The sequence below is a fragment of the Fistularia commersonii genome, chromosome 26 (genome assembly GCF_037954325.1).
Source record: "Fistularia commersonii isolate RoL2024-O1a breed Wild chromosome 26, RoL_Fcom_v1.0, whole genome shotgun sequence".
Taxonomy (NCBI): domain Eukaryota; kingdom Metazoa; phylum Chordata; class Actinopteri; order Syngnathiformes; family Fistulariidae; genus Fistularia; species Fistularia commersonii.
The window spans coordinates 14,179,221-14,307,149 of NC_141309.1; the positions used below are offsets into that span (position 1 = coordinate 14,179,221).

The 127,929-nt window shown below is 41.8% G+C and overlaps 3 protein-coding genes and 1 pseudogene across 3 annotated transcripts; 2 read left to right on the forward strand and 2 right to left on the reverse strand.

Moving 5' to 3' along the window:
• Nucleotides 1-1,394: 1,394 nt before the first annotated feature.
• On the reverse strand, nt 1,395-55,308 carry LOC147218705 (uncharacterized; annotated as a pseudogene).
• A 3,379-nt stretch (nt 55,309-58,687) lies between these two features.
• On the forward strand, nt 58,688-73,070 carry anapc5 (anaphase promoting complex subunit 5). The gene is made up of 17 exons (XM_086173715.1): nt 58,688-59,216; nt 59,299-59,378; nt 59,460-59,569; nt 59,787-60,030; nt 60,220-60,286; nt 60,778-60,879; nt 60,999-61,189; nt 61,265-61,346; nt 61,451-61,543; nt 63,010-63,191; nt 63,348-63,483; nt 68,471-68,545; nt 68,656-68,777; nt 68,869-68,976; nt 69,138-69,285; nt 69,609-69,771; nt 69,873-73,070. Exons 1-17 carry the CDS (start codon nt 59,019-59,021, stop codon nt 70,091-70,093), a joined length of 2,322 nt encoding a protein of 773 aa, XP_086029841.1. The 5' UTR covers nt 58,688-59,018; the 3' UTR covers nt 70,094-73,070.
• A 1,073-nt stretch (nt 73,071-74,143) lies between these two features.
• On the reverse strand, nt 74,144-102,460 carry ggt1a (gamma-glutamyltransferase 1a). Its single transcript, XM_086173716.1, has 13 exons — nt 102,374-102,460; nt 82,136-82,312; nt 81,906-82,036; nt 81,728-81,817; nt 81,264-81,456; nt 78,494-78,654; nt 78,187-78,336; nt 77,784-77,920; nt 77,322-77,509; nt 77,055-77,182; nt 76,663-76,775; nt 76,455-76,568; nt 74,144-75,115 (listed from the first exon to the last, which is right to left on the reverse strand). The coding sequence occupies exons 2-13, from the start codon at nt 82,306-82,308 to the stop codon at nt 74,969-74,971; spliced, it is 1,725 nt and encodes a 574-aa protein (XP_086029842.1). The 5' UTR covers nt 82,309-82,312; nt 102,374-102,460; the 3' UTR covers nt 74,144-74,968.
• lrrc75ba (leucine rich repeat containing 75Ba) lies at nt 96,545-109,358 on the forward strand. Its single transcript, XM_086173717.1, has 4 exons — nt 96,545-97,202; nt 99,858-99,986; nt 101,636-101,757; nt 106,962-109,358. The coding sequence occupies exons 1-4, from the start codon at nt 96,921-96,923 to the stop codon at nt 107,566-107,568; spliced, it is 1,140 nt and encodes a 379-aa protein (XP_086029843.1). The 5' UTR covers nt 96,545-96,920; the 3' UTR covers nt 107,569-109,358.
• The last annotated feature ends 18,571 nt before the right edge of the window (nt 109,359-127,929 follow it).

The following is a 127,929-nucleotide window of genomic DNA, read 5'->3' on the forward strand; positions in this document are numbered from 1 at the left end:
ATGTCAACACATTTTGTACCACGAGGAACAGATATACACTCACTGGGGACTGAATGAAAACGTCTATGGATGTTTAAACCAGGAATTGGACTCGCAATATTTTCCAATATCATTTTATCTGCATCCATTTCAGTGCCCATTGAAGAGCATCAGTTAAGATTAGGATGATTGATACTTAGTTGGTGATCCTATGTGCGGCTTACTCAAGTATGTCATACTCACAGTACTTCACACTTGACACTGACAAGCATCAAAATGGAAAAATCAGAATACAAATTATCCTTCCTGTAATGTGTAACTAGTGCTAAGCTTTAGGCAGCATGCAAAGACGGCCTGTACAATCTTATTTCTAATCAGTCAGTTCAGCAAATGATTTATGTGAGTGAGTGAGTGAGTGAGTGAGTGAGTGAGTGAGTGAGTGAGTGAGTGAGTGAGTGAGTGAGTGAGTGAGTGAGTGAGTGAGTGAGTGAGTGAGTGAGTGAGTGAGTGAGCATCTTAATTCATTTATCACAAGACCATTAAATGAATTATCCAATTCCTCAATTCAAGTTTCAGAGACATAATACAAATACAAAATAAATAAAAACAAAAAAGACTCAAAGAAAACAGGCTTGTTTTTATATGTTGCTGATTTTTTGTTAAATACTTCCATACTTGGGCATTCTTTCCAAGTTGTTGTCATGCAGATAATAATTTTACCCTGTCAGAGGTAGAAAAGAAGACAATGAATAATGTCTCCAAGGATTGTGTTTTAGCTGGTTTGTACTAAAACCACAATCGCCTTATCTCTTCAGATGGGGTGGTTCCAATGAGTATGTTTTCTATAAATCATTTCGACTGAAGAACACAAGGAAATAGGAGATCCAGGTTGAAAACTTGAATAATGTTTTTATGATGAGTGAAAAAACTGTGTCAGGCCAAGACAAAATAAATTATGAAACAAGAATACAGCTGAAACCAGTAGTAAGCCAGCTAGGCGCCTGTGTTTATTCAAAAAGTGGGAGAAAAAACAGAAAGTGTTATAAAAAAAGAAGTCTCAGAAGAGTCAAAGGTATCAAAATTGCAAAGTACTCCAAAACTACTGACTGAAGAGCCACCTCCATCTCTAAGAGCCACCTTTCAAGCCACCTCCATTTAGGCTGATCTACATTGTGTCCCTTTGAAAAGAGATGTAATATTATATCACTAACATGCAATCAGTCTCCCCTGACACTGCCTGGGGTCCCCTGGGGAGGCTTGTGTCATTCTTTAAAAACCTCTGTTCTAATTGAAAGAGATACCCAACTTGATGTGACGGAGAGAGTAATGGGATGTGAATCAAGTGTAGTGTGACTCAAAGCTGTAATGAGCATCTGCCAGAGCTTGTGTTGGCATACAATAGCCAGGTCCATTCATCAACAGGTTACTCGCCTTTCTACTTGCTTTTTCAAAGGGATGCACGGGTTCCCCTGGATGTGCTGGGAGGAGGAGACCTAGGGGCACAAGAAAGTAGTGCATAGAGAGCAGCTAAAACACTGCACATTTCAGACAACAGGGAAACAGCACGGGGTACAGAAACATGCAGACATTGAGGCTACCTGTGACACAGACTCTCATGATGTGGTCAAAGCTCACTCACAACACTCAACATAGGTGTACAAGAGGCTCGGGAGAGGGAGCAAGGACAGGGAATAGTGAGGGTTGCACCAGAGGTAGACACAGGCCAGGGGAAGTTCAGGTTAAGGCGGGGCATGTTGATGAGTCAGAAGTAGACACAGATGAGGGCAAGGGTCAGAGACAACCAAAGAGAAGTACATGAGGTATACTGACGGAGATGATGTTTGGTTTTTTTTTGTGTGAATTTTTCATGTACTAACTGTGCTTTTGTAAGAACTACATAATAACTGTCTCCATTGGTTGCCCTCTTGTGACAGATACATGGCATAGGCAGAAGGGTCACTGGTGTGGCAGGGTTTCACAAGGGGGGAATGTGACAGAAAAGAAATGGCCGGGGATTCAAGTGTAGTGTTTTCCTGCTGTCGAGCTGCTTTGCCGGGGGAAGAGGGGAGCTGTGTGCGTGAGGACGGTGACTCGTAGGCAGGAAGACAGCACGGTGCAGAGGGGCACACGTTGGTCATCGCCTGGCGATCCTCCTGAGGACAGAGCCTACCCCTGCCAACTAGTGACATTTCTTTATCATTAGGTCCTCATGGAGGTGCTATGAGAGGAGTGACAATATTGTTTCATTTTATTTTGAAAAGGCTGAGATACTTTCGATTTTTATATTTTAAGAGTCACTGACAGTGATATAACTGTATTTTCTATTGAAGTAGAGTGACTTTTTTTCTTTGTTTTCTGTTTACCCCTTTTAGCCCCAACTCTGGGGTCGAATATTAAAGTTGTAGTGAGAGATACTAAATATTGAAAACTACTTCTTTAATCTACTTTTACAAAAGGGGAACTAAATAAACAATCAATATATTGTTTTACAAAGTGAGCTACATCTCGGGTGTGTTATGAACCTATCTAAGAGTTCATCTTGAGGTATCTACTCATGATGGGGATGGGGCACCTCACTTACCACAGTAGAGTTGCATGAGGGGGAGGTACACAAGGCAGGATACACCACCTCACTGGTAAAAACTACACCAAAGTTGCCATCGTGATCATACTAGACACTGGGGCCCTACTCATGCCACTTGTTAATTGGTTGCAGGGTAATTAAGGGGCAAATTGAGTCGGGGCAAGGGGCTAGGACCTCTATTTGCTTCCCCCACAACACGGGTGCTTTGCATCCGTTACATTGACATGATATCCCTGCACCATGACAACACCACGAGAATAAGCATCAGAAAAGACACTAAATTTCTTGGATAACCAGAGAGCACATCCATAAAGCCAGTAATTGTGAAATATTTGCTCAGGTTGATCCTGACTGTTGAAACAAAGCACCCTATTTATAATGTTTGACTTCTCCTGCCCGTTCGGAGCTTAAGAGTTATTGTTCAAACTTTTTTTCTTTTCACTTCAGCAAGATAATGACTAAGAGGCAAATATTCCATATGTAAGAACAAAAATCCAAGTGGACCTTTTGAAAAAACTAATTATCACACACAATACGCAAAAGACAACCTGTAATTCTTCTGTTAAATTACACCTAAAATTAGATTACACCTTAAAAATAAACACAGCTTGTATGTGTCCACAATGACATAGAATGTGTTGTCCAGTGAGAAGATCTAATTTATGCATATTGTTGCATTGTCTATGCAAATGTTTTTACCTAGCTGTGCAGAACTTCCATCCACATCTCACAAATGTCTGCCTGTGTCTGCCTGTGTGTTTGCCCTGAGTTATAGCCACTAGGACATCTCCTGGTACTCGCTTAAAGTATAACCCAGAATACACACACACACACACACACACACACACACACACACATACGAATACACAGCCTCCACCTCAGCTGTCATCCAGTCACAAGGACGTCAATCATAGTTACATATTATAAAAGTTGAAAAAGCTCCGCATATGTGAGAGTATAGGAACATTATACCAGTGGTGGGCCGTCGGGGCCTGCAATGCCTTCTCTGCTGCCTAAAAATTATCTGAATCACAGATGTTAATAAAATTTTGTCCATGAATACTTATTAAATAATTCCAAATAGTCTGTTCACTTCCTGTCATAGCTTTTCCCCTGGCTGTGCCGCTTCCAAACATGTATTTTCATATTGAAGCGTTTAACTATTCACATTTTAGCCATCAGCTGTTGGCAGGTAGGGTCAAAGTCAAAGAAATCTGCCTGGGGGGGGGCCTGCACAATCGGTTCTGCAAGCCCTTTTCGCAAAAAATAAGTGTTGATGACGTTGCTTCAACCAATCAGTTTTTGAGTTGGGGACCTCAAAGCCTTCATGCAGGCTTCAGCAACGTCAGCGTATGCACACCCACTGATTGAATAGTCAGAGAGTGGACAAGTGTATTTGCGAGGAGAAGCTTACTAGCTGAACACAGAAATATAGTTGTGTTTGTTTAATATCGGTTTTGTCAACCCACAATGGCTGCAGGAGGAGAAGAAACAGACTTAGTTGCTAATATATTGTTAAAGCCATTTTCTAGATGGAGTTTTGAAGAAAGGCTGGACGTAGTAAAGAACGGTAGGGCAACTCCTAAGCTAGCGAACCTTATACAACCAGGAAAAGGATTTGTCTGACATTTTCAAGCCACGAACTACGACCGGTACCCCTGGCTCACAGGCTCCGAGGTACACTGCATATTGTATTGCTTGTAGAGTGCTTGTAGATGAAGCACACGGGTAATCTGTACCACAGAATAATAGAACTCTATTTGAGGAAAGGAAGGAGGATAGATTTTGTCTACAAATGATCAGATTTTGGTGCGTAAAATGCTGCTATTTTCCTTAATAATACTGAAAGTTTATGAGGTAATTATTGGTGTTTTTTATGTGTCGCAGCTGTTTGGTATAAAAGCATTTATTGTGGCTACTGTCCGGTTTTGTGGCTCCCGCCACGGGACCGGACTTTGTTGTCCCGGTGTGTTCAGGTATCATTCAGGGAAAAACGTCACAATGGTCAGACACTGATCAAGCATGAATGGTTTATTCAAAGTCAGGAAATACTCTTAGGACATATCTCCCAGAGATATCCCAGGCTACAATGAATGTCACCCGAGAGGATGGTTCACCCTCTGCACACCTGCTGAGACGCGTCCGGCGGATGTGCAGGTGAGGAGGTTCTGGCCCCGAGCCAAGGAGGCACGGTCATTTTATACCATCGCCTCAACGGTCTGTTTTATTTCCTTATAAGGACTTATTTTACACACGCTTGGAATTTGGGCACTTGGGGTGCCGGGCCGCGCCCCGGAAAAAGCCACGGGGTGCGTGATCGATTGCACGCGGGGGTGACAGAGGAAGAGAAGGGATGCCCAGAGTTGGCCATCCCTTTGTCGTCACGTGATGCGCTCCCACGGGCCAAATTTAACACTACGCGAGTTATCTATCTGCAATGCACCTCTCTTTGTACTGCATTTCTGCATAATAAGATATTTTTTATAGCCATAAAATAATTATTGTGGGGGGTCTACACGTCGCCGGTCTATGTAAGTGTCACGGGCCGGGGGCGGACTCGGGCAGGGAACCACACCACCAAGGCTGAAATCAGGGTAGGAACTCTTTTATTTAGGTAGACAAGGTGTCTCAGGCAGGCAGGCAGGCAGGGTGTCTCAGGAAGGGTCCCAGGCAGAGTTACAGGAGGGGCCACAAGACAGGGTCTCGCAGGCAGGATCACAGGCAAGCTCTCAATACAGAATCACGATACAGTTGCAATTCTCTGGCGCCAGAGCAGTGCGCGCCGCTGCTCTTTATGGAGATGTTGATTAGCGGCAGCTGGCCGCTGCTGCAGCTGGCGCTGATTCTTAATTGAATCCAACCGTGTCTCCTCTCAGCTGCCGAGAGGAGATCCTGACAGTAGCCCCCCCCCCTCGACGGGCGCCTGGAGCCGGCCTGGATGGTCGCGGTGGAACTGCCGGATCAACGAGGGGTCCAGAATCTGCCAAGCCGGAACCCAGGATCTCTCCTCCGGACCATAGCCCTCCCAGTCCACCAGATATTGCAGCCCCCTACCCCAGCGGCGAACATCCAGGAGGCTGGAGACGATGTAAATGGGATTACCATCTAGAACGCGGGGAGGAGGGGGAGTGGGAACGGGAGGGGCCAGCGGATCTTTGCGGACCGGTTTGACCTGGGAAATATGAAACGTGGGGTGGATCTTTAGTGAAGGTAGGAGTCGGAGACGGCTAGCGGATGGATTGATAATAGCAGTGATCTCGAACGGGCCAATGAATCGCGGAGAGAGTTTCTTGGGGGATGCCTTCAGAGGAAGGTCCCGGGTGGAGAGCCAGACTTTGTTCCCGGGGGCGTAGATCGGCGCCTTGGATTGGCGGCGGTTTGCCTGTGTCTGAGTTCGCCGGGAAGCACGGAGGAGAGCGGCGCGTGCCTGGCGCCAGGTCCGAGTGCACCGGCGGAGATGGACGCCGACAGAGGGAACCGCGATCTCTCGTTCGTGTTCGGGAAACAAGAGAGGCTGGTAGCCGTATGCACAATTGAAAGGTGAGAGCTGGGTAGCGGCGCTGGGGAGGGTGTTGTGCGCGTATTCCAGCCAGGGAAGGTGATCACTCCAGGAGGTGGGGTTTCTAGAGGTGACGCAGCGGAGGGCCGCCTCCATCTCCTGGTTCAGCCGCTCCGTCTGGCCGTTACTTTGGGGGTGGAACCCGGGCGACAGGCTGACCTTGGCCCCAATTGCTAAACAAAAGGCCTTCCAAACGCTGGATGTGAACTTGGGACCTCTATCGGAAACTATGTCTACGGGGATGCCATGAGCGCAGAAAAGGTGAGAAACTAATAATTTAGCCGTGTCTAGTGCGGAGGGGAGTTTGGGAAGTGGAATAAAGTGCGCAAATTTAGAAAAAGGATCAATGATGGACAGGATAACTGTGTGCCCCTTAGAGGGGGGTAAACCGGTAACGAAATCTAAGGCAATATGGGACCAAGGTCGCCAGGGAATCGGGAGGGGCAGTAGCCACCCTGAGGTAGGTTGAGTGGAGGACTTATTCTGAGCAGGCTGAAACGTATCGGCGCCAGTCGCGGGACATGGAGGGCCACCAGAATCTCCGCCGCGCCACCCTCAGAGTTCTGTACCTCCCTGGGTGGCATGATAGCTGGCTGGAGTGGGCCCAGCAGAGGACGTCGGCCCGGGCTGTCTCCGGGACGAACGTCGTCCCCGGGGGATTGGCCTCCGGAAATACCTGGTTCTGTTGAGCCTGTTGGACTGCAGTTTCCACATCCCAGACCAAGCAGGCCAGGTGGTATGGAGACAGGATGGGCTCAGAACCCTCCTCTTTTGAGTGGACACGGGCCGCTGGGGACGGACTCAGAACCACACCACCAAGACTGAAATCAGGGTTGGAGGTCTTTTATTTAGGTAGGCAGGGTGTCTCAGGCAGAGTTGCAGGCAGGGCCCCAGGCAGGGTTGCAGGAAGGGCAGGGTCTCACCAGGACAGGGTCTCAGAAAGGGCCCCACAATCCTTCACCCCTGGGACCTCCAGTCGCTCCTTTGAGCCTTCTCGATCCCTCGCGAATTCCCTGGCCCCGAGCAGAGCATGCCGCTGCTCTTTATGGGTCCGGGTAATTGGCGGCAGCTGGCGCTGATTACAAATTGGACCCAGGTGTGAGACCCTGACAGTACCCCCCCCCCCCCTCAATGGGCGCCTCATGGAGTTGGCCTGGGTGGGTGTGGTTTCCCGAGTCCATGCTGGCCAAGGAATTCTGTCACGGGCCGGGGGCGGACTCAGGCAAAGAACCACACCACCAACGCTGAAATCAGGGTAGGAACTCTTATTTAGGTAGACAGGGTGTCTCAGGCAGGCAGGCAGGCAGGGTGTCTTGGGAAGGGTTACAGGAGGGGTCCCAGGCAGAGTTACAGGAAGCAGGATCTCAATACAGAATCACGATACAGTTGCAATTCTCTGGCACCAGCCAGTGCTTGCCGCTGCTCTTTATGGAGATGTTGATTAGCGGCAGCTGTCCGCTGCTGCAGCTGGCGCTGATTCTTAATTGAACCCAGCCGTGTCTCCTCTCGGCTGCCGAGAGGAGATCCTGACAATAAAGCGGCTCCTCATTAACCAAAAAGCTGCAGCACTCAGGCGGGGGTTGGGGGGGGTTGATTCGGACCACTACTGAAGGCCTAGGTGTAAGATGCACGGCCCGCCACTGCATTATACCTATTTCTCTAAATATTACACACTGAGAACAACACAGAGAAAGAAGAAATACTGAATACCATGTTTGGTTATGTCTTTTTGCTGGCTATAACTTCAGTTCTAATTTAATATTGTGGCAGACATGAAATGGTGTGGCCTCTCACCCACTGGACTAAGGGTCGTGGGGTGTGGTTAAGCCAGGTATATATGGGTGATCCCAGATGTTCAAATTCAAGTGATTGTTTGTCTGTGTTTCAAATTAAAGGATCAAACTCCTTTATGCGTGTGCCATTATTTAATCGCTGAAACCCCACAATATACCTGTTCTTCATCAAGCTGTCTTATCAAGGTTTCAAAAAAATACATTAAAAAGCTGTTTGACAGAAAACTTCAAATTCTGCCAAACCACATATTATTATATCTTTCAAGTCCTGTAGAAAAGTCCCAGTGCCTCTTGCCCACAAATAAAGCTCGACAGACTGTGTGCCATAAAATGCAGCCTCAGGGCGGCACTGGCCCGTGTCTCTCCAAGCCTGCCTTTGGGGGGCACGGAGCAGTGCCTCCCTTTGCCGGTCCTAAGCCCGGATAAATGCAGAGGGTTGCGTCAGGAAGGGCAAAACCAAAACCAAACATGCGAGTCAACCAAAACTACACCATACCGGATCGGTCGCGGACCGGGTTAACAACGACCGCCATTGGTACTGATAACCTACGGGGTACTAATGGAAATTGGGCTACTGTGGGTCGAAGAACAAGAACAAGAAGAAGAGGAGGAGTGCGTGTTCGGAAACAGAGAGAGAGGAGGAAAGGAAAGAGCCTGGGACTGAGAGTAGGAACTTTGAATATCAGGACTATGACAGGAAAAGGTAGAGAGTTGGTCGACATGATGCAGAGAAGGTGGATATACTGTGTGTCCAGGAGACCAGGTGGAAAGGTAGTAAGGCTAGAATCTTAGGAGCAGGCTTTAAGTTGTACTATCATGGTACTGACTGAAAGAGAAATGGAGTAGGAGTTATCTTGAAGGAGGAGTTTGTTAGGAACGTCCTAGAGGTGAAAAGAATGTCAGATAGACTTATGAGTCTGAAACTGGAAATTGAAAGTGTGATGCTCAATGTTGTTAGTGGCTATGCCCCGCAGGTGGGATGTGAATCTGAAGAGAAGGAGAAGTTCTGGAATGAGTTAGATGAAGTGATGCAGAATATTCTTAGAAATGAGAGAGTGATAATTGGTGCAGACCTCAATGGACATGTTGGTGAAGGCAATAGAGGGGATGAAGAAGTGATGGGCAGATTTGGTATCCAGGATAGGAATGCAGAGGGACAGATGGTTGTAGATTTTGCAAAAAGGATGGAAATGGCTGTAGTGAACACTTTTTTCCAGAAAAAAACAGGAACATAGGGTAACTTATAAGAGCAGCGGTAGGAGCACGCAGGTAGACGACATCTTGTATAGACGAGGTAACCTGAAAGCGATCAGTGACTGCAAAGTCGTTGTAGGTGAGAGTGTAGCCAGACAGTATAGGATGGTGGTTTGTAGGATGACTCTGGTGACAAGGAAGATGGAGAGGACAAAGGCAGAGCAGAGGACAAAGTGGTGGAAGCTGAAAAGGGAAGAGTGTCGCCTGGTTTTCAGGGAGGAGTTGAGAAAGGGTCTGGGTGGTCAGGGAGAGCTTCCAGATGATTGGACAACAACAGCTAGTGTTATCAGGGAGACAGGTAGAAGAGTACTTGGTGTGTCATCTGGAAGGAAAGTAGGTGAGGAGACTTGGTGTTGGAATGAGGAAGTGCAGGAGTGTATACAGAGAAAGCGGTCACCAAAGAAGAAGTGGGACACTGAGTGGACTGAAGAGAACAGACAGGAGTTCAGGGAGATGCGGCAAAAGGTAAAGATAGAGATAGCAAAGGCAAAACAAAGGGCGTACGATGACTTGTATGCTCGGTAAGATAGTAAGGAGGTTGAGAATGATCTATACAGGTTGGCGAAACAGAGAGATAATGATGGAAAGGATGTACAACAGGTCAACGGTGATTAAGGAGAGGGAAATGTATTGACTGATGCTAGAAGAGTGATGGGACGATGGAAAGAGTACTTTGAAGAGCTGATGAATGTGGAAAATGAAAGAGAGGCAAGGGTAGAAGAGGGGACTATTGTAGACCACAAAGTAGCACAAATTAGTAAAAGTGAAGTGAGGAAGGCATTGAAGAGGATGAAGAGTGGAAAAGCAGTTGGTCCTGATGATATACCTGTGGAGGTGTGGAAGTGTCTAGGAGAGGCAGCGGTAGATTTTCTGACTAGATTATTCAACAGGATCTTAGAGTGAGAAGATGCCTGAAGAATGGAGACAAAGTGTGATGGTGCCTATTTTTAAGAATAAAGGGGATGTGCAGAATTGTGGCAACTATAGAGGGGTTGAGTTGATGAGCCATACAATGAAGGTATGGGAAAGAGTAGTGGAAACTAGACTGAGAGCAGAAGTCAGCATTTGTGAACAGCAGTATGGCTTCATGCCAAGGAAGAGTACTACAGATGCAATATTTGCGTTGAGAATGCTAATAGAAAAGTACAGAGAAGGCCAGAGGGAGTTGCATTGCGTTTTTGTAGACCTAGAAAAAGCATATGACAGGGTGCTAAGAGAGGAGCTCTGGTATTGTATGAGGAAATCTGGAGTGGCAGAGAAGTATGTTACACTGGTGCAGCATATGTATGCTAGCTGTGAGACACTAGTACGGTGTGCTGTAGGGGTAACAGAGAAGTTCAAGGTGGAGGTGGGACTCCATCAGGGATCAGCTCTGAGCCCCTTCTTGTTCGCAATGGTGATGGACAGGCTGACAGATGAGGTTCGACAGGAATCCCCATGGACCATTATCTTTGCGGGTGACATTGTGATCTGTAGTGAGAGCAGACAACAGGTAGAGGAAAATCTAGAGAGGTGGAGGTATGCTCTGGAAAGGAGAGGAATGAAAGAATATATGTGTGTGAATGAGAGGAACTCGGGTGGAACAGTGAGGCTACAGGGAGTGGAGATCAAGAAATTAGAGAATTACAGGCACTTGGGGTCAACAGTTCAGAGCAACGGAGAGTGTGGAAAAGAGGTGAAGAGACAAGTTCAAGCTGTTTTGGAAGTGTCAGGGGTACTATGTAACAGAAGACTATTGGCCATAATGAAAGGAAAGGTGTACAAGACAGTGGTGAAAACAGCAACGCTTTATGGCCTAGAAACAGTTACAATGACAAAAAGAAAGGAGGCAGAGCTAGAGGTTACAGAGATGAAAACGCTAAGGTTCTCTTTGGGAGTGACCAGGATGGATAGGATCAGGAATGAGTCTATCAGAGGAACAGCACATGTTCAATGTTTTGTCGAGAAGGTCAGAGAAGCCAGACTGAGATGGTTCCGTCGTGAACAAAGAAGGAGGTCCAAGGAGAAGATTTATGGACGTAGTGAGAGAGGATATAAAGGCAGTTGCTGTGAGAGAGGAGGATACAGAGAATAGGGTTAGATGGAGAAAGTTGATTCCCTGCGCAACCCCTGAAGGGAAAAGCCGAAAGGACAAGAAGAAGAACTTTTTGCACAGGTGGTGTCCTACCACGGTTCCATGCTGGAATTCACTGTGCTCCTGTGAGCAACCCATTCTTTCATAAATGTTTGTAAAAACAGTCTGCATGCCTAGGTGCTTGATTTTATACACCTGTGACCGTGGAAGTGATCTGAACACCGGATTCCGATTATTTGGATAGGAGAGCGAATCCTGTTGGCCATATAGTTTATAGATTGCTATGGCGCATCACTTTTAATACCCAATGATAAAAAAATAGATAGTTTTTCCTTAAAATGGGAATATATCCATTCTCTTTTACCTGTAGTCCATTTTTATATTGCTTTCAGCGAGACCTAAAAAAAATGCTCAAGAGTCAAGATCAAGGTCAAGATTTATAAGGAACACATGTTTCCATTGCACTGAACTGCTTGTATTTCTAACGAAGATATGCACTGATTTTTCTTTATCTATTTTGTGAAGAAGTGGACAAAGGACAAGACGGAAAAATGAGATTCGTACATGTGATTCACAAATCATATAGTTTCATTCCTTGAAAGTGGAAGCTGAATGAAACTCTGGGGAGATTAAGTGAGATTAACAATGCTTTATACCTGGCAGCTCATCATAGGGCAGCCATCATGAAGCAGTGACATGAAGGGTTACTCTGACACAAAGAGGGGAGAAAATCTGTTATGTGAGAGCAAGACTATTTTTCCTCACATTTCAGGGCAAATTCACCTGAAAAGCCACTGTGGTTTATCTGGTTTAGTGAAAATGGATTAAATATCCTTGTGGATTTATACATATGAAAAGGGGATAAAGGTGTTATTTTTTTTCCTTTTTTTTAACATTTCCAACCAATACATGTGTTCAAGAATATATACTAATACGTTGAAGGGATTTTTGTATCTTTCAAAAGTTCACTTTGGCAAGGAAGTGATAGTTGGTAATGTTTAGTTTAGATGGTAAAACATGACCACATGCAAAGAGACAATGATTGCCATAAAAATTTGTCTTTCCATCTACAAGGGCACCCCTTCAATGTAGCCTGGCATGGGCCAGTGTCTCCCTGAGCTGTTCCCAAGCCTAGATAAATGCAGGGGGTTGCGACAGAAAGGTCATCTGGCGTAAAACTTGTGCCAAAACCAAATATATGAATTGAACCTAAGAATCCCATACCGGATCAGTCGAGGCCCAGGTGAACAAAGACTACCATCAGTGCAGATAATCTACAGGGTACCAGAGGAAATTAGACTGCCACGAGTGGAAGAATGGGAGAGGAGGAAGGTGTGTTCGGAAGCAGAGAAGAGGAAAGGCTAGAGTCTGGAACCAAGACTAGGGGCTTTGAAAATTGGGACAATGACAGGAAAAGCTTGAGAAGAGTTGACATAATGTAGAAAAGGGAGGGGGATATACTTTGTTTCCAAGAGACCAGGTGGAAAGGTAAAACGTTTAGAAGCTTAGCAGCGGGTTTTAAGCTGTACTATCATGGTACTGACAGGAACAGAAATGAAGTAAGAGTTATCTTGAAGGAGGAATTTATGAGAAACATTCTGGAGGTGAAAAGAATGTCAGATAGACTTATGAGTCTGAAACTGGAAATTGAAGGTGTGATGCTCAATGTCATTAGTGGCTATGCCCCGTAGGTGGGGTGTGAGTTTGAGGAGAAGGAGAAGTTTGACAGTCAGGAGGGAGAGAATGATTTATGATTATTGGCAAAACAAAGAGATAGAGGTGGACAGGATGTACAGCAGGTCACAGAAGGAGGGCATATGTATTGCCAGAGGCTAGAAGAGTTATGGGAAGATGGAAAGAGTACTTTGAAGAGCTGATGGATGAGGAAAATTATAGAAAAGGAAGGTTAGAACATGTGACTATTGTGGACCACAAAGTAGCAGAGATTAGTAAAAGTGAAGTGAGGAAGGCATTAAAGAGGATAAGGAGTGGAAAGGCAGTTGGTCCTGATGATCTACCTGTAAAGGTATGGAACTGTCTGCGAGAGGCAGCGGTAGAGTTTCTGGCTAGATTATTCAACAGGATCTTAGAGAGTGAGAAGATGCCTGAGGAATGGAGAAGAACTATAATGGTGCCCATATTTAAGAATAAGGGGGAAATGCAGAATTGTGGTCACTATAGAGGGATAAAGTTGATGAGCCATACAATGAAGTTATGGGAAAGAGTAGTGGAAACGAGACTGAGAGCAGAGATCAGCATTTGTGAGCAGCAATATGGCTTCATGCCAAGGAAGAACACTACAGATGCAATATTTGCTTTGAGAATGCTAAAAGAGAACTACAGAGAAGGCCAGAGGGAGCTGCATTGTGTTTTGTAGACCTAGAAAAAGCATTTGACAGGGTGCCAAGAGAGGAGCTCTGGTATTGTATAAGGAAGTCTGGAGTGGCAGAGAAGTATGTTACACTGGTGCAGGACATGTATACTAGCTGTGAGACAATGGTTGGGTTCAAGGTGGAGGTGGGACTTCATCAGGGATCAGCTCTGAGTCCCTTCTTGTTTGCAGTGGTGATGGACAGGATGAAATTAGACAAGAATCTCCATGGACCATGATATTTGCAGATGACATTGTAGTGAGACACTAATGAGAGCATGGAACGGTTAGGCTACAGGGAGTGGAGATCAAGAAGTTGTAGAATTTCTAGTGAGTGTGGAAAGAGGTGAAGCAATAGGTCCAAGCAGGTTGGAATGGGTGGAGAAAACTGTCAGAGGTACCATGCGATAGAAGCCTATCAGCCAGAATGAAAAGAAAGGTGTACAAGACAGTGGTGAGACCACCAATGCAGTTAGGTTTAGAAACAGTGACATCGATGAAAAGACAGGAACTGGATATCGCAGAGATGAAGATATTGAGGTTCTCTTTGGAAGTGACGAGGATGGATGGGATCAGGAATGAGTCCATCAGAGGGACAGCACATGTTTGATGTTTTGGAGAGAAGGTTAAAGAAGACAGACTGAGATGGTTTGGTCGTGTACAGAGGAGGGATATTTAATATATTGGTAGAAAGATGCTGGAATTGGAGCTGCCAGGCAGGTCTAGAGGAAGACCAAAGAGAAGATTTGTGGATGTATTGAGAGAGGATGTGAAGTTAGTTGGTGTGAGAAAGGAGGACACAGAGAATAGTGTTGAATGGAGAGGGTTGATTTGCTGTGACGACCCCTGTAGGGAAAAGTCGACAGGAGAAAAAGATCTACAAGGGCAGCCCTTCAAATATAGCCTCACATACATCACGTTGCTGTTTTGTGTTTGTATTTTTGCACAGTTCAATTGATGTAAGCCAGATTTACCAGATTAGCACTCCACCTTAACTTCCTTTGTTCTGATATTTTCCCTACTGTAGAAATAGGTTTATCCAAAATCCAGAAAAAAATAATTTATAGATACATTTTGAAGGATAGAAAGATTTTATCAATTGCTGAGTTGTGGTTTTTTTTCCCCTTCTGGGTGTAAGAGAGTGTCTAATGTTAAGGCAATGTATCTAGAGCTGATTGAGAAAATAAATGATATCTGAATGATTTTATGAGTTATTTTTCACACTCTAGACTACCTTATGACCCTCTGACATATGCAGAACTGTTTTGTAACCGATGAAATACCCTCTGCAGATAGATAAGTCCATTATCCATGAAACAATCCTTTTTGAATTACATGACTGAAGAATAAAACATTCATCTTCATGCATGTCACATATTAATGTTCACTCCCATAAGAATAATGCTTTTTCAGTCATAAATCAAATATGGATAAAAGTAACTGCTTGATGACTTGAAGTAACCACAATATTGTACCAACAGGAATTGCACTGTTGCTCCACAGTTGATGGTCAACACCTCAGCTTTCCAGCGCCTGGTTCCTGTCACCCCTGGCCTGCTCCTAGTTCTTTTGACCCCAGTGACATTCCCCAGGAGACAACCCTGCCCCAGCACAGGTCTCTATTCACCTTCCTTGTCAATAAACCCCTTAAAACGTCCTGCCTCCTGAGTGTCCTTGCGTTTGGGTCGGGCACACCTACCTTAACCATAACATAACAATCTGGCCATTCTCACCCAGCGGATGGTATGGGGAGCCCTTGCTGAACACTGTTCTCTTGTCCTTTCTATTGACTGTTGTGAGGTCCCTCATCCTACAACAAGAGAACACAACCAGCACTTGGATCAGCTGACTCAGTTACTCCTGAGCCTTCACCCTAGTCCATCTCCTCCTTCAGAGGCCCCCACTCCCCGCCAGTCTCCCAAGCCCTCACCACTTCCCGAGATGTTAGCTCACCGGTGCCAGAGAAATTGTCTGGAGAGGTAGGCCACTGTAGGGGATTTATTCTACAGTGCACTTTAATCGTTCTCTACATTGCTTCCCCCCGACGATGCCAAGATTTCCTTTATCCTGGGCCTCCTTTCTGGCAAGGCCCTAAGACGGGCTGAGGCCCGGTTCCAGCAACCATTCTGCTTTGGTTGCACCTTCAAAGACTTCTTTCAGGAGTTCAAGCTGACCTTCAGCCAGGATCCCAACCATGCCAACCAATCCCAGAATCTCCCCGGATGCTCACAAAGAGTCAGCGAACTGTTTCCGACTTTGCCGTTGAGTTTAAGACATTTGCTGTAGCGTCTGGGTGGAACTCTCCCACACTGAAGAGCGTCTTTTTTCACACCCCAACGACTCCTTGAAGAATAAGTTAGCTCACTTGGATGAGCCTGAAACTCTAGATAGACTGATATCTTTTGTGATATCTGATATCACCATGAAAATCACCTGAGGGTGAGAGGCCAACAGGTCATGCATGGGACTAACCATTCTTGTCCCAGCTACTGTTAGAATATTCTGTCATGATTATAATGCACCATGTTTACATGCATTCATTGTATTTACTGTTTATTTTGATTGTGGTCCTTGTGTGATGTGAGGATACTCACGTCAAGAGAGGGACTTGCAAAATCCCCTACCTAAAATTGTTAAAAACTCCTACCTCACATCATTAGTTCAGTAACAATTGCAAAGACTGTTAAAATGTAACTGCAAGACCTCATCATGTGATGTCAAGGAATGCACTACCCCGTGCTTTTCCACTGACGCCCCCCGCGGGTAATTGATCAAAGCGGACCCGCGGCTTCGATCAGGGTGCGAGTTTTCACAACCCCATACCCCAGGTGTTCACATTCCAAGAGAATGTGAAGCCAGGGGATTGGAGGGGGTTTGTATTATCCTTGTCAGGAGTTCTTCCGACCCACGGCTTTGATCAAAGCGCGGTTTTATGAGGCCCTGCACCCCAGGTGCCCACATTCCAACAGAGTGTAAAACCAGGGGGTCGGAGGAAGTCCTTATAAGTCCTTTTGATCAAGAAGTATAAAATGAGCCTGACCCTTTGGATCAGGGCCAGAACTTCTTCATCCACACATTCGATTGGATGCATCTCAGCAGGTGTCTAGAGAGGCCGAACGATCCTCATGGGGTGACATTCATTCTGGCCCAGGATATCTCGTAAGTGAATTTTCATGATTTTGAATAATTGTGACGTTTTTCCCTGAATGATAATCTGAACACACTGGGACAACAAAGTCTGGTCCTGTGGCAGGAGCCACAAAAATGGACGCTGCCCCCCCTATCCAAGACATGGGCCCACCACTCCAGGTCCAGAATGAATGCAGGTCGGTCGGACCCACCTGTCTAAAGAAGAACATCAGCGAATACTATCCAACCAGAGCCTCTACTACGGATACTCTGGTCATTTTGTAGCCTCCTGTCCCATTCAGACAAGGAGAGAGGGGTTGCCAGAAGATGCAGGAAGGCTGGTAGGCCATCTCAGAACAGGTACCTCTCCTTGACTCATGCTCCCTGCTACTCTTGTTTTTAACAGAGACAATGCACTCATTGACTCCGGTTGCAAGTAGAATCTAATTGATCACTCTGGCCCAGCAGTCAAAGATTGAAACTACACCTCTGTCTACACCATTGCACGTTTCTGCCCTTAACAGTAGCCCCTTACCTCGGATCACCCACAAAACCATGCCCTTAGAGTTGATCATTTCCGGAAACCATCGTGAACAAATATCCCTCTACATCTTCCCCACATCGCACTCACCCATTGTCCTTGGCTTAAACTGGCTCCAGCACCACAAACCACACCTTAACTGGTCTGAGCTCAGAGTCTAATCATGGTCATCTAAATGGTCATCCTGTTGTCCACAGAGTGCCAACCCGCCAAGTCTGCCTCCCTTGTCCCCGAAGAATATCATGAGTTCAGCATAGCCTTTAGCAAAGATAAAGTGCTCTTTTCCTCCTCACTGCTACTAAGATAGCACAATACATCTTCTCCCTGGGGCACCGCTACTTTCCAGTCGGCTCTATATTTCCCGTCCGAAAAGGGAGGCCCTGGAGAGATACATCTACGAATTACTCACTGTAGGTATTATCCACAACTCATCTCCCTTGGTGGCAGGGTCCTTCTGGGTAAGGGCGGCTCACTCCGGCCTTGTATCAACTACAGAGGACTAAATCAGATCACCATCAAGAATAAGTATCCCTTACGCCTACTGTCATCAGCCTTTGAACCTGCTCAGGGTGCGACCGATTTTTCCAAGCTCGACCTCCGCAACGCTTACCATCTCGTTCACATCCGCCAGGGAGACAAATGGAAGACTGCCTTGGAGACCCCCATTGGGTCCACTTTGAATACCTGGTCATGGCCTTTGGCATTTGCAATGCCCCAGCTGTGTTTCAAGCCCTAATTAACAATATACTCCATGACTTTCTGAACATTTTTGTTTTTGTCTATCTGTATGACATTCTCATCTTTTCAAAGTCTCTCGGATCACCGTCACAATGTATGAATGGTCTTGCAGTGACTGCTTGAGAACCACCTCTATGTCAAGGCCAAGAAATATGAGTTTCATGTTCAATCAATTGCTTTTTTTAGTTACATCCAAGAGGCTGGACAGCTTCATACGGATCCAGCAAAAATGAAAGCAATCCAGGACAGGTCAATTCCACAAACACGTAAACAACTCTAGAGGTTCCTAGGGTTTGCTCATTTCTACCTACGGAATTAAAGTTAAACAGCTTCTCCAGTGACCACCCTCACCTCCTCCAAGACCACCTCCTCGTCGACTTCTGAAGTCAACCCAGCCTTACTGGACCTGAAGCGGAGGTTCTCCTAGGCACCCGGCCTCATCCATCCCAATCCCCACAAGCAATTTGTGCTCTAAGTTCACGCCTCTGAAACAGGGGCAAGTGCAGTGCTTTCCCAACGCTCGGACTCTGATGGAAAGCTTCACCCTTATGCCTTTAACTCCCACAGGTTATCCCCAGAGGAATTATGATGTGGGGAGCTTCTTGCCATCAAGCTTGCTTTGGAGGAGTGGCAACATTGGTTGGGGGGTACTGAGTATCTGGTGCCAATCTGGACTGATCACAAAAACGTAGCTTATTTACAATCAGCCAAACGTCTTTAACTCTCCTCAATCTCGTTGGTCTCTGTTTTCTTTTGCCTGTTCAACCTCTCCATCTCCTATTGTCCAGGCGCCCAAAACACGAAGCCTGATGCGCCCTGCCATCAGCCGTCCTCGGATGACACCGACATGGCCCCACCTTTGAGCCTGCCACCCAACTGCACTGTTGGGGCTCTCTCGGGTCATTGACGATATCGTCAACCAGGCGCTCTGACGGAACCAGAACCTGGCACTGGTCAACCCGGCCAGACATACGTCCCTACTTCAGTCCGCTCTCGTCTCATCCACTAGGCCAGGGATCGGCAACCCGTAACACCCAAAGAGCCATTTGGACCCGGTTTCCTCAGAAAAGAAAACTCTGGAAGCCGCAATTACTTTTTGACGTCTAAAATAAAGGTACCACCTTTATATATACCAGGTATATATTGCTCTTTATTACCTTTACACTTTGTATAAACAAGTGTGTAGTGTGTTGCTTCTGAAATTCACAAAGTATTGTGGAAAATTAAATTTTATTTATGTAATGAACTCATTTTGAGCTTTGGGCTTTCAGAGCGTGTAACGGAGCCTTGACCTGAATTTTAAAAATAAGTCGGGGAAAAATAAAAAATAAAACACTGTGTCAGTTAACAATAAAAAATAAGTATTTGCAAAATATCTTCATGGATATTTATTTTACCTAGTTTATGGGACATCTGCTCCTGAACTTGTCACGGGGGCGGACTCGGGCAGGGAACCACACCTTGAGGTAGGAATCAGGGTTGAATCGCTTTATTTGGATAGGCAGGCAGGTAGGGTGATTCCCTGGCCCTGGGACAGAGTCGCACAGGGCTGGGTCTCACCAGGATGGGCCCCGGGCAGGGTGAACGCAGGACGGGCCCCGGGCGGGGTCAAGGCAAGATCTCAGACAGGGTCAGGGCAGGGGTCCGGTTTTGGCAGGGCAGGGGTCCGGTCGTGGCAGGGATCTGCAGTGGTCAGGGACCATCCCCTGGCGCCAGGCAGAGCATGCCTCTGCCTATAATAGGGCTCTTGATTAGCGGCTGCTGCTGCGGCTGACGGCGATTACGAATTGATCCCAGCCATGTCTCCTCTCGGCTGCCGAGAGGATATCCTGACAGTACCCCCCCACCTCAATGGGCGCCTCCTGGCGCCCCACGGAGCCGGCCTGGGTGGGTGTGGTTCCCCGAGTCCATGGTGGCCGGGGTATTCTGTCACAGGACACAGGGGCGGACTCGGGCAGGGAACCACACCTTGAGGTAGGAATCAGGGTTGAAGCGCTTTATTTGGATAGACAGGCAGGTAGGGTGATTCCCTGGCCCGGGACAGAGTTGCACAGGGCTGGGTCTCACCAGGACAGGCCCCGGGCAGGGTGAAGGCAGGGCAGGGCAGGACGGGGCGGGGGCGGGGGCAATCCCCAGCGCCAGGGAGAGCATGCCGCTGTCCTTTATAGGGCTCTTGATTAGCGGCCGCTGCTGCAGCTGACGACGATTACGAATTGATCCCAGCCGTGTCTCCTCTCGGCTGCCGAGAGGAGATCCTGACAGAACTTCTTCGCACAGCATCTGCAAATCAGGACTTTACCGGCTGCCGAGTATACCGGCTTCCGCGAGTGTGACGTTATTTTGAGCGGCGAAAAATAATAAATATAATTTTATCTAGTGTTTCAAGATCACAATAATCTTCCAACTTAGAACTAAAAGTAAAATTAAGGAATTAAGACAAATGAAATACACTTCAATTAAATATTTATAATTTATTTTCCCAAGCCACTCGGAGCCGCAGTGTAAAGATGAAAGCGCTGCATGCAGCTTCGGAGCCGCGTTGCTGACCCCTGCACTAGACCAATGCTTCCACGTTGTCTGCCCATCCAGGTATCAGCAGAACCATTGCCCTAATCAACCGCAGCTTCTGGTGGCCGTCCTTGCAGAAGGGCATCAAGGACTACCTTCTCGTGTGTCTGGTCTGTGCATGCAAAAAGTTCGCCGACACAGCTCAAATGCTAGCCAAGCACGTTACACCACCATGGCATCCCCCAAGAATTTTTATCCGACCATGGACCTTAGTTCACCTCCCTTGTGTGGAGGCAGTTTAATCTTGCACTCAACGCCAGGGTCTCCCTCCCCTCGGGTTATCACCCGCAGTCCAATGGTCAGACAGAGCGTATGAATCAAGAACTTGAGGCTACCCTCAGATGCCTCACGTCCGCCACTTTGGTCCAACACCACATCCGTCGCTGCAGGTGTGTCTGCTCCGCCACTCTGGCCACGCTGCAGCACACATCCAAGCAAAACTGGCACTTTGCTGACCAGAGGCAGACTCCTGCTCCAGTCTTTTTGCCTGGGCAAAGAGTCTGGTTCTCTTCTTGTGACATTCACTTGAAGTCCACCTCATGGAAGTTGCCCCCGGATTCATCACCTATTTGAGGTAGAATTCGTAATCAGTCCCTCTGTGATTTGCCTCCGCCTGCCCAGGACGTTGGGTGGCACCCCGCATACTCCATCTGACAGATTGTTGATTCCCATCGGCAGGACCGGGGGTGGCAATACCTGGTGGATTGGGAGGGCTTTGGCCTGAGGACCACTCTTGGCTGCCTTGCTCCTTCATCTTGGATCCGTCCCTCATATTGGATTACAGCTCTTCCCTTCCATCTTGTTCCTCTGGGCCAGGGGGTTAGGTGGGATGGGGGATGGGGGGTGGACTTGGGATCCAGGGCTGATCAGGCCTCGTCAAGTGGAGGATTAGAGGAGCCTGCCACCAGCCCTTGGTTGATTCCTCACAGGTTCATTACCCCCTGCATTTTTTGTCTTACACTTCCTCACGAGCACCTAGTTCCTGATGGTTGACGCTTGTCCTTGCCAGCTCCTAGTTCCTGTGACCCCTGAGGCCTCTCCTTGCCAGCCCCTGGTTCCTGTCCCCCCTGGCCAGCTCCAAGTTCCTGAGACCCTGGTGACATTCCCCAGGAGACAACCCTGTCGCAGCACAGCTCTCTATTCACCATCCTCATCAATAAACCCCTCAAGACGCCCTACCTCCTGAGTGTCCTTGCGTTTGAGTCAGACACACCTTCCTTAAACTTGACATGAGTTAAGGTTTCATTGACTTGAGCACAGTGAGGCAATGTTCAATTAACCCCCAAATAGTGTTCCCTTGTCTTTAACGGGTTTGTGAAATTAAATACTGAAAACCAAATTGGAGAGACAATTATTTTTGGTTAAACAAAGAGTGTATCTTAGAGATTTCAGAAGTACTGTAATCAATGGTTCTTCGGCTGTATTTCTGCCAAGGTGATGGAGTTGACTGACCAGGTGAAATGATAGATCAAGTTGAAAATCAGTCAAATCTGAACCATACTTGAAAAAAGAGAGATATAGGCCATTAAAGGGAACAGGAGTACATTTTGGAGTTTGAAAGGTTTGATTGTGTTGGGGGAAAATCAGGGGCACCTTGTCAGGCAGAATAAAAGAAGACTTTCAAAAAAAAGATGATTAAAATACTCATGTTTACCAGGTGATTATGTTGCCACTGTTTAACAGAGGAGGCTAGGGTGTTGTAGTGCCGGGAAAATATGTGATTTAAAAATCCAGGCAATTTGAGACTGAAGTGTAACTGAAGACTTTATAGTCTCAGTTGAGAATACAGATTTCTTTATCATGGATGTGACTTTTCTATTCTAGTCACAACTCTATCTTGGCTGTTTTTGCATTTGTTCTGCGAAAATAAAGGTACATCCTTGGGGACAGAGGTGATAATTTGTGGTGAGTCATTTCATCATAAGACTATCTGAAAGTAGTTATTCAAGAACACACTAAGTCTATACTTCAAACATACCGTTCTTAAAATAATCCCCTCTGTTGACACATACTGTTTGCAAACAACATTTACTACCAACTGCTCATCAGTTGGGACCCTTTTCTCAGTTTATTAAAGTAACATATCATATGAACTTGTAAGATTAATATTTCATTAATCACTCAAAGGAAAAAACAATTTCAGTGATGTTTTGTTTGAAATTATCAGGCATGTTTTTTTCATCTAAAATCCTGTCAGAAACTCCACTTTGGCATGAATTGAATATGAAAGAAAAATTATGTAACGTTTCCATACTTGATAATGTTATACATTTGGGATTATGTCAATAGAAATCTCACAAGCCTAAATTGTCTAATGCAGTTCCTCTCTGCTCCAATCTATTTCATGATCCATGTTTGTCAAGAAGTCTTCTCTTTTCAGGCACAAAGCAAAGTAATAAACAGCCTGGAAAAGAGGTAGATAACTGTGCTCCCATTGGCAGCACCTCTCCCACACACATACACACCCCACTCCCTTCCACCCACATCCAGAAGATTGAACGTGAAGCAAAAAACAGAAAAGCACATCTGAGAGGAAACTGGGCCCAAATATGTATGTTCAATACAGCCACAAATCTGCCATTTACAAGCATACAGGCCACAAAAACACACTTAATGTGTTGATTTAAGGGCTTCTACCTCTGTGTTTAATGTTCACTTCAAATTTTATCCTCTTGCTTTCTGTTCACTGATTGAGTTGATTTACAATTCTTCACTAAATGCAGGTGGAAGCTGAAAAGGGAGGATTGTTGCATAGTTTTCAGGGAAGAGTTCAGACAGGCTCCGGGTGGTCAGCAGGAGTTTCAAGCTGACTGGACAACTACAGGTAATGCTGTGTTAGACATGCGTAATCTGGAAGGAGAGGAAGTGCAGGAGTATATACCAAGAAAACTATTAGCAAAGAAGTGGGATATTGAGGGGAGTGAACAGAGAAGACAGGAATTGATGGAGGTGCAAGGTGAAGGTAGAGGTGGCTAAAGCCAAACAGAGGGTGTAGGATGACTTGTATGACTTGTATGAAGTTTCACACATGAGAATGGTAAATTCTTAAGGTTTGAGTCGCAGTCAATAATAAGAAAAAAATCTTCAGTGAAGTAGATTGTGCATATGGATTTAGAATCTTCCGAATTCTATGTAAATTAATGAAGAGCCAGACAGGTGAACACTTAATAAAATTCAATTTTCAGTTATAACTATTATTCATATTTATCAACAAAACCACCCATAGATGTCATGTCAAGTGAAGTTCTCAAATCTTGAGCTTCAAATCAAACAATAGACAGTCATCAACAAATTAAACAGAACATCTTTCGATACTTGCTGGTTGAAAGTTAGTCATGGACAGTCGTTTCCAAGCTTGAAAAAGAACTGGAGGGTATTCAAACTCCACAGATCTACAAGGTAACAGATCTACAAGGTAACAGAAAAAAAAAAATCAACCATTCTTCTCTCTCTCATTTGATTATTCTATCCTCAAAATGAATTCATCAGCCCAGCTTTTGCTCCACCAAGCATCGGAAAACATGCCATGAATAGTCAGACCCTTTCTAGCCTTGTTATGTCCAGACTAAGTCCTTGCTTGTTTCAATAACTTGAAGATTTAAAGCAGCTTTGGATAAAAGCATCTGCTACTTAAAATGGTTGCCTTAGAATGTTTAAAATGTTCTGTTTTGCTTTGTTTGTTGGTGAAAAGATATTGATACAAACACAGGTGTGTTGAAACAATGTTCTTGCCTGAAGTAGTTATTAGTTTGTTCACGCAACAGTTAAATAAGCATCTTCTTGATCAAGGTTTCGTTCAATTGAGAGAGAGAGGAGTTATTTAGACTGACAATGCAACAGACTAATAATTTTGATCTAAAAATAGAGACTGCCAAAATCATCCATGCATCCATCCATTGTCTAATGCTTATCCTACTCAGGATTGCAGGGGGATGCTGAAGCCTATCCTAGCTGCCATCCGGCGAGAGGTGGGGTACACCCTTCAGTGGTTATCAGACCACCACAGTGTGTATGTATGTGTCTGTTTGTGGCCCAATCATAGGGCCACATACAGATAGACAACTATTTGCTAACTCTCTCACTCACTCTCTCACGCATGTTTTTGGGCTGTGGGAGGAAACCAGAGAGCCCAGAAGAAACATTGGGAGAACATGCAAACTCCACACAGAAAGGTCCCCTGTCAGAATCGAACCAGGGTCCAAATACAAACTACTGCCTCACAGTGCCACCGCTTGCCAAATCCATCTGCAAAAAATGTTCTAAGTTGGTGATAAATAAAAGGTACATAATAGCTCTTAAAGAGCTCTTAAAGACCAAACACATCATGATGATTAATCCTTGTCAAATGTTATCATGCCAACTTAATATGATGCCTTCTCTTGAAGGCATTTCACCTTTCATCCGAAAGACTTCTTCATTTGTGATGGGCCACAAAGGGGTTTTTGCTATATAAATGCTGGGCATGGTCTAAATTAGGCCAACCCCGGCCCCCCTCAGACCAACCCCCAACCATAGCAGTTACAATATACACCAAAGAAACTACCCACTATCCATTAGAATTGAAGAAGCATTTTTGATGACAGGTGAAACGGAGACGAAGTCCAGTTGCCACAATAATATTTTACAAGAATTAACCATAAGCATGATGACTGCGGCTCTCCATAGACAGATCATGAAGGTGTTAACAGTAATAAATAGCTTTGAATCACACTTCTAGATGCATTAAAGAGACTGCCTGAAGTTTAGGCCACCAATATTTAACCGAACTATTATACCGAAAAATCACTGAAAACATTGGTATTGCCTTTACAAGACTTATGGTGTCCCTTTTGGGAGTCTTCATTAGCTTTTTTTTCAAAGGCCATCTTATTTTCTTTTATCTGTCACATGATAAGATCTAAAACAAATGACTCATCCCTGCTGTCCAAAATAATTTTAAGAGAAAAGACAAAATAATGAGGCTGGTAAGGCTTTAATGACACCACATCTGTTGACCAAAAAAAAGGTAGACCATCATCTCCCACCTGCTGTTGCATTCAGTCAGCTGCACTAGGAGATAAATCTCACCCACCCATCCACATATTGACACTCACACACAGGCACACATTAACTGCCAGTGTGTCCCCAAACATTTTAGGTCTAACATTTGGAACAAATGGTTAAGGAGAGCTTATTTGATTAAAGTGATTTTTTTTCTCCTTCCAAGACACATTCCATTTGGTTGACACTTTGGAGGGGAGGAGAGTCAATTATACATCTGCAGTTAATCATCAAGGAAGCAGTGCATCAAATAAAGTTGTTCAGCATTTTAGGCCTGGTAGTTAATATTAAGTTTCAAAGGCAATGCCATCTAGCACCATTTAATCTGATTCATATTACCAGACTTTCCCCGCTTTAGATATAACATTTGCTAGACTTTTTTGGCTGAATACTTTAGAAAGATATTTCAGTCTGAAAGAGCAAAAAAAACAAACTGCTGTCATGAATTTCCAAAAAGCAGAATTTCCCCTCCTTTTGCCCCACATATTACAGGCATAATAATATAAGAATGAAAAACAAAATTATAAGCTGTGTGTGCTATCCAATCGCCTTCAGCTCTCTTCCCGCAGTCTTCCATGGCTTCTAAAGGCTGTCAGTGTTTGATATTTTCTTCTATATTTACAGCTAATCCTCTTTCTTATGTGAGTATGAGATGTTTTTTATTCTTCGAGTTTAACTCTTCATTTTACCCTGCCCTGCAAACATGTTTTTCTTCCTATTTTTTTTAATTCCTAAACCCAGCCTGAAAATAATGTGTAATAAATCTTTGAAACAACTTTCTCGATTAAGTCTATAGTTTGGGTAGATTCAAATTGATGGAATAAAAGTTGTTCCAGTTGCATCTTTAAGTTGAAACATTAAAGGTAATATGTTGCTGATAAATTTCTGGTGCTCGTACACAACCCCATCAACCATTCATACATCAGACTGCAGGGTACATTAAAGCTAATAGACCATTTTGTTTTTTTTGTTATTTAGCTCTATCAATTGAAAAGTCATCACTCCCAGCCATGCACCAAATGAACACATTACTGTCAGCATTATCTGATATCCTACTTGCTGAAGTAGTGCTTTTAAAGCTCTCAGTTGGCTCTTGGAATCACCAGATAAGTGAGAAGAGCCATAACAAACTTGTGTGTAGGTTGTTACAGAACAAAGTAGTGTCTTTTATGTCATCAATCATAATTGCTGAAGGATTGAATTGTCATTCAGGATCAGTGGTTGCTGGAATGAATGGCACAAACTTGAATTTGCATGTACCAGATTTTAGAGGGCAGCAAAACAGAAATTAGAAATGAAGCCCCGAAGGGTGCTTACAACAGGTTTCCCCACGACACCATCTTGGCACACTTTGAGCTCTCCAGTACATCCTTTGTTTTGTATTCTGTGTACACTCACTTATTCAAACATGATTACTTTCTAGCATGGAGAACTGCTTTACATCAGGATTTTCACTCCAGATATTTTTTTTCCCATTTTTTCCAAAAAGCTTTTTGAAGTTCTTAATTAAAAGAACAGTGGAACAGGAAACACAGAAGGAGGAGTGCGCCAGTCATTCAACAAAATTAACAAGCTTAACAAGTTGCTTATCCTCAACAGGACAAATCAGGGCATAGCAAATTTGCAGCCCCATCTTTAACTGCCCCTGGTTCAGTAAATTCAGTTTCAGTGAATTAATGTCTCCTTTTTGTTTAGGAATAGGCTTAAAAACCTTTCTCTTTGTGAAAGTTTATAGCAAGGCCTGGGTATTTACCCTATTATACTGCCATAGGCTTACTCTGCTGAGGGATATCCCATGATGCACTTTTCTCGTTCCTTCCATGCTTCGTATCCTGTTTGCACCTGGGTCCCTTCATCAATACATGATAGTAAGGGCATATTATGTCCTGAGTCCTTGGGCTCTCTCATTTCACAGGTTCCCAGAGGTTGTGGCTTGATCAACTGCAGCGGCCATGGCAGATATCACACCATTATGTCTTTTATGAAATTTGGGGCTAATTATTTGTCACTACTTGCACTATTAGTAAGAGAGATCATGTGTGCCTTTACCTCCCAATCCTTCTACCCCCCTCCATCTCTATCACACTCTTGTATCCTATCACTGTCCTCTCTTACGCTCTCTCTTTGTGTTTGAAACAGAAGATTGCCCTCATCGAGCTGTGATCTGACCAAGGTTTCTGCCTAGTAAAAGGCAATTTCTCCTTGCCCCTGTTCCCAAGTGCTTGCTCATTGGGAAATATTGGGTTTCTGTAAATTCTTTTAAAGAGTGTGAGTCCAGACCTACTCTTGATGTAAAGTGTCATGAGACAATTATCTTGTGATTTGGCACAATCCATTCATAATCTACCACTTCCTTACATTCAGGGGCACAGGGGGTGCTGAAGCCTATCCCAGCTGTCATTGGGCAAGAGACAGGGTACACATGGACCTGTCACCAATCAATCGTAGAGCCACATATGGATACATCTGGGCAATTTGCCAACTTTTCCTGTTAGCTTCCTGCATGTTTTTGGACTTTGGGAGGGAACCAGAGAACATGGGAGAAAAACAAGCACACAAGATGAACATGCAAACTCCACACAGAAAGGCCCATTTGGAATCTGACCACGGTCCTTCTATGTGTGAGGCAGAAATACAAATCACTGTACAACCATGTGGCCATAATTGGGCACTGCATAAATAAAGTCTGACTTGGCTAGACATGACATTCTACACACAACTTGTCTGCACTGGTAATCGTAATTCCTATGGCACAGTGTGAACTTGGAGAGGTTGTTTGAAAACTTTAAGTCTATAATTTTCCTCCTGGCAATCCTAAATTCCAACCCAAGGTCTGTTTAAAAGACACACACTTAATCATTTCATCTCAGTCAGAAACAAAAACATACATACTGACTCTTCTTATCTGAAACATTTTCTGGTTTCTTTTGAGATTTCTTCTCTCCCTACTTCTTTCACCATACATGCCAAATTCACCTGTCACACTTACATATGCAGATAACTCTGCATTTATGTGACTACATATACTTTTGCATTTCAGTTATATTTTTAACTGATGATTTTAAGCAGAATAATTTGTTTTTTAGGTGACAGTGGACTTGAATAAACATAATGCAACTTTAATTAGTATTTCCACCAGTAATCTAATTCTAACTAACTGTGATTACAGATAAAATAGAATGCCATCTCCAAGCTCCAGATAGCTTTTTCCACATGATGCATGATACAAAATATTTACAAATCTTTCACTATATTAAGTGTTGGTTTTTAGTGCAGTCTCAAATCATGTCAGAGCCAAAAAGGACCAATAGGGATATTTATGCAGAAAGCTAAGAAGAGAAAAAAAGAACACCTTAACTACTGGCACTCACTAACTCAAACAATATACAGTCATGGCCAAAAGTTTTGAGAATTATACTTTCACAAAGTCTGTTCCTTCAGGGTTTTTTAGGTGTTTGCCAGATGTTTATATGGTTGTGTGATTCTCAAAACTTTTTGCCATGACTGTAAGACTATTTTCAAGTGCTTTTACTTGTTATTTGAATGTAACTGTAACATGGCAGTCGTCTATATATCACTGAACAGTGATATTGTCCAACTCAATCAAAGATAATGTCACTTTTCAAAGGACAATCTGCTGTTAGTGAAGTTTTGAAAACTAAAAGCACATCATTCATCACATAATCTCATAGAGAAGAGATCATCTCACTTTTGCTGCAGTGTTCTATATGAGAAGTTCAAACCCAGTCCAGACTCCCATCAGAAAATCAGTGATTTTCAGAGACTGCAAGTCTTCCAGCTCTGACTAGGGCTCAGCATTGCCTGCGGCACCAGCAGCAAGTTGTTGTCAACTCCCAGAAGTGAGCAGTGGGCTATTGGTCCTGTAGCAAAGACAAACCAGTGCATCCTTGCAAAGCAGATGTACTACTGGTCTGTGCAACAGCGCCATCCTGCTGCTGCCAGAGCTTGCAAATCGGACTGTGTCTTGGGTTTTGTGAGCACCAGGCCTATTGCTCCTGCTATATGGTTGTTATTACCGCAAGTGTCTGGCAGGTAATTTGGCAATAGTCAATTAAATAAAAACATAGAACAAAAAGACATTGATTTCAAACCACAGTTGCCTTGTTTTGTGTAGTGATGATTTAAGTTTATTTTCTCTCTCAGAATAGTCAGTGCTCTACTTTCCTGGCTCAGTCAAGTTAAACCTGATCACATATAGAGAAAGTCTTGAGTGTTCATGTATCTTGAGCATCCTGTATTTTACTGCAATATTTGTTTTCCAGTTGCTGTTCAGGAAAACAAAGGCAATATTGCTGTGTAGTGTTTGCAATATATATAGGCATGTCTAATTGTATTGTATTCTCACATGGGATGGATGTTATTGCTGACTTTAATGCAGCACCACATGTTAGGTGTTGCCTTTTTTTTTTTTTTTTTTGGTAATTTGGTTGGGCATACCACATATTTGAAAACTGTTTGCGTGTTGTTACTGTTGCAGAGGTTCCGGTGACAGGAACCAATTACCTTGTTTTTATACTCATCTAATGAATCTGATTCTAATACCGATTCTATTTGTGGATCCTCTTCATTCTAGCACATCTATCATGTCATATCATTCACCTGCAGGATATTTTCACCCTGGTTACTCCTCCAGTCTCACCCTGTTTAACTATCTGACCCTGTGTTTCTGAATAGCCAAGAGCGTGGTTTCCTGTCTTGTTTTGTACGCTCTGCATTCACTCATGTGGAGCTCTGTGCCTGCAGAATGACAGCAGTGGTTAAATTTAACACAAAGGTATGTACCTGATCTCTGTAGATATTGTTTGACTTTCAGTCTTGCTTAAATGATTATTAGGCATATTATGACATAATTTCGACATCCCATTTGTTGTTCATAACGGCCTGTGGTGATGTGGTCATATAGTTTGGTAAAAGGTTTCCCAATTTCTACGCGAGTGATGCTCTCAAAGCAGCAAAGTGTCGTCAGGAAGAGTTTCATCAAAATATGCCTTGGAGTCATGAGCCTGTGCATCTGAGAGTGACTCTGTAAGACCTCATTCAAATATTGGCTTCAAATGTAATGGTTACTTACAATAAAGGGTTGCTGGATTCACAGATCAAGGTGAAAAGATCACTTTAATTGTCTGTGGTGACCTAGAGGTATTATCATGGGTTGTAAATTAGTTTAATTGTTTTAAAAGCATCCTTTTACTGCCAACCACCCAGTACTTTTGAAAGCTAGAAAATTATTACTAGTTTCAGTTTCAGTTTTATTGTTTTGTTGGTTTTCTGGTTTAAACTTAACCATATGTGCCCTGCCTGCTTTCATTGTTCTCGTAATTCTCATCACCACAGCTATTATCTGCCTGACCTGCAACAAATGATTGTGACCAGTTTGCAACAAACTGACACAATGGTGCTCTCAGCCACTGCAGTGACTAATAGTCTCCTCGAGAATGGTTGCATTTCAAACCAGAGCAAAAACAGTGACATTTGAACATTACATTCATGAAAGGATTATGATTAATGATAAAACCCAAAATGTTTCACATGTTCTCTCCACGCTCTACAGGCAATAGGTGAATGAACACTGTGTGAAGCAATTATCTATTCGTTTATTCATTGAGTCCATGTCATCTGATATTATAATGTGAATTTATTTGAAACATGCTATTAAATGTCTTAATTAGCACCAGTTATCAGCTGCTCTAAAATTACAATTGATTAACTAAGAAATATATAAAACTTATACTAAGTGTTCATATGGTTTAAAAAAGATACTAGGCATCATAAATTACTGTTAAAATTACTTTAAAAATGATCACATCTTCATATATCTGATATATTATAATTTCTATTTACAGCAGTTGAGGATGGATTATCAGCTATGGTGCCATTTGTTATGAAGAGGTGATTCTTGTTGATAGATCCAACCTGTGAAATACTTGTTGGGCATTTTATATTAGCATAACTATACTTTAACTTTCTGAACAGTGTCAATACCTATTTTCAATGTTCAGCAAAAAAAATACAGACAAACAAAAATGAATAAATTGATAAAATCTATTTGAATGAAAACCCAATTATCAAGCACATTATGAGCACGTAAGTAGATACATTTGCTGACTGACATTAAAATACCTATTTCTCACTTAAAAATGAACTGATAATTGTCTCGTCATTATGTACAGTCATGGCCAAAAGTTTTGAGAATGACACTTTCACAAAGTCTGTTCCTTCAGGGTTTTTAGGTGTTTGCCAGATGTTTCTATGGTTGTGTGATTCTCAAAACTTTTGGCCATGACTGTAGTGTATTTTGCAGGGCATTTAGCAAGGCGAATTTGGCAATGCAGCCTTGGGGCGACATAAGCCAGTGTCTCTCTGAGACAGTCACAAGCCCGGATAAATGCAGAGGGTTGCATCAGGAAGGGCATCCAGCGTAAAACTTATGCCGAAACCAAATATGTGAATCGAACCTACGAATCTCATACCGGATCTATCAACGCTACCAGTGGAAATATGGCTACTGTGGGTCGAAGAAGGAGAGTGGGAAGGTGTGAGGAAAAGGAAAGTGTCTGGGAGTGAGAATAAGGACTCTGAATTTTGGGACGATGACAGGAAAAGCTAGAGGTTAGTTGTTGGTTGACATGATGCAACGGAGGAAGGTGGACATATTGTGTGTCCAGGACACCAGGTAGAAAGGCTAAAAGATTAGCAGCAGGTTCTAAGTTGTACTATCATGGTACTGACTCAAAGAGAAATGGAGGAGGAGTATGTTAGGAACATACTCCTCTTGAAGGAGGAGTATGTTAGGAATGTTCTGGAGGGGATATGAGTGTCAGATTGACTTAAGAGTCTGAAACTGGAAATTGAAGGTGTGATGCTCAATGTTGTTAGTGGCTATGCTCCACAGGTGGGATGTGAGTTAGAGAAAGAGAATTTCTGGATTGAGTTGGATGAAGTGATGCTGAATATCCCCAGAGATGAGAGTGGTAATTATTGTAGAACTCAATGGATATATTAGTGCAGACAATAGAGGTGATGAAGAAGTGATGGGCAGGTTTGGTATCCAGGATGGAAACACAGAGGTACAGATAGTGGTGGACTTTGCAAGAAGAATGGCAATGGCGTTAGTGTATACTTGTTCCTGAAAAGCAGGAGCATAAGATAACTTATGAAAGCAGACGTAGGAGCACGAAGGTAGACTAAATCTGGTATTGACAAAGTAATCTGAGGATGAATCTGGTGACAAAAAAGGTCAAGAGGACAAAGGCAGTGCTCAAGATGAAGTGGGGTAATTGAAAAAGGAGTACTATTGTATGGTTTTCAGGGACAAGATGAGAACAGCTCTTGATGGTCAGGGAAAACATCTAGATGACTGGACAACTACAGCTAATGTTATCAGGGAGACAGTTAGGAGATTACTTTGTGTGTCGTCTGGAAAGTAAGTAGATAAGGATGCCTGGTGGTGGAATGAGGTGCAAGGAAAAAGTGCAAAGTCAGCAAAGAATAAGTGGGACACTGAGGGGACTGAAGAGAACAGACAAGAGTAGAGGAAGATGCAGCACAAGGTAAATGCAGATGTGGCAAAGGCAAAGCAAAGTGCGTACAATGACTTGTATGCTGGGTTGGACAGTAAGGAGGGACAGAATGATTTCTACAGGTTGGCAAAACAGAGAGATAAAGATGGAAAGGATGTACAGCAGGTTCAGGTGAGTGAGTATAGAGAGGGGAACGTATTGACAGATGCTAAAGGGATGATAGAAGATGGAAAGAGAACTTTGAAGAGCTGATGAATGTGGAAAATGAAAGTGATGGAAGGATGTAGATTAGTAAAGGTGAAGTGAGAAAAGCATTGAACAGGATAGAGAGTGGAAAGGCGGTTGGTCTTGATGATATACCTTGGAGGCATGGAGGTGTCGAAGAGAGGCAGTGGTAAAATTTCTGGCTGGATTATTCAACAGGACTTTGGAGAGTGAGAGGACACCTGAGGAATGAAGAAGTGTGATGGTGACCATTTTCAAGAATAAGGGAGATGTGCAGCATTGCAGCAACCATAGAAAGTTGATGAGCCATACAATGAAGTTTTGGAAAGAATAGTGGAAACTAGACTGAGAACAGAAGTCAGCATTTGTTAGCAGCAGTATGGTTTCTTGCCGAGATACAGTACTACAGATGCAATATTTGCTTTGTGAATGCTGATAGAGAGGTACAGAGAGGGTCAGAGGAAACTGTATTGCGCCTTTGCAGACCTAGAAGAAGCATATGATATGGTGCCAAGAGACGATCTCTGGTGTTGTATGAGGAAGTCTGGAGAAGTAGAGAAGAATGTTAGATGTTAGATATTTTGGAGATAAGGCCAGAGAAGCCAGAGTGAGATGATACATTCATGTACAGAGGTGAAATAGTGAATTTATTGGTAGAAGGATTCTGTGATTGGAGCTGCCAGGCAGGAGGTGTAGAGGAAAACCAAAGGGAAGATTTATAGATGTAGTCAAAGAGGAAATGAAGTTAGTCGGTGTGAGAGAGGAGAATACAGAGAATCGGGTTATATTGAAACAGTTTATTCGCATTGGTGAACTGTGAATGGAGAGGAAGAAGATTTGGCAAGGACTGAACACATTAGTCAACATTTGTTTACATTGTTAACAATTCAAATACAGTAAAATGGTAGAAAGTTGGTTAGTTTAGTTTCAAAATCTCTGGACAGAATGAAACAATTCAATTAATATCGAAGAACTTTTAAAGTCAGCTGTATTGTCAATCTCTCCGCCTGTACTGGACATACAGAGGAAATGAGAAGACGTTTCTCACAATCCCAAAAATCCCTAAAATTAAAGTAACAGTATAGAAAAATATTCTCTTTCTTCTTTTGGCTTTTCCCTCCAGGGGTGTCCACAGCAAATCAACCTTCTTCATCTAACTCTATTCTCTGTATCTTCCTCTGTATCTCACACCAACTAACTTCATATCGCCTCTCAATGCATCCATAAATCTTCTCTTTGGTCTTCCTAGACCTCCTGCCTGGCACTTCCAATTCCAGCATGACTAAACCATCTAAGTGTGGCTTCTCTGACCTTCTTACTCTCCTAGCATCTGTCAATACATTTCCCTCTCTATCATTAATCACCCGGACCTGTTGTACATACTTTCCATCTTTTTCTCTCTGTTTCGCGAACCTGTATAGATCATTCTCTTCCTCCTTACTGTCCTACCGAGCATACAGGTCATCGTACGCCCTTCGTTTTGCCTTTATTACCTCTATCTTTACCGTTAGTTACTTCAGTTCCCTCAGTGTCCCACTTCTTTGCTCACCACTTTCTGTGTATATGCTGTACTCCTGCACTTCCTCATTCCACCACCAAGATTCCTTATTTACTTTCCTTCCAGAAGACACACCAAGTACTCTCCTACCGGTCTCCCTGATCACATTAGCTGTAGTTGTTCAGTCATCTGCAAGCTCTCCCTGACCATCCAGAGTCTTTCTCAACTCCTCCCTGAAAACCACACAGCACTCCTCCCTTTTCAGCTTCCACCACTTTGCCCTCTGCTCTGCCTTTGTCCCTTGATCTTCCTTGTCACCATCCTATGCTGTCGGGCTACACTCTCACCTACCAGCACTCTGCAGTAAGTGATCTCCTTCAGATTACCTCATCTTTACAAGATATAGTCTACCTATGTGCTCTTGCCTGCGCTCTTTTAAGTTACCCTACATTCCTATCTTTTCTGGAAAAAAGTATTAAATCCAGCCATTTCCATCCTTTTGCAAAGTCTACCACCATCTGTCCCTCTGCATTCCTATCCTGGAGACCAAACCTGCCCATCACTTCCTCATCACCTTTATTGTCTGCACCAACATGTCCATTGAAGTCTGCACCAATTATCACTCTCTCATCTCTGGAGATATTCTGCATCACTTCATCTAACTCATTGTAGAACTTCTCCTTAACCTCTAACTCACATCCCACCTGTGGGGCATACCCATTAACAACATTGAGCATCGCACACTCAATTTCCAGTTTCAGACACAGAAGTCTATCTGATATTTTTTTCACCCTCAGAAAATTCCTAACAAACTCCTCCTTCATGATAACTCCTTCTCCCAATCTCTTCTTTTCAGTACCATGATAGTACAACTTAAAACCCGCTGCTAAGCTTCTAGCTGTACCACCTTTCGACCTAGTCTCCTGGACTCACAGTATGTCCACCTTCCTCCTCTGCATCATGTCAACCATCTCTCTTCCTTTTCCTGTCATTGTCCCAATATTCAAAGTCCCTACTCCCAGTCTCTACTCTTCTTTCCTCTCCTCTTCTCTCTCTGCTTCCAAACACAACTTCCTCCTCTGTTTCTTCAACCCACAGTAGTCCAATTTCCACTGGTACCCTTAAGGTCAAGGGTGGCCAACCAGTCAGAGGCAAAGAGCCTCAGTTTTTAATTCCTCTTCCCTCAGCCGCAGGGAATCTTCAATCTTTGTAGTTACAGTTAACAGTTAAGACAATTCATATTTCATTGTATTTCTTATTCTTCCTCCTTTCTACTATTATCTATTACTGTTATGTTTTTTACTTGAAACTCTGGCACAACAATTTCCTTCGGGATTAATAAAGTTGTTTTCATCTCTCTCTCATGTGTTGCTACAACGAGCCACATCATACAAATGGGCATACATGAACTTCCTCAATCCCTTCCCTGCACTCTCTCGATCTGTCATACACACAGACCTCTGCTCTGCCACATATCAACATGATAATGACAAAAACTGACTCCCACGGAACAAAGACCACTGGCCGGTAATTTAAACAATGAACACTGCATGCACTGTCTCACAAACAAACTCTCAGTTCAATGTTCAGTTCATGTCTACAAACAAAAAATATATTAACTTATAATAGCATTTTTTTCTCTTACCATGCATGTTGCTTCATGGGACTTCTGGCATTCCTTACACTCAACAATCCTTTTCAAAACTAGTTCATAGTCAGTTGTTGCCACTCGAAGCAGTTCTTTCACATGTGTCTGTCAGAATGGTTTGATGCTTTGATTCCACATGTATCAGGGTAGAAAAAAGAGAGACTCTCAGAGGTATGTCGACCCAAACACTGACAGTATCTTACAATTATTGAAAAGATCCAATCTGTTAAAATCATATCAGATTGAGCAGAAGTTTATGATATGCTGAAGATGATGATGAAAAATTTCTTCTATAAGAATACCATCCAGGGCTAATAGACCGGCTGAAGCCATTGGGAAACACAGAAGTCCAGATAATTTTCCAAAAGCCTGATTGTAATCCTTTTTTTATCACACACTCTGCTCTGACAAATGAAATCATCAGCTGCAGCTGGAAAGTGGCAACGTTTACACAAATAAATTTAGAAACAGATTCACTTCCACCTCCTTCAGTGATTGTACCTGGCCTTTCTAAGCAGAGAAATAATGTACATTAACTGATAAGCATGTCTAATTAAATGGCACACATGTAGAATCGGATTCTGTGCGGTTCAGTGATTTGGCCCTTCTGAGCAGTGGTCAAACTTTGTTTCTTTCCTGATTATTACTAAATATAGTAAAGTATTTGTAAAACTTTGTTGTATATTAATGTAGTACTGTACTATAATATAATGTTATCTACTATAGTATTAATTTCACCAAAATAGCTCTTATTTAACTGTAAGATTAAATGACATGAGCATTTATTTTTTGTCATTTCAGTGGTTTAGCTGCCTATGCAAGGGCCTTACCAACATCCCTACAATGTGCTGCTTTAGAAAAGTTATTTTTATTTACTCACGTGCTGCACTAAAGAAGTTTTAAGCTTTTGTAGTCAACTTGATTATTTCCATTTTATGACTTTTTTTATGAAACAATACAATGAAACGTGTTGGAAAGTTTTATGCATGCACGGTTTTGAATGCAGGATCTCCTCTTGTGGACAAGAACTGTACATTGCACTGTTGAATTATTATTCTCTGGTTGCATTTTAGCAGTGGCGGGCTGTGCATTTTACACCTAGGCCTTCAGTAGTGGTCCCAATCAACCCCCCCCCCGCCTGAGCGCTGCAGCTTTTTGGTTAATGAGAAGCCGCTTTATATAGAAAGCAACGTCATCAACACTTATTTTTTGCGTAAAGGGCTTGCAGAACCAATTGCGCAGGCCCCCCCAAGGCAGATTTCTTTGACTTTGACCCTGCCTGGAAACAGATGATGGCTAAAATGTGATTGGTTAAACGCTTTAATATGAAAATACATGTCTGGAAGTGGCACAGCCAGGGGAAAAGCTATGACAGGAAGTGAACAGACTATTTGTATATGATCAATAATGGAGAATTTTTTAAAAATGAATTATTGAAAAATATTCAACAGTAAGGTGGCAAGTTTGTGAATTGCATAAGTGCTAGACAAACATGTTATCATAGGTGTGATGTACTTCTTGAATGATTGGCAGTTGAGGTTGGTTTTAGTGTAGTAGATGTGAACTGAATGATTGTCACTTTCTTGTGTTTTGTTGCTCAGTTTTTCACAGCAATTTCTCCGGAAAACTGAGCTAAAACAGATTATACTGAGCTTTCTGGTAGCACACATATCCTCTCACCCAGCGCAAAACCTAGACAAATAACTGCATGTTAACTTTTAGAAAACACATTCCTTGAATAGCAGCTCATTGAAACAGTAAGACGTGAATAGTTGCCCCAAAAATAATGAGCAGCTGTCTCTCTCTTCTCTTTATTGCTTTGTTTGTGTGATGACACTATTTTTCTCCCACACATCTGATATGCATAATTTTTGACTTAATTTAAACAGTTAAAAAAAACTGATCACATGGTGTTCAGATGTGAAAATTGTCACATGTATGCACACTTGTATCAAAAAGTGAGTACATAACAATGTCTGGAAGAATTACTGAGCTTATGCTTCAAGGTAACAGCCTGTTTCAACAGGGACATTCAGGGCTGAGACTCTTTAAGCGGGGATAGGTGGAGCTGTTTGATCGCTTGTTATCCAGGTGCGTTGCTCCAAGGTCGCTGCGTTAACATTTCTAGCCTAATTATATGAAGTCAAATCCAAGGTCTTCTCACATCTGAGTTAATTAGGCTTAGCAAGGAACCTTTCTCACTGCATACTAGAAAATCTTCAAACTCCTGAAAGATTTTTATTTTTCATTTTAGCAGCTTTCTTTTAACATGGTGTTCAAAACCAAACTGAGAGCATGTTATTTCTCCATATCCTTCTGTGTTTATCTGTCTGTGATCTGAGATGGGGTTAAATCAAGGTACCTAATTTATTTCTTTGCACAGTTATTTGTTTTTGATAGCCAATTCCAAATTATTTTAAACCCATGAAGGGTAAGAATATGATTGCAAACATTTCATTATCGATGCCTTAAAGAATTTATATGATGAATAAAAAAAAAAAGAGGGAATTGAAATGAGTTCTTTACTGACACAGATGGAATTACCAATAGATCTTTCATCAAAGCCTTAGATGACAGCACTGTATCGTTCACTTCTGGCAGCTGGAAGTGCTTTTTTCTGCATAAGACCCAGATTAATGCATATCTGTGGCTCTACAATGTAGTGCTTCATCTCCATTTAATCAGATTATTCAGTGTGCCTGTGGAGAATAATTTTCAACAAAGGCAAAGAAAAATACACACCACTCAATGGTCAGTTTTTCCAATGAGAAAGATAATGAATTTCATCACATACTGAAACAGTTGTTTTCTTCTGTGTGACACATCATCACAACTATAGTACATCAAATGTGGAGCAATGATCCCGAGTGAATTACATTTTTATGGCATTCGAGTGCAATTAGTTCATCAGCGAAAAGAGGAGATCATTTTCAATGGTTCAACTACATTTAATGGCAGCCCAACGGATGCTGGCGCAGCAGAAATAACCCTGCACTAGAGGACTTCAAAAGAAGATGACAGCCATTGCCATAAACTGCTATTTTAAGCTGTTACTCTGTGAGCAATTTACCTAAAATCCATGCTGTCATTTGTGAGGAAAATTGAGTATTCACATGGAGAATGTCATATATAGATTAATCTGCTTGGGTCAGCAATTACTTCATTATCTTTGGACTTATTTCTATATTGTACTTGAATTATTCTTGATTTTTATTCATGTCAAGGCATATTTTGTCAGCGTATTAGCACAGGTGTTTTTCAATTATGCAATGCAATCATAAAAACATAACACTGATTGAGATAGGTACTAAATAATGTCAGTTATACCCAGTCAATGACAGAAATTATTGTCTCACAGCTTCACGCTTGTCAAGCCACCCATAATGATATCCGATGGGTAAACTTGAAATTGGACAGGTGAGACGGGATGTCACCTTAATGCAGCCTCAGGGCGGCATGGGCCTGTGTCTCCTCCAGCCAGCCTCAGGGGGACATGGGCCAGCCTCTCTCTGATCCCTCTCTCAAGCCCAGATGAATGCAGAAGATTGCATCATGAAGGGCATCCGGTGTAAACATGCAAATCAATCATAATAACCAAATCATACTGGATCGGTCGAGGCCCTGGTTAACAACGACCGCCATTTGTACCGATGACCTACAAGGAGCCAATGCAAACCGAGGAAGACAGAGAGGAGGAAAGCGTGTTTGGAAGCAGAGAGAGAAGAGGAAAGGCAAAAGTCTGGAACTGAGAGTGGGACTGCGTCAGGAAGGGCATCCGGTGTAAAACTTTTGCCAAAACCAAACATGCCAGTCAACCATAACCATATCATACCGGATCGGTCGTGGACCGGGTTAACAACAACCGCCATTGGTACTGATGACCTACAGGGTACCAGTGGTAATTAGGTTACTGTGGGTCGAAGAACAAGAACAAGAGGAGGAGGGCGTGTTCAGAAGCAGAGGGAGGAAGAAAAGGAAAGAGCCTGGGACTGAGAGTAAGGACTTTGAATATTGGGACAATGACAGAAAAACGTAGAGAGTTGGTCGACATGATGAAGAGAAGGATGGTGGATATACTGTGTGTCTAGGCCACCAGGTGGTAAGGTAGTAACGCTAGAAGCTTAGGAGCAGGCTATAAGTTGTACTATCATGGTACTGACAGGAAGAGAAATGGAGTTGGAGTTATCTTGAAGGAGGAGTTTGTTAAGAATGTTCTGGGGGAGAAAAAAATATCAGACAGACTTATGAGTTTGAAACTGGAAATTGAAGGTGTGACCCGCAGGTGGGATGTGAGTCTGAGGAGAAGTTCTGGAATGAGCTAGATGAAGTGATGCAGAATATCTCCAGAGATGAGAAAGTAGTAATTGGAGCAGGGGTGAAGGGGATGAAGAAGGGATGGGCAGATTTGGTATTCAGGATAGGAACGCAGAGGGACAGATGGTGGTAGATTTTGCAAAAAGGATGGAAATGGCTGAAGTGTACACTTTTTTCCAGAAATACAGGAAAATAGGGTAACTTATGAGAGGAGGCAGGAGCCCCCAGGAGGTAACCTGAAAGAGGTAACTTGAAAGAGACCTGAAAGAGATCAGTGACTGCAAAGTAGTTGTAGGTAAGAGTGTAGCCCAACAGCATAGGATGGTGGTTTGTAGAATGACTGATGACAAGGAAGATCAAGAGGACAAAGGCAGAGCAGAGGAAAAAGTGGTGGAAGCTGAAAAGGGAGGAGTGCTGTATGGTTTTCAGGGAGGAGTTGAGAAAGGCTCTGGGTGGTAAGGGTGAGCCTCTAGATGATTGGATGACAACAGCTAGTGTTATCAGCAAGACAGGTAGGAGAGTACTTGGTGTGTCATCTGGAAGGAAAGTCGATGAGGAGACTTGGTGGTGAAGTGAGGAAGTACAGGAGTATATTCGGAGAAAGCGGTTAGCAAAGAAGAAGTGGGATACTCAGAGGACTGAAGAGAACAGACAGGAGTACAGGGAGATACAACGAAAGGTAAAGATAGAGGTAGCAAAGGCAAAACAAAGGACATACAATGAACTGTATGCTTATTTGGATAGTATGGAGGAAGAGAATGATCTATACAGTTTGGCAAAACAGAGGGATAAAGATGAAAAGGATGTACAACAGGTCCAGGTGATTGAGGATAGAGAGGGAAATGTTTTGACAGATGCTAGAAGAGTGATGGGAAGATGGAAAGAGTACTTTGAAGGGCTGATGAATGAGGAAAATGAAAGAAAGGCAAGGGTAGACCTCAAAGTAGCAGAGATTAGCAAAAGTGAAGTGAGGAAGGCATTGACGAGGATGAGGAGTGGAAAAGGAAGTTGGTCCTGATATACTTGTGGAGATGTGAAAGTGTCTAGGAGAGGCAGCGGTAGAGTTTCTGACTAGATTATTCAACAGGATCTTAGAGAGTGAGAAGATGTCTGAAAAATGGAGACAGAGTGGGATGGTGCAGAATTGCAGCATCTATAGAGGGATAAAATTGACGAGCCATACAAATAAGTTATAAGAAAGGATAGCGCAAACTAGACTGAGAGCATAAGTCAGCATTTGTGAACAGCAGTATGGCCTCATGCCTCAAAACAGTACTACAGATGCAGTATTTGTGTTGAGAATTCTAATAGAGAAGTACAGAGAAGGCCAGAGGGAGTTGCATTGTGTTTTTGTAGACCTAGAAAAAGCATATGACAGGGTGCCAAGAGAGGAGCTCTGGTATTGTATTTGAAAGTATAGAGTGGCAGAGACGTATGTTAGACTGGTGCAGGACATGTATGCTAGCTGTGAGTTAGTGGGGAGGTTTGCTGTAGGGTAACAGAGAAGTTCAAGTTGGAAGTGGGACTCCATCAGGGATCAGCTCTGAGCCCCTTCTTGTTCGCAATGGTGATGGATACGCTGACGGATGAGGTTAGACAGGAATCTCCATGGACCATGATCTTTGCAGATGACATTGTGATTTGTAGTGAGAGCAGAGAACACATTGAGGATATCTAGAGAGGTGGAGGTATGCGCTGGGAAGGAGAGGAATGAAAATTAGTTGCAGCAAGACAGAATATATGTGTGCGAATGAAAGGAACTAAGGTAGAACGGTGAGGCTACAGGGAGCGGAGATCAAGAAGCTGGAGGATTTCAGGTACTTGGGGTCAACAGTCCAGAGCAATGGAGAGTGTGGAAAAGAGGTGAAGTGACGGGTCCAAGCAGGTTGGAACGGGTGGAGAAAAGTGTCAGGGGTACTATACGATAGAAGACTATCAGCCAGAATGAAAATAAAGGTATACAAGACAATGGTGAGACCAGCGATGCTGTATGGCCTAGAAACAATTATAATGACAAAAGATGGGAGGCAGAGCTAGAGGTTGCAGAGATGAAGATGCTAAAGTTCTCTTTGGGAGTGACAAGGATGGATAGGATCAGGAATTAATCTATAAGAAGAACAGTAAATGTTAGGTGTTTTGGAGAGACGGTCAGAGAAGCCAGACTGGGATGGTTCGGTCATGTACAAAGGGGGGATAGTCAATATATTGGTAGACGGATGCTGGAATTGGAGGTGCCAGGCAGGAGGTTTCAAAGAGGACCAAAGAGAAGATTTATGGACATAGTGAGAGAGGATATGAAGGTAGTTGATATGAGAGAGGAGGACTCAGAGAATAGAGTTAGATCCAGAAGGTTGATTCGCTGTGGCGGCCTCTGAAGGGAAAATCCGAAAGAAGACAGGATGTCAACTTGACAGGGAAAAATAGAGCAAAGGAAAGGCTCCCTTGGTCAAAGGAAAGAGGATTCAATACCATTAACACGAACATCTTCAGTAGCTGGTATTATTCATATTTTACCAAAGGACATTAGAAAAAAGAAGTTTTTAAAAACGTATCTACCTGTGCATTTCTTAGCTGCTGTTATCTATCTCATCCCTATATAAAGGAAAAATCTTCAGGTTTCAAATAAAATAAAATACCAGAAAAAACTCTGTACACAATATACATATGAGGATGTCAAACTCACAATAAATTTTGAGCCAGCCTCTTTACTGTGAGGCAGGCTTCACAAAGCCTCAGTCATTCTGAAAAGAGGTTCCTGAAAAAGATTACTGGCAGTGTCTTCGTTGCCATGGCTGCAGTGAGAGAATCCCTGATGTTTATTTTACCCCGGTGTTTTTATAGCAAACAACTGAGATACTGATCAGAAGTTCTTTCATTCTGACAGAGAATGATATAGCCCTTGTTATTGTTTTCTTTTTTCCCCCTCTTAAAAATGATAAATGATTTTGTTACATTATAGATAAATCATCGCAAAATAGTTGAAATCTATGGGAGATATTGAAAAGTTATATCAGACACAGTTCATATGACAAATATTGACAGTGGATTCAACAAACAAGTCAATTGTTCATTACTTTCCTTTTTGGATGATGAAATAATAATAATAATTTTAGACTTGGGAGCTTTTGAAGATCATTTCAATTAAAATGCTCTCTCATTCTACTGTATTCAATGTTTCTGCATCCATATCGTGAAAAGGTCATTTGTGTTAGTAGTTTTAACCCACGGTTTAAGTGAGGGGTTAGACTTGTTCCCTGACAAGTGGTTTCTGCCTTTCACAATACACAGTGTTGATTATTCTGTCATTTACATAGAGCTCCGGGGCTGTTTAGTTTTGTTTTTGTCATGTCTTTTGCAAATGTTCTGATGAAAAGACATGTGAAGCAAAATCAGAAAAGCTATATAGTTATATATATATTAGTTGACAAGAAATGCAAGATTTAAACAATAAGGTAACATTGTTCTTTTCATGGATGCATTCATTGGTTAAACTGCTATTTTTAACAAAATGACAAAACTGAAAATTCGCTGTATTTCAGTTGCAGTGCTACATTGCAACACTGTGTGGTTAATTGTTCACATATATATCGAGATTTGTCTAATGTCAACTTTTTCTCAACAAGCAAACCAATTCCCAGCCAACAGGATGGACTATTCAACACATACCAAATATTTATCACTATGAATAACATTAACATTAACATTATACAAAATCCAGATACAGAGCATCAATGCTTAAGGAAAACACTGTTTTGCTCATCTTCACCTATCACAACCTCAACAAATACTGAGAAGGAGGTTTATTACGGTTTTCTAAGTACTTTGATTTTTTAAAAGCCAAAGGACTTTTCCAACTTTGAAATATTCAGTTCTCTTGATTTTCAACATGTAAGACATCTAAGAAGAGAATATACTGTGGAATGTTTTTTAAGGTACTGTTGAAAATGAACGACATTCATATGAAAGCAGCACTTATTTAAAGTCATGTCCACAATAGTGAGTGTGATGTTTGACGAAGTCAGAGTTTTAAGGATACAGAAATTCACTGATTGAGCCTTTTCCCTACTGATTATAATAAAGAAAGGTTTCTTAGAAATATTCATGATTTAAAAAAAAATACGTATTATATATTTTTTTATGTTTTATATAATTTATATATATATAATTTATCGTTTGAAGGTTGTGTATATATTTTTTGCTACTTCTCGCTTGTAGTAGATATCCCAAAAGGTTTATACACTGTTGCCAATGAATTTAGCTTTTTTTAAAAACATTGTGTGATCCAACAAATAAGAAATTAAAATAGATATTACCTACAAATCTACCTCTTTAAAAAAAATAAAGCCTGAGAAAAATTTGTGCCCAAACTTTGTAGAAGTGTGTTCCCTGACAAGAAAATCTACCATAACTTGTACTAAAGATTGCCTGAACTCGAGGAGGTAATCCTTTAGCCTGATCATTTGAAATGTTTGTTTTCTTTTTAAGACAAGAATACATTTTGAGGGACTCCCAGGTTACTCCCAGGTAAGGGGAGAGGAGAATAAAAATAACAATAATAATAATAATAATAACCTAATAACATACCCACTGTCGTCAAGTATATGTTGGAGGAAGCCACAAGGAAAGCATTGAAGTTAAAGTGTTTACTATTTTGCACATGATAATCAGGGTACATTGAGTTGAAACATCTTCTTCTTCTTTTCTTTTCAGCTTTTCCCTCAGGGGTGAAATTTCCTCCCTCCTAAACAAAGTGGTAAGCCAGGTAAACTGACAGAAAAGGGTCACCAGACACTGAGGCAATTAGTGCAAAAAGGTCGTCAACATTCTGCAGAGTCAATCGCTACAGACCTCCAAACTTCATGTGGCTTTCAGATTAGCTCAGAAACACTGCACAGAGAGCTTCATAGAATGGGTTTCCATGACCAAGCAGCTACATTCAAGCCACACATCACCAAATGCAACGCAGTTGGATGCAGTGGTTTAAAGCATGCCGCCACTGGACTCAAGAGCAGTGGAGACACGTTCTCTGAGTGACAAATCGCGCGTCTCTATCTGGCAATCTGATGATTGAGTCTGAGTTTGGCGGTTGCCAGGAGAACAGTACTTGTCTGACTGCATTGTGCCAAGCGGGAAAATTTGGTGGGGGGGGGGAATATGGTACGGGGTTGTTTTTCAGGGGCTGGGCTTGCCCCTTAGTTCCAGTGAATTGAACTCTAAAAGCTTCAGCATACCAAGACATTTTGGCCAATTCCATGCTCCCAACTTTGTGGGAACAGTTTGGAACTGCCCCTTTTCCAACATGACTGTGTACCACTGCACAAAGCAGGGTCCATAAAGACAAGGATGAACTTGACTGGCCTGCACAGAGTCCTGACCTCAACCTGATAGAACACCTTTGGGATGAATTCGAGCAGAGACTGAGAGCCAGGCCTTATTGTCCAACGTCAGTGTGTGACAGCCTTCCCAGAAGAGCTGAAGCTGTTTTAGTCGCAAAGGGTGGACCCTTGTAATATTGAACTCTATGGATTAGTACATGGATGTAAGCTCATATGCCAGTCAAGGCAGTTGAGCAAATACTTTTGGCTATATATATTTGCTACTCCAGGCTTCCTCATACAATAGCAGAGTTCCTCTCTTGGGACCCTGTTGTATGTTTTTCTAGGTCTACAAAAGTGCTATGCAACTCTCTCTGACCTTCTCTGTACTTCTTAAAGCAAATACTACATCTGTAGTACTCTTTCTAGGCACGAAGCCATACTGCTGCTCACAAATGCTAACTTCTGCTCTCAGTCTGGTTTCCACTACTCTTTTTCATAACTTTATTGAGTGGCCCATCAACTTTATCCCTCTATAGTTACTGCAATCGTCTTCAGAGCCAAATAATCCTAGTTTGATTCCTAGCTCCTCCTAATGTGTCGAAGTGTTGTTGAGCAAGACACTGAACCCCTGACTGCTCTCCTGGCGCTGGTTGACAGCAGCCAACTGCTCATGGCTCATCTATGATGGAGGTTAATTGCTGAGAACGAATATCCGGGCAGGGGTTAATAAAGAAAAAAATGTTAATTACTATTATTGTTATTTAAAATGAGCACCATCTAACTTCTCCATTCCGAAGGTACCTTCTCACTCTCCAAATCCTGATGAATAATCTAGCCAGAAATTCTACCAATCTCTGCTACTTCAGTCCCCTTGGTGCCACACTTCTTTGCTCACTTCCTCACTCAACCATACACCACTCCTCCCTTTTCAGCTTCCACCACTTTGTCCTCTGCTCTGCCTTTGTCCTCTTGATTTTCCTTTTCACCAGTCATCCTACAATCCAACATCCTATGCTGTCTGGCTAAACTCTCACCTACCACTACTTTGCAGTCACTGATCTCCTTCAGATTACCTCGACTATACAAGATATAGTCTACCTGCATGTTCCTACCTTCGCTCTTATAAGTTACCCTGTGTTCCTGTCTTTTCAAGAAAAAAACATTTACTCTGCGATTACAATCCTTTTTGCAAAATCTACCACTATCTGTCCTACTGCGTTCCTATCCTGGATACCAAACTTGCCCATCACTTCCTCATCACTTCTATTGTCTGCACCAACATGTCCATGGCAGTCATTGTTAGTCTGGGCCATGACAGATCCGGTATAAGATTTTTAGGTTTGACTCGCATATTTGGCTTTGGCACAAGTTTTATGCCGGATGTTTTTCCTGACACAACCCTCTCCCCATCTACATGGGCTTGGGACCAGCTTAAGGGAACACTGACCTGTGCTGCCCTGTGGCTGCACTACATTGTGTTAAAACATATATATGTATTAATACAATGCTAGTGAGTACTTAATTACACCAGAGAGTAGTTATGCATATTTACAGTTAATTTTCTTGGCATGCCTACCAGTGTAATATACTGTATAATCAGACATACCTTGCAGAACAAAGGAAGACATTTTTCTAGATAGCGCAAAAGGAAAAACTTGTTTTTTTGGTTATGTCAAAAACAGTTATTGTGGTAAAATATACATGGATAAATGCCCATGCACACCTCACAAATAAACAAACAACCTTAAACAAAGCAATTAACTAAATCAAATGTATTTTTCAGTGAAGAAAATCCACAAACATACAGAACCAGCTGAGGGGTTCCGCTTAGAGAATATCTGACGTGATAATGGGAACAAATGTAGTGTCAAAGACTTCTGCTCTTTATGCCTGTAGTGTCTGAGATTTCAGATCAGACTTTGCTTCCACAAGGACACAGTCATTCCAAAGGCAGCGAATATTTGCAAAAGCTGAAATGGGCATCTTGTGCACACACAAATAGGTGAGTGTCACCAACCTGCCAGTGAGCTAAATGTCATCTTACTTAATGTCAGTAAGCTTTGGCTGTTTTGACCCTTCCCTAAAGTCATTAAACCCCCAATATTTGGCAGAGTTTTCTTATTCTCATCTGCCATTTGGTTGTTGAAAACAATAGTGTAATTGAAAGCAAAGCTTAAAATTGTGTTAGAAATTAGAACAAAATGGCATATTCTTAATTTCCCTAGCTCCCAAAAGCTGTAAATTGTAGTCATGAAGTGTAGTATTCACTGCAGAGCTCATGAAATATATTTTATCCACACTGCTCAATGTGTCGTTAATGCACAAGGGAAACAGCCTCAAGGAATCACAGAGGGCATGACCACATCTTAAATGAGAAAGGGGAGAAAAAGAAAGTTGCAATAAAACTGAAGTAAATCCCTCTGATACCATTTGGCAGACGGCTGCTTGATTTACCTCAGGCTGGATATTAAAAATCTCAGATGGGCTGTTCAACTGAAAACTTGATCCAATTAGAGACACTGAGTAAACAGCAGGAAGCTGAGTCAGGGTCAGCATACACAGAGGTCTGTCATTTCCTACACAAGCCACAATGGGTTTATCCCTGATCATCTATTGCCTGCAAACAGCAGGGAGGCGTGAGGAAAACACAATCATCCTGTTGATACCGTGCTGATTAAAAGATAGTCCAATGCAGAAGCCTCTGGTAGTCTTGGTATTATATAAGAGCAAAGAAAGAAAAGTATAAGTGACAGCTATATGGACACAGCTGACTTGATATGGGACCAAAAAGTAAAATCATTAAAACAACAAACACAAAGGGTCGTGGTCTCTCACCCCACGGGACTAACGGTCGGGGGGAGCGTGGTTAAGCCGGGAATATATAGATGATCCCAGATAATCAAGTTCTAATTGCATTTTTGTTGGTGTTTCAAATTAAAGGATCGAACTCCTCTACGCCTCCGCTATAATTTCATCGTTGAAACACCACAGTATCACATTTCCCAATAGAAATGCAAGAAAAATGTTATACACCTTGATTCATTCCATATGATGTTATTCATTCAATGAGGTAAGAGTTTAATTGATTTAGTTTTATATGTTTGTTCAAATTTTCAATAACTTTTTTCCATTGTAGACCCACTTGGCTCTTTTCAAAATTGTCATAATAACTTGACTATACGGCTCTCCATGACAGAAAATATGAAATAATTACCTCAAAATCATCACTAAAATGCTTAAAACATTGTGAGTAATACAAGCAACATTGGCCTTTAAATTTCAAGGCTTGTAGAAGTAAAGTAAAAAGTAAAAGTAGATAGTAGAAATTTTAAATTGCTGTTGATTCGGTCCCCAACAGTCCTCAGTGCTGTTGAGGTCCATGTCAACGTTATCTGGGACCAGCACATGTAAACCTACCCGCCCAACCATGGGCATGAATATATACAATAACAGTGGTGGGCCTTCGGTTCTGGAAGCCCTTCAGCAAAAAATAAGTGTTGGTGACACTGTTGCTTCAACCAATCAGATTTTGAGTTGGCGACATCAAAGCCTTCTGGCAGGCTTCAGCAACGTCAGCGTTTTCACACCCTCTGATTGCATAGTCTCAGAGTGGACAAGTGTAATAGCAAGGAGAAGTGTACTAGCGAGCTGTGAACTGAAATATAGTTATGTTTGTTTAATATCTGGTTTTTCAACCCCTGGCTCACAGGCTCCGAGGCAAATTTTATTGCTGGCAGTGCTTGGAGCGGAAGCACACGGACAAATCTGTACTACAGAATAAGTTTTTTTTACTGTATATACAATTTCCTACTATTATTTATTGTTATGTTTTACTTGAAACTCTGGCACAACAATTTCCCTCGGGATAAATAAAGTTGTTCTTATTCTTATTCAACTCTGTTTGAGGAAAGAAAAGAGGATGGATTTTGTCTAGGTTGTGTTTTGCGTAAAAGACGACCGGAGATATTAGAGTAGCACTTAGTTATTTTACTGAAGAGCAGAGCACAGGTGACGATAGCAATTCGTACCAACAGACATGAGCCCGCCCACAGCGAATCTGCGCATGTGCAGATTGCAAGTAAACATATATGGTTAACTGTTCAATATTACTGTGTCCACAGTCAATATTCTACATCCCCTTTCCTTAGTTTGAACCTCTAACCATGAACACAGTCTCAATGTCTTAATAGTAATATAGTGTTAAACTTATGTGACTGAATCATGAAATACGACATATCCAAACAATGAAATGAAGTGTGCAAATAACTGTGATAACCATTCAACAAGTCATTGTGTAACTTAGCCAGACATTAACAAAATACCCTCTTAGCAGTATAGATCTTTGTACTTGGGGTTAGGTTCACTGATGCGACCTGAGCGTGTTCTATAAACATCCACGTTTACAGATGGTTCAGAAGCAGAGGCTTGATCCGCCGGGCACTCACAGTCCGCATAGCCATGTCCGGTAACTGTCATACACCTTGTTGGATCAGGTCCAGTGTCCTGATAAGAGTCTCTCGGGTCAACCTGAGTCAGTGCGGGTTCAGGAACAGTTAAGATGTGTTTTCTGTTTCTCCTGTATGTTTGTCCTTCCGACTGAATCAGGTATGATCTGGGCTCATTGCATGTTTCTTTCACAACTCCTGTGCGGTCATATCCTTTTGGAGGTTTCAGAGGTCGGCTCGTTTTGTCATAGTAGCTTTTTTGCGCGAGTCTTTTATTGAGAAGTTGAGCACGTACGTCTTCTAGCTTGCACGTGTCGGGTTCAAGCAGCTTTTTGGAGACAGGGAGAGTAGTGCGCATCTGTTTCGACATAAGTCTTTGTGCAGGAGACCCAAGCTTAGTGTCACGAGGAATGTTTCTCAAAATGAGTAGGTTGAGAAAGATGTCAGTTTTGTCTCTGAGATTTCTCCATGAGGCTTTTAGCACTACGGACAGCTCTCTCCGCCAATCCATTTGATTGGGGATACTCAGGGCTATTTGTCACATGAGTGAAGTCCCATTGCCTTGCAAAGTCCTTGAAACGCTGACTCGTGAACTGTCGTCCGTTGTCGGTGATGAGAGTGTGAGGTGTACCGTGGACAGAGAAATGACGTTTCAACTTACCAATGACTGTTGTTAATGTGAGATTACGCAGCAGGTCAATCTCAAACCAGCCTGAAAAGGAATCTACAAGTACCAAGTATTGTTGGTTGTGCCAGTCAAAGATGTCTGCTGCCAAAGTCGCCCAAGGTATCTCCGGAATAGGGTGAAGAAGAAGCGGCTCTTTTTGTTGGTGTGGTTTTGTGCTGTTGCACACCGAGCATGCTCGCACTTCCTCAATATCTCTAGTCATTGTCGGTCAAAACACTATTCCTCTTGCTCTCCGTTTCATGGCCTCTGTACCTGGATGCCCTCTGTGTAAAATGCCAGTGTAGAGTTTTTGTAAGCATAGAGGAATAACCGCTTTCTGTCCATTCATGACAATGCCATCCTCAATGATCAGTTCATCCCTGAAAGTAAAGTAGGGACGGACCGCATCTGGGAGATTATGAAGCTTGTCTGGCCAGCCATGTCTTATAAAGTTGCTGAGCATCTGGAGAGTCGGATCAGTGGCAGTGTGTTCTTAGTTCCCGTAAATGAGCAGAAGACACGTAACACACTGACATCACATCAAAATCATCAACTTCGTCCGCCAGCTGAGTTTTGGTGTTACTGGGAGCCCATGATAAAGTATCTGTTACGGGTGGTCCAAAGACTCAAGCAGGACTCAGAAATTAGTAATAAATATTTAATGATAGCCAAAATACAAACAGAAATGGAGCCGAACAAGAACTGAATAAGGGACAAAGGACGACTAGCAACACTAGTGAACAGGTCAACTAAAGGCGACTAGAAAATCTAGTGAACAGGCTAACAAACTGAAGGCGACTAGCTTTAACGCTAGTGAACAGACCGAAGTGGCAATACAAACAAACGTTATCAATTATCGAACGGGCTACGAACAAACAGGCGAACGAACGAACCAGCAAATCTAGTAAGGCAAGGATTCCTAATCTAAACGAACCTACGGTACTCAACTGGTGGGAAAGCAGTGAGGCAAGCAGGGGGTTCCAGGCAGGCAGAGCACGGTGTGTGGCGGTGGAGTTGGATGACGGTGTAGCAGACCGGTGGAATGATCCAGGGGTTCTGGCGGACAGAAGCTGAGCTGACGAGGGGGAACTAACAAATCTAGTAGGTGAACAGTCCAGGTGGTTGCATGTGTGACCCAGTGGTCATGGCTGTGGAATGTAGCATTCTGGCGATTAGACATCCGGTGTGTGCGGCTTTTACGCTGCACAAGAAGGGTGTGGCCAATCAGCTGCGCCTTGTTTGCTGATTGTCAGTTGCTTCCACCTGTCTGCCTCACCGCCACACAACGTCACACGCCCACCTGGAATCAAAGAAGGGAGGGAGAGAGGAACAGGGAAAACACAACAGACGTTGCTTCTAGCAAACATTCCTAGTGGACGTAACGGTATCAGCCAATTGCATTTGCTTTCCACTTTTATACACGAGCTTGATGTTATACTTCTGGAGCTTTGGCATCATGCGTTGTAATCTTGCTGGTGTTGCATGAATAGGCTTTTTGATGATTGTAACCAGAGGTTGATGGTCAGTTTCTATGGTGACTTGTTTGCCATAAATATAATAATGAAATTTTGACCATGCAAAGACAACTGCAAGCAGCTCTTTTTCTATCTGTGCGTATCGAGTTTCTGTGTCCGTGAGGGTACGTGAGGCATAAGCTACAGGTTTGCCTTCCTGCAGGCACGCAGCACCAAGTCCAAATTGCGAAGCATCACATGTCTGTGTCACGAGTTTATGAACATCATAATATGACAGTACAGGGGGGTTAGACATGTGTTTCTTTAGAGTGTCGAAAGCACATTGCTGCTGTTCATACCATGACCACTCAGTATCTTTTTGTGTGAGTTGTCGAAGTGGAGCAGCGATTTGGCTGAAGTTGGGGATAAATTTCCCAAGGTAGTTCACCATACCAAGAAATCGTTGCACGGCTGCAACATCGGTTGGCACAGGCATGTCGCTAATCGCTTTAGTCTTAGATGGGTCAGCTTTTAGACCCAGAGCAGTGAAAACATGACCAACGTAACTGACCTGGTTCAGCCTGAACTTACATTTGAGGGGGTTGAGTCTCAACTTTACCTCTCTAGCTTGGTCAAGTACTTTTCTCAGATGTGCATCATGTTCCTCGATGTCCTTGCCTCCAATCAGTATATCGTCCACAATGATTGCGCAGGGGTAACCAGCGAAAATCTGCTCCATGGAGCGCTGGAACACCTCACTGGCAGAGCTGATTCCAAACGGCATCCGCAGGAACCTGTAACGGCCAAAACAGGTACTGAAAGTGGTTAACATTGAGGATTTCTGGTCAAGGGATATCTGCCAGAATGAGTTCTTTGCATCTAAGACTAAGAACACTGTTGCGTTCGACATTTGAGATGCAACCTCATCTACTGTTCTCATTGGGTGATGTGGTCTTTTCAAAGCAACGTTCAAGTCTTTAGGATTGATACAGATCCTAATTTCCTTATTGTCCTCTTTTCTGGTGGTGACCATTGAGGAAACCCAGTCAGTGGGGTCCGAGACAGGTGTGATTACACCTAGCTCCTGCATTCTGTCCAGTTCAGCTTTGACTTGGTCCTTCATTGCAACTGGAATGCGGTGTGCTGGTCGAACTACGGGTCTTATCTCGGGGTCTAGGGTCATTGAATATGTGACAGGTAATTTTCCAAGCTCATTGGAAAAAAGGTCACTGTATTCACCTTCAATTTGTTTCGAAAAATCTTGAACCGCTGAAATACTTACTTGGTGGACTTCTCTGCTGAGAGATACAAGTCCCAATCGGAGTGAGGCACTGAGTCCTAGCAATGGTAGCACGTTCTCATTTATAACAAAGAAAGGTAAAGTATGAGGTTTGACTCCTAGATGCCAACATATCTCAACGAGTCCTAGAGTTTGTATCTTACTACCACCGTATGCAACGAGGTTGGTGGGTTTACTGCATGGCTTCATTTGTTCCTTCCTTTTTATCTTCTCAAAAGTCTTCACTGAGAGAACACTGCATTTAGCACCAGTGTCCACCTTCATCTCAACCGGATTGCCATTAATCTGTAATGTGGAATGAGCTTCTTCCCTCTCCAGCGTCTGTTTGAAGTCTAATCCGAATCTACGCTGTCCAATGTAATTCCATTTACATAGTAAGTATCACCGTCACTGTCCTCCTTATGGTCCATGTCCACCTGGTGGACTGCCTTCTGTTGTCTATGCCTCTGAAACTGAGGTATGGATTTACAGCACTTTCTGAAGTGGTTCATCTTCTTGCATGCATTACACTGCTGGCCAAAAGCTGGGTATTTACTTCTTTTTGCAATATGACTACCACCGCAGTTGTTACAGTTAGAGATGTGCTGAGAAGCAACTGGTTTAGCATTAAACCTTGCCTTGTCACATTCCCTTTTCTTATATTTGTTTTGCACAGCATCCACATATGTAACTGAGCTACTTGGGGTCATTAGCGTTATGTTGTGCTCCTCTGTAACTTCGTGTATTTGACACACAGAAATTGCCTTGGCTAAAGTTAAGCCACTGTCACGCAAAAGACTTTTCCTGAGATGGTCGTTATTTATACCACACACCAGTCTGTCTCTGATAAGTTCCTCGCTCAGCTCCCCAAAGTTGCAGCTCCTAGCTTTAATTTTCAAATCACTTACGTAAGATTCAATAGTCTCACCAGCCTTTTGGTTGCGCGTGTTAAACTTGTGCCATTCCATCGTCACATTTGTCTGAGGATTGCACATTTCTCTGAACTTTCTTTTGAGGCATTCAGGATCCTCCTTCGACTCTGCGGGAACGAGGACACGTCCATCGTCTGCGCCACCTTTGCGCACCTCCGCCGCGTATACGAAAGACCTTTCCCGCTCGATGGCTTCGGGTCCGGCTAGGTTCAAGAGAATGTAGGCTCGAGTCCACACTGGCTTGTCCGAGTGCACTGCAGTGATAAAGATGTCATACTCCTGCTCGAATATGCGCCAGTTTTCTGCCAAGTTCCTTTCAAACAGTAGTGGGTCGGGTCGCCTGAAACCCTCCGCCATGTTGGTTGAAAAAATGTAGCGTGGTAGCGGGATAATCCCGCTCGATAAGAAACAAGCCACTTACAACACACAGGTTTCCTGTGAAAAATGTGCGTCTGTAACTTCTGACACCATGTTGTGTTTTGCGTAAAAGACGACCGGAGATATTAGAGTAGCACTTAGTTATTTTACTGAAGAGCAGAGCACAGGTGATGATAGCAATTCGTACCAACAGACATGAGCCCACCCACAGCGAGTCTGCGCATGCGCAGATTGTAAGAAAACATATATGGCTAACTGTTCAATATTACTGTGTCCACAGTCAATATTCTACAGTCTACAAATGATCAGAATTTTGGTGGGTAAAATGCTGCCATTTTCCTAAATAATACTGCAAGTTTATCAGGTTTTTATTGGTGCAGCTGTTTGCTATAAGGGCATTTATTGTGGCTACTGGCTCCCGCCATGGGACTGGACTTTTGTTCCCCGGTGTGTTCAGGAAATACACTTACGAGCTATCCCGGGCTAGAATGAATGTCAGCCCGAGAGGATCGTTCACACTCTGGACGGTGGACACCCGCTGAGACGCGTCCAGCGGATGTGCAGGTGAGGAGGTTCTGGCCTAGAGCAGGGGAGGCGCGGTCATTTTATACCATCGCCTCAACGGTCGGGTTTTTTTAAGGACTTGTTTTACACACACTTGGAATTTGGCCACTTTGGGTGCTGGGCCGTGCCCCGGACAAAGCCGCGGGGTACGCGGTCGATTACGCGTGGGGGTGTCAGTGGAAGAGTACAGAGTTGGGCATCCCTTTGTCAACACGTGATGCGCCCCCGCGAGCGAATTTTAACACTACACGGGTTATCTATCTGCGATGCACCTCTCTTTATACTGCATTTCTGCATAATAAGATTTTTTTATTGCCATAAACTAATTATTGGGGGGTGGATTGATTTGGAGCACTACTGAAGGCCGAGGTGTAAAATGCACGGCCCGCCACTGATTAATATAGTTAAATGTAGCTGTTTCTGAGGAAAATATTTACATATTATTGTCCTGTCAATATCCAGATATCAGTATTTCTCAATTTTAATGCTTGGTGTTAGTACATGTTTCGTCCCTGTTCCATTTGTACCTTGCCTGTAAGATGGCAATTAATTAACAACCACCTAACCATAAATTCCCTGAATTGTTTTGAAAATAGTGGGGGTAAAAAAACATCCATAAAATCTAATAAAGCCACAATTTTGACCTTTTTCATTGGATGTCCCAGGCTCTATATCCAGCCTAATACATTGTGATAAATAGTACTATGCAGAAGAACATTTTTATTTTAGGGTATGTTTCTTTCTTTTTGGGGCAGGATAAAACTTTTAATACTTTGAAAAGGGTTTTTCTTGTTATTGCAGGTTTGAATCACAATAGTTGAGTGCAATAGTTGTAAATAAGCAAAAACAAAAAAACGAATAAATTAACAAACACTTGCACATACCTTGTTAATCTAAACTCATGAGTTGCTTATCTGTGAAACCGTCATCTCAACCTATTATCATCTCAGTACAGACATCACTTCCCAAATTTGTGACACCAACTTGTTAAAGCTCCTCAGTTTAATGAAAACAAATTAAAGTATGAACAGGTAAAGATAAATTTGTCATTGACATTGGTAAATGCTGGATCAAGAGGCGGAGACCATGGTGGGTGCTCTGGTGGAGGGCATGCTCAGCCGCTTCGGAGTGTAGCAGATGTCTTCTTTTAAAGTATTACAATTCCCCCCATGACTGCGTGGATTTCCTGCGGGTTCTCCGGTTTCCTCCCACAGTCCAAAGGCATGCAGCAGGTTAATTAGAAAAAACTAGGAAAATTGCCTTGAGTGAATAGTTGTCTGTTTGTGGCCCTGCAATTGAATGGCAACCAATGTATGGCGGTGCACCCACCTCTTGCCCAATGACAGCTGGGATAGCATCCTCCGTAACCCTGAATGCAGGATAAGCGGAAGAAGATAGATGGATGGATCAACTACCAGGCTTGTTGCAAAGCAGTTACATTCAGCCATTGGCAGCTTCAAGATATGGACAACATAACTGAACATTCTCCAGGTGATGAGAGTAGCTGAGTAAGTGCAATCATCTTTTCTTCAAAAGACAACCAAAAGAACGAAAGAAGAAGGAAAAGAACTCCAAGGAGCCACTTTTTAAAGGAATAGTTAGTAAAAAAAAAAAAAAAAAAAGGAAAAAAAGCAAGATAAAGGCACTGCAATTTTTAGTGCAAGTTTGTGGTTAAAAAACATGTTCTGTTTACCTGCAAATAATTATGCACATCGGATTCTTTGCAACAGCGTCTGGCCAAACAAACCTGGTGTCCTTGCAACAAACCAAGGTGTCATTCTCAACATGGACAAAGTAATCCAATGACTTGTGAATCTTATTGTAATAATAATATTGTAATATACATACATAAATACGCACATACATACATTTATACATATAAACATACATAGTAATTTGCTATCTAAAACTTGCAGAGATAAAGGCAAGAAAGTGATTAGGTTTTGTGTTGTGATGTGTGCGTCCGTGCGTCCGTGCGTGTGTGTGTGTGTGTGTGTGTATGTGTGTGTGTTTGTGCGTGTGTGCGCGCTCGCGGGTGTTCATGCCCACGTGCACATCAGCTAATCAGTTCATAATTATATCCAATAAGAGGCCAAAATTTAAGATATGTTAGCTCAGTACTGCCATCTACTGGAGTTAATTTTCTATTGTAGTTGCGCAGAGATGCAAGGTAAAGGTGCTTTGAATGTGGGATCCACCATTGAAAACAAACCAACTGTTTGAGTGAAGATGTTTTTTGTTTGTTTGTTTTTCTGTTTAAATCGAATTAGTTACGTAATAATGCTTTGTTTTTCTGTTTCCTTTTTTTCTTCCCATATTTTTGCTGGCCTTCCTTTTTTTTCTATTCCTGTTCATTTCAAAACTTTTGTTTTCTTTGCATCTACTAATCTGATGTGGAATCATTTAGGTAAATCAGCTGCGAACATACAATATCCACTTCACCTTGTAGTCTTTATTTTTATTCTCATTCTTTTCACCTTGTTCGTTTGGATTGATTGATTGATTGATTGATTGATTGATTGATTGATTGATTGATTGATTGATTGATTGATTGATTGATTTTAAAGGCAGCTTTTGAACATAAATATTGGTGAATACGTATTATTTCACTCAAGCGGAAATGTTTGATTCATAAGGATATTCACTGTTGTGTGATTCTCATGGCATCATTGTAGATAAGTTAGCATTTCATTAGCACGCTTTTAAATTGCATACTTTGTTTATTATTTAGGATCCTTCGTTTTGTGTTTGACAGATAACGCAGTCTAATAAAGTTTTGTCATCGGAAAAAGTCGTGACGTAATTTTAAGGGGACAAAAATGGAGGTCGGTTTGATAGCCAAGATATAACTTAGCTAAGATAGATAAGACACCAAACATTTTTTAAAGAACTACCCTCGCGAACTGGCGAGTTTTAAATAACATAACCTTCAAAATCTTTGTTAGAAAGTCAGCCAACATATGTTCTCAGTGTTCCAGGACATTTCTAGGTGGCACGTAATTGCAACGGCTATGCTAGCGGTCGCTGCTAATTTGTGGATCACTGCGCCTCTTCACTTCTTCCCTCCTATATAGTGAGATAAAACGTATCGTGGCCGTGCAATATCATAGTCAAACCATTTAAAGATGGCCAGTGTACATGAAAGTTTGTATTTCAACCCGATGATGACCAATGGAGTGGTCCATACTAATGTGTTCGGTATTAAAGACTGGGTTACTCCATACAAAATTTCCGTGCTGGCGCTGCTTTACGAGATGACTGCATCTAAAATCACGCTCCCGGAGAGAAGACGACTGAACAAACTTGTTCTGCCGCTGCAGCAGGTTGGCATCATTGAGGTGGATGTTTTGGGCCACACCAGGTGAAACGGATGACTGATCGATGGTATTATTATGTTATGTACAGGGTCCAGACTTGTCGTTTGGTCAGTTACTCAGGACAGTGGATGAGTGCTGCCCTCAGACTGCGTATGCTGTCAAAATAAGGTTTGTGTGATAATAGATGACATGATGATTAGTTACACTGTTGAAGAAGTCTCATTGTATGATGTTTTTCCAAATTGAAAGGTTGCATGAAATGGCAGATGGAGAACTGAAAGACATGGAATACTTCTTTTCTACTCTTCCTACTCCATTCACCTCGTTTGATTCAGAGGCATATAAAACCAGTGTTGTGGGTACGTAGTAGATTGCTATTGAAGTGCTCAATGTCACCCTAATGAGGGCTGTACTACATGGAGTTTTCAGACAAATTCAAAGAACTTTTTAAGATATTGATAAATGTCATTATTGCTGTTTTGATAAGGAATGTCAAGTAGAATGTGGACATTCAACACTGTCCAATAAATTTTGCCCAACTGTAGATCAGCTCTCTGAATTTCAACTGTGTTTTAGGTCTTTTTATGAGACACATGCTCCTCGCCTACAACAAGCTGTCTTTTAGTCAAGTGTACAAGCTTTACAAGTCTCTACAGCTATACTACCACAGTCACTATGCTAAGCCCACGGATGGCCAGGTGGGTTTACCTGCGCTGGTTGCAGATGACTCTGACATGGACCTCACCAGTACTGAGGACACTGTCGGGGATCGAATAGACAGCGAGGATGTGGACACTCCCCTTCATGATTCCGTGCTCAGGTTTGTTTTTCTTTTTGCTCTAAGATTTAAACATTTTTTCTTCAAACTCACAAGTTTTAACTTAAGTGCAGTGTCTGGATTTGCTGAAAGTAATAATTTGTTAGTTTGATCAAAATTTCCAAAAAAAAAAACAAAACTGAAAGCCACCCTGTTGCTGCTCTCTTTTTTTGTTACTGTGTCTTGATGTAGGAATGATAACACTCCAAGTAAAGGTCCTCTGTCGCAAAAACAAGCAGAGTACTTCCTTGCAAGACAGGTGAGGTCTACAATCAAGATGAATTTTCATGTCTATCAAACATATCCACTTCAAACAAAGGTTCAGTATCCTATTTACACTGTTCACCAAAAATAATTTAATTGAGGTATTGTATCATAGATTTTTTCCCCGCAATATTGTGATGCATACATTTGCTGTGCATATCAAGATATGGTAAAGTCCTTAGTTTCTGACCGTAAAGCAAAGATGAAAAATAACAAAACAGAAATCCTACATTTTTCACTCACACAAAAGTGAAATTACCCTCCCATGTAATCGACACATGCGTTTCCATGCCTGAACAAGTTTCCCATATGGTAATGTCACATCCATATAATTTTGACACACGGTCATGACAGTTACATTATAGCACATTTTTTCCCCCACATCGCTCAGTCTGAGTACAAGCCACTAATCTTAAAGCAATAACTATTTCATTCTGGTTCTCTCAAAAATGCAGATTAACATGGTACTTCAAACTGTTTCCTCAGGCATACTTCCTGAAGAATGATGAAAATAAAGCTCTGAAGCCTGCTTTGCTGCAGGAAGAACTCAACAACATGCTGAAGTTCAATCCAGACTTTGCTGAGGCGGTGAGGCCCCTCTACACTGCTTTATCATCATTTCTGTTACGTGCCCTTGACTGAGATGCAGGAAAATTCCTCAATGGGTTTCTTATCTCTGTCTCTTTCTTTCATACTTTTTTGCACAGCATTATGTAAACTATTTAAATAGCATAAGAGTCCAGGACATCTTCCTGTCCGCCCACAGCCTTTTGCATTACTTTGACCGTCTCATCTTGTCTGGTAATGAGGGGAAAAGCAATGGGGATGAGGGCTATGGCAGAAGCCTTCGCTACGCTGCCCTCAACTTGGCAAGCCTCCATTGTCGCTTTGGCCACTAGTGAGTATAAGAACTGACACACATCAGGTAGGCATGAAAGATATAGTTCTACTGTTGTTTTTTCTGTGTCTTTAGCCAGCAGGCTGGACTTGCTTTACAGGAGGCTATCCGCATTGCCCAGGAGTCCAATGATCATGTTTGCCTACAACACTGTCTGGTAAAAAAAAAAAAAAAGTTCCCTTTTACATCAATACAAGTAAAATTATTCATCGGTAATAATGAACTACTTACTTCCTGTGGTCTATTTGTTTCCTACATTAGAGTTGGCTTTACACTCTAGAGCAGATGAAGGGATCTGACAGCACGGTATTAACTGAGGATTCAGTGAAGATGGCTGCCCACTTCTGCCTTCCAGTGAGTGCAGCATGAACCGAAATATGAATCTGAAGGACAAAGAAGACAGAAAAAGTTCTCACTCACATAAGCTGAGTGAAAGACAGAAATGGCGGACCAACAAGTTGGAGTAGATTTTTTACTGGGCATATACTTGCCATTACATGTCAGCGTACTTTATTTCTTTACTGCATTTTAGCAAATGTCCTTCCCAATCCAGAAGTTTGCAGTAGGTTAATTGGAGACCCTGAATTACCCAGATCTTTGAATGGTGTGACTATGTGTAGTTCTGTGATCAAGTGTGTGTGTGTGTGTGTGTGTGTGTGTGTGTGCAAAACATAAAATATTAGATAAAATACTGTTATTGTAAAAACTAAACCAAAGATAATACGCAAGATTATGATACAAGACAAAACTGGAATCACATTAATGGTCTCATTGTCTGTTATCTCAAGTAGCTTCAAAATTTATGTACTCATTATCCAGTAGGAAAGGCAAGTTCCATGTGACAATGGATGAATGCAGTAAGAACGATACCTGTTAAATTTTGTACATAAAACATGTAAAAAACTGGGCTGAACAAGATCATAGGGATGTCCAACCTGCACCAATGAAACAACAAATGCCACTGCTATGGAATATGTTGGACTAAAATGCAAGGCTAATATTTGCTAAACCTTGAAAATATAATCCAAAGTCCGTCAAGGATAGTTTTATGTAAAATAAAATGAAGTACTGTAATAACAATAATATAATAATAATAATAGAGTCTTACAATTCTGTTTAAAAGCAAAACTAGAAATTCCATTGGGAATAGAACACCTACTTCTAGTAAAACATCAGTCTTTCACTATCTTAGCAGGAGCACTTATTGCATCAAATGATGTATTATTCAACAAAGAATGTCACTTAACTTAAAAATACAATTTTCCCTATAGCTAACTATAATTGGGTGAGGAGAGGAAGTTACAGGAAGGATGGAAAGGTGCTATTTGGAGACATTAGTTGTGTCGCTTTAAGTTTTGTTATCCCCATACAACTAAAACGATAAACAGAAGAATGCACAAGTATCTTGCCTTGTACTTTGAATTGTTATCGAGTGGTTGGAAACTAGTTCTTAGGCCTTTTAGCAAGACAATGACTTAAAAACATCCATACCACAAAAGACTGGTGGGACATGAAAATGACTGTTGTAAAACACTCAGAAGGGCATCCTGACCTAAATCCCACTGGGAAAACTCTTTGAGAAAGCTGAGACTGTAAGACTACCAGCTGACACTTATCAACCGGGATGACGGGATCACTCTGCAACTCCAGTAAGGCTCTGCTCCGATTGTTCCAGTTTCAGTTTTACATATCTGTAACATGTTAGCTGTACTTTTCCACCGGTAATTGTACATTCAAGTGTGTGTGTGTGTGTGTGTGTGCGTGTGTGCGCGGGTGCGGGTGCGCGCTCACTGACAGACTAGTTCTTCCCTCCCATGTAGTACTTGGCGTCTTTGGGCATTCAGTCTCTGGTCCAGCAGGGGACGACACAGGGTAAAACAGCTCATAAACTGATGGATGCACTGAAGGACACTGACATTCTCCACTGGAAACACAGCTTATCAGAGCTGATTGAAATCAGCTTGGCTCAGACTACATCCATATGGAGGATGTACGGCAAGAGGTCAGTACCTCACCCTGAAAAGTTGATACACAGTTCTGTGTACTTCTAATGGCTGCACACAAACCTCCCATTCGTGTTGAATCACACTGTTAGAATATTCATGCTGATTCATGACATGATTCAGCTCGTAAGACTTTTTTTGCATCCTGTGTGCAGCACCATGGCTCTGCAGCAGGCACAGCTGCTTCTCAATATGAGTAGTCTGGAGCCAGTCAATTTTGGGGTTCAGCAGAACAACACCGAGGCCTTCACTGTGGCTCTCTGCCACCTGGCAGAGCTGCATGCTGAGCAGGTAATATATCTGGCCTAAAGCTGATTTCTGCTACCTGTATAATACTGTAGCGAGTCACCAATGTTAGGGTTTATGTGGATGCTTGTTTTGTTTGATTTTGGGGTCGCTGGGAATTTTGTGGGTGTGGTTTGGGGTGCAAGGGATTATGTTTTTCTTTTTTTTTAACCTGGATTTAAGCGGTAACAGAGTTGTATTGCAAGCTGGCGTGATTGTGGCCAACGACAGCTATTTGCTTATTAAACGGACGTTTAGCCGTCAGCCAGGTGTTTTCCGTGACTAAAACGTTACAACTGATGTCAGAAGTAAACTTACTGTTCTATCAGTTCGTCTGGTGGAAGAAAAGCTATCCTCGCTGGCACCGTGTTCTGACGGTGTGATGGATCGTGCGATGTGTAACATGATGGAGGTTATATTTGATCTACGCCGGGGGGGGGGCAGTCGGACACCCGTCATCAGAAACACATCTTAAGTGAACAGTGAATCCACGCTCCATGAAGAGCCCTGCTTAGCGGCTGCCGGGGTCAGTAGGAAGGGTTAGCGAAGAGTGCTTTCACCGCGCACCGATGACGTCGGGCAATGCGTCTGGCAAGGATGTAAACAAAGATGGCGGCGCCCGTGGACTGAAAGCACCGGCGAAGATGAAGACTCCTAAATACGCTTGAAAGTCAGACTGGGATGCTTCCCATGTCCAGTTCGAATTGTTAGCTCATGCAAATGGCTGGGCTGATGAGCAAAACGCCCTCTAGCTCGCCCTTTTTTCAGCTAGCTCGCCCCCACACCCTGCTTGACGCCCTGGAATATGCGCTTGTGAGAGATAGTGATGGGCACTACACTACAGGGTGCTACTCCCTTAGTCAGAGCAGCTGAGGAGTGTGATAAGACTATCCAGTGACCAACATGGGTGGATGAGGTAGCTGAAATGGCCAAGGGCCTCACTGTGGCTGTGGTGTGTCGCCAATAAACACAGGCAGCAGTTCAGCATTCATGGCCGGAGGGCCAGGCACGCCTCTGCTGGGGCTGTGGTAAGGTTGTAAACCTGAAAAGAAACTGCCCTGCCATGGATAAGGCTACAGGAAACGGTGGGGGGGGGGGGGTCACATTAGGTGGGACGCACCAGAGAGGGCAGGAATGTACCGTATTTTCCGTACTTTAAGTCGCTCCGGATTATAAGTCGCACCAGCCAAAAATGCATAATAGAATGAAAAAAACGTATAAGTTGCACTGGAATATAAGTCACATTTTTGGGGGGAAATTTATTTGATAAAATCCAACACCAAGAATAGACATTTTATCTTGAAAGGTAATTTAAAATAGAGAATAGGGAACAACAGGCTGAAGAAGTATAGCCTATATGACGCATAAACAACGAATTGAGAACGTGCCTGGTAGGCTATGGTAACGTAAAATTTGGGAAAAGTCATTCAAATAACTATGGCATATAGCACATGCTACAACCAAACAATCAGTGTCACTCTTAATCACTAAGTCCAACGAAATCTTCTGTGTCACTTCTGCCAACTCTGAAGGTAGACAATGCGTCGCCTCCTTTTCTACTTACGTGACAGGATGGTCCTTGCTCTGATAGAGTTGCATGAAGCAGTAACACCAGGAAGGTCCTCCCGCAAAGTAATTTATATTCATCTCCTTTGCAACCACCTGGGTGTGAACACGCAACTGTACTGTTGACAAGGCTCTCTCAGCAGCACATTGTTCAAGCACTTATTTGTGAACCGTTCCTCTAGCTGTGGCCACCTAGCTTTTAGCCCGTAATTAGCTTTTTTAGTTTTCTTTATTTCAGTAAGAGTAATCCCCGCTTTTCGCCAGTCCCTTACAAGTTTTTCACTAACTTCAAACTTTCTTTCTGCCGCTCGATTGCTGTTTTCAGCTGCATATCTCACTACTTCCTCTCAGTTGTTTTCAAAAGTTACCGCGAATGTTGAAATGATCAATTTTCATAGGTACAGAGGTCACTGGTAGCATCTTTTTTCACAACGCACTTCTGCCATGACCCGCCCCCGCTGAATTTTGATTGGTTGGCGTGTTGATCGCTGATATATTAAAGACACACACACAGACAGACACATAAGTCGCTCAAGAGTATAAGTTGCACCCCCGGCCAAACGGAAAACTGCGACTTATAGTCTGAAAAATACGGTACATGTGATACAACCCTCCAAGTTGTTCAGCAATGGCCAGAGCAGGCCACATGTCTCCCTGCTGTTACTGCAGGCACCCTGGGGCCCCCAGCACTGAGGCCTGGGGGCTGTGGAAGTGTACCGGGCTGGGAGGGGAAAAAAACAAAAGCACTGTATGAGGTATGGCAAAGGTGTGCAGAGAACCTCAAAGCACAATGGCAGGAGCAGCTTTGGCAGCTATTGACGGAGTTCCACGACTGCTTCTCCTGTGACAAAGCAGAGCTGAGCTGGATCTCCTTGGTGCAACACGCAATAGACAAAGGCACTGCTGAACCTATACAACAGTGTCCAAGCCGCCTCCTCTTGGGTCGACAGGAAGCAGCAGAGCAGGCACTGGGCAAGATGCAGTGTGTGTGCATCATTGAACCATCTGTGGCAGTTTAAGGTTCTGTGCTTTGGACTCTGCAATGTTCCAGCCACCTTTGAGCGGCTTATGGAGAGTGTGTTAGTAGGTGTGCCTTGCTCTGAGTGCCTTGTGTTCCTGGACGATATCCTCACCCATGGCAGGTCATTTGACGCAGCTATAGCTGCGCTGGACCAGGTGCCGCAATGGATCCAGGCGGCAGGCCTGAAGCTGCATCCCGATAAGTGCAAGTTGCTGTGCCAGGAGTTAACCTTCCTGGGTCATCGATTTTGGGGCAAGGGGATCGGCATCACAGAGGAGAAGGTGAGCATCATATGTGAGTGGCCAACCCCTGCGGACCAGAAGGCTCTTAAGAGTTTTTTAAGGCCGGCTTCTATTACAGGAAGTTTGTGCGGGTGGTTTCATGCATTGCTGCTCCCCTGTACAGGCTTCTGCAGAAAGACCAGTCTTTCCTGTGGTCCGATGACTGTGACAGAGCTTTTCAAAACACTGCAGCAGGCCTTGACAAGCGCACCAGTCCTTGCACCCCCTGATCCTAACTTGCACTTTGTTCTGGACACAGATGCGAATGGGGAAGGGGCTGTCCTATCTCAGATGTGGCCTAAGGGAGCGTGGGTAGTGGCCTACAACAGCAAAGCAGAGCAGAGATACTGTCACACGCAGGGAGCTGCTTGCTGCAGTGTTTTCTATCCAGCATTTTAAATACTACCTGTGTGGCCAGCCCTTCACCTTACGCACTGACCATGCTGCCTTGCAGTGGCTAATGACATTCAGAGAGCCAGAGGGTCAGCTGGCACGCTGGTTGGAGGAGCAGCAGTGTTAGGAAATTCGTCGTGACCCACCCTGCAGGGGAAAGACACAGCAATGCCGACGTGCTTTTCCGCCACCCATGCAGTGCAGATGGCTGGCAGCACTGTGACCGCAGGGATGAGAAGGAAGGACTGGTGCTGCAGTTGGATGAGTGAGTGAAATGCGAGCTGAGCAAGGAGCTGCAGGTGGTGGACGACAAAGACTGGGCAGCGACAAGACCAAGACCTGCAGCCGGTGATGTTGTGGGTGGAGGCACAGCAGCGGCCCCCATGGGAAGAGGACTGTATACAAGATGTAGTCTACCTGCGTGATCCTACCTCTGCTCTTATAAGTTACCCTATGTTCCTGTTTTTTTCTGGAAAAAGGTGTTCACTACAGCCATTTCCATCCTTTTTGCAAAATCTACCACCATCTGTCCCTCTGCATTCCTATCCTGTATACCAAATCTGCCCCTCAACTTTCACCAACATGTCCATTGAAGTCTGCACCATTGAAGTCTGCTCTCATTTCTGGAGATATTCTGCATCACTTCATCTAACTCATTCCAGAACTTCTCCTTTTCTTCAAATTCACATCCTTCCTGCGGGGCATAGCCACTAACAACATTGAGCATCACACCTTCAATTTCCAGTTTCAGACTCATAAGTCTGTCTGATATTCTTTTCACCTCCAAAACGTTCCTAAAAAACTCCTCCTTCAAGATAACTCCAACTCTATTTCTCTTCTTGTCAGCACCATAATAGTACAACTTAAAGCCTGCTCCTAAGCTTCTAGCCTTACTACCTTTCCTCCTGGTCACCTGGACACACAGTATATCCTCCTTCCTTCTCTGCATCATGTCAACCAACTCTACCTTTTTCTGTCATAGTCCCAATATTCAAAGTCCTTACTCTCAGTCCCAGGCTCTTTCCTTTCCTTCTCTCTCCCTGTTTCCGAACACGCCCTCCTCCTCTTGTTCTTGTTCTTCGACCCACAGTAGCCCAATTACCACTGGTACCCTGTAGGTCATCAGTACCATTGGCGGTCGTTGTTAACTCGGTCCTCGACCGATCCGGTATAATATGGTTATGGTTGACTCGCATGTTTGGTTTTGGCAAAAGTTTTACACCGGATGCCCTTCCTGACGGAACCCTCTGCATGTATTCAGCCTTGGGACCGGCTCAGGGAGACACTGCTCCATGCCCCCCCAAGGCGGGCTTGGGGAGACACAGGCCAGTGCCGCCCTGAGGCTGCATTGAATGTCAGCCAGACTGATTGGTGATAAGGTCAGAGATGACAGACTGAGATGGTTCAGTCACATGCAGAGGAGGGATAGTAAATATATTGGTGGACGGATGCTGGGATTGGAGCTGCCAGGCTGGATGTCTAGAAGACAATTTACAGACAAAGTGAAGGTGGTTATGAAGTTTGTTGGTTTGAGAGAATAGAATACAGAGAAAAGGGTTGGATAGAAGAGGTTGATTCACTATGGTGACCCCTGAAGGGAAACGCTGAAAGGGACCCCCCACACACACACACACCTCCATGTTATATGTTCACTGTAAGAAAATAATTAATAGGTCAGGCCTTAGCTCCTCTGTAAAATTCATTTCACCAAATAAATCTTCTTGTGTTTCAGGGCCTTTACACCGGCGTCTCTGAGATTCTCCAGCATCTAAAAGAACAGTTTCCTACACATACACAATATGCCAAGGTGTGTCCCTCCAACCACACAGTGAAGAGAAGTCCTTAATGTGCTATCACCCAACCCATGATATTATGCCTATAACTTATAAATGTCTCTCTACTGTAATCCCTGTGCAGCTTTGGATGCTTTGCGATTTGAAAATCCAATTTGAAAGGCACATGAATGAAGGGAAATACAATTTGGCAGAACAGCTTATTACAGCTATCTCCGCTTTAAACCACAAAGAGGGTCTCTATAGGTAACCCACGGGTGCCAATCTCCATTTTTAATTGCAACTAAATTCATGTAATCCGTATCTGCTGATGCCGTAGCTCTTTGTTTGCTGACAGGAAAGCTCAAGTTCTAAAGGCTCTTCATCGGAACACTGAGGCATACAGTGTCTTACAGTGGCTCCAGGTGCACTGTGAAAAGAGCAAGTGTACGGAGATGGTCATCAGGTAGGCAGACTCCTGTTTTTTTCTGGTGACATTTATACTGATGGAGTCTGAATAATGAGGTCCCCTTCATGTGGCCATGTGCAATATTAATATGTGCATTCATTTGAAAAGGTTTGGTGAAGACCTGCTCATTCTGTTCCTGTTTACATGCTTTCCCACAGAGTGATGCTTTCTACTGCTGAGCTGCACTGGGAGTCCTCTGGCTTCTCCACAGCTCTTCCTCTCCTGCTGCAGGCATTGGCTTTGGCTAGGCAACACCATCTGCAGTCAATGGCCTCAGAGACCCTCTTGCACCTCGCCTTTACTCAGGTTCGTGAGAAAACAGCACACACAGCATCAAGTCCAATGTAGGCGAATCCTGAGATGGGATGGACTCCTTTAGTTAGTATTCTTTAGTTGTGTATATGTTCCACGTCTGAGCCATGTTATGTATGATTATATGTTTTATATGACCCATTGAAAGGTGTGTAAACCTGTAATATGTCTTTATAATAGTTCCCATGACAAAATTAATTTTCATTACGGGGCAAGCTAACTGATCCACACTTTAATCTACAAGTCCAAGCATGCACATACTCAGTTCTACTGTACATTAATGGCCATCGATAATATTATTGATGTTATACTCCTAGTTGATGTTAGGGGTTCCTGAGCAGGCTCTTAATGTCCTGCATGAAGCCATTGAGCCGGTTCTAGCCCATGGATCCCTTATGGACAAAGGCCGGGCCCTGCTGTTGACAGCCCGCTGTCAGATGGCAATGGCAAGGTTCCCTCCAAACAGACAAGAACAAGCAGGTAACGGCTGCAGCACCCCACACTATTAGTCATTTCACAGTGATGTAGTTGGTCAGTCTCTGCTACTGCTACAATACTTGCGGCTTCCTGTCTCCTTGTAGGTTTGCGTCAAGCAGTTTTGGGTGTTGACACCTTGAATGAGGCCGCTGCCTATTTCTCCAAGCTGAACTGTAAGGAGCGTTTGAGAGACGTCCACTACCTGCAGGCTCAGCTTCACCACTGTCTTGGACAGACCTCACAATGCAACAAAAGCGCCATGCTGTTTCGCCTATTAGACCAGGAGCTTCAGTCGCCTGCACCCCAGGTTTCCATGCGACTCTGACCCCAGATGTTTGGGCCCCTCTAACATTTCTAAATTGCCTTGAGTCAGTGCTGACTAGATGGTGGTAAAGATTTGTACTGCTCCCTTTGTCCCACAGAGTTTAATTTCAGTGAACCACAGAGGATTCTACAAGTAGAATAGCCACAACAATATCTGCTGCAATTAATAATGCAGATCCAATGTTTTCAATAGAAAAGAGTGAGTGGATTTGTGGTATTTTTACTTGTTCTTTAACTGATAAGCAGGTAAAAGTTTGAATGACAACCTGTTAGTAGAGACTTGGTTTAATGACGTTCACCAAAGCAGCAGTCTGGGCTTGTAAAACATGATGGGAGAAATGTTGAAAGTCTTCTGTTGGGTTTTCCCTATGTTTTTTGATAAATGATGATAATATCCCTGTTAGCTGCAAGATGATTGTGTTTCGGTGGCCTGGATGTCTCACTTTTTCAAGAGAACACTGATGAAGCACCCACGGGAGATGTAGAAAATTTAAAATGTTATAGACCTCCAATGACAAAACAGCAGATACTGTATCTGTCTTCAACTTAAGTTTGAAACAATGTATAAGAGCCATTCTGGATGATAACTGTGTTATGAACTGTAATAACTGTAATAACTTTTCTAAGCTGGAGTGGAATATGTCCTAACATCAGAACACTTTTTGTGAAGGTCATGTTGTGCTTCAAGACCGCTAAGTTTTAATTTTTTTTTGAAAATACAATTTGATGGGTGACCTCCAGACCTGAGCATTTTTCAGTAACAAATAGAAGAATGATTTAGGTTAAAGCAGTAATGAGGTGAGGTCCTCTGCTTTCACTTTTGTTTTAACAAAGACAAACAGAGTTGAACATGGGTGTTATCATTTATCACTATCATTTAACTCATTTAAAATGCACTTTGTGGTTCTGTACACCAGGAATCTTTCCATACCTTTCCATACCTTAAACTAGAGTGGGCCATTCTGTTGGGATGTGAAATATTTAGATTTGTATCTCAATGAGTATATTACATATTATAGACATTGTCAAGTTCTAAGCAGAAATGCAGACGTCCTCATCATAAACGAAAAATATGCAAAGCAAATACATAATGAAATGTTTAACCAATTTCCATAATTTAAAAAAGGGGTAAATTAAAGTAGTCATTTTTTTATCTATAATTCATCCTCTGCAAGTAAAAGTCCTGTTTTCAACACATTTTAAACAAGTAAAATTACATTTTACACCAATACCAATGTGTAACCTTTTTGTTGTATTTGGTAAACCCACTAATACACAATTATTTTATTTTTACCAAAAACATTCAAAGTCAACACATCAAGTACAAGTAACTTCAATCTCTAACCATGTAGGGTTTTTGAGTAAATGTATTTGGTTACTGTCCAGCAGTGATTGTTGGCTGTCAGGGCTGCATTATGTCAGTAACAGGTCATTCAAAGTCTTATAGCTGGATAGATTAGGCTTCATTTTTATTTTTATTTTTTTTTATTTTTTTTGTTAAAATCGTACAATAATTTTGTGGAAAAATTTTGCATTGTGAAAAAGGAAGAACTCGGGAAATCTTGTTGTGTCTCTTTAACAAATAAGGCACAAATTCACCCGTCCAAGAATGGTTCTGCTGTTGAGACCGCAAAAATGAAAAAGTACTTTAAAACGTGGTTGGGGTATACACAGATGGGTGTTCTGTAAGTACGTTTGTCAATCCCCGGCAGATATTTATGTTGTCTTGTGATATGTTAATTGTTTTTCGCTACCCTGTGTTCCTGCTTCATTTCTGGGTGTGTGAGCATGAAAAAATAATTCAGAGCAAAGATTTTGAAGTCATGTTGTTGGACTATGATAGCACAGTGGTTATGCAAAGAGTGAAAAACAACACTTTCCATCACAGGTTTTTATTTAAAAATGATGCTGCCGGTAACAATGTTCATGTAGTGAAGCAGCGAAAACTCTCCCATCAGTGATGACTGAGATGAGAACGTGAAAAAGTTTCCAAAAATTGAGATCCTCTTCGGTCAGACATGTCATGAAAGAGTAAAAACTGACGTTTCTGATACCGATTGTGCCCACAGGAGAAGACGTATGGCTTTGTTTCCAAGCTTATTATTAGCAAAAATAGCACGAATGGAGATGTTTGCTGAATGCTGTTTAAGATTCTTTTTAAAAAGCATTGCATGGTCAATCTATCTAAGGGTCATTCTCAGTTTTTGCTTATCTGTTTGACTTTTGCTGAAAGCACGTCATGTGCCCCATTTGGATTTCCAGGAAAGGAAGGTCATAAAAGAGTTATGTAAATCCCAAAAAGGGCTTGCCTTTCTAGCACAATTAAATGTAATTGCCTTATCCTCATGGTGCTCAATGAGCCCTTAATTACATCTTTGAAATCTCAACAGCAACATTTCTTTTCAGGTAGTGATGTAAAATGGTTTGTGAGCTTTAATAAGAACAAAAGAAAATTACTCAACACATGACAATATCTGGTGATTTGCACATGACAACTTGAGTTTGAGCCAGGTGTTTTGTGTCACTGAAAGGACAGACATTCCCCTAATTATTCCAGGAAACAACAAAGTTAATGTACCAATTTCCTGTAGATCTTCTCATAGCAACACTGTGAGACAAACATTTCCTTGAAACGTCTCAGAATATTAAAAAGATTCATGACCCTTTCATATTTTGTTTAAGGGGTCTGAATATGGCCTCCCCCTTTACACGATGTTGTCACCAGGTCAGGATTAAGAATTTGTACAATGCATTGTATGTTTGAAGACAAGTCATGATCAAGTCAGCCTCAGCTGTATTCCAAAATGTTACATTGTCCTTGATTTCAATATCTGGTTATCTGGACCTGAAAAACCCAGAAATAACTGTATTGTAATCAGAAGTGACGGAATATAATTGTACTATATTTTTTATTTAAACATTTCTAAATGAATTTGTTATGTTGTAGTGATTGCAAATAAAAATGATCTTGTATGCAATATTGTGAATCTGCAAGTCACAATGTTTGGAGATGCTTGCAAAATGTCATCTCACTTGCATTTGTGTTTCTAAAAGTAGGGCAGTATTCTAGAGCTCACAGGGTTCAGTTATGGTTCAGTCCCTCACTTTCTTAGGAAACCAACATGTATTGCATTTGTACATTCCCTAAATATTAAAATAAACTAGAATGTTTGTAGAAATGCAGTTGGATACAATAAAAATGCAGGGACAATCAATCGATAAAATGTGACATAGATTGGATAAAGATCAGTTATATCCTTTTTGCATGATGAACAAAAGCAAAGAACTCTGTATGTCAGACCCTGAATGGATCAGACTGGTGATGATTTTACAGAAAAACAAGACCTCTCTGCCAAGTACCCCAAAGCAATAAAGAAGCAAACAAGAACAGATGTGTGAAATGGGAATTGAAAAGACAATTTCAAAAAGGGAGTAGACCTTAGTGCTGATTTGTATACTTTAAATTCAGAGCATGATGGTTGATTGATGCCAGTTTGGATCATGTTAAAGTCATGTCTAGTTGATCAAGAGCAACATTCTGAAATTCATTCTCTTTGTTGCACGTTGCAAATTTCAGTTTAGAGATTAAACGATTTCTCTGAGAAAGGACAGCATAATAACAGTAATGAAACTATTTTTGACACCAATTAGGCTTCTGCAATGTACTTCAAGGCCTTAAATGGTTGGGAATTTAGGAAGTTGGGATTTTAGTAACTCTTTATCCTTTAAAAGTAATGGATTTTTTTTCTTAAATCACTGTCAGAAACAGTGTAGGAAAATCTGGTTTGTGTTTGGTTATTTAGTGTTTCATATGTGTGTGTGTGTGTGTGTGTGCACGTGCGTGCATGTGTATATATATATATATATATATATATATTATGGTCTAACCCTGGTGTGTTGAGTACTTTTTAAGTGATGGGTACATTACACATTTCAAATATAAATGGGTGTATGGAGGCTAAAAAAGGATTAACCACGAGTAACAGATGATATCGCAAACACAATCAGTGGTTAAATCAAAGACAGCACAGAAATACCAGGTATCCCATTGTAAAATATAACATCTTTGTTCAAAATGTTTAATAACAAGCATGGCAACAAACATGGCATAAGAACGATGCATGTTTAGAAAAATATATCTGCAAATGATTTTTTTTCCAGATACACTATACATTCACCTAACCTCTACTCGATATTAAACATTTACAAGTCAAAAGTTATAGCTTTACTATAGAGTCACAGTAGAAAATAACATGGTCAATGTCCTCTAAATATCATGTCAGAATCAATTTACATCAGAAGAAAGTTGGAGGCAGACATTTTTTAAAAAGGGCAAACAACCTGAGGTGTCCTTAACGTTAATTGGTATACATGCTTGCAATTCTAGGTTTTCTAGTTTAGAAAGATTTAGAAAATATAGTATCCGATAGATTGCCCAGCTTTTCAGTTGTTCATTGACAATTACATGTTCATAAAATAATTTTCCCAATATCATATTACCATAGTTTTTGTTGTATATATGATATAGATAAAATACTGTATCAAATGGGTTTAGTATATGAAGCTCTTCTGATTTTTTTTTTGTTTGTTTTATTTTCTTTACCGAAATATTGAAACCTGATGGATCCACTGTCCCCAAACCTTACCCTACCCTCATCTGTCAGTGATAATACAGGAGTTAACAACCTTTGTGTGGTTCAGAAGAAGCATGTTTTAAAAAAAAAAGCTTAAAATCAGTAATTTTCATAAAAGAGGTATAGAAATTGAGTCATTAATACTCTGTGGTGTTTATGACTCAGGAAAATGTCCCCAGTGTAGAAAATGTATCTGAGGAGACTGTCCAGATTGAAGAGCAAAACAGGGCCTGGTATCACCCTCAGTATCCTGCTGGGTAGCCTCCTTTTCTTGGATCAGACTCTGCGCACAGACGTTCTCCCTGACGCACCACTGCCTGGACCACAGAGTCTGGAGTCCTCAGCAGCTGCGTTACATGGTTCTTCTGGGCTAAGCCCTCCAGGACGCTCTGCCAAAATGGCATGTTAACACAGTGTTGAGGGGGCAGATAATGGATGATCAGTGAGGATGTGTTCTAGGATGTTTTTATGCATATAATTGAGATAATTACAATTTGCTTCACACAGAAAATCCAATTTGTTTCCAATTCTTTGCATGATACAACTGTACTTATTCCAACATGTTATTATCCTGTTAGAAAAAGATTACTTTCCACTGCATAAAATGATCACCCTTATGGGCTTATACTGCTTCATATCATCACAGTATGTTTTCAGACAGAAAACACAATAACACAGACCAGATATGTAAACATGTGATGTACATGACAGAAAAAATGCAAATAATAATGATAGATGTATGCAGATACACATTAAAATAAAACACCAGATTAACTTTACAACACAAATACCAAATACAAAAAAAGGAAATGAGACAAGCCACCATAACAGAGAATACTGATGAATCCCAACTATAAAATTTGAGGAATGATGAAATAAAATGTAGAAAGGGATGTATTTAACTTTATGATCACTGAAGGTGTGCATGTGATATTCAGGAAAGGGACTAGGCTTGGCAAGTACAATATTCTTTGGCAACAGCAATATATCTGTCAGAAATGACATAACCTTAGTTTGATCTCATCAACGTTATCTAGAAGTTTAGTCCATTTATAAAAATTAGTGAAGCAAATGGTTCTTCTGCTCTGACACAATGTATGCAATTCATTTGTTGAATTAAGATATACCAGTTTAATATTTTGAAGTTGTAATTTTGTTATGCAGCAGAAAAAGTACAATGATCTTTTTTGAAGTGAGCCACATATAAAGTTGTGGAAATTCAGGAAAAATTTACATTCAAAGCTTTTAATTTACATTCACATTTAAAATGTAGTTATTCAGTGTTAAGGGGTTAAAAAGAGGAATGTACAGGATGACCTTTTAGGTTTACTTATTTTTTGTATTCATTGGAACAGCCAATCAACACACCCTCAATCCATCCACCATCTGCCTATCTCAGCTTGCTTGAGCCTATCCCAGCTGTCACTTGGCGAGAGGTGGGGTTCTGGACTTGTTGCCAGTCAATCGCAGGGCCACATATACAGACAGACAACCATTCATTCACTCACGACAACTCTCCCAGTTTTTTCTGCTGCATGTTTTTGTGGATGGAAACCCTCATGCAAAACATGCAAACTCTAGACACAGAAAGGTCCTCTTGTCAAAATCGTAACAGGGTCCTTTGAGATGTGAGGCCGAAGCGCTAAGCACTGTGCCGCCCTTCATTGGAACAATTCAGGAATATAATATAATCACAATATGTAATATATCATCACAACTTTTACATACCTTTTCAAAGCCTTGCTCCACCACTGTCATATTTGGGTTGAGCTGATTGTGCACACGGGGTTCAGTCACAGCTTTCTTTAGGTCATAATTGAAGAATAAGGAATTCAGGATGACCTGTTGTCAGGATAAAAGGAAATACCTGCGGTTTCTAGGGGCATGTGTTGTGTGGAGATACATATGTAAGACTTAATTAAGACATAAGACTTACTAAGGCAGTAGCTGTGGTGATTTTTGTGCCCCCAGATGCTCCAACTACCATTTTCACTTGGTTTTCTTTGTCAAAGATTATAGTCGGACACATAGAAGACAGTGGCCTCTTTCCTGAAATAGATAGACACTGTGCCAAAGACTGATTCAACATTTAATTGGCTTTTACCTTTCAAGTGGAGGAAAACATTTTCTATGAGATAAATCCTTTATAGCTTTGACAGTGACAAATACAGGGGGGAGTTGAAGCATCGCTGTAATGTTTCCCTAATAATGGGATGAAATGGCCTTATCTTTGAAAAACACCACAATCCATCAATGAAGACATTCATTCAAAAGGTTACTTCCAAAAGGTTGGTGTAGAACAAGCAAGATAATTTAGGCCAGTCACACCTGGTTGGATAAAATTGTTTGGTGAGGGAGGGATTCCAAACCCATTGCTCATGTGAGGGGAACTAAAGTCATCCATTTCGTCGTTGAAAATTACTCCAGTTGATCGAGACATGACTTTTGATCCAAAGCTATGAGGAAAAATAATTGTTAGGAAACAAACAAATGGAAACATGCTTTCCTCTTGAAGAACTTGTTCTGTATTCAGAAACTGTCTGAAAGCCAAAGAGCAAAGACAGAAGACGTTGGATACATCATAATAAGTCTTACTACAGATTAATGGTGCTGGTGGCAGCCACCGCACTCCCATCTTCTGCTATGACTGACAAGTGAGCTGTTCCGTGGTTGTCTGGTACAAAATAGTCTGGCTCATAATAGTTGTCTGGATGGGTTGTGTCATCTGTAATTTTACTCCTAATGCCATCCGCAAAATAGTCTGAGGTCATGTTGTGGATGAGCTACAAAAAAGAAAGGAAAAAAAAGTGAGCAGCAAAGTAAAATCTCCTAACAGATTGACAACTGCAAACTATTAAAAAAGACTTTATCCCCTTTTTTTCTTTAAAAATTCAGGTCACTCTTGGAAATGATGACTGATTTTGTTTCCGTACGAAACATTTCTCATCGAGATAAATCAGAGCGGAGTCTGCTATAGATGGAGGACTGTGACCATTCTGCATATAGTGATTGACTTGTCTGAAAAACTGGTGTTAATAGCTACTGTAAAAGGCTTACATCAGTAATATTGAGATAACGTGGGTCGCCAAGTCTGCTTCTCTTGGCATAAGCAAAGCGGAAAGCCTCTACGATGCGGTGATATGTTAAGGTCTTTTCCTCAGCTGTAGAGACACTTGTGTCTGTGAAGTTGTAACCTGCAAAAGGCCATGAAAGAATATATATTGAGTGACTTAAGTATTGCTTTTTTTCATGAGACTCAATGCAAATATAAACATTTTCTTGGATCCATCTATAAATGCATTCAATATGATTGAAAAATTACCAATGACGTGTTTTTCAAGCATAGCTAAAGATTCTCGGACTGAAAAGATGGGAATTTGATGCTTTAAGACTTAAATATGCAGTAGCTATTTTCTGTGTCAAAAACCATTCCAGACACAGCCAGGGAAAACCTGCTCACCATCCACTATGTTGAGTATGAGTGCCAGCACCGGGCCGCTTGAGGGGGCATCTGGGACATGCATAGTAAATTCCCCAACATTCAGCTTCAGGGGATTTTCATTTAGTACAGGCTGGTACTCGAGCAAATCCTCCAAAGTAATAATCCCTCCTATAACATAGATGGTGTCAGTAACATTTTAATGAGAGGACTTATCTATATATTACGTGGTCGATAAAGCCCATGTTGTATGAAGTGTCCCTGTTTCTACATGCATCCAAACTGTATTCACACATCTAAGGGACCTGATTGAAACAGAAAACAAGACCTGCTGCCTGGATGTCCCCAACAATGCTTTTTGCCATTGATCCATTATAGAATACATCTGGCCCCTCCTCTGCTATTCTCTGGTATGTGTCTGCAAGCTTTGGAAATTTTACAATATCATTTTCCTTGAGGATGTTTTTTTGAGAATCGCAAAAGACTTCACTGGAAAAAAGCAAAAGAGAAAATGCTGCAGTTAAGTTTGTAAAATACACACACAAACACACACACACGCACACACACACATATACAAACACAGGCTCACAAGCATCTGGTACCAGGAATAGGTGACTTTATCTTTACATTGACACTGATTTAGTCATGATGAGACAGTCAAAAGAAATAAATAATACAAAAAACAAGGACATTTTGTTTAGTCACATTCTTCTGCATCTTCTCCTTTCATCTCCATCTAACCTTATTCTATGTATCCTCCTCTCTCACACCAACTACCTTCATATCCTCTCTCACTACGGCCATAAATCTTCACTGCGGTCTTCCTTGAGACCTCCTCCCTGGCAGCTCCAATTCCAGCATCTGTCTACCATCCTCCTCTGTACATGACCCAACTATCTCAGTCTGGCTTCTCTGACCTTCTCTCCAAACATCTAACATGTGCTGTTCCACTGATAGACTCAGTCCTGATCCTATCCGTCCTGGTCACTCCCAAAGAGAACCTCAGCATCTTAATCTCTGTCTTGTACACCTGTCCTTTTGTACCCCTGACACTTCTCTCCGCTCCTCCCAACCTTGCTAGAACCCATCTCTTCACTTCTTTTCTACATTCTCCGTTGACACCAAGTTGACTGTTGACACCAAGTACCTGAAATCCTCAAAACTTCATGATCTTCACTCCCTGGAGGCTCACCGTTCCACCCGCTCCAATCTTCATTCCTCTCCTTTCCAGCGCATACCTCCACCTCTCTAGATTTTCTTCAATCTGTTCTCTGCATTCACTACAGATCACAATGTCATCTGCAAACATCATGGTCCATGGAGATTCCTCTCAAACCTCATCCGTCAGCCTGTCTTTCACCTTTGCAAACAAGAAGGGGCTCAAAAGCTGATCTCTCATGGAGTCCTACCTCCACCTTGAACCTCTCTGTTACCCCAACAGCACACCTCACCACTGTCCTGCACCATTCTAACATACTTCTCTGCCACTCTAGACGTCCTCATACATTACCTGAGTTCCTCTCTAGGCAGCCTGTCATATGTTTATTCTAGTTCTCCAAAACACAATGCAGTTCCCTCTGGCCTTCTCTGTACTTCTCTATTAGCATTCTCAAAGCAAATACTGCATCTGTAGTACTCTTTCTAGGCATGAAGCCATACTGCTGTTCACAAATGCTGGATTCTGCTCTCAGTTGAGTTCCCACTACTCTTTCCCATAAGTTCATTGTGTGGCCCACTTTATCCCTCCACAGTTCCCGCAATTCTGCACATCCCCATTATTCTTAAAAATGGGCACCATCACACTTGGTCTCCATTCTCCAGGCATCGTCTCATGCTCTAAGATCCCATTGAGAATCTAGTCAGAAACTCTACTGCTGCCTCTCCTAGACACTTCCGTACATCCACAGGTATATCATCAGACCAACTGCCTTTCCACTCTTCATCCTCTTCAATGCCTTTCTCACTTCACTTTTATTAATTTGTGCTACTTTGTGGTCTACAATAGTCACCTCTTCTACTCTTGCCTCTGTTTGATTTTCCTCATTCATCAGCTCTTCAAAGTACTCTTTCCATCTTCCCATCACTCTTCTCGTGTCCATCAATACATTTCCCTCTCTATAGTTAATCGCCCGGACCTGCTGTACATGCTTTCCAACTCCATCTCTGTGTTTTGCCAACCTGTATAGAGCATTCTCTCCCTCCTTACTATCCAACTGAGCTTACAAGTCATAGTTCATCCTTTGTTTTGCCTTTGCTACCTCTATCTTTATCTTATGTTGTATCTCCCTGTACTCCTGTCTGTCTTCAGTTCTCTCAGTGTCCCACTTCTTTGCTAACTGCTTTCTCTGTATATACTCCTGCACATCCTTATTCCACCACCAAGTCTTCTTATCAACTTTCCTTCCAGGTGACACACCAAGTACTCTCCTACCTGTCTCCCTGATAACATCAGCTGTAGTTGTCCAGTCATGTGGAAGCTCTCCCTGACCACCCAGAGCCTTTCTCATCCCCTCCCTGAAAATCATACAGCTACTTCCTTGTTTAGCTTCCACAACTTTTCCTCTGCTCTGCCTTTGTCCTCTCGATCTTGCTTGTCACCAAAGTCATTCTACAAACCACCATCCTATATTGTCGGGCTACACTCTCTCCTACCACTACTTTGGAGTCAGTTTAGTCAAATAGCTTTTGAAATTCCTATCCCCCCCAACAAATTCCACGTATCCCTGTGAAACTGTCTGCACACCATTTTCCTGGCGAGGCTTAGCTGAGAGACTTAAATGTATTAATTCAAGACAAATATATTGACTGTCTGAACTCTTTACAGAGGGATGATGGCTGTTCCTGGCCTTGCCACAAATAATTTTTGAATAACTTTCAATCAAAGGTTCATTATAATGATTTTTTCTGTTTTTATTAATCTTTGCATATAACTCTTGGTAAATATCCCATAATGACCAGCTCAAGTAGCTACTATGTTTATACATTAATCAAGCTAGTTAATAAAGATAAATTCTAAGACTAAAAGTCTCTTTGTAGCAGGGTTGATCTTTAACCCCTAGGCAAGCTTGCATTATTCACTGCTAGTCCTTCATTCTCACCACAAGTTTGTGTTTCCTTGAATGGAATCTTTGCTTTTGAAGAGAGCATGAGCCAAGGCTTTTCCTATTGGGAAGCCATCACGAGCCAGGGCTATGCTTGGCTCAAATAGTTCTTTCCATGGCAGTCTGCCATGCCTCTTGTGTGCCATCTCATAACCACGGATTTCCCCAGGAATGGCTATAGACAATCCACCTGTAATGAAGAAACAGTTAACATCATGAGCTCTTGGTTGTAAGACCAAAATATTAACTGAATTCTACAATTTGGTGGGCATGTATATATCATAATTTAATCAGACCTACATATGGAGAGGTTGTGTAAAGGTGATATGAGACAATACCATTTTTATTCTCCCACTCCTAACTTATATAATACCAGTCTGTTGTTACAATAGCCTCAGTACAATATATCCGAAATGTTCCTCTTGCTGGAAATAGTCCAATAACTTGTTGTTTATGGCTACCTGTACGAGAAAGCTTGGTATTGTTGCCAAACATGTCCTGGGTGGCGTTCATGGGTGCTGTCTCCCTCGCATCAATGGTTTCCACCCTCCCTGTAAATCAGAAAATGAGCACAGATTGCTAAGGATGTTTTTGCTTAGTTTGAATTGTTATGGACTTTAATAAATGATGTTAACACACCTGTGGATGCATTATAGATGACAAAAAAGAGTCCTCCTCCAATGCCCATGCTATGTGCATTCAGGAGACCAACACATAGCAAGGCTGCAATTGATGCATCCACAGCAGAACCATTTTTCTTCAAAATATCTCTAAAACAACATGAAATCAGTGGTAGATTTTTTTCACCATGTGCAAAGTTAGAAAACATTTATATTCTACTTCTTTGTGTTCTACAAACGTCTTCTTACCTCCCCACTTCTGAACACTTTCCTGCATCGGCAGCCACAGCAGCCTTTGAGTAGAAGTGGTCGGATGTGGGCGGTGTGTTTTTCTTCCCTAAACCCATGAACACCCCCAGGAACAAGCTCACTACAGCCACCAGAAGGACTACCAAACCAGCAATCAGGGACTTCCCAACCATTTTCCTACACAGAAAATTGAACATAGCTCAGTCAGAGAGGATCCTATAACTCAGAAACAAATGTTGATGTAAGCTGTCATTGGAAACTGCGCCATTAGGTGAACATCAAATATAGAAGACAGTATAAGGCGGTGGCTATGATGGCACTGTGGTTAGTGCTTTCACATTACAGTAAAAATTTCCCTGGTTCAATTCTGGCTGGGAGTCTTTGAATGTGTATGTTCTCTGTGTGTGCGTTGGTTTCCTCTGGGTTCCTCAATTCCTCCCATAGTCCAAAAACATGCAGTATGTTAATTGGAGACTCTATGTTGCCCAGATGTCTGAATGGTTCTATTTCTCTGTGGACCTATGATTGACTGGTGGCAGGTCCAGGTCATACCTTGCCTTTCCTCCAATGATAATTGGAATAGGCTCCAGCCCCTCCCTGCATCTCTCATTGCAGGATAGCATTACATATATAATGTATGTATGTATTTATAAGACAATATAAAGAATAATGTTCTCATGAAATGTTTACTCACCTTAAGATTATTGAATTCAAGGGTTTTTGACAAATGTACGACTGTGGTTTGACATTTTCAATTAATCTGTAGATTGCTGCAGCAGCGATTGCAAGATTTTAATTTTCAGAGTTTCAGCTTTAAGATATCTTTTTCATGAGGCGGGGGTCACTGTGCAACTAAACTTTTAAGATCGGACAATATGGAATTGGGAGCGCCCACAGTCTAAAACTGTATATTTTGAGTTTTTATGAGTTTTCACTATTAACTCACCAGGGAAATCCATTAACAAAAATCATCTTGGGGCTTGGTGATTATTACTTCAATTATGAATTTAGCTTCTCCTTTCACAGCAAGAACAAACATATATATATTTTTTTGTTTGTTTTTCTGATATATGTGTGACATGCATGACTGAGAAATTAAAGACAAAGCAACAGTATATTCCTTATCCTTGTTGTTGTAATGTTCCCAGAGGGCAGCACATTTTAGCATGATTTGTGCACTTGCTACTTAGTTTGAGCAGATCTTATGTAACAAGTTGGAGAAAAAACTGCACTGATCCCACCTTCCTTTTTGACTGAGGAGGAATTAGATTTTTGTTTGTACCATTTGTAGAATTAAATGGTGTTGAAACAGCCCACACCTTCTTAGTATCCTGGCCTCTTAACCCCTTTACAATTTACACCTTTGAGGAGAAATGCATTATTTAATGTGAAAGAGTGTATCTGCTCTTTGCTTCTATTTGCATACAGGAGAGAGCCAAACACCTTCAGAGAAACTGCCTTGTCACCTCACTATACTGAAAAGGTCAAAAATAAATAGTCCCCCAGCTATTGTTTGTGTTACTTCAAGACAACCAACATTCCATGTTGGCCATACATGGGCCCTCTTGGACAAAATGTGCTTGACTTGAGCCAGATTATGCGGCTCCATTGCTTAGTTTAGGCATTCAATCTCATCCAGAGATATGACACATTCACTGACAAATTGTATCATAGGAGACCAGAGAAGAAAACAGAGGACAACATTAGAGCCATATCTAGTTTGCTATTTTCGTTTGGCTATTTTCTATTTTCTTGGTCACTGTGTTGTTCTTTCAACTAATTATGTTATTAATGTTATTCATCACAACATCAGCCTCAAGATGGACTCTACCACAGTGGCCCCAAACAAAGTTGCAAAAAACCTCGGCGTCATGATCGACGATCAGCTGTCATTCTCCAACCATATTACATCAATTTCCTGGACCTGCAGATTTGTGCTGTGCAACATTCAGAAAATCAGACCCTACCTGACCCAACAGTCGGCACAGCTATTGGTTCAGGCCATGGTCATCTCCCGCCTGGACTACTGCAATTCCCTCCTAGCTGGACTACCTGCTTGTGCAATAAAACCACTGCAGATGGTACAAAATGCTGCAGCACGGTTGGTATTCAATCAACCCAAAAGGGCTCATGTTACACCTCTGTTCATCCAGTTGCACTGGCTACCAGTAGCTGCCATAATCAAGCACAAGGCCCTGACCCTGGCATTCAAAACCACCTCAGGAACAGCTCCAGCATATCTGAACGAAATGGTAAGACCTTATGTTTCTGGCAGAGAGCTGCGTTCCTCGAATACAAACCTACTAGAAGCACCATTTGCTCGCTCAAAGCGATCTCAGGCAAAACTGTTCTCAGTTCTACTACCTCAGTGGTGGAACAAACTTCCGGAAGCAACAAGACTAGCATAATCTCTCTCAACCTTCAAGAAACAGGTAAAAACTTTTCTCTTTCAGGACTATTTACTGCGCTGATGCTTGAGCTGCCCCAGATCAGGTTAGGCACCAAGCTAGGCTATGCAGTGTGTGTGTGTGTGTACGTATGTGTACGTTTTTGTCTTAAAAAAAAAAACTAACCCCAGCTTACTGTTCTATATATTTCCTGTGCATCTTGTATTTGCAAGTGTTATTTGCAGTGCTTATGTCCTCTATTGTAAGTCGCTTTGAATAAAACCGTCTGCCAAATGTAATGTAATGTAATGTAATGTGATAATGTGTAGTGTGTATTCCATTGAAGTGTATTCTAAAACCAACAGAGGACTACAGTACAAATGCGACAGCAGAACCACACGTAGAACAGGGGTGGTTCACTCAAGGGTAGGTGGAGTTATCCTCTGTCTGTCTAATATCAGTTTTTTGCATAAAGGTACTGCAGCACCCACAAGTATAAAAAATGGTGGGGGGGGAGGGCAATCATCTCAACGGGCTCCTCCTTGTGCATCGAAGTGTTGATGAGCAAGACACTGAACCCCTAACAGCTCCCCTGACGCTGATGGATAAATGCGAAGAATGAATCTCCCCATGAGAGATTAATAAAGTATAAATTAAAGAAGGAAATTTCAAGAACCCACTTATATTTATATTTATTTAGTTATATTTATTTCTCTATTTAGTTATTTTTATTTCTCTTGTTTCTCACCAGGGCAATCATACACCACTTTGCACCATGTAGTTATTTATTTCAATTGAGCATTTTGATAGAAAGTGGACTGGCATATTGCCCATGTTCCATAGCTTCTGTGCAGGTTGACCGTTAAAGTAAATAAATGGCTCATGACTGAATAATTTGTGTTGCATTTTAAGAGCACATTGTTTTTTAAGCATATTCATTTTCTAGATAAATTGAAACTGGACAAGGGGAATGTTTCATAGTTGTTGTTTCTCTCTGGTTATGTGTGTGGCGTCTCCCATGGTTTTAGAAAAATGCACCTTAATTGAGGACTCTAAATTGTCCATGAGCGTAAATAAGAGTGCGAATAGTTCTATGTCTCTATGTGATAGACTTTGTGTACCCCTGTGATAGCTCCAACCTCTTGCCCAATGGTAGCTGCAAATGTGTTATAGTAGTTTTTTGCTTTTTCTGTCACACATTTGGCAAGTAAAGCAGACTATATATTTGGTCCTTTAATTTCCTTGTGAGTAATTCTGTTTTTTGTTAGTTTCTCTAATGAATGGATGAATGGAATTCTACTGTTCATGCAACTCCATACATTTTCAGTATGTATTGTATGTGTATGCATGTTTCATGTTTGAAGTTTACACATTTACAGGACAGGTGAATACTCCAATCCTTACAGATTTAATAGCACCCTTCTTAGTTTGGAGGGTGTAGGCAGGGATTCAGTTTAGATTTTATATGCACATGTGTAAATGGTTTAAAAATCCCTTTCTTTATCAGTCTCATTTAATCTTAAAGTGGATTACTATATTTTTCAATACCAATTACTTGTTAAAGTTTTGTGCCTTTGTATGATCAGTGGGATTGCATGATCACATGATTGCAATGCATACATGTGAATGATAGAAGTAAATTGCACTTTTGTCTAAGGAAATATGAGGTGTTTCATGAAATGTTTTGTAAAAGGATTGGTCATAAAATTCCAAGATTTTCTAATGTCCTTGTACTTCTTTACATCAAAACAGAGGAAAGACATGATATTTTGGTTATTTATTGTTGAGTATGCTATTATTTTAATGGTCCGGCCCACTTGACATCCACCTAGGCCGTAGGTGGCCCGCGATGAGAAATGAGTTTGACACCCCTGACATAGGCCGTATGTGGCCCGCGATGAGAAATAAGTTTGACACCCCTGGTGTAGAATTTTCAAAGAAAAATTGACTACGTACTATTTATTTATTGGCGAGGAGAAGCGTAGTTGGGAGCTGCGAAGAGAAATATAGTTGTGTTTGTTTGATGTCGGTTCTTTTTCAACCCACAATGGCTGCAGGAGGAGAAGAAACGGATTTAGTTACTAATATATAGTTAAAGCGATTTTCTTTTTGAAGAAAAGCCGGATATAGCTAAGAAAGGTCGGGCAACTCCTAAGCTAGCGAACCTGTCACAACCAGGAAAAGGATTTGTACGACATTTGGCTCACAGGCCCCGAGGTACACTGCAAATTTTATTGCTGGGAGTGCTTGAAGCGAAGCGCACGGATAATCTGTACGACTGAATAATTGAACTCTATTTGAGGAAAGAAAGGAGGATGGATTTTGTCTACAGATTATCAGAATTTTGGTGAGTAAAATGCTGCTATTTTCCTAAGTAATACTACAAATTTATCGGGTTATTATCGGTGCTTTTTATGTGTCGCAGCTGTTTGCTGTAAGCGCATTTATTGTGGCTACTGTCCGCTTTTGTGGCTCCCGACACGGGACCGGACGTTTGTTATCCCGGTGTGTTCAGGAGCTAATCAAGCAAGAATGGTTTATTCAAAGTCAGAAAATACACTTAAGAGACATCCCGGGCCAGAGATATCCCGTGCTAGATTGAATGTCACCCCGAGAGGATCGTTCACCCTCTCTGGACAACCGCTAAGACGCGTCCAGCGGATGTGCAGGTGAGGAGGTTCTGGCCCAGAGCAGAGGAGGCGCGGTCATTTTATACCGTCGCCTCAACGGTCGGGTTTATCACCGAATAAGGACTTGTTTTACAAACTCTTGGAATTTGGGCACTTGGGGTGCCGGGCCGCGCCCCGGACAAAGCCGCGGGGTGAGCGATCGATTACGCGTGGGGGTGTCAGTGGAAGAGTACAGAGTTGGGCATCCCTTTGTCAACACATGCTCTCCCGCGAGCGAATTTTAACACTACACGGGTTATCTATCTGCGATGCACTTCTCTTTATACTGCATTTCTGCATAATAAGATTTTTTTTATTGCCATAAACTAATTATTGGGGTGTGAAGTGATTCGGAGCACTACTGACGGCCTAGGTGTAAAATGCACGGCCCGCCACAGGAGTTTTCATTGGAATTGTTGCATCTGTGGTGAAGACAGCAGAAAATCAACAGAGCCTCACTGCTTATCTACAGAGCACCTACCACCGAGGAGTCCACAGGACAGCTGACACCATAGCAAGGCACCACAACCAACCCCAAACACTGACTGTTTACACTTCTATCCTCCAGCAGTGTTATTTTCATCAACGATGACGAAATTATTTCTTGACTCCCACCGAGACTGTGACGAGATAAACAGGTATTTGATGTCTCAAACATGGCGAGACGTGTGTGTTTTCATGAGAATGGTCCATGGGAATGGACTTTAAAGCGTGATCAGGTTAGTGATCTGTCAAACGTTCAAAATGCTTAACATATTTGCTTATTGTACGTGTGATCCGTCAATTAAAATCTAAAAGGCGTCTGCAACGCCGCTGCATCTGATCGTTACTCGGTCACGCCCACAATCCGGCATGCAGAGCACACCCTGCTCTACACTCTTGCGGTCAGCCGTCACAGACTTTGGACGATCGCAGCAGCGTCTGAAAGCGGGCTTGGTGGTCGGAAATGACGAGAGGATATATGGTCGTATCTTTAACATAATTCAGCATAAGAAACAAAACAAAATAATGGACAGAGAAGGGAGATGGTGGCCACAAAGTAGGTGGATATAATCGCACCGTCCTCAAGCGGCACATGAGGGTTTACAACGGGGATATTTATTCAAAGGTAAGTTTCAAGTCCTGTTAACATATAATACAAATTCAAAGCTACTCGACAATCGGCTTGTGATTAATTTCATAGTTAGCTTATAATAAGTTGTCCACATATTCTTGGCGCAAAGGGGATGTTAAATTCAGGCAAAAGCCTGTTTCGTTACGCCAACGTCAAGTCATTAGTTTATGTGTTTGTTACTGTACGTTTAGAACATGCAGGGATGGTTGGCAATATTGTTGTCATATTGACACGTTTGAGTGAGTAACTGAAACATGAAGGAAAATGTTACTTTTCATGGCGTTTTATGTTCCCCGTGTGTTTCAATGAAGAGCTATTTGACGTCTGTAGAATTAGCAGCATGTTTAGCTATGTTTACATTCAGTGACATTGTAGTCATCTCTCTGTTTACGTTCAGTTAGCACGTTGTGATGTGTTAAACCGGTCGGGACATATGCGCTTTCTTATACGTAGTCTACTTGCTTTAGTCTAAAACCCACAAGTGATGTTGTGCAGCCCCAACCACGAAGTGTGCGTTTAGTGCGCTTCTAATAAAGTCAGGGGACACACAGGCAGACTCAACAGTTCAGATAGGTTATAATTTTGGCAGCTGCTGCCAAAGCTTATGTACAGGGTGGGTAAATAAGCTATGTATTTTTGTTGTGCTTGTTTGATAGTGAAAACGTTTCTATTTTCTTTCTTGACATGTTTTATAGTAGTGTGTTACCCGTGTGACAGCAAAATGTCTGTTTAATGGGCCATAGCTGTTGTTGGAATCAGCCACGCTACACAAGCCTGCAATACAACTAACGGTTCCTGCTCAATTCCAGGAAAAAAAACAGAATTCCTTGCACCCCAAACCACACCCACAAAATCTTCAGCAACCCCCAGAATCACACAGAAAACAAGCATCAACATAACCCCCAACTTCCCTCCCGGGTGTCACAGAGCCCTGTAGGGTGCCAGGCAGTCCCGTTGGACCTTGCGCCCCCAGCAGGGTGGCTGCACCCAATAAAACCAACTCTCCCATGTGCTCCAGGACGAGACATGGCCCCACCCAATGACTGTCCAGTCTGGGGCATCTGCCCCTCTTTCGTTTCGGCGCATATACCCACACCAGCTCCCCAACAGTGAGGTGACGTCCCTTTGCACGCAAGTCATAATTCCTTTTCTGGCGTACACCCGCAAACCTGCCGTTGCCTCCCAGCGTAAATGTGCACTGAATCCAAGTGATCATGCAGCTGCTTGGCATAGGCCAGACCAGCAGGGATGGGTGGCGCATCTGGAGACCTTACAAAGGCCAAGTCTACTTGTGTTCTCAACTCTGTGCCTAACATGAGAAAATGCAGGTGTGCATGCAGAGGACTCCTAGATCGCTGTGCGGCATGCCATCAAAACAAGGGGTAAATGCAGATCCCAGTCTAGCTGGTCAGACGTCAGCATGGATAACTTCTCCCCCAGAGTATGATTGAACCTCTCCACTAATCCATCACTCTGGGGGTGGAGTGTTGTTGTACAGGTCTTTGTGATGCCCAAGCAAGAGCACATTGTGGCAAACACTTTGGACTCAAAATGTCTGCCCTGGTCGCAATGGGTGGATTCCGGGACACCTAGCCAACTAAACATCCCCCCAAGCAGTGCATCTACTATTGTCTCTACTTTCTGACCAGGCAGTGCGTAGGCCTCGGGCCATTTCGTGAAATAGTCCACCACAGTGAGTATATAGCGATTAACTTTCTCTGTGTGCGGCAATGGCCCGATGACATCTACCCCCACCCGCTGCATGGACTCCCCCACTGGAAACTGTTGTAGGTGGGCCCTCACCCCCTCGCCCGGGCCCTTGCGAGCAGTACAGAGGTCACAGCATCGACAAAAGTCCTCCACATCTCCTCTCATCCGGCCCCATTAGAAGGCCTGATGCAACCGGCGGAGGGTTTTTGTCACTCCAAAGTGGCCTGACCCAGCAGAGCCATGCATGGCTGCCAGGACTGTGCCCTGCATTCCTTTAGGCACCACTATCTGCCATCTTTTCTTCCCAGTAGCTGGCTCACCCATGCTCTCTAGAGAACCCCCTCCATCAGCCCACAGTCCTTTTGTCCATGGGGAAAGAGCTGCCACCTCCTCACAGGGGGGCGCTGCTGTGCCTCTACCCACAACATCACCTGCTGCAGGTCTGGGTATTGTCACCGCCCTTCCGCCCAGTCTTTGTCGTCCACCACCCACAGCTCCCTGCTCAGCTCCCATCTCACCCCCTCGTCTGTCTGCAGCACCAGTCCTTTTTCCTTCTCCTCTCTGCAGTCACAGTGCCGACAGCCGTCTGCACTGCATGGGCGGCGGAAATACGCATCAGCGTTGCTTTGTCTTTCCCCTGCATGTTGGGTCACAAAGAATTTTTAAGACTGAAGCTCCAACCAATGTGCCAGCTGACCCTCTGGCTCTCTGATTGCCATTAGCCACTGCAGAAGCATGGTCAGTGCTTAAGGTGAAGGGCTGGCCACACAGGTAGTATCTAAAATGTTGAATAGAAAACACTGCAGCGAGCAGCTGCATGTGACACAGTATTTCTGCTCTGCTTTTCTCAGGTCTTTGCTGTAGTAGGCCACTATCCGCTCTCCCTCAGGCTACACCTGAGATAGAACAGCCCCTACCCCTTCCCCACTCACATCTATGTTCAGAACAAACTTTGAGATAGGATCAGGGGATGCAGAGACTGGTGCGCTTGGTAGGGCCTCCTGCAATGTTCGAAAAGCTCTGTCACAGTCACCTGACCAGAGGAAAGACTGGTCTTTCTGCAGAAGCCTGTACAGGGGAGCAGCAATGCATGAAAACCCATGCATAAACTTCTGGTCTTCTGGTCTGCAGGGGTTGGCCAGTCACATATGATGCTCACCTTCTCCTCTGTGGTGCCAATTCCCTTGCCCCCTACCCGATGCCCCAGGAAGGTTACCTCCTGGCACAGCAATTTGCACTTCTCAGGATGCAGCTTCAGGCCTGCTGCCTGGATCTGTTGCAGCACCCAGCGCAGTGCAGCTATAGCTGTGTCGAATGAGCTGCCATGGGCGAGGATATCGTCCAGGAGCACCAGACACTCAGAATGAGGCACACCTACTAACACCCTCTCCATAAGGCACTCAAAGGTGGCTGGAGCATTGCAGAATCCAAAGCAGAGAACCTTATACTGCCACAGTCCTTTTCCAGTGCAGAATGCTGTCGCAGGTCGGGCCTCGGCAGAGTGGAACCTGCCAGTAGCAACTCCTTGGGTCAAGTGAGGAGAACCGGGAGGACCCTGCCAACAGATCCAGGTACTCATCGACGCATGGGAGGGGATAAGAGTCTTTTCTGGTGACCTCATTGAGCCGTCAATAATCGAAATAATCGACACAGAAGCGCCACTCGCCTCCCTTCTTTGACACCATCACCACCTGGGATGCCCAGGGGCTTTCGGACGGTTCAATGATTCCTGCAATCTGCATCTTGGCCTGTGCCTGCTCTGCCTACTCTTCACTTTGGCGTGTTTCTGACGACAAGTGTCAAACTGTCCTCTGCCCACCAGTGTAGAGCAATCATACCATTCTTCTGCCTCCTCCACCATGATACACACCACACGTTCCATCACACAGTCAGAACACTGTGCCAGCGAGGGTAGCTTTTCTTCCAGCAGACAAACTGATAGAACAGTAAGTTTACTTCTAACACCAGTTGTAGCGCTTTAGTCAGGGAAACACCCGCGTAATGGTAAACCATCTGTTTAATGAGCAGTAGCTGTTGTTGGCCACAGCCACGCCATACAAGCCAGCAGTACAACTAACTGTTCAAGATAAAAAAAAAAACGGCATTCATTGCACCCCAAACCACACCCATAAAATTCCCAGCAACCCCCAAAAATCACACAAAAAACAAGCATCAACAGAAATCCCAACATTTATGACTCGCTACAGTATTATAGGTATTTTTATGATGTACCTACATGTGATTGTATTGTAAACCTTTACAGCAAGTGTACATTGTGTGCAGAGATAGAGTAATTGTATCCCCTCTTTGTTTTTTCCCCAACCAGATCCCAGAGACCAGAACTCCCAAAGAGAAACATGGTGGTCCAAAGAATGACAGGGCACAGTCAACATCCCAGCAGCCTTCCTTGAAGAATCCAAATCTAAGTCAGACTCCCTGGAGTTCTGATGTCTGTTTTTACCAATAATATGCATCTTAATTACACTTGCAGACAAGGTCAAGTTGAGCTTGTGTGTTCCTCATCCATCATTGCAGGCTGCATGTTCATTGCACTTGAAATAAAGCAACAAGTGCTAAAGTAAGAATGCTTTTGTTTTTGGCTTTTTTGGAGTAATGAAAATTGATTCCACTGTTACCAATGTATCTGTGTGTAATGCATAATCCTTAGAAAAGTAGGAAGTAGCTGTCATTGGGTGGAAACCTTGTATGTCTAAAACCATTCCTTAGGTATTGTATTTTTTGGTGAAAATAGCCAATTTAAAACCTCACAATGTATTGCAATGTGATGAAACTGTAGATCTGCCATTTTCACACGAGTGACACACTTATATGATGAAGGAGGGCATCAATTCATGAAAAAACAGTTGAAATATGTTGGGGAAAAGAAGTAATAATGGGAAAATAAAATGTTTCTGCCCAACAGCAATCTTCAATGCCTTTTTGATCTTCATCTCTGCAACCTCTAGTTCTGCCTCCTGTCTTTTCGTCATTGTAACTGTTTCTAGGCCACACAGCATCGCTAGTCTCACCACTGTCTTGTACACCTTTCCTTTCACTCTAGCCAATAGTCTTCTATCACATAGTACCCCTGACACTTTTCTCCACCCATGTCCACCTGCTTGGACCCGTGTCTTCACCTCTTTTCCACATTCTCCGTTCTGGACTGTTGACCCCAAGTGCCTGAAATCCTCCAATTTCTTGATCTCCACTCCCTGTAGCTTCACCATTCCACCTGAGTTCCTCTCATTCACACACATATACTCTGTCTTGCTGCAACTAACTTTCATTCCTCTCCTTTCCAGAGCATACCTCCACCTCTCGATTTTCCTCTACCTGTTTTCTGCTCTCACTGCAGATCACAATTTCATCTGCAAACATCATGGTCCATAGAGATTCCTGTCTAACCTCATCTGTCAGCCAGTCCATCACCACTGCGAACAAGAAGGGGCTCTTAGCTGATCCCTGATGGAGTCCCACCTCCACCTTGAACTTCTCTGTTACCCCTACAGCACACCTCACCACTGTCTCAGAGCTAGCATCCATGTCCTGCACCACTCTTACATACTTCTCTGCCACTTCAGATTTTCTCATACAATACCAGAGCTCCTCACCTATTTTTCATTTACAAGCCCCTCTCAAACTATCTGGTTTCACCGTGAAAATCAAGAATTTCATTACGCAAGGAACTTAGTTTCCTGACAGCACGAATGACTGCAAACACTTTGAATCATTGATTCATTGTTCTGCACTTTGTAGGGGCGGTTAGAGCCGATCCCAGCTGTCATTGGACAATAGGCAGGGTTCACCCAAGATGAGTTGTTAGTTGAACACAGGGCCACATGTAGAGACATAGAATCTTTCACATGTCCATGCAATTTAGGGTCCTAATGAACCTACTGTATGGTTTTATATTGTGGGAGGAAACAGGAGAACCTGGAGCAAACCCAGAGACATGCACACACATACATGGGGAGAACATGCAAATTCCATATACAACGGCCCCAGGAACCAGGAACATTCTTGCTGTGAAACAAGCATTAACAATTGCACTACTCTGCTTCCTTCCATGTTAAATATATTAAGAGAAAGTTTGAAATAATACCCTTTGTTGATATTTATTGTGGTGAACAAATGTGCCTTCACAGTAATGTGTTTGTTGTGATTTTGCTGGTGCAATATCATGTGCATATCTTTTGGTCTATAATGTATTTGTCCTGATATAAATTAATTCAAACAGCATCTTGCTCACTGCATCATGGCCGAAAGATTATGACCATAGGCGAGAACTGAGATGTAAAGACACTTGGCAGATTTGAGCTTTTCTTCTTCATTACAACCAACCATTGCAGACTGTTGACTCCTATCATGTTGCCTCTTACCATCACTCGTAAACTGACATAATAAGCTGGTAACGTATTTCCAGCTTCATGTCCAGCTACCCCAGAGCTTGCTGCTTAGAGTCATGGTGTGATGAGGAAAGCCAGACCAAATTGTCTATAAAAAAAGATTTGCACTTCAGTGTTCAGACACTCATCTTCAGACACTTTGAGACCATGTCCATAAAGACCACAAATCGAGTCAGTGACAGAACCTGACAACTAATGGAAATGTGGTTAACATCCTGCCTTCGATGCACACACAGCAGTGTTTGTACAAAAAACAGAAAGTGCAACAATGACCCCAGCAGCTGCCCCAAGAGAACACCCCAATTAAGGAGGTGCTGGACATTCTCCATTACCATAAACCACATGCAGACAACATAGGCGTGCACCCATGGACACAGTGAAGAGTTGGCCCACAGTCCAAAAACATGGTTGGTATTCACACTTCTCCCTTTGAATCCAAAGACAGCACTGAAGTTTCTTGTTCCCAAACATCCTGGTTAATGCTATCAAGTAAAAATTGACAGTTCTTTTTTTTGTCTTTTGCAATACATGTAAGGATATGTTGTGCATAACTTCCTTAATGTTGTAACCAAATCTTTGAGATATTGACTTATAAGACAGTAAAAATAGTCTTTGAACATTTACTGCTGAAAGGGGAGGATGTTGGGAGGGCTTAAAATTTTAAGAGTCAGGTTAATTTTATTCATGTAGCGCAAAATCACAACAGTTGTTGCATAACACATTATATGTAGAGTACAATTTATTTTAATTTATTTCATGGTTTTGTGTCAATTTATGGTAACAAAGTGAGCAATTGGCTAACAGGGTAAGGGAAATTGTATTTTTAAGATGTAAGTACATAAAAGGGCAGACTGTTTCATGGGATTTTTATGAATGGAAACCAAGTGATTACAAGAAAAAGCCATTGTTCTTGGGAAGCCTATCCTCCCAGCAGCATGATTAACATCTTAATTATGTCACCCATCAAAGTCCAAACTAAGCGGACCATCACAGAGGAGGTAGCCTGCAACTTAACTTTCAGCAATGTCCTATTTGGTCCCTAAATTGATCCCAAGATTACTACCCGCAAATCCCTGGGTTCATGTCACATGAAAAATTCCTGAAAATGTGACTGACTTGGATGAATGAGGATGCTTAAAGACATTCTAATTACTGTTTAGAACATACCAACACAGGTCTTCTTATTTTTTGCCAGATGATATAAAGCTAGAATAGTATTTGTATGCATTACTGTTTTTAGAAGAACATCTTCCATGGAATTTGAGATCATATTGTGGTCTTCATTTTTGCATTCATACAGCTGTGCAGTATTTTTTTTGTTCGCATAGGGCATGAATTGTGTGTGTGTGTGTATGTGTACCTGGACATTTCTGTGCTTTACCAAACTATTTGATTTATTTACTGTACTATACTGTACAATTAACAAAATAAATATGCAAGGGGGGACTATAATTGTCACACTGAACGGATATAGTCAAGTCCAAAATACAACTCAACCATAACAAATTAATCTACTCAGTGGATAGTCTAATGGAGTCATATAATGTGTCATATTGACCTAGCATGGGCTGTAAGCAGCTGGTGTAGGGGATGCTACATGTGAATGCCAAGTGTGTACTTGTGGGATGTAGAAGGGTGGAAGGTTTAACTGGAAGGTTCAACCTGAATTATCAGATTGCCAACCAGAGTTTTAACTAAGCGCACCGTACTTGCACAGTCACGGTGCACTAACCAGTGCTGTACCGTTGTATAATGGGAGGGTGGAATGAGGCGTCACCATGAGTGAGATTGTTTGTGTAGTTCATTGGATCCTCGGGTTTCTTCCCCAGCTCTGCCTAATTACAGTTGGCGTGTCAACAAATCAATTGCAAAATAAACGCTAAAATATATCAAAAAAAAATGCCGCCCAAAGGTACAATGGATTCTGCAGCGGAAAACCTCAGGCATAAAAGGAAGAAAATGTTTCCCTAAATCAACAATTCTTCAATCAGCAAAAGTAATAGTATAACGTCCGTCATTTTTCCCTGTTATTTCCATGTTAGCAACGGTAGCAAGGAAGTGGGATCCCAGCTGAGAGGAGAGGCATTTAGCAGGCACCGGCGGGGATTGGTTGGACACTCCACGCTGCACAAATCTAAACAGCAGCGTAAAGCAGAGACTATCGGAGGAAACAACTACCAGAGCATCTGACTCCGGTGCACGGAACGGGACGTGAGAATGATCATTTGTGGCTGATGCCGGAGAAAAATGGTGAAAGATCGGGCGATCCGGAGAAAGCGTGTTGTTCTGCGCCGGATCAACCGCCTGCTGACTGGCGGCGACGTAGCATCAGACAGCACGGCGATGTTTCCTGCCTTCCACTGAGGAGCATCTTTTGGCTGAAGGCTGTGGCTGATATTAAATTTGTCTTTTTGTCAGGCATTTTATCTGAGTTCTAACCAAAGAAAGAAAGACAACGGACGAAAAAGAAAGCCCGCACGTGTACAAAAAAATAATAACATGGGTTCCAGACTTAGCAGGCAGAGCAGCCTGGACAATGAGAATTTCGCCAAAAAACGGCACAAGCTTCTGGATAGCGACGGGGAGAACGACAGGGGCAGCCGCGGCGGCGGGGACTTTCTGTTCGCGTTGATGCTGAAATCAGACAAACTACCTGGGATGCTGCGGAGGACCAACCACAGCCCGTATATGAGGCGAGTGGCTTGGATTAAAGAGATCCAGAAGCTCCTACGTGATCGAAGGGTAGAGCAGGCAACCGACGTGCTCAAATTACTGAGGAAGGTAAGGAGCATCTAGCATAAGCGCCAGCTGCCTGTACTAAAGAAAGACCTTTTTTTAACATATGCCGATTCCGCCCCCGATTTTGGGCGGCTAACATCCCAGCAACAGATGGTGGGCAAACAGAAACTGCATGCTTCATGTCCCCTGCATATTCAGATGGCTACTGGGTGCCACAAGTGCCTCTTTCTTCTCCAGGTCCCATCATTTCAACTTTGACCTCAGCTTGCCGTATTTATTCCCATTGCTGAGGTGGCCCTGCTTAGGAAGGCCTTGCTACCTCAACCACTTCCACACACGGATTTTGATTTGAATGAAAGTAGACCACTGGCAAAGCAGAACAACTGTGACACATTGTTTCAGTAGAAGACATGGTCACTCACTTTTAACTGTGAGTAAACATGGCATTTGACTTGAAGGTGAAGCAGTGTTTCAAATAATTAATGCTCCACTGCATTAACTTGAATCATACCATAGCTGTGTGGCATGATGTGGTATGATTTGTTTTTTCTCCAGGTCACACATAAGCAGAATCCCATCATCCCTCCACCACCATCCTTGCATTTGTTCTTGTTTCTACCAGTATGGCTTGAGTCTCACCTCTCTGTGGCTGCTCCTAATATCTCCATCACTCTGTCTCTCTAATGGTTTGTTTCTTTTCCAGCAGCAGTTCAAGCAATGAAAATAACTCAAAATATCAACTCACTTTGATAATGTTGCCTTATACTTTGTTGTGCTCATTGATGTAGCATAAAGACTTTTAATTTCTTTTTTTTAAGCAAACATAGTGGTTTTAAGAAGTACTTGGAGAGTGGTCAGCCATTTTCATCACATTAAATCAGTGTTTTTCAGATATATTTGTAACAACATACGTAGGCTGGCATAGAGGTTTAAGAGAGGAATCTTGTTTAATTTAAATATCTGTCAGTTTGTACAGAGTTGAGGGGAGCATCAAGCAGGTATTAATATTGTGCATTTTTGGAAGTAAGTGATATTTAAACTGAAAAGACGAGTTGTCAAATAAATGACGTTACAAGCACTTGTGTGGTGGCACTCTTAATGCATTTTTTGACTTTCCTATTGTATGTAATATAAAAAAAAACTGTAGGGTATTCAATGTTATAAGAATTATTTACTCCCAGATATCTAAAACAGCTGCATAGTTTGAACACTTTCTCGCCTCTCAGGCCATATGATCAAATCTGCACCGTCATTAAATCAAAGATAGTATTTCGATGTCCAAAGAAAACATATTATAATTGTATGTTGAATTTTACTCACTGTCTGTGGGATATATTCTCTCATTTTTAATCAGGTGCAACGGCAGCAGCCTCTGTGATCTAATTTGTTTACCTGCTGTCAAGCTCTCCTCTATCTTTTAGCTGTCAGCCATACTAGAATTAATTACTCTGTAGGCCTGACACAGAAGTGGCTTGAACTTCCTTAATCAAGCCAAGAAGATAACCTGGGTAACCTAGGCTCAATGACAGCCATGTATCATGAGATATATTGGGTTTGCTTCCTCTAAACGAGCATCCAATTTATTAAGCCTCCCTTCACATTTTTATTTGCAATATTGCAAGCAGGAATATATCTCAGAGATTTTTTTATATTACTTTTAATGGAAACCATTGTAGTGACATACCAATTAGTTGTCTACACTGAGTTCTACTCCAGATATGAAAAGATCCAAGCCTCTGTAAAATAGGAAGGAATCGTCAGAGTTCATACTTGGCTTGCACATGGTAATTGATCATGACTTGCCTCTGAGGGGATATATAGTGTTTTTCAAAGGGGCACAACTTTCTCTCTCACTATTTAGAGTCAGTTTTGTATTTATTGTTGGTGTTGTATAGAGGAAACCAGTAAACTTTCAGACATCAACCCTGAGCTGAAACTCCTTACTAAAGATCAATAGCAGTTTCGTTCTTGTTGAGGAAGTGTATACTTTGTGTCAATTGGTCTCCAAGGCTTGATCTTCATTAAAGTTTGCACAAGATCATGTCATTATAGTCTCCCTCATTAGCCCATTAAGGATGCACTAGATAAAGGCAGATTTACAGTTTGGTTCACAGCCGCAGCACTTATTCTTGGTTGTCTCATTGTACAATATATATCCAAAAACCCTGTTTTTACTTTACCTTGGATTTTTTGGAAGGGAAATTAATTTAACATGCTTACAAATACCCTGTGATGACCCACGTCCGTTCTTGTCCCTTGTTTTCTAAATTGATCTATTTTATAAATATTCCTGCCTTTCAGTGTGTCTTGAAGGAAGATAAATATTCTCATGTCATGATGGAGCAGGTATAATCCTTTGACTGGTGCATGCAATCAGCCAAACTTTTTAACATCAAATGAGGATAAAGTCAAATGTGATTGTATATGTAAAAGAGGATACATGATGCCTGTTTGCGCACAAAATGGCTTTATGCCAAAGAAGCAGAATTACTTGTTTTGTCTCCCTCTAGATTAAATACACATATTTAAAATAAAAAACGGCAGTGTCATTTAACATAAAATTAATATTTAAAATGCAAGACTTCTTTTCCCTGAACCATATCACCTATGACACAGCCAGGAACTATTTTAATGCTGATTTTTATTTGCTCCTGAATGCTGTAACAATGACACATCTTCTGCTGTCTATTTTGGTAGGATCTGGGTTTGGAAGGCAGTTCACTCAACGACATCTTGTATAAGAATGCTGCTTTTCTCAACCTGGTGGACCCAATTTCACATGAGCTGTTGCTGAGCTTGGCTCGAGAGATGCAATGTCCCAAAAAGGTCAGCTTTCACCCACTGGCTAATGAACACATACAGAAAATCTACAAACCTCAAGTCTTAATCATTCTCAAATGGCCTCCTTTTTGGTGAAATATCCATCTTGGGATTTCAGTGTCTTGAGTTGGTACAGATGGTTTGTAAGAAAATACTTCTTGTCTGGGGTTTTGGCAGCGCAGCTGCACTCTCCGATTGAAGTATATATACATATATATATATATATATATATATATATATATATATATATATATATATATATGTACACATACATACACACACACACACATACACACATATATATATATATATATACATATGACAGGACAGGCGGTGGGTAAATTATTGCACATTAATAATTTAAGTAACTAATACATACTAAAAAAAGACAAACAAACTATTATGAATTAAGGTGGGCTAAGTAATAAAGTGTCTCGTGCAGTATTAGCAGTCAGTGGGGCTTTGTAGTTTTTAGTTTGGAGTCTGACAGCCCGTGGGAACAGCTTTTCAAGTCTCTATGTTCTTGCTTTCAGACTCCTGTAGCATCTACCTGATGACAGAATATGTATCTGAATCTGCAGAATCATGTTCTCAACACTACCTTAACACTCACTCAACATTTATTAGGTGATGTCAGAAAAGACTTCTTGCTCATTTGACATCTCTAGTCTTTGCTTGCAAAACTGCCTGCATGATAGCTCAACCTGGCAGAGCATGAAAACATGCCAAAATTCTAGCCGATCACTGACCTGAAGAGACTCATCCCCATTGGCAGATTTGAATCCACTCATGCTGCTTCTACAGCAATGCCAATATTTAGCTGGTGTTAATGTCAATGTAGTAAATTACAGTGCCATGTCTTCAGGGTTATTTCACCAGATAGCGGTTTAAGGTTTATCCCATATTCCATTTATTCCATTTCAAATACATAAATGAATCGTGGCTGGTTAATATTTCTATGGTAACTAGGGAGGTGTGCTTGAATCATTATGTGAGGAAGAGGATGCTATATTTGGCAGTTTTGACATTAAAGTTTATCAACCTGGTCTGTTAACCTAAAACTCAAAAATTTAAGAAGACACCTGCAAATTGAAAACAAAATCTTCAAGGAAGAAAGCAAACTATGAGAGTAAGCAGAACATCTGTATGCTGTGTACAAAAATACATTTATATACCACTTTGTCTTTACCTCCAACAGTGAAAACAAATTATATTTGACATAGACGCACAACCACACCACAAGAAACACAGCTAATGAATTTCAATTATCACTGTTTACTTGTAGCCATGCTGAATCTCACTCTTCTTCCTATCCTTCCATTGTTTTCTCCAGTGATGCACATTGTATGTGATTAGATTTTCTTCTTCCAGCATGGCTGGAAAATTGTTTGGTTCAGGCACAGCTCTAGGCATCACAAATATTAATGTGTCTGTTTTTTTCTGTAATATTCAAGAGGTTAGTTTTATAGATACAGGTTCAGATAATTGAGAATACTTGAGAATTCTTCCCGAAATAATGTGAGACAAAGTATAATGATTGTCTTGCCCCACCAGGACAAGAATTAAAGAGAGATATACAAGCAGAATCTATAAAACAAATTTGTGGCTCCTTGTTTTCTGTTCTAACATCAAGATGTTTCAATTGTGTTTTACAGGAGGCAAACCCAATAAAGTCTTCAGATAAAATTTGTAGACAGCTGATCTACCACCTTACACCACACTCAAAGTGGCTGAGGCAGAGTATGTCCAGCATGTCCAGACGGAAATCGCAAGCCTGGTAAGCCGTTTTGTCAGACAGCCATCCTCTAATAAATCTGCTGTTCAACAGAGCACAGAACAGGGCTCGGCTCCGTGTAGAGCTAGAGAGACTTCCATCTTTATAGTTGACATTGAAGAAGGGCAGAGATGGCCACTGGCTGACCTAACACAAATGCCATGGTAACTAAGCTGTCTGTCATCCTTCTATGCAAGTGCTCAGGTTTATACAATGCTTGTTCATTGCCACTGACCTGTCTCTCTTCAAAAGAGTCAAATCAACTAATTTTGGCATTGGCTTGATGATGACAAGCAGAGAAGTTGACATTTAAATAAATACATACTTTACACAGGAGAATTGCTTATGATGTGAAATTATAAATGTATGTCCCATGTACCAGAAGAATGTAGAATGTAGTTTATAATTTGAAACGAAACGAAGTGAATGAATGAAACGAAAAAAAAATCCTTTACATTTTGTTTTGTTAAATTTTTGATTAAGTCATTCCACTACTGGCTATAGCTGCAAATGGGCTTTGAAGATGACAATTAAAGAGAAGCCACTGTAATATGGGTCAAAGATTAATTAATAGAAGAAATTAACATTTAGAATCTAAGAAAAGTAGAGACATACTTACAGAGATCTAGTTGGATCAAGCTGTTGGGTTGCACAAGCAGAATGTTGAGAAGGTTTAATCTAGCCCGAAACAGGAAAAGTACAGGACTTCCCTGATGGTGTATCAGAAATTTCATACATTGCAAAATTAGTAGCTGAGAGAGGGAGGTGGGATGAAGTCATAAAATAAAATAGTACACAATAAAACAGGATATTGCAAAAGAGGAGTATTTGCTAATTCTGTTTGGAAAAAAGGAATTTGAAAAATAAGATAGTAGAATGAAAGAAATTAATGTACCTCCAAATCAAATTCATTTGACAAAAATATGAACTGAGTTTTCATTTCTATTCAAGCTGCACAGTATTATAATTTGTACATAAATACTCACTGCAATATGATTTAGATTTCTGTTTATTTTGATAGACTTTATTATTGTTATATTAACATTATCGTATTACAGTGTTCTTTAAGGTCAATACAATTGTCCACAAAACATAGTATTTCACAAGACACAGCAAAAATTAACAAAACATGATATTGTCCATGGAGAAGAGTTTTTTTGTTTGTTTGCTGAGTCTTAATCAGTTAGAGTGCACTCACTGGATATTATGATTTGCCTGCTTGGGATTTCTCCGTGTCAACTTGATAGCTCCCACAAAACAGCCAGTGGGTTAACTGAATACTCCCAATTATCTATAGCTGTGAATAAGTGAGTGAATGAATGGTCTTTTGTCTCTATATCTGGCCCAGGGATTGGGTCCCTTTGAAAGTCAGCTGGGATTTGATCAATCTCCTGCCCCCATGTCCCTGCCCCACTAGATAAGCTGTATAGATTATGAATGAATGCTATTTTGCTGTCACATCCATGTGATTTCCTAAATCGTGTTTTTTGCTGCATTAGGACCAAAGAAAATTTCATAAACTGGGTCTTTTCTCCTTGGATGGCTCTGGCACACAGCTCCCCCAATGGGTTTAATTGTCCAGATGACAAAATATATTCTGAACTTTAGTAGAAGTCCTCACATAATAATGTATGTAATTGATGTATTAATAAATATGCTTTCGAAGTAGAGCTGTAGAAGTAATACTGTACTTTATTGTGATTTCATCCATCCACTTATCCACCATCCATCCATGCTGCTTATCTTGCACTCAGGGTCGCGAGGGTTGCTGGAGCCTATCTCAGCTGTCATCAGGCGAGAGGTGGGGTACACCCTGGACTGGTCGCCAGTCAATCACAGGGCCACATATACAGACAGACAACATGCACTCACTCATTTAGGCCAGTTTTTTCCAATTAACCAGCTGCATGTTTTTGGATGGTGGGAAGAAATAGGAGAACCTGGATGAAACCCACGCAGGTGTGGGAAGAACAAGCAAACTCCTCACAGAAAGGTATCAAACCATGCTGTGAGTCCTTCATGCTGACCAAAGTGCCTAAGTGATCAATATAATGTTAAATTATTAGAATAAATTGCATCCTCTTGACAGGTTGTTACCTATTTTGTGTGTGTGTGTGTGTGTGTGTGTGTGTGTGTGTGTGTGTGTGTGTGTGTGTGTGTCCTAATCTTAAATCTTCCCAATCTGTGCATCTGACAGAACCCTGCAAAGTCAAAACAATCTCCCTTTGTGAGGTTTGTCTGTGCTCAAAGTCCATTTTTAATTTTTCTTTAACTGTTCATCCATTCATTATGTAGTGTTTGTAGACCTGTTATTCTAAATGCTACGGATACATTTGCTGATGGAATGTTTGCCCTGAATGAATGTCTGAATCTCACTAATCCCGTTTATCTAATACATTTATTTGGATTTGCTTGAAATCTTTCTCAAGTTTTATTAAAGAGCCTGACGGAATGCTAGAAGGACACAGTGACCCACAAATGCTGCTGAAGCAGTTCCTCCCCCAGGGTAGTTTCATGTGAATGTAAAAAATATCTTCACTTTTATAACCTTCTTCTCCTCAGTTTTTACATTTGTATCTTCTGCTCAATCCGACATTTTTGACCTCTCGTTTGTCTGAATGATCCCTTCATTTATTATCTGTCTCACATTTTTCATTACCTGTAATCACTATTTGAATTCTTGTTTATATATGATCTGATTTTGCACCGCAGCTGATCCTTCCAAAGGGATCCAATATTCTCCTAACTGCTTGACAGGAATATTCAGAATGAAATACATTTCTAATTCGGAAAATGTATTCTAATTCTAATTCTAATTCTAATTCGGAAATGTATTCGGAATGAAATACATGTCTATACTTTCAAAAAGAATAGACAAAGTGGTCTGAAATGTTTCCTTAGGTCAGTTTATTAACAGGAAACATCCAGTGTCTAGAAAGACGTGCAATTGAAACGTGTGACTTGTTCAGAATTGTCTCTAATTGGTTGACCTAGAACGTCTTTCACTGTGAAGGACAACACAACACAATGTATGCATGTATGAACAATTCCTTTCCTCAATCACAATATGTAGCCTTAATTTTATGATTCAGCAAAGAAGTTAATTAAAATAGATTTAGTTGAAACCTTTATCATGTGCCTTGTTTTCAATTTGGCTTTAAGATATCAGGTATTAAAAAAAGATAATATAACAGAGAATGAGCTTTCAAAAAAATAAGTAATGTACCACAGCATATGATACAGGTGCTTTTCTTTTGATGAAATGTCCTTGTGAGAGATGTAAAGCTCCAACTGACAACTAATACATGCATTCTCTTCTTTGTTTGAACTGATATTTTAATAGTTGTAATGTTATACCGTTTTGACTGCAACTATCAACTATCAATAAATTCAAGTTTTATCCCAAAAATATTCAGTAAACTGTACAGCAGAAATGAAATGCCAAACTTAGATGGACTTTAATTCCCAATGTTGCAGTCGTTAATTAACAGTTTCTTTATATAATGAATATTTGATCATAGTTTAGTGATGAATGTAAAATAAATTATATTGATTAATTCACTAAATATGTAGTTTTCTGACAACCATTCATTACACTATAATGACTATTATTGTTACTGTTAATTTCTGTCAATTACTTATTTCACTGTATACTGATGGATTCTTCTCTGAATACCTGCTGATTTAGTTATTTCATATGCTTTGGTATTACAGTTTACAGGTATGTTGTAATTCAGCTCTGTTGCATTGTTCTTTTGGATGTGGCTCATCCATTATATTATCAGTCACACTCCTGTTAATGGGAATCAGATTAATGCAGATGACTGGGACCTCTTGAAAAGATGTCTTCCACAGTCATTTTTCATTGTTGCCCAGCTCAAATGAATGACTGTCTGAAAAAGAAGGAGCTATGTGATAAAATTCCATTCACACCTGTAAGGGTGATGGTGTCAGGCTGGTACAAGGAGGATGTTTGTGGATCTAGTGGAGATGAGTTTTCTGTAATACAAAAGCCTGGATGGGCCAGGCAATAAGGGGGTAGACTTTGATTAAGATATGACAAGCACAACAATAATTTTTCAATATAAATGTCCCAACATTTTTGAATACAACTTGTAGCCTTGCATAACAAGATAAGTCCTAACCAATTTATGTGAATAACATTTAATACGAAATCACAAATGCATGCAATGCCATTGTGGCTCATTAGCTATTCATCTGCCTCCACCTGGGCAAGAAAATAATCCTCCGGGCACAATAGCAAAAAAAGACATTTTCATCAAACAGCACATACAAGCATCGCTAGTGACAGCTGCTGCAGTGGATGTCTAAGTTAGTCACTGGATGCCGCATGATATTACAATTCACTCTGACACTGAATCAGCCTCTTAGGCCATTTCAGTAATCGCTCAAGTTAGACAGACCACGTGCCTGTAAGTTGGACTGACTAGAAATAAAAGAGCAGAGGAGTTACTAAATGATGCACAAATATCCCCATTTGACATGTTGAGCATCAGCTCATGTTACAGCTTAGAATGGCCACATAACTGTGGTTTCACCTCAGATCATGCTCGTATAGCAAATCTTCCTTAAATGGACATGAGATTTTCACAGTTTCTACTACAAGCAATACATTCCCTGGTAACCAATACAGCAGTCTTGACACAGTTTAAAAGAAGTAACCTCTGTGTAGCATGTAAAGCAGGGATAAAATGTGAGAACAATCCACATAGCACAAAGCCACACAATCCAGTCATGAATTTGATACTATTTAGAGAACATAAATCGGACAGATGGCGTTTTGGGTTCAGTGTTTTAAGAGTAACTAATGTTGTATCATTATCATTATATAGCCTCAAAAAAATTGACTTTTTTTCAGAATTTCTTGCATGTTCATAGACATTTGGAAAGTAATGAGATAAAACATGACTTTCCTAATTAAACTTATTAAAAAAAACATTAAACAAAAGCTGCAGGCCAGTTCAGATGTTTTAGTTCCTCTGTTTACTTGAGTTAATCCTGTGCTGGAGATTCTGTTTCACTCTTATACTTCAAGCCAGCCTGCGCATGCCCTCAGTTGAGAATTACCAAATACATTCCTGTGTTGTTCAGCTAAATCTTGTTTTGATTTGTGTTTTTTCTGTGTCAAAAATGATTTAAATCATACTATTGCGTTTTGTTGTTGTTGTTTTCATTCCCTCTGACAGTCTCAAGACAACATTACAGAAAAAACTATCCAATGACACTGTGGACCTGTCTGGCATCCCATTGTCCACCCGTGATGTCCGTCAAGTTGCATTCTACCTCCAAAACAACAGAGACAGTGTGGTTGCTGTGGACATCAGCTTCACAGAGCTCCAAGACGACAACATAAGGATTCTTCTCCCTCTCCTCGCCTCACTCCCAAAACTAAGCACCTTAGCTCTCAATGGCAACCGCCTCACTCTGGCCATCCTCAAAGATCTCACTGAGTTGTTGAAAGACCCGAAGAAGTTCTCCAGCCTGGCCTGGATAGACCTGGGCAACAATGTTGATATTTTTACAATGCCTCAGCCTTTGCTGGTTGCTTTACGACGGCGCTGTAGCCTGAAGAGTAGTTTACCCACCATCTACGAGTACACAGAGGGCCAGCCCTACTGCTACCACCTGGAGACTTCCATTGAAGAGCCGAGCCACTATGAGGAGGAAGATGAGGAGGAAGACGACACAGTGGATGATGAGGATGATATGGGGAATAAATTCAAGTTAGAGCCATGGAGTTTAGGGGGTAAGCATCTATCAAGAGACTTCACCCCTCTCTACTGTGAGAGGTGATTGGGTGTTTTTCTCAGAGCCTCTTTGAAGTCTGGCTGAAATGTCGGGCCACAGCAAACTGTTACTTCCTTCGCCCTCACGCCCTACCACCATAAGCTCAGTCACCTTTTGAGGCTTGAGGGAGACCAGTGCCCACGTTGTGAAATTCTTGCCCTGACATGGCTACCAAGCTACTCCTTGCCTTCTCTGAGTTAACTCAAACATGAAGTGACAGTCACAAAGGTGAACTTACTGTGTTGGTGGATGGAGCTCTTGGGAACAAGGTGCGGTTTCATTGGAGGGAGGCTGGAAGAGTTAATAAAGCAGGGCTCTCTTTGTCTCTCGCTCTCCCTCTCTCTCTCCCACACACACAAACTTTCACTCTCCCTTTCTCTTACTCTGCCCCCTCTCTCTCTTTCTGTTTGTCTCTCTCTCTCTATGTAAGTAGCAGCTGAGGAGCCAGTTCCAAGGCGACTTAGATCAGTTAGTTGGATGGAGGAGCAGCATCCCGGTGATAGTTGAAGTGGCAGTAGAGAAAGTTTTGAAGCAGTGGGTCCCTGTGGGTTCTCTACCAGGACTGAGACTATCTCTGGCAGGCAGAGCCTAGCTCTACATTGTGTGTTCTCTGTTAATCTCTCAACAAAAGCTATGACACAAGTTCAACAGACTATACAGCCGACGACCCATCACGTGACACTGGCAAAACTGCTAGGTCAAGACTTTTTTGCGTTTTCCCCCCTTTCCAAATGTCTACTTCTGAATACCCACATAGCCCTTGTGTTGATGTAAATGAGGACACAAAACATGGCTAACGGGTGTAAATACTTGCTATTTTTGTGCACTTTTAGTGAACAAAGCAATCTTAGAAGAAAACAGGTAGGACTTAACAATGGAAAATGGTAACTGAGTGTTTTTACACGTGCGTAGATGCTAATATCCACCTTTTTTGTAATTACCGAACTGTTTATCGCCAGTGTTTCATCGATTTATGCACTTCAGTTTTCATTGTACACTTCAGTATATTGCTAATATAGGCCACTGACTATAAACAGTACCCAATCTGCCCTCCATACTTTTCCTCTGTTTGTCAAAAATATTTTGCTATCCACATTGATTAAAACTGGTCTTCAGTGGCTCTGTGACTGTTATGTATTGTTTATGGTGGACTGACCGAGTGGTCATGTCTTTTACAGTACCACATAATGGTTAGACTGACCGAAACACTGCAATGCACTTAAAGGCACTTTTTCATGTCATATTTTAGTATTTCCACATGACATACTGTCTCTGTGTCTTATCTGAAATATTAATTCAGCCTCAGATATTTACAAAGTAGAAGTTGAAGGCGTTCCTCTCAAAGATAAGGTGAGGATTTTGAACATCTTTGAAAGCATTCCTGTTGGACTAGATATATTGTCAGTGTTAAAGTGTGCTATATGTGTGTTTGTAACTGTTAAATGTCTGATCATTGCTGTAATTATTTGTGTTCTTGTGTTTTGTCTTTTATTCCACTGTCCTTATGATACTGGCTCTACTGATGAGAAAACTGAAAACAGTGACCTGATACTGTAAACTGACACAAATGGACAGTAAACAATGTGAATTGTGCAGAGATCACCCCATGAATTACACAATGTAATTTCATTTGGGAGTACAATCTGAACAGGCCCATTTTATGTTGAATCTTTCATTTAGAGAGGAAGAGAACTGTGCACTAGTTTGTATTCTATATTTTTGTGTGTCCTTGTCAAACTCTTGTTGTAGCCTGTCTGTAAACAACACTGACTGACAATAAAAAAATAAAAACAAAATTGAGAAGAGTCAACTTTTTTAAATCAAAACACATTTTTGAATCATTTATTCCTTTGTTGGAAAGTAATTCTCATGTAACAAATTACTTTGTCTATTTACCACCTGAGCTGCAGATATATGCCAGAGGGTAAATGTATGGCTGTCATCAGATGAGGCCCTGCCCATGGTGCTCTCCTGGCAACCTTTTGTTCCTGCTGCCAGATATGGTGATGTGGCCTTTTAAACAGGTGACTCCTATAAGGTCAGAGCGCAGTATGACTGTCACACCCCCTTAGATCCAAACGCCACATCACAGGACGATAAAGCTATTCAAAAAATACCTTCAAACATATTTATCTCTTTTTTCCAATAATGATCTATTTCCATGGTACTTGAGTCAGACCTGTTTCTAGGAGAAGAGTATTTTAGCCCAAAAATAAAAATATTATAAATGCTGTAAGGAAAATAATAGTGTTTTAAAATATAACCCCAGTGTCATAACAACAATGTTGACATCCCAAAATTCTTAAGAAAATGAGGAAGCTTCTTTCCTGTAAGTTTGACTGTTTTTGATCATTTCTGATTATCTTGCTCTAGCTACTACATGCGTCAGCACAGAAATTTAAAATAATGTATCAAAATAGCCCAAAAGTCACACAGATTCCTTGAAATATCTTATGCAACAGAGGAATGGATTTATAGAGCAGAGTGACATGCTGAAAGAAGTAACAATTCCTGATTAAAGGCCACCCACCATGGGGCATCAGTGGGATCAAAAACAACCAGAATTTATTCAGAAAAATGTTTTCGTTTTCATCTAGCAATTTATCGACTGGTTCATTTGCCACCGTAGTCTGTGTCCTTAGATATGGGTTTCCTCTTAGTCAATCATCTCAAACACCTCAGCAGTTGAATATTTGAGTTGCACTGTGCTTAATGTCAAGTATTTTCAATACTGTTCAGACATCCTGCATTAGTATCGTCAGGGGCCACTTGTCTTAGACTCCATCAGCTTAGCCCATTTTCCTCCATCAGACACAGCACATACGCTGTGCTATGTCTGATGGAGAAGCTGTTCTCATAGAGAAGCTGTTCTGCTTCTCCATGACAATTATTACATCTTGAAATTCTTCTTCACCGCATTTTGTTCATGACCCAAAGCTTTCAGAACATTGATTCACCCCTAGGGGAGATTGGGGATTAAACAAAGTTGGGACATAGTATGATGACATGCTTTAAAAAACTACATATAAAAGTAAGGGATCTAATCAAACAGGTTTCAAATGTAATTTTTTAAGGTTAGAGTTGTCATGAATTCTAGCAACTGCCACTTGAAGGCTCATTCCATAGAAAAAGTACTTCATGACAGTTTGGGAACAGAAATGGGACAGTAATGATTACGAAATGGAAGAAAGCACTATGCTCTGCTTATTATGACAACAGAGGGGTATTAGTCAGCAGCAAATCATCTTAATGGCACTTAGTGTGATTGCAATGGACACGTGCTGTGGCCATCCGAGTCACTCATTAAATGCCCACTACTCAAACCAATCACCAGGGTCCTTGACTGAGGTCCGACACAGAGGGAACCATAGTGAACGAAGGCTGCTCCTCTATGAAAGAGGAACAAAAGCCATGACAGACAAGACATTGGACAAAAATTAAATCCTCACTGAGAAACGAACATCAAGCAAATTATTCTGATTATAGTGATGAACTCTCAGTTGAATACAGCTCTGTAACAGCGGAAAAGGCCATTTATTCAAATTACATGAGCTTGTAGCTTCTTTGAGAGACATATATAATAAGATAATAAAGAACAACCTGTCCAGAAGAGACAGTTACATTCAGTTAAGGGCCTTGACCAGATTGCTCCACACAAACAACATAAAAAAGTTCAATGCCCAATATTGCATGTTTTAATGCACTCTTCTTATTTTGTGCATTTTTTAAAAAATCTGTAAGCAAGCTTTCCTGTCATAACTATACTTTAATCTAAAATAACCATTTCAGTCTTTAGAGCACTGAATTATTTGTGTTGGAATGCCACTGTATAAGCCCTAATCTCCAAATATCAGTTTTCTGTGTTGAAATATTTAATTGGAATGAAATCTCATTTCACTGGTGTTGCACTCAACACAGTGACTCATCAAGTCTCGCTTCCCTGTTCTCTCTGACTTTTACCTTACATATGTATTCAGAACAGACCATCTTGAATAATATGGGGTTTCAGAAGGGCATATACAGTGCCTATCAGAAGTATTCACCCCCTTGGATGTTTTACCCTTTTAATGCTTTCATAAGTCAATCATGGTCAATAAAATTTGGCTTTTTTAACAAAAAAAATTATTGGAAACAGGTTTCTACAAAGTTATGTCAATGAAATAAAAATATATAAAGAAATATAATTGTTTGCATAATTAATCACCCCCTTTTTAAGTTAATGGTGTAATTCAATAGAGCTCCATCAAATTCTTGCCAATAGTCTCACATTTAGTGAAATGAAGATCACCTGAGTAGTGCGGGTGTGCTTCAAGTGATTGAGGTATAAAACACCTTTGGTGTTTGACTGGTGGATCAGTATTCTTGGTGACAATTACACCATGAAGACAGAAGAACACTCCGAGCAACTCAGGTAAAGGGTGATTGAGAAGTACAATTCAGGGGATGGATACAAAAAAAATTCCGAGGCATTGAACATCCCCTGGAGTTCAGTGAAATCCATTATCAAGAAATGGAAGGAATATGGCACTTGTATGAATTTGACTAGATCCAACCACCCTCGTAAACTAAGTGAAGAAGGAGATTAGTGAGAGATTAGTGAGAGAAGCAACCAAGACCCCTACGACTACTCTGAAGGAGTTACAAGCTTCAGCTGCTGAGATGGGAGAGACTGTGCATTTAGCAACTGCTGCCCGGGTTCTTCACCGGTCAAAGCTTTACGGGAGAGTGGCAATGAGAAAGCCACTGTTGAAGAAAAGTCATTTAGATCTCGACTAGTGTTTGCCAAAAAGCACGTGGAAGACTCCGTTGTCAAGTGGAAGAAGATTCTTTGGTCTGATGAGACCAAAATCGAGCTTTTTGGCCATCAGACAAGACGTCATGTTTGTCGGAAACCAAACACTGCACATCACCAAAAACACACCGTCCCCACTGTTAAGCATGGTGGTGGTAGCATCATGCTTAACGTATCGGATGTTTCTCAGCGGCCGGACCTGGAAGGCTTGTAAAGATAGGGGGCAGAATGAATACTCCAAAATACACTGAAACCCTGGGGGACAATCTTATTATTCAGTCTGCAAGAGAACTACTGCTCAGGAGAAGATTTATTTTCCAGCAAGACAATGATCCAAAGCATAATGCAAAAGCTACTCAGGAATGGTTAATAAAGAAGCAGGTAAATGTTCTGGAGTGGCCAAGTCAAAGCCCAGACCTCAATCCTATAGAGAATTTGTGGCTGGAAAAAGGCTGTTCATGCCCGATACCCATGCAACCTGACAGAGTTTGAGCGGTTTTGCAAGGAAGAATGGAGCAAAAGTGCTGTGGGCAGATGTACAAGACTTATCGAGATTTAGCCACACAGAGTGATTGCTGTGATTGCATCCAAAGGTGCATCTACAAAATACTGCCTAGAAGGGGGTGATTAATTATGCAAACAATTATATTTCTTCATATATTTTTATTTCATTGGCATACTTTGTAGATATCTGTTTTCACTTTGACATTAAAGAGTTTTTTCCAATAGATTTTTGTGTTAAAAAAGCCAAATTTTATTGACCATGATTAATTTATGAAAGCACTAAAAGGGTAAAACATCCAAGGGGATGCCACATACTTATGAAAGGCACTGTATGAAAGAAATGCATATCCACAAATGGAGTCCCTGCTTTGCTAATAAAGGAGACTGTCATGCTGATGGTGAGTGGTTGGAAAAATTTTGCATAACCATCTTGTAATTAACTTCACAGAATCCATCCAGAAGTTTTTACTCTTGGAAGCTATTCTCCATGGACAGGGGAAGTGAATCATTTTATGTCCCTGGTCTCTGGTCCAGGTTAAACCCCAACCTATCTCACCTATGTGTAGGATAACCAGTACAGAAAATCATTTAATGACTATTAAAAGTTAGTTTTGTTATTTCTTTTCTTATCAGTCTCCCATTTTATTTCAATCTTGAAGTAAAAAATGAGCCAATGAGTAAAGCTGCAACTCTTTTACACCAAAGTAAGTCACTCTTGCCTCTTGAGGTAGAGTGGCAAAGCAGAACGACCCATTGATATGACTACCAGAAGCGAAGCTATCAGTTCTAACACAAAAGTCAGGTTGCTGGTTGCAAAACAGGAAACAGTTGCGGGTTTTATCAAGAGTAATACTTCTCATTTCTGTTATACAATTTTCTGTTACCATTCTATCTTAAGAGTTTCCCTGTACTTTCCCACTTCTCTATCGGAGACATACCCCCATTTCTGTACTTTTCCATTTCTTTCCCGTGAGACATAATTACATTGACGCTCTCACAGTCCTGCAACAGCCTTAAAGATAGCTTCTGTCTCCCATTCCATTTCTATCTCTTTTCACACCTGCTTTGTGAGCAACATCATACTTCTCAATGCCTATATTGTTTAGAGTAGACCTTTGAATAAAGGGGACTCACAATAACCAATAGGGGCAGAGTCCTGCTGGAAGAAAAGCAAACACTGTCTGTGTCTGTTTCTCTACACTCCCCGTGATTACGAACTAACCTCTGATACAATAGGCCTCATCAACAATCGGCTAGGATACAGGCCCTGGCCTTGGACTTAGAGGATGAAGAAGGGTTTGCCACTACTACCTTGCCTCAAGACCATCCTCAACAATTTGGTGTCAGAAATGGGATGATCAACGCGAAGATAAGCATTGCATCTCATTCTATACAAATCAGGTCAAATGTATAACCTGGTTTGGTGATCTCCACACTAAATTGAGGAAAACTTGGGGGGTATGGCGCAGGAGGTCGAGCGACCGTCTTTGGACCCGAACATTCCTGGTTTGATTCTTGGCTCCTCCTAGCGTTTCAAAGTGTTGTTGAGCAAGACACTGAACTGGGGGTTCAGTGTCTGCTCCCCTGGCACTGGTCGACGGCAGCCTACTGCTCATGGTTCATCCATGATGGGTTAATTGTAGAGAATGAATTTCCCCATGTGCATTAATGAAGGATGTATTATTATTATTATAATTGAAATCATGAGCCACACCGATAGCATAGCAACTGTCAGTATACATTGTTACTTCCTTGATCTTGAGTAGATCACATGCACGTTTGAAGGTATATATTTTGCATTGTTGAGCTGATGTGAATGTTAGTGAATAAGCTTTGTGAATTATGTCAGGCAATTGCACTATATTATGGCCACTTAGGTGGTTACCGTCTGAGGGTCTAGAGCATGATCAATCCACAAATATTTCTATCGATTCAGGGATAGGTGTCTGTTTAACATCTAATCTACATGAGGTTTTGACATGTATTGTGGCCATACAGTTGTGTTCATCATCAAAAGCCATTGGGTTTGATGATGCAGCGGGGAGAACAAGTATTGGTTCACTGCTGATTTTTTAGCTTTTGACACTTACAAAGCATGTAGAGGTCTGTCATTTTTATCATAGGTATTCTTCGCCTGTCAGTGATGGAATCTAAAACAAAAATCCATAAAATCACATTGTATGATTTTTAAATGATTAATTTGCTTTTTATTGCATGACGCAAGTATTTGATCACCTACCAACTAGTAAGAGTTGCAGCTCTCACAGACCTATTACTTCTTCTTTAAGAGGCCCTCCTGCCTCTTACGGAGTGGCTCCGTAAGTGGCATCCCAAGGTGGCCAAGCCAGTAGCGCAAACATTCCTGGTTTGATTCCCAGCTCTTCCTAGTGTGTCGAGCTGTTGTTGAGGAAGACACTGAACCAGGGATTCAGTGTCTGCTCCCCTGGCATTAATGGACAGCAGCCTACTGCTCATGGTTCATCCATTATGGGTTAATTGCAGAGAATGGATTTCCCCTCAAGGGATTATAAAGGATAAATTATTATTATTATGAAAGAATGGGAAAGGACATGGGGAAAATGTTCAAGTGTATATATGCAGAATAAGGGTTCTATATTAGCCCCAGCAAACAGGAAAGATACAGTAAGTCAGAACGATGATGAGACGGATGATATGTGCAGCTATCATAAGCAGCAGAGGGCAGGCGAGGCCAGAGAAACTCCATCCAGATCCTTATGCAAAGGATGAAATGGATGAGTCAGAGCAGATAACCAGCAAGGCAGTAGCAAAGCTGGCAGATGACAGGAGAGCAGGCAGATGGCATAGGGAGCAGGAGGCTGAACTGTTGGGAAGTTTAACAGGGGAAACTCCAGCTAAAATGTTGAAGGAACACCTGTTGATGTGTAAGGGCAATGAAGATCTTTTTCGAGAACTCCATGGATCTAGAACACCTTTCCCAAAGCCACTGACAGTACCTCCAGGGAACGTAGAATTGGTTTTGAAGGGAAAAAGTGGAAGTGGGAAAGCAGGAACCGGATAATGCTCGAGAAAAAGACACACAGGCAATTTATTGGTTTGGGAAATGTTGTGCTGAAACCACTAGGTTTCAATGTACTGATGAACTTGATTTCACAATGTCCTGATGCAAGGAGACAACCATCTAAATTTGTTGACTTTCCCCAAAAATCACCACACCACATGCAGTTGGGAGGACCAGATTTTTAGAATGATTTTGACAATACTACTTCCACACTACTTCCTGAACCAGAATTATTCGCAGAAATTTAAATGCTCGACCCACATAATGATACCGCAGCAGCAGATTATGTGGGAACAAACCACGTAAGGGTTTCTTCAATAATCTCAAGGACTTTCCCATGAAACTGTTTATAAATTAACAGAATCTTTCTGCAATACACACATGTACACAGAAACCATACAAGTCAGTAGTCGTGTTTGTGCACAGGTTCAGACAGATATGGGAAAATGAGGCAGGTCTGCCATCAGAGTTAAATCAGTTGTTCATAAACACATGCATGTCGAATACGATACCAGTATGAAATCAGTTGGTTAAGTGGTTGGCTCCAGAGGATTTACACACAATGTCTATCGAGAACTTCTGTAGATGACTTAGAAATAGAGCCTCAGCGGGAATTTTCCCGAAAAATTGCTATGCCCCCAGGAAAGCATCAGCAGTATAGATGCCCTAGAAGCAAAAAAGGAATTACTGTCTTTTCATTTTTTTCTATTTTCCTGTGTAAATTCAGTCTTTTAAAAGAATCTATGAGATCTATGCTCCGCCTTCTGCTCTGTACCAGTGCACCCAGACACTCAACCAATATTTGCATTCACATTTATCAGTATCAACAGTACACATGGACTAAACTTCCACAAGGCTATGTTGATAGCCCTGCAGCATTCAGCATGGTGGTATGACAGATATCATCTGATTATAAACCACAAGAGGGAGCCATCTTATACAGTGTGTTGACAATCTTCTGTTAGCAGAGGACTTTAAACCTGTATGTGAGGGGGCATCAACTGCTAACTTATGCCACCTAGCAGATGTGGGACTTAATGCTAGCCTGAGCAAGCTACAATGGTGTCAGCCAGAAGTGAAGTATCTGGATTCATACTGTCACATAGCACCAGAGCTCTGCACCCTGAGCATGTAAACAGGTATTACGTCATGCCTAAAACCTTACACAGCGAAAGGAATGATGCCTTTCCAGGGTATGGTCAACGAGTGCTGACCGTGGATACCAGACTATTCATATTATCATTCTACAACCTGTCTGCAAAGAACACACAATCAACTGGACTGATAGCATGACAAAAGCTTTCAAAACTCTGAAGCAAGCCCTCACCAAACCTCCAACATTGGGTCTGCCAGAATATAAACTGCCATTCCAGCTGTACATCACTGAAAATTGGCCAAAGCAGCAACAGTCCTCACTCAAGAACATGGCGTAAACTTTCACCCTGTTGCATTTTTCTCCGAGACCTAACCAGTAGTGGTTCAAGGTATGCCTGCCTGCGTATGTGCTGCAGCTGCAATTATGATAGAAAATGCGCATAAAATAGTTTTATCACATGATTTGATCCTATACACATGACACATCACACATCGTGTAATTGCGATACTGAATAATCTAACTACACAACAAATAACTGCTCAGGGGGATTGAAGCAATTCTAACGTCTGCTCAGAAACTGAGACTCAAGTATGCAACATCCTCCATCAAATGATACAGTGGGTTGAACAAGTATTTGATAAATCAGAAAAACAGAACTTGATATTTGGTATAGAAACCTTTGTTGGCAATTACAGAGATCAGACGTTTCCTGAAGTTCTTGACCAGGTTTTCACACACTGCAGCAGGGACTTTGGCCCACTCCTCCATACAGATCTTCACCAGATCCGTTTCGGGCAGTTGCTGGGCAATATGGACTCCCAGCTCCCTCCAAAGATTTTCTATTGGGTTCAGGTCTGGAGACTGGCTAGGCCACTCCAGGACCTTGAGATGCTTCTTACGGAGCTACTCCTTAGTTGCCCTGGCTGTGTGTTTCAGGTTGTTGTCATGCTAGAAGACCCAGCCATGACCCATCTTGAAAGCTCTCACTGACAGAATGAGTTTGTTGGCCAAGATCTTGCAATACATGGCCCCATCCATCCTCCAGTTGTCCTGTCCCCTTTGCAGAAAAGCATCCCCAAAGAATGATGCACTTCCATGCTTCACAGTTGGAATGGTGTTCTTGGGGTTGCTCTCATCCTTCTTCTTCCTCCAAACACAGTAAGTGGAATTTAAACCAAAAGCTCTATTTTTGTCTCATCAGACCACATGACCTTCTTCCATTCCTCCTCTGGATCATCCAGATGGTCATTGGCAAACTTCAGACAGCCCTGGACATGTGCTGCAGGATTTTAATGCATGACAGTGTAGTGTTACTAGTGGTTTTCTTTGAGACTGTGGTCCCAGCTCTCTTCAGGTCATTAACCAGATGTAGGGATGATCCCTCACCTTCCTCATGACCATTGATGCCCCGGCAGGTGAGATCCTGCATGGGTCGCCAGACCAAGGGAGATTGACCACCATCTTGAACTACTTCCATTTTCTAATAACTATGCCAACAGTTGTTGCCCTCTCACCAAGCTGCTTGCCTATTGTCCTGTAGCCCATCCCAGCCTTGTTAAGGTCTACAATTTTATCCCTGATTATCCATTTTGGAGAGGTTGCAATTTTTTCGATTGAGTGTGTGGACAGGTGTGTTTAATACAGGTAATGAGTTCAAACTTGTGCAGTTAATACAGGTAATGAGTGGAGAACAGGAGGGCTTCCTAAGAAGAACTAATAGGTCTGTGACAGCTGCAACTCTCACTAGTTGGTAGGTGATCGAATACTTACGTCATGCAATAAAAAGCAAATTAATTATTTAAAAATCATACAATGTGATTTTATGGATTTTTGTTTTAGATTCCATCACTAACAGGCGAAGAATGCCTATGATAAAAATGACAGACCTCTACATGCTTTGTAAGTGTCAAAAGCTAAAAAATAAGCAGTGTATCAAATACTTGTTCTCCCCGCTGCATCATCAAACCCAATGGCTTTTGATGAACACAACTGTATGGCCACAATACATGCCAAATCCTCATGTAGATTAGATGTTAAACAGACACCTATCCCTGAATCGATAGAAATATTTGTGGATTGATCATGCTCTAGACCCTCAGACAGTGCAATAGCCTGACATAATTCACAAAGCTTATTCACTGACGTTCACATCAGCTCAACAATGCAAAATTTATACCCTCAAACGTTCATGTGATCCATACAAGATCAAGGAAATAACAATGTATACTGACAGTTGCTATGCTATCGGTGTGGCTCATGATTTCAATTATAATAACGATAATACATCCTTCATTAATGCCCATGGGGAAATTCATTCCCTACAATTAACCCATCATGGATGAACCATGAGCAGTAGGCTGCCGTCGACCAGTGCCAGGGGAGCAGACACTGAACCCCCAGTTCAGTGTCTTGCTCAACAACACTTTGACACACTAGGAGGAACTGGGAATCAAACCAGGAATGTTCAGTTCGAAAGACAATTGCTCTACCTCCTGCACCACACCTCCTCAAAATAAAGTTTCAGTAATATATGTTAGCAACAAGGTTTTATTTCAGCAGATGGCAAAACAATAAATAACAAACATCAAGTGGAAATAAGAATGGCTTCCTCTTCCAATAACCTACCATCGCCATTCAAGATAATCACGGCAAAACCACTCCCAATGCCATGGTCAAGGTCAGTGCCCACTACTAACATGCCCATTACTAACAGGCGGTTTAGAGGAAGCGCAACTTAGCTATGTCAATAATCTGCTAAAAGTTCTTAACCATGTTTCTACCAAAGTCTACCAACCCATCCATTCTCGACAGGAGACTGGGTCTTAATCAACTGACAGGTTCTGAGGAAAATAAGTGAAGCAACCTATTTGGAACCACAACAGGTCATCGCCATCACCAGAACGCATGTCCTCACAGACAGTCAACCCCACTGGATAGAGTGAAACCCATCCCAGAAGCAAGGACTAAAGAGCCGACTAGATGATCAACCCCGACACCGTCCAATCCAACTAACAACCAAGATGCCGAGGAAACACCGCAACGATCAAGACCCAGAAGACAAACTCGTCTACCAGGTCAATACCAGAACTGAATTCTGCATGATCACGTCTAAACTGCGACGCAGAGAATGTAATGAATGTCTTGGTGAGTGTTTGTGCTATGTTGGGAACAAATGCTTTACATTCATTCCTGATAACACAGAAGAAAACAGAAGTTTTACACAGGCCATGAATAAACTGTAGTTTGTGGAAGGAACTAACTAACCAAAGTAAACAAATCTGTTGGATAAGCCACACTTAAAATGCAAGGTGACACACTAAACAGACCTGTCTATACAGTAACCATCATGTGACAGAAAATGATGATTTGTTGTCATTTTATGACAAAAGGGGGAAACTGTTAGACAATTTTCTGTTACCATTCTATTTTCTGTGATTTTCTTTTCTTCTTCTCTCTCTGAGACGTACCTCAATTTCAGTACTTTTCCATTTCTTTCCTGTGAGACACAATGCCATTGGCGCTCTCACAGTCCTGCAATGGCCTTGAAGATAGCGACTGTCTCGCATTCTATTTTGATCTGTTTCGACACCTGTTTTGTAGGGAACACCATACTTCTCAAAGCCTGTATTGTTGAAACCTTTGTATCAAGGAGACTCATTATAACCAATAAAGCAGAGTCCTGCTGGAAAAACAGCAGAAATGGTCTCTGTCTCTGTTTCTCTCCACTCCCCGTTATTACGATCTAACCTCTGATACAATTGACCTCATCCACCATCAGCTAGGATCTGGGCCCTGGCCTTGGACTGAGAGGACGAGGAGGGCCCACTGTGGTTCCCGGGGGTTGCCACCACTACCTCGCCTCAAGACCATCCTCAACAAAGTTCTCTGTAAGAATAAGCTAAATAACATCATATCATTTAGATGTATCATTGTGACACAAAACTGTGCACTGACATGCTGTAGATGCTGTTGGTGACAGATACTGCAGCTTTATCCTCAACCAGCAAAGACACATGCCTCTTATCAAGCCAGTCATATAGAAATGATACAGAAATTTGGCATCTTATAAGTTGTAAGTTGAATGCCATTGTTCTGCTTCCCGCTTGAGTCTGACAGGGACATTTATTAGGTTTGCAACAATGCCATAAATAGTTCAACCTCTTTAACAGTTAAACTGTATACTTCAAGACTAACCATAACAGTCATGGAATAGCATTACTAAAGCAAACAAAACAAAATGCATTTTGACTCGGTATAACTAGTCTATCACTACATGCACAAATCAACTCTTCAGTCTTCTCCTGACAGTCTGCCTGACGGTTTCAACTACATTCCTTCTAGCAATATATCCACTATCCCTCCTCCGTACATATCCAAACCATCTCAGTCTGGGTTCTCTGACCTTATCTCAGAAACATCTAAAATGCGCTGTCCCTCAGATGGACTCATTCCTAATCCTATCCATCCTGGTCACTCACAAAGAGAGCCTTGACATCTCCATCTTTACAATCTCCAGCTCTGCTTCCTGTCTTTTACACCAATGCCATTGTCTCTAGACCATACAGCATTGCTGTACTCACCACTGTCTCTTAAACATTTTCTCTCATTCTAGCTGATACTCTTTTATCACACGTGTGATATATGACACTTTTCTTTACCTGTCCGTATGGGCTTGCACACATTTCTTCACCTCTTTTCCAGACTCTCCATTGCTCTAGGCTGTTGACCCCTAGTACAAAAAATCCTCTGCCTTCTTTATCTCCAATCCCCCTGGCCTCAAAGTTCCACTTGGATCCCTCTAATTTACATATATGTATTCTGTCTTGCTCTGGCACACCTTAATTTCTCTACTTCCATCCATCCATTATCCTGAACTCAGGGTCACGGGGGATGCTGTAGCCTATCCCACCTGTCATCGGGTCGCCAGTCAACTGCAATACCACATATACAGACAGACAACATTCACTCACTCATTCGGGGCAATTTTCCCAATTTTTTCCAATTAACCTGCTGCATGTTTCTGGACTGTGGGAGGAAACCTAAGGTCCCTTTGTCGGACTCAAAAGAGCGTCCTTTGGGCTGTGAGGCTGCAAACCACTGCACCGCCATGCCACCCCATTTCTTTACTTTCCAGGTCATATCTCATGGCTTCGTCAACACCAGCAGGCTGACCATGCCCACTTGCAAGCCACAGCCCAGCTCGCAGTCACCAACTGGTTAGGGCTCGTTTAACTGCCCACACTTGTCTTGTTTTGGCTGGTCTATTTGACCTGCCTGATTCCCTTTTTAAAAGAACCCCTGAGACCAGGTCTTGCTTTCTGGTGATTGAGGGAGGTACAGTCATGGCCAAAAGTTTTGAGAATGACGCAACTATAGAAACATCTGGCAAACACCTAAAACCCTGAAAGAACAGACTTTGTGAAAGTGTCATTCTCAAAACTTTTGCCCATGACTGTGGACTCCCCCAATCACTGTTTCCTTCAAAATAACTCCTACGCAATTTCCCTTCCCTTCAGAAGTATGGTAGTACAACTTCATGCAGGTTATCTGCACGATTATTGGCTTGTTAAACCAAGCCTCGACCACTCAGGTATGAAAGTCATTTTTTGTTCGATTCACATATTTAGGTCCGGCACAAGTTTTACAACGGATGCCTTTCTTGATGCAACCTTCTGCATTACATCCAGGCTTGGGACTAGCTTCCTCAGTTCAAAGCAATTGTGGTGTAGCAGGTACAACATGTTTCTTAATTCAAGGGTAGATTTTAACCACAAGTTTAAAATGTGTGGTCTACATCAGTGCAGCCTCAGGGGTGCATGGGGCAGTGTCTCTCTGAGCTGGTCCCACGTCTGGATTAATAGCAGAGAGTTGCGTCAGGAAGTGCCTCCGGTGTAAAACTTGTGCCAAAACCCAACATGGGAATCAAACCTAAGAATCCCATATTGGATCGGTTGAGGCCCGGATTATCAACGGCTGCCATTAATGCCAATAACTTACAGGGTACCAGTTGAAAATGGGGTACTGCGGATCGAAGAAGGAGGAGGAACGCATGTTCGAAAGCAGAGAGAGAGCAGGAAAGGCAAGAGTCTGGGACTGAGAGTAGGGACTTTGAATATTGGGACAATGACAGGAAAAAGTAGAGTTGGTTGACATGATGCAGAGAATGAAGTTGGCTATACTGTGTGTCCAGGAGACCAGGTGGAAAGGTAGTAAGGCTAGAAGCTTAGGAGCAGGCTTTAAGTTGTACTATCATGGTAGTGAAAGGAAGAGAAATGGAGTAGGAGTTATCTTTGCTAGTTTGTTAGGAATGTTCTGGAGGTGACAAGAATGTCAGATAGACTTATAAGTCTGAAACTGAAAATTGAACGTGTGATGCTCAATGTTGTTAGTGCTATGCCCCACAAGTGGGATGTGAGTTAGAGGAGAAGGAGAAGTTCTGGAATGAGCTAGATGAAGTGATGCAGAATATAACCAGAGAAGAGAGTGGTAATTAGTTTACACTTCAATGGACATGTGGGTGCAGGAAATAGAGGGGATTGGCAGGTTTGGTATCTAGGATAGGAACGCAGGTGGATAGATGGTGGTAGACTTTGCAAAAAGGATGGAAATGGCTGCAGTGAATACTTTTTTCCAGAAAAGGCAGGAACATGGGGTAACTTATAAGAGCGGAGTTTTAAAAACCCAGGTAGACTTCAGCTTGTATAGACAAGGTAATCTGAGGGAGATCATTGATTGCAAAGTAGTGGTAGGTGAGTGTAGCCAGACAGCATATGATGGTGGTTTTGTAGGATGACTCTGGTGACAAGGAAGATCAAGAGGATAACGGCAGAGCAGAGGAAAAAGTGGTGAAGAGACAAGTGTTGTATGGTTTTCAGGGAGGAGTTGAGAAAGACTGAGTGGTCAGGGAGAGCTTCCAGATTACTTAACAACTACAGCTATTGTGATCACAGAAAAAGGTAGGAGAATACTTTGTATGTCATCTAGAACAGGGGTGTCAAACATACGGCCCGCGGGCCGGAACCGGTCCGCAAGGGGATTCGACCAGGCCCGCAGGATAATTTGAAAGTGAAAAAATGCATAAAAGACAAGGATTTATTTTTTTTTAATTAGGTGCAATTCGAGAATTTTGCGCTAGGAGGCGCACTATTTTGGTCAGAGTAGACGACAATTCGCATCACTGAGATGGACCAATTAGCAGACGTTATCAATGCAGCATCTGTTGCTTGTTATGACGTTGTTTCTACTCTGTTCTCTACCTCCCCGCTACGCTCTCATAAGCCAAAATGTCGTTATCAAAATAGAGAAAAGTAGTTAAAGAGTATAGAATTTTCAAAGAAAAATTGACTACGTCCTATTTATTTACGGAGACGCACGGGAAACCTTTGTGCTTCTACTGTTCATGCAACTCCATACATTTTCAGTATGTATTGTATGTGTATGCATGTTTCATGTATGAAGTTTACACATTAACAGGACAGGTGAATACTCCAATCCTTACAGATTAATAGCACCCTTTTTAGTTTGGAGGGTGTAGGCAGGGATTCAATTTAGATTTTATATGCACATGTGTAAATGGTTTAAAAATCCCTTTCTTTATCAGTCTCATTTAATCTTAAAGTGCATTACTATATTTTTCAATACCAATTACTTGTTAAAGTTTTGTGCCTTTGTACGATCAGTGGGATTGCATGATCACATGATTGCAATGCATACATGTGAATGATAGAAGTAAATTGCACTTTTGTCTAAGGAAATATGAGGTGTTTCATGAAATGTTTTGTAAAAGGATTGGTCATAAAATTCCAAGATTTTCTAATGTCCTTGTTCTTCTTTACACCAAAACAGAGGAAAGACATGATATTTTGGTTATTTATTGTTGAGTCTGCTAATATTTTAATGGTCCGGCCCACTTGACATCCACCTAGGCCGTATGTGGCCCGCGATGAGAAATAAGTTTGACACCCCTGATCTAGAAGGAAAGTAGATAAGGAGACTTGGTAGTGGAGTGAGGAAGTACAGGAGTATATACAGAGAAAGTGGTTAGCAAAGAAGAAGTGGGACACTTAGGGGACTGAAGATAACAGACAGGAATACAGGGAGATACAGCGTAAGGTAAAGATAAAGGTAGCAAAGCCAAATCAAAGGACATACGATGACTTGCATGCTTGGTTAGACGGTGAGGAGGGAGAAATTGATTTATACAGATTGGCAAAACAGAGATAGAGATGAAAAGGATGTACAGCAGGTCCGGTTGATTAAGAATAGAGAAGTGTGGATGACAACCCCCATGTATACATATTTGTGTTTCTGTGTGTGATCGTGTACCCGAACATACTATTTCATTTATTTATAGCACTGTTCAGTAGTCTTAACAAAGAGAGACAGAGCTTAAGTTCCAAACCAATGTCCAATCTCCTCTCAAAGGAAGCAGACTTTCATGTCAAAGAGAGGACTGTTAACATCTGCATTAATATCAGCACACCATGCATTTAAAAAATAAATCCTTTGACTACGCACATCTGTGGACTGAGTCCTGCAGGTAGTCATAATGTAGAAAACCCCAGATGCCAAAGGTTTACATGAAATGTCTGCATTGAGCAAAACACGGATTGATCATTTTATTGGAAAAACAACTAAAAGCCTTTGTGTTACTTATGTATGGATTGTGTGCTTAAGCTATGATGCAAACTTACAGGGAATGTGAAAAACATTTTGACCCATTGACAAAACAAATTACTGTATAACAAATCATTCAATAATTGAGAAAAATGGTTCTGATAGCTCTCAATGAGAGTACTTTTATTTTTAGAGAACCTACAATTAATAGCTAAATTCATCAAAAATTTGACATAAAGAATTAAAGGAACAGTCTGCATTGATCAGTGTGATGAAGAGGGAGCAGAGCTTCAAAAATGAAGCTCTCAATTACAACAGTAACAATAACAGCCAAACCAAGCTTCTACCTTCACCTGTGGTAGTGAGCTGTGGGTAGTGACCAAATCAAGATCATTGATACAAACGGCCGAAATGGGTTTTCTCCTCAAGGTGTCCAGGTTTTCCCTTAGTGGTCCAGCCATCCATCAACAGCAGTAGTAGCAATAATTGAATTGATAGTAGTTTTCATAGTATTTGTAGTGATAGTCACAGCATTTCATAGTAGTAATCTGGTAATGTTACTGGAATTAGTATAGCCGTCGTAATAGGGGGGTTGCAAGAGTAGTAAATTTCTATTAGTAGTAGCAGTTGTAGTAGTGGTGGTAGTAGTACTGAGTAAACTTCTACTATTAATATCTTACTACTATTACTCAGAACATATAGTTAAGGAGTCAATTTGTAATTTGGTTTATAGTTTACACAAGTATGCAACAGTATACAGCCAAACTGAAGAGCAGTTTCCTGCTCTTCCTGCTCAGCGTGCACACACACCCAGGCAGGCATATACTGTATATGCATTTATGCCTATAGATGCGAATTACTATTTGCTGAGTTGGTGTGCATTTTCACCTATGCGCGCCCATAGCTTTGGTGAGAATGTCAACGGTGAGAAGAAAAAAACAAAATTAAAAATCTTGCAGAAACAAAGTTACGCCCAACCGGGTTCATATGCACAATCGATATAACGTTTCCAACTAATACGCTTTCTAATGTTGGGATCAACAGCCAGAGAAAACTTTAATTATATTGTCACGACTTGTCCACAACTTGGCATCGCCTTCAAATTGTCCCTCCTCGCCTCTATCGCCATCAACTGCAATGCAACTTGGGTAATACAGTCTTCTGCTCTTGAAATAAGCGACGGTAACGCCTAACGGAAGAGCCAATGTGTAGTGCCGTGGGCAAAGCTGACGGAAATAAGACAGATACGGACAACATTTCAAAGTAAAGGCATCCAAATTAGCACAAACTCGGATTTGAAATCAGCTCCTGCAGCTATTATTGGATTTATCACTAGTTTCCTCGATAAATCGGTTATTTGTTAGTGCTTATGAAATGTCAGGAAAAAATTAAAATTTCAACGATTGTCTCCTAATGATCTGACAATTGAATTGTTAGTTTTAATCTGCTCCTCTTCTGAAATCTATATCAACAATGGGAAATTAAATAGAACACATTAAATGATATTAAACTAAATATATTTTATTACCTCTACAAGGTAAAGTAAGAGGTAAAAAGATGATGATAAAAAGGTTGCCAATTTGACAGTGACATTCATTCACTTATTCCTCCAGACGCTCCAGAATCAAACCATAAAACATGCAATTTAGACAGCATAGTCTCAATTCAAATAGCAGTTAAATCCTAGATTCCCCATTATAGAACAAAAGCCCTAAAAACTGAGCAAATCAAAGTAAAAGGAAGAACATCTGTACTCCACTGAATCCAATATTTTTATTGTTTCTCAGAAGAGGGAGTAAGGTAAAATGACCTCCGTCCACAGTTTGACATGATAAGGCTGTTTTAACAGCTGCTTATCACAAAGTATAGTTTCCCTGTGGTCACTGATATATAATATGAAGATGTTAAACTGTAGGCAGCATTTAAACAATTTAAACCACACAAGAATTTGAAGCCAATACTGGTCAAATATCTCCATATACTAATGTATTATGTATCAGGTCACAACTCGTGGATAGTAAAGCTTGCTTTTAATGCAGAAGAAAGATAATGTTGCATTTTACAATTTTAATGTGGTTACTTACCGTTCTTTAAATGCATGTTAGACTTACATTATAGTCTTACTCAAATTATTTTCTATGACCTTGAAATAAGAACTTGCAAAAAATGGAAACAGTATACTTTCAAAAAGTTTCACCTCCACATATTGTAACAACCCCTGAAGGGGATTGTTTGATGAAACTGACAGGGGAGACAAACACACTCAGTTTTCATTTCACTTTTGAGATGGATATATGTACACCATATTTTCTTTTGGGG

Coding starts and splice junctions, on each gene's coding strand:
- anapc5 (XM_086173715.1), top strand. CDS start 59,019: ATGGCCAGTGTACATGAAAGTTTGTATTTCAACCCGATGATGACCAAT. Junction 59,570..59,786: donor ATATAAAACCAGTGTTGTGG/GTACGTAGTAGA, acceptor ACTGTGTTTTAG/GTCTTTTTATGAGACACATG. Junction 61,190..61,264: donor CATTGTCGCTTTGGCCACTA/GTGAGTATAAGA, acceptor CTGTGTCTTTAG/CCAGCAGGCTGGACTTGCTT.
- ggt1a (XM_086173716.1), bottom strand. CDS start 82,308: ATGGTTGGGAAGTCCCTGATTGCTGGTTTGGTAGTCCTTCTGGTGGCT. Junction 81,457..81,727: donor TACCAAGCTTTCTCGTACAG/GTAGCCATAAAC, acceptor TCTTCATTACAG/GTGGATTGTCTATAGCCATT. Junction 78,337..78,493: donor TGGGGACATCCAGGCAGCAG/GTCTTGTTTTCT, acceptor TCTATGTTATAG/GAGGGATTATTACTTTGGAG.
- lrrc75ba (XM_086173717.1), top strand. CDS start 96,921: ATGGGTTCCAGACTTAGCAGGCAGAGCAGCCTGGACAATGAGAATTTC. Junction 97,203..99,857: donor TGCTCAAATTACTGAGGAAG/GTAAGGAGCATC, acceptor CTATTTTGGTAG/GATCTGGGTTTGGAAGGCAG. Junction 99,987..101,635: donor AGATGCAATGTCCCAAAAAG/GTCAGCTTTCAC, acceptor TGTGTTTTACAG/GAGGCAAACCCAATAAAGTC.